This window comes from Schistocerca gregaria, chromosome 1 (assembly GCF_023897955.1).
Source record: "Schistocerca gregaria isolate iqSchGreg1 chromosome 1, iqSchGreg1.2, whole genome shotgun sequence".
Classification (NCBI taxonomy): Eukaryota; Metazoa; Arthropoda; class Insecta; order Orthoptera; family Acrididae; genus Schistocerca; species Schistocerca gregaria.
This window is the reverse complement of record NC_064920.1, coordinates 551,923,275-552,067,453: the sequence shown is the minus strand read 5'-3', so window position 1 is coordinate 552,067,453 and position 144,179 is coordinate 551,923,275.

The window sequence follows — 144,179 nt, the reverse complement described above, 5'->3', positions numbered from 1 at the left end:
ATCTGACGCCAGGAATGTGTCAATAAAGTTTCCCCTTCCTGGGACAATGAATTCACGGTGTTCTTATTTCAATTTCCAAGAGTGTAGATCAGGAACAGTAGAGGTCCCAGGACGCTTCCCTGGGGAATACCTGATATCACTTCAGTTTTACTCGTTGATTTGCCGTCTATTACTACGAACTGCGACCTTCCTGACAGGAAATCACGAATCCAGTCGCACAACTGAGACGATACCCCATAGGCCCACAGCTTGATTAGAAGTCGCTTGTGAGGAACGGTGTCAAAAGCTTTCCGGAAATCTAGAAATACGGAATCAACTTGAGATCCCCTGTCGATAGCGGCCATTACTTCGTGCGAATAAAGAGCTAGCTGCGTTGCACAAGAGCGATGTTTTCTGAAGCCATGCTGATTCGAGGTGATTCATAATGTTTTAATACAGTATATGCTCCAAAACCCTACTGCAAACCGACGTCAATGATATAGGTCTGTAGTTAAATGGATTACTCCTACTACCCTTCTTGAACACTGGTGCGACCTGCGCAATTTTCCAATGTGTAGGTACAGATCCATCGGTGAGCGAGCGGTTGTATATGAGTGCTAAGTAGGGAGCTACAGTATCAGCGTAATCTGAAAGGAACCTAATCGGTATACAATCTGGACCTGAAGACTTGCCCGTATCAAGCGATTTGAGTTGCTTCGCAACCCCTAAGGTATCTACTTCTAAGAAACTCAAGCTAGCAGATGTTCGTGTTTCAAATTCTGGAATATTCCATTCGTCTTCCCTGGTGAAGGAATTTCGGAAAACTGCTTTCAATAACTCCGCTTTAGCGGCACAGTCGTCGATAACAGTACCATCGGCACTGCGCAGCGAAGGTATTGACTGCGTCTTGCCGCTTGTGTACTTTACATACGATCAGAATTTCTTCGGATTTTCTACCAAATTTGGAGACAATGTTTCGTTGTGGAACCTATTAAAGGCATCTCGCATCGAAGTACGTGCCAAATTTCGCGCGTCGTGAAACAATGAGCTGTAATTATTTGTTTTATGGAGAAGCAGAGTCTTGGAATTCTTCGTACGTGTTGTTTATTGCCAATATTATTTTGCTGTCAGGAATCAGTCGTAACGTTAATAATGTTCTTAATGCTGGTTATCAGAGATCATGTAAGGTTTTTTTCTGAACTGACCATCTGTGTTCAAGTGTTTAAGATTCTGAAGCCGTGGTCTGGAATTCAAAATAACGGCTCGAACAGCCTTTGTGGCAGTTCGTTATATTGCAAATCATTAGACGTATTTAAATCAAGGCTCGTAAAATTACTACACCCCCCTCCCTCCCCCCCCCCCCCCAAACGAGACAACAGTCCTCTGGCTGGGCAAGTCTATGGTGATATCTGAGTGCCGGTGCTAAGAAACAAGCAACACTGGGTGAAATAAACGCAGGAATCAATTTGCGACGTACGGCGAACGTATCTGTTAGGGCAGTGTGGTGAAATCTGGCGTTAATGGGCTATGGCATCAGTCGATCGACGTGAGAGCATTTGCGAACAGCACTACATCATCTGCAACGCCTCTCCTCGGCTCCTTGCCATATCGCCTGCACACTAACGACTGGAAATCCGTGGTTTGGTTAGAGGAATCCCGATTTCAGTTGGTAAGAGCTGCCGGCCGAAGTGGCCGTGCGGTTCTAGGCGCTGCAGTCTGGAACTGCGAGACCGCTACGGTCGCAGGTTCGAATCCTGCCTCGGGCATTGACGTGTGTGATGTCATTAGGTTAGTTAGATTTAACTAGTTCTAAGTTATAGGGGACTAATGACCTCAGAAGTTGAGTCCCATAGTGCTCAGAGCTATTTGAACCATTCGGTAAGAGCTGATGTGGGGCACGAGTGTGGAGTATACCCCACGATGCCATGGACCCAATTGTGAACAAGGCACTGTGCAAGATGGTGACGGCACCCTACTTGTGAGGGCTCTGTTTATATTAATCATTGACTGGAAATGGTTACGTTCGGCTACGTGGAGACCATTTTCAGCCATTCATGGATTCAATGTACCCAAATAACGATGGAATTTTTATGGATGACAATGCACCATGTAACCGAACCACAAATATTTGCGACTGATCTGAAGAACATTCTGGACATTTTGAGCGAATCATTTGGCCACCCATCGAATATTTATAGAATATAACCGAGAGATCAGTTCGTGCACAAACCTCTGCACTGACAATACGTTCGCAATTAAGGACGTCTATAGAGGCATCATGGCTCAATATTTCTGTAGGGGACGACGTCATGCCTTAGCTCATGTAATATTCTGAAATCACCCTTTACGGCACGTGTAGTCTACATTCCCTTCTTTTCTTGTGCTTTTGCCCCGCATCGGCACAGGGTTGCTACTGTTATTAGTTTAAGGGGCGGCCAGATGACCTTCCTGTCACTACCCTAGTAACACCCCCCACTCCATCCCCAAATAAAATACTACGATATTTTTTAATATAAACTGAACCCCCCCCCCCCTATATAGAGCTTATTAAAGTGCAACAGTAATGAACAGCACGTTCCGGTGGATTGCAGGATTCGCGTAGTACCGGTACAGGGTGTTAACAGGAAAGAAGCGCTCATATAAAAATGTGAAGAAAAATTTTAAAACCGCACAAATGATTGATATAAATTTATAAATAATACAGAGAGCCTAAAGTGTTTCTGCTGGAATATAGGCAGACTTCCACAATGTCTATTCATGTCACTTAATGCAATTTTTAAAACTGTGACTAAACTGTTTTCTGTCCATAGTGAGATAACTTTTAGTCAAGGTTATCTTATTCATTGCTGCACACGACGGAGGAATTCAAATTGATACTGAATCTGTAGAGTACTAAAGAACTGTTTAAAAAACCGGCAAAGGAACACTATTATACGGACTCCTTGGCGCTCCGAAAATAACTCCTGTGCGAAAGAGGATTTTGTTATACAAGGTGACATTCCCTTTTATGATATTGGACACTGTTTCTGTTTTGTATGAGTGAAGTTAGGAAATTTTGGAATTTTGTAGAGCGTTCCTATGGGTCAAAACTGCTGTGGTCATCGGGTGCTAGGCGTACACACTACTTAATCTAAGTTATGCTAAGGACAACACACACACACACACACTCATGCTCGAGGAAAGACTCGAACCTACGACGGGGGGAGGAGGGCGGAGCCGCGCGAACCGTGCCGTGGCAGGGCCCCTAGACCGCACGGCTACCCGCGTGGCGTGAGTGACTTTAAGGCACAGGAGAAATAGATTATTTCAGAAATAAATGACGAAAAGAACATTGTTCGGTTTATCGAAAAGTCCATAAAGAGATTAGCCTGCAGTGATTTAGTGAAATGGCAAACAAATTCGAAGCAAACGAATGCTCCACTCCCGTTCGTACACAACTCGTCTCTGTGTCCGAATTATTGCGTTTCTCGGTAGGTATTACAACGGTGACAGGAATAAAATCATAAAAGTGCTGATACAGCGAGGACAATGTGAGCATTACAGCGAAGCAGACATTTAACGTTGCCCCGTCACAGACCACAGTGCTTCTGCAACCGAGAAAAACTAAAAGCTGCTACTCCTCGACTAATCATGAAGTTTTCCGAAGCCGAGTCAGTCGACAAAAAGAGTGAATTCGAAAGAAGTTGAAACTCAGACAGTGGTGCAAAAATACCGTGAACAATTACAAACTTCCTGTCATTACCGGGGGTCAAAAGTCATTGGTTAGAGAAGCTATGTAAATCCCAGTAGCAGTTACAATTTTCTCAAGTAAGCTGTCAGAATATTTCAATCCGCTAAGAAATAAAGACATTAACAGGCGCAAAATGATTGCGCGGCATCTGTTTGTGGAAAGCAGTCGATTTGAGTCACTTGTCTGTAAGTCTCGTCGGTTATTTATTTAACCATCTTCTAATTGAGTAAACGACGTTTCAGACTTTCGCGCGTCAGGAAAAACAGAGGCAGCCATCAAGAATGGAACCCAGTATCTCCGCGTCAGTAATAAGTAATGCAACAACCAGACGACAGACGCACTTAAAAAAAGAAATTCAAGCGTTCGTAACGCGAGGAAGTTGAGACTGGATTCTGCTTCTGAATTTGTTGAACGAAAATGTGTCTAACGGGTTTTGCAAGACGCTAATCTACTATTGAAGACCGATTGCTTGAATAATATCAAGATTACTTTAAAACAAGGCTTTGCTCCACGGTTAGACTTTCCACCACGGCAAACATCGGATGTATGGACTTTAGGTTGGTGGCAAAATCAATAATTTGTAGTTAGCGTCTCTCAGAGGAGAAAATGACTTAAGGATCTCTCAGAGGAAAAAATGTGACAGATGCATGCTTGTTTTGCAGCTTTCTTAAGATATGTGACATAGACATAAAAAAGATAAATATCGTCAACTTCCTAGTCAGCTGTAGAATAGAAATTTATTTCAGTGAAGGATAAATTTTTCCTAGGACGTTTCTCTGAGAAATTGTTCTGTTGACTCTGAAGAAAGTTTTCTTTCTGTTTGGCGAAATATGATTGAGATTTAAGATGCTTGCGAAATGCCGCAGTGTTTAAGACACTGGTCTCGTGTTCGGGAGGAGGTGAATTTAAATCGCTATCCAACCGTCAGAATTTAGTTTTCGTAAATTCTTTCAGGCCATTGGTTGCTGTTTTCTCCAACATCTTTTCCCCACTGACTTACTGGATTCCAAAGAAATGTCAGATGCTAATATTCGTTCGGTTTTTTGAAAACTCGAAGTGTCTCACCTGGAAGTAACTGCTGTCGAAATTAATCTTAAATCTGAGCCTCTTAGTGACATGTCTCATACGTTGGGTCAATGAAACAACCACGTAAACTGGACGAAAATAGCAAGCTACCTCTGGGACAACAGCAAGTTATATGCACATCAATGTACAGGGTGCTTCAAAAATGACCGGTATATTTGAAACGGCAATACAAACTAAACGAGCAGCGATAGAAATACACCGTTTGTTGCAATATGCTTGGGACAACAGTACATTTTCAGGCGGACAAACTTTCGAAATTACAGTAGTTACAATTTTCAAAAACAGATGGCGTTGCAAGTGATGTGAAAGATATAGAAGACAACGCAGTCTGTGGGTGCGCCGTTCTGTACGTCGTCTTTCTGCTGTAAGCGTGTGCTGTTCACAACGTGCAAGTGTGCTGTGGACAACAAGGTTTATTCCTTACAACAGAGGATTTTTCTGGTGTTGGAATTCCACCACCTAGAACACAGTGTTGTTGCAACAAGACGAAGTTTTCAACGGAGGTTTAATGTAACCAAAGGACCGAAAAGCGATACAATAAAGGATCTGTTTGAAAAAATTTCAACGGACTGGGAACGTGACGGATGAACGTGCTGGAAATGTAGGGAGACCGCGTACGGCAACCACAGAGAGCAACGCAGAGCTAGTGCAGCAGGTGATCCAACAGCGGCCTCGGGTTTCCGTTCGCCGTGTTGCAGCTGCGGTCCAAATGACGCCAACGTCCACGTATCGTCTCATGCGCCAGAGTTTACACCTCTATCCATACAAAATTCAAACGCGGCAACCCCTCAGCGCCGCTACCATTGCTGCACGAGAGACATTCGCTAACGATATAGTGCACAGGATTGATGACGGTGATATGCATGTGGGCAGCATTTGGTTTACTGACGAAGCTTATTTTTACCTGGACGGATTCGTCAATAAACAGAACTGGCGCATATGGGGAACCCAAAAGCCCCATGTTGCAGTTCCATCGTCCCTGCATCCTCAAAAAGTACTGGTCTGGGCCGCCATTTCTTCCAAAGGAATCATTGGCCCATTTTTCAGATCCGAAACGATTACTGCATCACGCTATCTGGACATTCTTTGTGAATTTGTGGCGGTACAAACTGCCTTAGACGACACTGCAAACACCTCGTGGTTTATGCAAGACGGTGCCCGGCCACATCGCACGGCCGACGTCTTTAATTTCCTGAATGAATATTTCGATGATCGTGTGATTGCTTTGGGCTATCCGAAACATACAGGAGGCGGCGTGGATTGGCCTCCCTATTCGCCAGACATGAACCCCTGTGACTTCTTTCTGTGGGGACACTTGAAAGACCAGGTGTACCGCCAGAATCCAGAAACAATTGAACAGCTGAAGCAGTACATCTCATCTGCATGTGAAGCCATTCCGCCAGGCACGTTGTAAAAGGTTTCGGGTAATTTCATTCAGAGACTACGCCATATTATTGCTACGCATGGTGGATATGTGGAAAATATCGTACTATAGAGTTTCCCAGACCGCAGCGCCATCTGTTGTTGACAATTGTAACTACTGTTATTTCGAAAGTTTGTCTGCCTGAAAATGTACTGTTGTCCCAAGCATATTGCAACAAACGGTGTATTTCTATCGCTGCTCGTTTAGTTTGTATTGCCGTTTCAAATATACCGGTCATTTTTGAAACACCCTGTATGTACACTAAATGTTGATGGTGCTAATTATGAAGTTTTAATTCCGCAGCTGTCATTTTGTACGGAATGTGCTGTAGCAAAATGAATAGAGGAAGTTCTTTGCAATATGTTTCTGAAGCGGAAGCAATTTGACAGTCACTGATAAATCAATACGACGAAAGACATACACAATTACAGGCAATCTGCGATTCAGAAATCAAAATAACGCAATGCTGATGCCCGTGGCTGCTCATGTGACTGCAGCGGCTGATTTTGCACGTCATAACTTGGAACAAAGCGCAGTTGATGCAATTAGGCCCTCATGCGTGACTCGCGAATGCTACATCATCCTAATAGTGACAGGCAGACAAAGGGTGCACACGTAATGCAAATTAAAAGCCGTGCCCATCCTTGTTCAGAGGCTCAGCAGTGACTTACCGGCACCGTGCGCTACTGACGGTGGTGAACAGATTCAGTCTCTGGCTGTTTCTGTGAACTACTCAAAGTTTTTGTTTTCCCGTTTACGATGTCACACTTCCATTCTTATCAACTGCTTTGTCTCAACCGAGTGCACAATGGCTATGAAAATGTCGACTCGATATTACTAGTTAATTTACAAGTGTTCAACGTCTGTTCACGTTCTCTTGCATTTCAGCCTGGTACTCATAGCTACCAGATTAGAAAGTAAGTCCGTATCTACCCACAGGTTTATTTTTTAGCCTATCCCATGGATGCTAAATCACTATTTAGCTATCATCTAGTCCAAATGATAACACTCCGGGTATCAAAGGTTTTCGTAACGCTAGCAGGCTTATATTCTTTTGCGAAGCGATCTTTCAGGTCTTCTCGGCGTGGTTGATTAATGCTGTGACTACAGGTGCTCATACGAGTTGTCGTTTCTACATCTTCCAGTTAGTCCCGATTTTCTCCGCTAATGGCAGCAGCAGTAGAAGGGGTCAACTTATGGTGGCCGAATAGTCTACGTCTATATCCCCAATGCCTTGCATAGTACAACCATTAAACAATGAATGGAACTTTGTTTGATAATATTTTTCCTCACCGTCATTGTGATAACATTTATACACAATGTAATTTGGTTGCATCTATATTTTCTCTGAATAAACCACTGGCTTATTTAATTCTGATGCTACATTTCTTTGTAAAAAGGTATTGTCGTATGGCTTTTTTTGAAACAAAGTCATCTCGTTCAGACACGCTGACACGATTATTCTGGCACCTTTTAAATTCAAATGTCATAGACAGAAATGTGCTCGAAATCTAGTTCTATGCAACAAATCTCTGGGCAATTTTCGCACAGTTAATGTTTCTTGGTATTATTCGTAATACCACAAAATTGATGCCTAATAACCGATTTACCCATATCGTCTGCTTATTTTTTTTGCTAGTTATTTATTTATTCGAGACAGAAGCAAATTCGATACAGTACCAATAAAAAACGAGAGGAAGAATTATTGAGCTATATGACTGTTGCCCATAATGCTGCATGAACTGCGCTCGGAGTTGGAAGCAGGACGCAGTTGGCAGACCGGTAGATGTGTTCCCGTTCGCAGTCACAATTGCTGGTACCCGCAGAGAAATGAGAGTTCTGGGTGTTTCTCAAATGGTTCAAATGGCTCTGAGCACTGTGGGACTCAACATCTGTGGTCACAAGTCCCCTAGAATTAGAACTACTTAAACCTAACTAACCTAAGAACATGACACACATCCATGCCCGAGGCAGGATTCGAACCTGCGACCGCAGCAGTCGCGCTGTACCTGACTGAGCGCCTAGAACCGCTAGACCACCGCGGCCGGCTGGGTGTTTCTCCTGGGCCTTCCAACTCCAGAGCCAAGGTTGATGAGTGACCTCCACACGATCCAGTTTTGTTCATGCCCAGGTGGGAGGGTTCCCGAGAAGGGTCGCTGGGTCGAGTTACTCTCAAGCTGCGAAATCCACAATTGCTTCCTTGCTGTAGATGCTATTGTTTGTGAACACGGAAGTGGTCTTGACGAAAATTCGTCTGGACCTCAACCTTGGGGCTGCTGGAAAATACCCACACAATGGATGGGTTTTCCAATGGTGTCTACTTCACTACGAATTCCTGTTGGCGCTACGCCTCTGAGTTGGTAGAGTTTTACAAGTGGCACAGGTTTCAGACAGTCTGTAAGTAGCCACCCCGTTCCGTTTAGTGCTTTGCCATCTTTGCTTGCGTGGGGTGATTTGTACCAGACAGGGTACGCATACTCTGCAGCATTGTATCATGTTGCTGGAACTGTCGCTCTCACGGTTTGTGGTCGAGAGCTCCACGTACTATCAATAATCTTACGGAGCATATAATCCCTGTCTTCCACCTGCATTCCCGTATTCTCGCAGTGCCGCTTGTACGTCAGAGTACTTTCAGAGTGACTCCCAGATACACTCCTGGAAATTGAAATAAGAACACTGTGAATTCATTGTCCCAGGAAGGGGAAACTTCATTGACACATTCCTGGGGTCAGATACATCACATGATCACACTGACAGAACCACAGGCACATAGACACAGGCAACAGAGCATGCACAATGTCGGCACTAGTACAGTGTATAACCACCTTTCGCAGCAATGCAGGCTGCTGTTCTCCCATGGAGACGATCGTAGAGATGCTGGATGTAGTCCTGTGGAACGGCTTGCCATGCCATTTCCACCTGGCGCCTCAGCTGGACCAGCGTTCGTGCTGGACGTGCAGACCGCGTGACACGACGCTTCATCCAGTCCCAAACATGCTCAATGGGGGACAGATCCGGAGATCTTGCTGACCAGGGTAGTTGACTTACAGCTTCTAGAGCACCTTGGGCGGCACGAGATACATGCGGAGGTGCATTGTCCTGTTGGAACAGCAAGTTCCCTTGCCGGTCTAGGAATGGTAGAACGATGGGTTCGATGACGGTTTGGATGTACCGTGCACTATTCAGTGTCCCCTCGACGATCACCAGAGGTGTACGGCCAGTGTAGGAGATCGCTCCCCACACCACGATGCCGGGTGTTGGCCCTGTGTGCCTCGGTCGTATGCAGTCCTGATTGTGGCGCTCACCTGCACGGAGCCAAACACGCATACGACCATCATTGGCACCAAGGCAGAAGCGACTCTCATCGCTGAGGACGACACGTCTCCATTCGCCCCTCCATTCACGCCTGTCGCAACACCACTGGAGGCGGGCTGTACGATGTTGGGGCGTGAGCGGAAGACCGCCTAACGGTGTGCGGCACCGTAGCCCAGCTTCATGGAGACGGTTGCGAATGGTCCTCGCCGATACCCCAGGAGCAACAGTGTCCCTAATTTGCTGGGAAGTGGCGGTGCGGTCCCCTACAGCACTGCGTAGGATCCTACGGTCTTGGCGTGCATCCGTGCGTCGCTGCGGTCCGGTCCCAGGTCGACGGGCACGTGCACCTTCCACCGACCACTGGCGACAAGATCTATGTACTGTGGAGACCTCACGCCCCACGTGTTGAGCAATTCGGCGGTACGTCCACCCGGCTCCCGCATGCCCACTATACGCCCTCGCTCAAAGTCCGTCAACTGCACATACGGTTCACGTCCACGCTGTCGCGGCATGCTACCAGTGTTAAAGACTGCGATGGAGCTCCGTATGACACGACAAACTGGCTGACACTGACGGCGGCGGTTCACAAATGCTGCGCAGCTAGCGCCATTCGACGGCCAACACCGCGGTTCCTGGTGTGTCCGCTGTGCCGTGCGTGTGATCATTGCTTGTACAGCCCTCTCGCAGTGTCCGGAGCAAGTATGGTGTGTCTGACACACCGGTGTCAATGTGTTCTTTTTTCCATTTCCAGGAGTGTGGGACATATTTACTAACTGTATCCCTTCTCACGTGTTGTTAAGACGTGGCTGGTTGTGCTTAAGATGAAACGAATACTATTGTGTTTTAGCTGAGTTTGGACGAAGTTGACTGTTAGGGTAACAGACATCTATCTCTCTCGATGCATCTGTGAGGTGTAATTCTTCAAAAGATTTCTCTTGACCCGATAATGCCAGATCGGCTGCATCTTTGAAGCTGATACTTGAATCCCAGTCCGCTCAGCAACGTTTCCCTCCTCCTGTAGTTTGCACACCATTAAATTTTTGCATGCATTTTGCCTTTTCCGCTAGTGCTACAACTCGCTTAGACCATAGATGATAGAGACCACTCATGACGTGATTATATTGACATCAAAATCTCTGTGAGTTGAGTAGTGCCCGAATAAAATAGCGTACATTTGTTCAGTTATCTTAACTGTAACACTTTCAGCAAAGGTTTCTTCATTACGGAGGTCTTATCTCGTACAACCTTTGATTTCACAGAAACATACGCGAAGGAAGTAATGTTTCGTTCGAAAGTTAAAGTTATCTTTAAAATACCAAAAACAAAATTGCGAACGCATTTTTCCAGATTAAATAAGAGAATTTGCAGGACGAACCTAAGGGGTGATACGGTTATCAAGCAGTTGCGAATGTTTTCTGTTTGACACCAGTTATTCGTATCTACATAATACATCTACGTTTACATGTTCATCATCTATGAATTACATAACAAGGGTTATTGCATATCAGTCTCCTAGAATTACATCAGCTCCAAGACTCGATGAATGACGAAGATTTTGACTCCACATAATACCTGACTCACTGCAAGAGTTTCCTTATAACCAACGTTTTCCAGTATGTTATGCTTCCTATCTTGATACTTTTTCAGTATCCGTACTGGATTAAGCAGAAGTCATAAAACATAAAGCCAGGCAAAGACCAAAAAACTGTCAATAGAATGGTTCAAACTTTTTGTTACCCTTTCAAATATTGCGGACTGCAGAAAATCAAGAAAGCGTCCGTACTTGTTTCAGATTTGTGTAATGAAGAGTTCCTGTGAAAAGGCACTGAACTCAGACACTAAAACAGAGTAATCAAACCAACAGTCACAGGTGAAAGTCAAACACTCTCACTGAATTGAAAACTAGATTTAGAAATTAGAAATTAAGAAAGCAGAGAGAAAGGTTAGTAGAAGGATTCTGGAACTACGACCACACAAAATGGATACAGACTGCAAATGATCGAGACAGCAGGAAAAGTACCAAACATCGAAACTGACATCAGAAAGATACGAATGAAGTTCTATGGACACGTAGAAATATTACTTGGAAAGAAACTAACTAAACGTGTAATTGATTACGTGACATCAGTGAAAGCATCTATACCCCGGGTAACTGAAGTTAAGAAGAATTTGACAAAAGCAAAAACTGACATAACAAACACATCAGACATGAATACATTCAGAAGCAAAATTGCTAAGTGGAAATTTACGGCAGAGACGGAACCAAAACCAAAAAGTGGACCGTAGAAAGAAAGAAGACCTTCGGGGAGAAAACAAAGAAATGTTGGGAAAATAAGAAGAATCCTAAGAAAGATTGAAAATCACCAGCTTATTGTTTTCCAAGGGGGTCATTCCGGAATTCCGGAGCAATTGGGTTTACTACTATAAGTATAATATTAACGCAACAAACCGTACAGTTATTAAATTGATTTGAGCTACAAATGAGAAAGACTGTAAACGTCGGCTCCACTTTGCGTAATGGATAATGAAAGAAACTCAACTTTTTGCTCTCAGTCTCGTGGCTCACAAAGAAACATCACCAACTTGACTTCATACTTTAAGGAGAAGAAGACCTCAAGAGAAAAGAAAATCAATCAATCAATCTTGAAAATATAGGCCACAATTCTAATAGTACGTAATTGTGACCTTAAGAAGGCACTGTTTTTATACTTTGCGCGCACCGGTTGTTCGTCACTCGCTCCGTTCCAGTGCAGCTGCCTGGTGCCCGGCTGTGAATTACTGAGCAGCCAAGTGCAGGGCGAGGAAAGAGAAGGGGAAGGAGATCACACTTGTCCAATGTGTTTTTATATCCTATTCGAGAACAGTCATGTTATGAGTATTATACGCGAGAAATAATCAGTAACATGAGTATGCAATATGTCAACCTCACGCACATATACGAGTACACTGATGAGCCGAAACATTATAACTACCTGCTTAATTTGCTTGTTTGTCTGTCTTTGGAACGAAATACATCACTGATTCGCGTATCGGGGATTTGACAGTTTGATGGTAGGAGTCTACGGACAGATCACAATGCAGGTAAACAGCGGGCCGCTGATTTACGTACACGCTAATGGCGCCGTTTAGGGACCCAGATGTGTTCCTTAGGTTTTACTTCAGGTGAATTTGGTAGCCAAAACATCAACATGACTTAGCTATAATGCTCCTCAAACCACTGTAACAAGGTTCTGGCTCCGAGACACAAACTATTATACTACTGAAAGATTATATCGCTATCGGTGAGGACATCAAGCATGAATGGATGCAGATGGTTCGCAGCTGTTAGTGAATCTTCGATTACTACCACAGGTCCCGTCCAAGCGCAGGAGAATGTCTCCCATAGCAAAATACTGCTCTCACCAGCCTGCGTCCGGGACGCGCTGCACATTTCGTACCGCCGCTCGTCTCGATGACGGCGTTTGCGGAGACGACCACCATGTGATTCACCAAAAGAGCCGACACGTTCCCATTGATCGGCAGTCGAATCCCGATCCCTCGTGCCCACTGCAGTTGTAATTAACGATGTCGTTGTATAAACATGAGATCACTTCAGGATAGTCTGTTACGGAGCTCCATCTTCAACAACGTACTATGAAAGGTGTGCTCCGAATCACTTTTGCATGCCCCAGAATTGTGGTCTGTTGGCAGAGTTGCCACAGATAATCATCTATACTACTTTACAGAGCAGACAAGCATCAGAACCCCACGTTCTGTGAAGAGTCATGGACGTCCAACCGCTGAGCGCCTAGTGGAGTTTCATTGTCCTATCTCTTTCCATAGACCCTCACGACAGTAGCACGTGAACATTCTAGCAGCTTCGCCGTTTTCAGTTTCTCCGTAATAATAAGCTGCCCTTTGTGAAAGTCGCCTGTCTCATTGGATTTCCCCATTTGCAGACCATATCTTCGCTAGGGTTGTCCCCGTCCCTGTCTGCTCCGCTTGCATACTTGTGTTGCCGCGTCACGTGTCTGCAACGCCACCAGGCGTTATCCAGCGAAAGTCCCGATGGGCAGTGGTCATAATGTTTCGACGTATCAGTGTACGTTCAGTTTTATTTTAACAACATCCTTGTATCGATATTCTGCAGCTATATATACGCCTCAAAATCGAAATGAATGAAACTAAGTAAATGGAAAAGGAAATGAAGTGAATAATTTTCGATTTACAATCTGATCATGCCAATCGCCTGGAAGAACAGCGTATCTCCTGCACATGTACTTCACTGTAACAGTGCAAATTAAAAAAAGAAAAAAAAAACGAAAATAACGCTCACCGCGATTTTAATAAGCTACGTTTTTAACAGGCTTCGCTACTCCTTTAAAGACAGGCCAGTTCATTTTATTCATTTGAATTCCACTTGTGCATCGCAACATAAAAGTATTCGAGTCAAAGAGATGTCTGGGATGAGCTGGACGGTACAAACTGCGAACTTCGCTAAATGAACAAAGTATGCTACCAGAATCAAAACAGTATTTCACAAACCGTTTACTCGCTCCACTGTACAACACTTCGCGCTCAAGCCTTAACCGGCTGCAGTTCTGACAGAGCGAATAATCAACAGACGTTACGCGCGAAAGTTTAAATGCGGTACATTCATAATGTCTTAAGTGCTTACTGTCAGAATTATATCCCAAATGTTCGTGCGAGACTGATTGTTATTCTTTGCCGGCCGGGGTGGCCAATCATTTGCCGGCACGGTAGCTCAGTGTGTTCGGTCAGAGGGTTTGCTGCCCTCTGTAATAAAAAAAACTGTGTCAACGGCTCAACTCTGAAATTGAACGGGTGTCTTGGCATATCCGCACCGAACAAACGCAACGAAAAAAAAAAAAAAAGTTGTTCTAGGCGCTACAGTCTGGAACCGCGCGACCGCTACAGTCGCAGATTCGAATCCTGCCTCGGGCATGGATGTTTGTGATGTTCTCAGGTTAGTTAGCTTTAAGTAGTTCTAAGTTCTAGGGGCCTGATGACCTCAGAAGTTAAGTCCCATAGTGCTCAGAGCCGTTTGAACCATTTTTTTTATTCTTCTTTCCTTCATCATCTTTATAGATGAGGTTGAGTTGGTGACGTTTCCTTGTCAGATGTTGATTTCAAACGTTGACACTGCGGAGACAGGGGAAGGAACGCAGGGAAGAGGGCGGTTGTTGCGGGGTCTATACGTACCTACAGTCTAAGGTTACTCCAAACTCCTTCTCCCAGAAACTAAGTTTAATGACGTAACAGCTAGCTGTTGCGGTTGCCCGTGGCAGCATTTTCCGCGATACCTTTCCGTGACGCAGTATACGGTAACAACGTGCCGTACTTGGAACTGTGGCGTTGTTATCTGTAGTCACGTGACGACGTTACTTCCCATCGCAGTCAGGTCTACGGTAATGTAGATGGTGCCTGTAAAGGAAACAGATTTAACAATCAAACCGTATTCCAAGCGAAGTACGACGTTTAAGACGGAGAAAAGGAAAGCAAGGGTGTCTGTGGTTATCACTGGACGCACGTCAACGCGGGTACGAAATCTGTGGTCACTATGGATGGGCTAAACTGGTACTTTCCGATAACAACGCTTGCCGTTAATGTTACTTTTCGGTGCTAGTTGTGATTTTTAACGCTTTTAAACAACAAATTCACAAGCTGCAAGTCTCCGTACCTTACGTTATTTTTGGGCGTAGCTGTAAGAGAGAGGGGGGGGGGGGGGGGGGGGTAGGACGATAAACTGGCCGACTTGGAGCAGGAGAGTCACCACAGGATATTTTAATTTCTACTGTCTATACTTTTACAAATAAATTCATAAAACTTTGTCAGCATGACCAGCTATGATTGAGGACTGACACTCATAGCAGCGGAAGTTCAAAAACGTAGCAAAATACCTTTTTTTTACATGTGAAATTTCGTCATTGTTTTCACTTACTACTGCCTGCATTTGTTGCTATAGGTACACTTTTCTTCCTAAGTAATAGAGATTCTTCGATGAATTTTGCATAGCATACGAGGAGTACTTACAGTGAATGAAACTCAAGAATTCTCCAAATCTATTATAAAAGTGTGGTAAAAATTGAGATAATTAACTACAAAATTTTAGTTTTTTCTGAACATGAAATTTAAAATGTAACAGTTCATTCAGTGTTTCGTAAATTAAATAAATTCTAGAGTTTCATACACCTATAACTATGGTTTGTATGCTGTAGAAAATCCATCAAAGAATCTCTCTTAAAAATGGTTCAAATGGCTCTGAGCACTGTGGGACTCAACTGCTGTGGTTATCAGTCCCCTAGAACTTAGAACTACTTAAACCTAACTAACCTAAGGACATCACACACATCCATGCCCGAGGCAGGATTCGAACCTGCGACCGTAGCAGTCGCACGGTTCCGGACTGTGCGCCTAGAACCGCGAGACCACCACGGCCGGCCATTTGTCTTACTTAGGAAGAAAAGTGTACCTATAGCAACAAATGCAGCCAGTAGTAAGTGAACAAATGATGAAATTTCACACTTAAAAACGTATTATGTTACGTTTTCGAGCTGTCACTGCTATGAGTATGAATCCTGAATCCTTCCTCGTCATGCTGTCAAAGTTTTATGAATTTATTTATAAAAGTATAGACAGTGGAAATTAAAGTGTTCTGTCGTGCCTCTCCTGCTCCAAGTCGGCGCGTTTGACGTCCTACCCCCCTTAAGCTGTGATTAGTACAAAGTAACAACTAACAGGCATTAGCAAGTGTATCTGCTAAGTACTGTATCTGGCCAGACATAAGGTTATCGTTTTCAGCAACGCAATTGAGAAAAAGTTACCTCAATTCTTACATGATAAATAAACGTTACGCCGGCCTCGGTGGTCTCGCGGTTCTAGGCGCGCAGTCCGGAACCGTGCGACTGCTATGGTCGCAGGTTCGAATCCTGCCTCGGGCATGGATGTGTGTGATGTCCTTAGGTTAGTTAGGTTTAAGTAGTTCTAAGTTCTAGGGGACTAATGACCACAGCAGTTGAGTCCCATAGTGCTCAGAGCCATTTGAACCATTTGAGCCAATAAACGTTACGCGAAAATTGAACGTGCTTGTGCACAGAGAAAATCGCAACAACAGTGTCTGCCTTTAAATTTTGTAGTTACGAAACAAGCATGAAAATATTGATTGTGTGATGTTGAGAATCATAACATAAATTGCTGCACAGTGCAGTACGTGTTCGTGTTTAGAATACAGCATGTACCCTGTTATTTATGTTTACAGATCTTTCTGTCTGGGGGCATTTGTCCTGCTCCAACGCAGGGTCGGCTTTGTTAGTACGGATTTGGCAGTGTTAATTGCAGAGGGTGGCCGGATGCCCTTCTGGACGCCACCCCAAACCCCCAGGACGGAAGTAGTGTAAGTCATGAAATAGTGCGAATGGTTTCAAATGTCTGTGAGGCGTATAACTGAGGCGGAACGTGGAGACCAGCCCAGTATTCACCAAGCGGGATGTGGAAAACCGCCTAGAAACGACATCCAGGCTGCCCGGCATACCGGCCCTCGTCGTTAAGCCGCCGGGCGGATTCGATCTGGGGCCGGCGCACCTACCCGAGTCCAGGAAGCAGCGCGTTAGCGCTCTGGGCTACCCTGACAGGTATTTATGTTCACAGATGTATGAACTAAATTTTCATTCGCCGCTACTCCATTTGACTGGCTTCGTCAAAGGAAGTTTTAGTTTCTGTGTTCGTGAAGGAGCTTAAATGACATTGTTTATTGCAAGTGTTAGAACCTCCTCCACTCAAATGCTTTTAATACTGAAATATTAACAAGTTCTAAGAACGAAGTACGAACGTCGGTCGACAGATGGCATATCGCACTCGCCGTTATAATGATACGTTTAGTTCTTACTGTAATTTATACTGTTCTTCAGAAGAGTCGAAATAACATGTGACTTCCATGGCAGATGGGGCACAGTACAGTTGTGACTGATATCACAGCCAGATAGTGATAGCCCATGTACTACGAAAACTGTGAGCACTGAATAACTGCCGGCCGCTGTGATCGAGCGGTTCTAGGGGCTTCAATCCCGAACGGCGCGCCTGCTACGGTCGCAGGTTCGAATCCTGCCTCGGGCATGGATGTGTGTAATGTCCTTGGGTTAGTTAGGTTTAAATAGTTACAAGTCTAGGGGACTGATGACCACAGATGTTAAGTCCCATAGTGCTCAGAGCCACTTTTTGAACTGAATAACTCGAAAATTTCAACAGTTAAGCTGCTTCTAGCCAACATAAAGTGGCCACAGACAGGTTACTACTCCCCACAGATGCCACTCGCAGCCGATTCACTGCGGGCAAGCAGCAGATGGAGACGCGTCAGCGCGTGTGTTTGTGTGTTGTGTGTACAACGCTGTCGACACACGGGCAGATTGCCCCGAAGATGTCCTCGGCCCGGAAACCGAGCTGACCACTTTAGATAGGCGCAGCGTAAAAAGCGAAAAAGATGACCCCAGGCCGCATCGGCCTTCTTGTCTGCCATCCTTCGCAAAAGCGACAGGAAGCAGGGAGCTCCTGTGATGAAAGCTCTGAGATGCCTGCGCTGCCCTAGCTAGGCGAGCAGCGTTCTACAGCAGTAACACGCGACTTACGTACCTTCTGAACTGAACTAAACTGGACTAAATTCCGCCTCGGGCGTAGAGGAACGTGCGATGCCCACCGGATGCCGTGTGGTCGTTTGCCACGTGGTGTTATTCGGACGCGGTGTGGAAGGGCATGAGATCAACTCAAAAAAATCAAATGTGTGTGAAATTTTATGGGACTTAACTGCTAAGGTCATCAGTCTCTAAGCTGACACACTACTTAACCTAAATTATCCTAAGGACAAACACACATACACCCATGCCCGAGGGAGAACTCGAACCTCCGCCGGAACCAGCCGCACAGTCCATGACTGCAGCGCCCGAGACCGCTCGGATAATCCCGCGCGGCAAGAGATCAAATCTCAGGATCGTTCTTGGCTTTTCAAACCTTGAAGCAAGTATTTCCCGTTCGATCACACTCCATGATTAAACGTATCCAGACGTCTATCAGTCGACATTAGTATGGAATGTGCACACCATTCGTCTTTATGACGGCTTGAATTCTGCTGGGGACGCTTTTGACGAGGTGTTTGAATGACTGTGGAGGAATGGCAGTTCATTCTTCCAGAGGAATTGCAGGCCATTCTTCCACAAGAGCCGAAACTACAGGAGGTACTGATGTTGGACGCAGTGGTCTGGAGCGAAGTCGACATTTTTGTTAATCCTGAAGATGTTCCACTGCGTTCAGATTGGGACTCTGGGCAGGCCAGTTCATTTCAGCAATGTAATTGTCTCACACATGCTGCTCTATGACAGGGTGCATCGTCATGCTGGTACGAGGGTTGTAACTTTAATAGTGGCAACTATTTATTTACAGCCCGTACAAAATAGATACGAGTTTCAAAGTTTTACTGACCTTCAGAGCAGCATTGTGTATAACCCGTTGCCAGCGGTGTGGAAGTCGCAGGATACTCTTAGCAGTGCCAGTTGTGTTGACAGTTCGAGCGGCGCTGTCTATTGCCCGACGAATTTGTAGCATTTCTGAAGAGAATGCCGTGAGGTGCTTCCTTCAGTTTAAAAATCTAGCTGAACTCATGAGGGCTTAAGTCAGAGGAGTGCAGTAGGTGGTATAGCACTTAGCAGCCCCATCAGTCAAAAAAATCAGTAACAGCTTGCACTGTACGTGCTTGAGCATTGTCCCACAAAATGATGGTCAGGTCCTGCAGAAAGTGTCATCACTTCTGTCTCTATGCTGTTCATTTTTGGAACACAACCTACGACCAGCTTATAGACAGAAGTGATGACACTTTCTGCAGGACCTGACCATCATTTTGTGGGACAATGCTCAAGCACGTATGTGGAAGCTTTACTCATTTGTTAGACTAATGGGGCTCCTAAGTGCTATACCACCTACTGCACTTCCCTGACTTCAGCCCTCATGAGTTCAACTAGATTTCCTAACTGAAGGAAACACTTCACGGCACTCGCTTCAGAAATTCTACAAATTCGTCGGGCAATAGACCGCGCCGCTCGAACTGTCACACAACAGGCACTGCTAAGAGTATCCTGTGACTTCCACAACGCTGGCAGCGGTCCACTTTCTTCGGACATGACGTGGCGCCCCTGTTTTCAGGACGCTATGATCGCCTTATCATGGCAGGCGGTTTCAACTGTGTCCTCCATCCGCAGGACTAAATGCCTGGTTATTCACCATGCCCGGCGCTTCTCACTTTAATCGAAGATTTTCATCTAGTGGACATTTGGGAGAAAATTCATGGCAATACCCCCGGTTTTACCCATTACACAGTACATTCTGCGAGCAGACTGGACCGGTTTTATGTCTCTGCCCACCTTGGCAGTGACGTCGCCCAAGCTAAACGGTGGTCCCTTGCATTTTCGGACCACTGCGCCGTCATTTGCTCCCTGGCTCTGCCACCTCAGTGTGGCGCAGCAGAGGGTACTGGAAGCTTAGTATCTCCCTCCTTAATGATCCACACTGCCGACAATGTATTGCCACTACATGGGCGTCTTGCGAAAGACGCCTTCCGCAGTACGCATCCACGTTCCATGGTTGCTCAAATGTGCCAAACCTGCGATCAGAAAGGCCTTCATACAATGTGACAAGGAAGCAGCAGCATGGCATCGAGACACCACAAATTTTCACTACGCCGTCCTCCGTGAGCTCGATGCGCTCCCTCCATCACCTAACACCCATAGGGAACGACAACGTACCAAAGCTCGTCTCCTCTCTCTTCAACGTGCACGACTGCATGGTGTCGTGGTGCGTTCCCGACGACAAGACCTCCTCCACAACGAAACCCCATCCACAATCCATGGCGCATCCGACCATAGTCGTCGACGTCGACTTTTCGTCCCAAACATCACGACCTCCGATGGTGTTCACCACACAACACAGGCGGCGGTGGTGTCTGCCTTTGCTGAACATTATCGCCAATTTTATGATGATGAACCGATGGCGACGCCCATTCCTGATGATCTCCGTATTTCCCCTGATCGGACCCTCGCCGTAGCGGAGTCAACGTCCATGAGGTCTGCAATCACCGCAGAAGAGGTGGGAGATGCGATCAACAAAGGGGCCAAGAACAAATCACCGGGACCAGATGGTCTACTAGTGGAGTTTTACCGGGCGTTCACCATGTTAATGATTCCTCGCTGGACGGAAATGATTTAGGAACTCTTTACTCCGTCCTTCCAATTCCACCTGAATTCGTCACTGGCATTCTTCTACCTGTGCCTAAACTGAAGGGAGGGTCTCATGTCTCTGCATTTCGCCCCCTTACACTACTGAATGCAGACTATAACGCCTCTTAGCAGCACGCATACGCATCGTCTTACCTACGGTCCTTTCACCTGAACAGACTGCATGTGGTTGTGGGGCCACCTTCAAACAGCCCTAGGAGAATGCCGTGACCTCATTGCACTGGCGTCGGTTTGTCTCCTTCGTGCAGCACTGGTATCCGTCGATTTCACGAGTGCCTTTGATCGCGTTCGACACCCATTCCTCCTCATGGTGGCGACACGTATGGGGTTCCCATTACTTTTTGTCGATGCCATTCGCCGGTTACTACTTCCCGCGGTCTCGATGGTACAAGTCAATGGGAGGTTTGTAGGACCGATTCCTATACGCCGCTCTGTACGTCAAGGATGCCCTATGTCTACTTTACTATATGCCATTGCACTTGAGCCCCTCATCACTGGACTTACCTCTAGACTGCAGGGCCTCACTTTGCGTGACTACACTTTTCACTGTAGGGCTTATGCGGACGATCTCCTCTTTCTCACCTGCTCCTCCACGGAACTCAGTGACGCCAACCAATGGGTCCACCAGTATAGACGTCTTTCTGGTAGCATTCTTAATGTCCGTAAATCGACTATGATGCACATTGGGCGCGGCCTCCCGGCTATGGTGCCGAACCCACTCCCAGTCAGTACCACCCTTCGTTACTTGGGTATCGAATTTACGAGCTCCACACACCGCACAGAGGCACTGGAATACCGGCGGCTTTTGCAGTCGATTCGGCACCATGTAAACAGTCAAGTGCACCGTTAACTTAAACCAACTCCAACGTGTGTCCTAAGTCAACATGTCTGTAGCCCCTAAACTGGTACACGTCGCCCAGATCCTCCCAATGCCGTTACTCCTTGGCCGCCGTATCCAATCAGCCTTTGGATATTTCGTGTCAGCAGTGGCACTTTTCAAAGTCCGCTACAACACTCTAACATTGCCTCCTGCAAAGGGTGGCCTCGGACTCGTCAACATGCGGGCACGATCTTCTGCACTCTTTGTCCACACTCTGTTGCGGCACTGGCAGGTGACGGTTCCGTCCTTAACACGCAGTCTCTTAGATATCCTCCGACCAGGTTCTCTCGATCCACCGACCAATGTGGCACCTATTCCTCCATTATTGTACCACGTCGCCAATTGTTTCATAGAACTCAGCTACTTTCGGGCCGATCTTCCAGTCACCCGTTCTCCTCGTACAAAAGATCATTTTCGTTTGTTTATGCTGTCCAACCTTTGCGACCCCATGGTGCTACAGCATCCAGACATTAACTGGCGCACGGTTTGGGGGTGTGTGCATGCACCATTTTTACCGTCGTCTGTGTCTGCACTCTGGTATGTATTAGTCTATGGAAAATTCTCGACAAATAGTCGACTTTATCGCATAGGTCTGGCCACCTCCCCACTCTGCCCTGACTGTCAGCTCGAACACACCGACGAGCACCGTCTTACGTGCCCCCTGAAACAACACGTATGGCTCCTCATCCAACGAATCGTGGGCTTTCACGTCCGTGCCCCGCCAACGACGGTAACCCCGGATTTCCTGTTGTTGCCCCAGACATTTCACTACCCTCTTGCTAAGCACCATACCCTCATCTGGTTTCGAGGACAGGCTTTAGAAAACCTCTTTCAAAGTGGTCTGCATACAGTCCTTGACTTCTGGTACAAAGGTGTGACCGCGCATAGCACCCTCACCCGAAAACCATCTTATCGACAAACTTTTGCCGGTTATCTCCGCAGCGTCTTCCTTGACCCCCCTCAAAGTTGGGGTGTATCATGCCTACCTGTCACATGATGCAACACTCTTAAAAGGAAGAAGACAGAATATGTTATATTTTGTTGTATTTAATGCTTTTCTTTTTAATTAATTAATTTATTTTTTTGCTTAACTAACAGTCATTTGTATATGTTTAAATGGTATGGTACCTTGAAGAATTCTTGCATATTGAATATATATGTACTTCTAGTTTGTTCAATACAAATAATTAAAAAAAAGAAACAAAAACAGGATATGTTATATTTTGTAGTATTTAATATTATTCTATTAATTTGTTTACCTAACACCGTGTGTTCAATAAAAAAGTAAAAAATAAAAAAAATAAGAAAAAGCGCGTTTGGTCAGACGGCTAGCTGCCCTCTGTAATAAAAAAAACTGAGGTAACGGATCAAAAAAAAGTATCGTAATGGTAAGTGTCGTGACCTGTAGATAAGATGTCGCGAGTTCGAGTACCTTTATTGCTACATTTTTAAAAAAGCAATTCTGTCTGCTGAAGTTATCAACGTAATGGAACTTGTAACATAACTCCCTTCACTTCTCAACCCAAAATAATCGCCTGTGGAAAAAGGGCTAACTTCAGCGACATTTTGTTTTTTTTTTCAGATTTAATAGACATCCAGGCAGCAGATGAATATCGAAACTTTTGTATTATGTATGGGGAGAGTGCATCGTGCCAAAATACGTCGGAAAAGTATTTTCTACATTAGCTGTCGTCTGGTAGTGGCTTTTTATTCTTCTTCAACCTTGTTTGACAGCTTTAATGCAGAACAAGTTTTCTACATGCATGTAATTAACAAACAGCTTGTGCATTGTCAGACTGTTATAGGTTACATCAGAGAATTCGCATACATCGTTGATGATTAATTTCTCTCTCATGCTTACTATTGTTTTAACAACAATAAAGGAAACCTTACGAAAATTGTGAGCTATATTATAAGAAATGAAATAAAACTACCCACGATAACCTTACGACGAAAGTCTGTTTTAATCAAACTGAGTATCTGTACACAAGCGTGCCTCTATCGTCACGAATTAGTAAAATACTACTCACTTCGATTTTGATTGGGTCTGTGTTTAATTGGTATGCTGTGTCATACTCAAGAGGTATGCAAATGTGGCATTTCATAAATGAAGTTACGCATTCCTAGAAACCCAAAATTTGCTTGTCAGCAGCGGAAAGAGGCGTTACCTATTGTGCAGCATTGTAAGTTTTTCACCATTGCACTATGAGCCGAAAGTATTTTCTTGCGATTTCCTTATCGATGTTTGACCTGGCTGCTTGTAGCTCTTTCACCGAAGAGATAAAAACGCTACCGTCGGTGGGACTGGAACCGCGAATCCTAATAGACGTTTTTCCACAGGTCAGCACGTTACCACAGAGCTGGCGAAGATGTATGTGTCTTACCTCCCTCTTACGAGACTTGTGGTGGCTAAAACTCGTAAACCGCTATTTAAAGGACGAAATTAGTTGCGATTTCCACGTGCAACGACTTTCCTGGGCTGAAAACCGCAAATTTACAATCTTTTGTTACACCTCAAGCGATAATAACTCCGATTATTCAATGGAAATGACAGGTAAAATCAAGTGAACTTTGAGGCTTAATTCCGTGCACACCAGGAGATAACTCGTCGATCACAGAGTTGCCAAATATACGTTGCCTTGTTGCCAAATCTCAGTTACAGTACCAGCCGGAAGAAGACGAACCGATGTGATCCTACAGCAGGCTGGAAGGTGACCATAGCTGGTGTCTCCAAGACGCGGCTGCTATGGCCTGGAATACGTAATGCGTCTGATTTTCATTTCTGTAACTAGGTTTAGGGACTGGTGCGCAGTTACTAATAATACTCAGAACTGAATGCAAACTAAGCATCATAAATCAATAACTCTCATAGTTGTTTTTATATTTCTTTCGTAAGTGTACTCAGAACTAAGAAACTCATTCACAGACGTTTCCGTGCCTTGAGCACAACAAACAAATGAAAGTAAAAAAAGAATGTGTGTGTGTGTGTGTGTGTGTGTGTGTGTGTGTGTGTGTGAAAGAGAGAGCGAGAGAAAGTGAGAGAAAGATAAAAAGCAGAAAGAGGGAGAGAGAGAGAGAGAGAGAGAGAGAGAGAGAGAGAGAGAGAGAGAGAGAGAGAGAGAGTAAAACATTGTTGTAAGGAAACTGAATCATGGTATGTAAAGAAACCATTCATTAAAATGACACATTCCACTTCATTACGTAATATCGTATTTATGATCTATGATATGATCTAATGTAATCTAATCTACTCTAATCATATCATATTGATGGCTAGCCATGAAGAGTCATGAATTACCGGAAGTTTTGTCAATAGCAGTAACCAAATCTAAACCTGAGAATAAAAGACGACAACTTTTGTAATAAAGTGGGACTTCTATCGAGACCCTTTTGTCCCTGTTAACGAACCACAAATGATGTCTGATATACCTCCATTCTGAAGTAACAAAGTGTGCAGTGCATGATGTGACTTTCTGCGACGGAGGTACGAACGCAACACGTAATCGGATTGTAAAATAAGTAAAATCAGATGTTACGTATCGGTTTTTCTTACCAGCTGCTAGGTGTTTGAATCTAAAATAAGGATACAAACGTTTGTGCCTAAGCGACAATCGAACTGCACAGCAACCGTGCATCCGCGGATATAGCTAAAGTATCAGTTACGTACTCACCAACAGTAAGATGTGCGCGTGTTGGACCAGAAATAACGACACCTGTTGTGGTTGTGGGCAACACATGAACAGACATTAAAAATGCACGTCAATTTTCACTAGCAGGTGACCTAAACGGGCCCTTTATCATTACAGGCCCTGGGCAGTGCAACATCATACTGAAAACAGTAATGTGATAGGGCTTGAAATGACATTACGAATATTTTTGTACTGGATCAGGATTCGGACCCACATACTTACCTTTGGAGGAGACCTAGAGAAGATTGCAGTCTTGGGAAAAGGAACGAAATGATTGAACTATACTGTTCCGAGAGATTCAGATCCTCGAAAGAAGAGATACGAATTTGAATCACAGTCCAGCACCAATTTTTTCAACGTCTCTAGTTCAATCAAGTACAAGTAAAATAAGAGCCCTGTTCCTTTAAATGGCCATCGGTTCATCAAATAAAATAAAATTTTCTAGTGGAAGTAAGTTTACTAGCGGCCGTATTTTTGTTTATCATGACTTCCGCTATGTCATTTCCCAACATAAACCGGCTCTGCCCAGTTGGTAATGAAGGAACGTGATATTTAATGCGGATTCTGTATTATAACGTCTTTCTCTCGAGCTTGATGATGTGCTTAGCTTACAAAATTAGTCACGGTGGAAAAAAAAAACGCGAGTCTATTAAATGGTTAAGTAGAAGCAAGCTTCTGACGCGGAGATTATGCTATTCTCATGTCAGCAGGATGTAAGGACTCTTCTAGCCAGCATAGGCTCGATGAAAAGCCATTTTGAAATTTTCGCAAATTCAGCAAATTTCTTAGTTCGAGAAAATCCACTGGGAAATGTTAAGTTGTCAGTTAATTCGATTATTACCATCATTATTACCATCATTTTCTTCATATAGCTGCTGAACACTGTACTTGAAGATCATTTGATGCCTTTTGGTTACCATAGAAGTAGTTTACCAAGAACAGGTTCTTTCCCTGTCTACGGAATCCTTCTCATGTTAATATCAAACAGCAGCAATTACTCGTAGATTACATTAAAACTAAAGTAATTGATGAAGACATTACTTGATAACAAAAACGCCCTACCTTTCTTCATTTACTTGTGCCTAGAAATGGCTATCGAGTACTGCCAACCAAAAGGCAAGAGATCTTACTGCCTTCCGATATACGTCGCTGTCAGTTCTTCCATGTGATTTGGTTGACATGACCTGTTTCAAGTTGTGTATGACAGACAATGTTTTAGAAAATCATTTGTTTTCCTTTGCAATAGAAAGAAAGATTTTCACTCTAAGCTATTCAAGTACAAAATTTTCGCAATATTAGTTCAAATTTAATATTCGCTTCTATAATCTAGGAATGTATTTCACAGTTGCAATACTCGCATCCGACTCATTGACCTTACACTTAGTCGCTGACCATAAATACTATCTCAGAGTGACACCAGATTAAGTAACCTAATTTAGCGAAGACTGTTTGCCAGTGCTCTTTCTCACCGGAAAATTCGCAATTCACTCATTTGTCTCCATAAGTACACTGTAACAGTAATTTCTGTGTGTATGCAATGCATACGGATTTTAGAATTTAGTGGTGCTCTCTCTTCCAATTCTGTGTGCAATATGCTTGACCTAAACGGGCCCTTTGTCATTGCAGGCCCTGGGCAGTGCAACATCACACTGAAAACAGTAATGTGCTTATACTGACAACCTGACTGTTCGTTTTACCTGATTTTGTAATCATTTAAGTAAAACAACATGACCCTCCAATGGGAGACATTTTGTCCTCCTTTTCCTTCTGTGAAATTTGTCAGTAAGCTTTTTGCCTTCCAACCAGCGAAATGTGGCAGAGTACGGCCGGTAAACGATTCACGAACCACGATTTAATGCCGTTAAGACGATTTATTTAAACATCACAAGACTGCACATAGATGCAATCGATTTCGAGGTGCAAAGTGTTTTTTATGTTGCTTTTGTGACAGGTGGGCATAAGTCATTTCCAAAGACTTTTTATTATTCTGAAATAATCTTTTGTCACAAAGCAACAAGGTAAGTGTTTTATTCGTATATATTTTGTAGGAAACTGTAATAGTGATGGAAGATCATACACCTGAATGTTTGACACAAATGGTACGAAAAAACGCTGCATATTAACTAAACCCTGCGCCTCCTCTCCATATCCTCCTATGATGCCTGCACCGGATTCTCCTCCCATACCCTTTACAGAGCTGTTCCTAGCACAGCTGAGAAATGGCAACATCGTCACAAACATTACGCAACACTGTGGCAGTGCAATCACTTCCGCGTATGGTACTGAATTGACTCACTAAATTCTCTTGATATTCCCTTTCCATTTGAATGACTTGTGCTATATAATCCTCATGTAAACTAAGACACTGCGACAGAAAATTCAATTTTTTGGCTTCTTTACATAAGTGACAACTTTTATTGTCTTTCACGATGCGTTATGAGGCTGATGAGAGTGGCGCACAGGCCGCAGCAGAGTGCAAACCTGTTTTTATGATATATTTTATAAACCTACCTCCATGAACCATGGACCTTGCCGTTGGTGGGGAGGCTTGCGTGTCTCAGCGATACAGATGGCCGTACCGTAGGTGCAACCACAACGGAGGGGTATCTGTTGAGAGGCCAGACAAACGTGTGGTTCCTGAAGAGGGGCAGCAGCCTTTTCAGTAGTTGCAAGGGCAACAGTCTGGATGATTGACTGATCTGGCCTTGTAACAATAACCAAAACGGCCTTGCTGTGCTGGTACTGCGAACGGCTGAAAGCAAGGGGAAACTGCAGCCGTAATTTTTTTACCGAGGGCATGCAGCTTTGCTGTATGGTTAAATGATGATGGCGCCTTCTTGGGTAAAATATACCCGAGGTAAAATAGTCCCCCATTCGGATCTTCGGGCGGGGACTGCTCAAGAGGACATCGTTATCAGGAGAAAGAAAACTGGCGTTCTACTGATCGGAGTGTGGAATGTCAGATTCCTTAATCGGACGGGTAGATCAGGAAATTTAAAAAAAGGGAAATGGATAGATTGAAGTTAGATATAGTGGGAATTAGTGAAGTTCGGTGGCAGGAGAAACAAGACTGTCGGTCAGGTGAATACAGAGTTACAAATACAAAGTCAAATAGGGGTAATGCAGGAGTAAGTTTAATAATTAATAAAAAAATAGGAGTGCAGATAAGCTACTACCAACAGCATAGTGAACGCAATGTTGTGGCCAAGATAGACACGAAGCCCATGCTACTACAGTAGTACAAGTTTATATGCCAACTAGCTCTGCAGATGATGAAGAAATTGATGAAATGTATGATGACATAAAAGAAATTATTCAGGTAGTGAAGGGAGACGAAATTTTGATAGTCATGGGTGACTGGAATTTGAGAGTAGGAAAAGGGAGAGAAGGAAACATAATGGGTGAATATGGGTTGGGGTAGAGAAATGAAAGAGGAAGCCGTCTGGTAGTATTTTGCACAGAGCATAAGTTAATAATGGCTTATAATTGGTTCTAGAATCATAAAAGAAGGTTGTATACATGGAAGAACCCTGGAGATACTAGAAGGTATCAGATAGATTATATAATGGTAAGACAGAGATTTAGGAACCAGGTTTTAAATTTTAAGACATTTCCAGGGGCAGATGTTGACTCTGACCACAATCTATTGGTTATGAACTGTAGATTAAAACTGAACAAACTGCAAAAAGGTGGGAATTTAAGGAGATGGGACGTGGATAAACTGACTAAACTAGAGGTTGTACAGAGTTTCAGGGGTTACATAAGGGAACGATTGACAAGAACAGGGGAAAGAAATACAGTAGAAGAAGAATGGGTAGATCTGAGGGATGAAGAAGTGAAGGCAGCAGAGGATCAAGTAGGTAAAAAGACGTCGGCTAGTAGAAATCCTTGGGTAACAGAAGAAATATTGAATTTAATTGATGAAAGGAGAAAATATAAAATCGCAGTAAATGAAGCAGGCAAAAGGGAATACAAACGTCTCAAAAATGAGATCGGCAGGAAGAGCAAAATGGCTAAGCAGGGATGGCTAGAGGACAAATGTATGGATGTAGAGGCATCTCTCACTAAGGGTAAGTTAGATACTGCCTACAGGAAAATTAAAGAGACCTTTGGAGAAAAGAGTGCCACTTGTATGAATATCAAGAGCTCAGATGGAAACCCAGTTCTAAGCAAAGACGGGAAAGCAGAAAGGTGGAATGAGTATATAGAGGGTCTATACAATAGCGATGTACTTGAGGACAATATTATGGAAATGGAAGAGGATGTAGATGAAGATGAAATGGGATATACGATACTTCGTGAAGTGTTTGACAGAGCACGGCAAGACCTGAGTCGAAACAAGGCCCCGGGAGTAGACAACTTTCCACTGGAACTACTGACGGCCTTGGGAGAGCCAGTCCTGACAAAGCTCTACCATCTGGTGAGCAAGATGTATGAGACGGGCGAAATACCCTCAGACTTCAAGAAGAATACAATAATTCCTATCCCAAAGAAAGCAGGTGTTGACAGATGTGAAAATTACCAAACTACCAGTTTAATAAGTCACAGCTGCGAAATACTAACGCGAATTCTCTACAGATGAATGGAAAAACTGGTAGAAGCCGACCTCATTGAAGATCAGTTTGGATTCCGCAGAAATGTTGGAACACGTGAGGGAATACTGACCCTACGACGTATCTTATAAAATATTTTAAGGAAAGGCAAACCTACATTTCTAGCATTTGTAGACTTAGAGAAAGCTTTTGACAATGTTGATTGGAATACTCTCTTTCAAATTCTGAAGGTGGTAGGGATATAATGCAGGTATCGAAAGGCTATTTACAATTTGTACAGAAACCAGATGGCAGTTATAAGAGTCGATGGGCATTAAAGGGAAGCAGCGGTTGGGAAGGGAGTGAGACAGGGTTGTAGCTTGTCCCCGATGTTATTCAATCTGTATATTTAGCAAGCAGTAAAGGAAACAAAAGAAAAATTATTAAAGTCCATGGAGAAGAAATAAAAACTTTGAGGTTCGCCGATGACATTGTAATTCTGTCAGAGACAGCAAAGGACTTGGAAGAGCAGTTGAACGGAATGGACAGTGTCTTGAAAGGAGGATATAAGATGAACATCAACAAAAGCAAGCCGACTGGTGTGGCCGTACGGTTGTAGGCGCTTCAGTCTGGAAACGCGTGACCGCTACGGTCGCAGGTTCGAATCCTGCCTCGGTCATGGATGTGTATGATGTCCTTAGGTTAGTTAGGTTTAAGTAATTCTAAGTTCTAGGGGACTGATGACCACAGATGTTAAGTCCCATAGTGCTCCGAGACATTTTTTTTAACAAAAGCAAAACGAGGATGATGGAATGTAGTTGAACTAAGTCGGGATATGCTGAGGGAATTAGATTAGGAAATGAGACACTTAAAGTAGTAAAGGAGTTTTGCTATTTAGAGAGCAAAATAACTGATGATCGTCGAAGTAGATAGGATATAAAATGTAGACTGGCAGTGGTAAGGAAAGCGTTTATGAAGAAGAGAAATTTGTTAACATCGAGCATAGATTTAAGTGTCAGGAAGTCGTTTCTGAAAGTATTTGTATGGAGCGTAGCCATGTATGGGAGTGAAACATGGACGATAAATAGTTTGGACAAGAAAAGAATAGAAGCTTTCGAAATGTGGTGCTACAGAAGAATACTTAAGATTAGATGGGTAGATCACGTAACTAATGAGGAGGTATTGAATAGAATTGGGGAGAAGAGGAGTTTGTGGCACAACTTGACAAGAAGAAGGGACCGGTTGGTAGGACATGGTCTGAGTCATAAAGGGATCACACATTTTGCATTGGAGGGCAGCGTGGAGCGTAAAAATCGTAGAGGGAGACCAAGAGATGAATACACTAAGCAGATTCAGAAGCACGTAGGTTGCACAGAATAGAGTAGAATGGAAAGCTGCATCAAACCAGTCTCAGGACTGAAGACAACAACAACAACATATTTTACGGAGCTTCGAATTTCCAGAAAAAATTCTATATCGAAATCGCAAGAAAATCTTTAAACATCAAATCCTCTTGGTAACTCGACTCAGTAAGTTGTGTTAATGGTCATAGATCTGGGCTTTCTGACTGCCAAGCTGCTTCGCAATACCAGCGTCTCTGAAGAAATTCGAATCGACCATCAGCGATACGATTTTCATTATGTTCTCATTAAGACTCACATGCCAGGGTGATAAGTACGAAGGAAATGAACCTCTTGGTTACTATAGTGCCTCTATGCTAAATTTCCACAGTAGGAATTGGGAACTCCCTGCAGACATTTGCTAACAGCGGCTCTGGCAACTTACTTTGTTGCCGTATTCTACAAAGTTGCCAGATCGAGCATATTGCCGGACATAGGATTCTGAGAGGAGCACGACTGTATTGCCCACCACACGTGAACGACTCGGCGGTTAATTTTTTGCAAGACTGTATCTACAACACATATTGCACGCTGAAGAGGCAGAAGAATTAAAAAAAACAAAAGTAGTTTATGAGAGGAACGTTAACTATAGCGTTCGAAGTATTCTTAGAATTGTATACGTGAATACACAGTCTAGCTCCAATGTTATAAATTCGCCTCAGTTTGCGGATGAACTCAGACTTAGGTTGATAATCATTTTGAATATTTACCAGTACTGTACCCACTGGTGTTAAACTCGTTTTCAACCAATGATTCCAACAGCTACAGGAACACTACTTGTGATACCTCTTAGACAAAATACTTATGCAGTGCTATCAGACGAAAAGATCACCCTGACACAAACGATGTGAACTTTGTTTTACAACCTTTGTACCTGGAAAAAGAGCTTCTCCTATTTGAGATATCTGTGAACGTTGCTGCTTGAGACGATTTAAGACGAAACTAAATTCATTCAGCTACGACAATGTTTAAAGAAATCGTCTTAACGGCACTAAATTGTGGTTGGTGAACCGTTTACCGGCCGTACTCTGCCACATTTCGCTGGTTGGAAGGCAAAAAGCTTACTGACATATTTACAGAAGGAAAAGGGGGACGAAATGTCTCCCACTGGAAGGTCATGTTGCTTTATTTAAATGATTACAAAATCAGGTAAAACGAACAGTCAGGTTGTCAGTATAAGCACATTACTGTTTTCAGTATGATGTTGCACTGCCCAGGGCCTGTAATGATAAAGGGCCCGTTTAGGTCACCTGCTAGTGAGAATTGACGTGCAGGTTTAATGTCTGTTCATGTGTTGCCCACAACCACAACAGGTGTCGTTATTTCTGGTCAAACACGCACACATCTTAATGTTGGTGAGTACGCAACTGATACTTAAGCTATATCCGCGGATGCACGGTAGGTGTGCAGTTCGATTGTCGCTTAGGCACAAACGTTTGTATCCTTATTTTAGATTCAAACACCTAGCAGCTGGTAAGAAAAACCGATACGTAACATTTGATTTTACTTATTTAACAATTCGATTACGTGTTGCGTTCGTACCTCCTTCACAGAGAGTCACATCATGCACTGCACACTTTGTTACTTCAGAATGGAGGTATATCAGACATCATTTGTGGTTCAATAACAGGGACAAAAGGGTCTCGATAGAAGTCCCACTTTATTACAAAAGTTGTCGTCTTTTATTCTCAGGTTTAGATTTGGTTACTGCTATTGGCAAAACTTCCGGAATTCATGACTCTTCATGGCTAGCCATCAATATGATGTGATTAGAGTAGATTAGATTACATTAGATCAGATCATAGATCATAAATACGATATTACGTAATGAAGTGGAATGTGTCATTTTAATGAAAAGTTTCTTTACATACCATGATTCAGTTTCCTTACAACAATGTTTTACTCTCTCTCTCTTTCTGCTTTTTATCTTTCTCTCACTCTCTCTCTTTCACACACACACACACACACACACACACACACACACACACACAGACACACACACACACACACACACACATTTTTTTTTTTTTTTTTTACTTTCATTTGTTTGTTGTGCTCAAGGCACGGAAACGTCTGTGAATGAGTTTCTTAGTTTTGAGTACACTTACGAAAGAAATATAAAAACAACTATGAGAGTTATTGATTTATGATGCTTAGTTTGCATTCAGTTCTGAGTATTATTAGTAACTGCGCACCAGTCCCTAAACCTAGTTACAGAAATGCGAATCAGACGCATTACGTATTCCAGGCCATAGCAGCCGCGTCTTGGAGACATCAGCTATGGTCACTTTCCAGCCTGCTGTAGGATCACATCGGTTCGTCTTCTTCTGGCTGGTACTGTAACTGAGATTTGGCAACAAGGCAACGTATATTTGGCAACTCTGTGATCGACGAGTTATCTCCTGGTGTGCACGGAATTAAGCCTCAAAGTTCACTTGATTTTACGTGTCATTTCCATTGAATAATCCGAGTTATTATCGCTTTAGGTGTAACAAAAGATTGTAAATTTGCGGTTTTCAGCCCAGGAAAGTCGTTGCACGTGGAAATCGCAACTAATTTCGTCCTTTAAATAGCGGTTTACGAGTTTTAGCCACCACTGGTCTCGTAAGAGGAAGGTAAGACACATACATCTTCGCCAGCTCTGTGGTAACGTGCTGACCTGTGGAAAAACGTCTATTAGGATTCGCGGTTCCAGTCCCACCGACGGTAGCGTTTTTATCCCTTCGGTGAAAGAGCTACAAGCAGCCAGGTCAAACATCGATAAGGAAATCGCAAGAAAATACTTTCGGCTCATAGTGCAATGGTGAAAAACTTACAATGCTGCACAATAGGTAACGCCTCTTTCCGCTGCTGACAAGCAAATTTTGGGTTTCTAGGAATGCGTAACTTCATTTATGAAATGCCACATTTGCATACCTCTTGAGTATGACACAGCATACCAATTAAACACAGACCCAATCAAAATCGAAGTGAGTAGTATTTTACTAATTCGTGACGATAGAGGCACGCTTGTGTACAGATACTCAGTTTGATTAAAACAGACTTTCGTCGTAAGGTTATCGTGGATAGTTTTATTTCATTTCTTATAATATAGCTCACAGTTTTCGTAAGGTTTCCTTTAGTGTTGTTAAAACAATAGTAAGCATGAGAGAGAAATTAATCATCAACGATGTATGCGAATTCTCTGATGTAACCTATAACAGTCTGACAATGCACAAGCAGTTTGTTGATTACATGCATGTAGTAAACTTGTTGTGCGTTAAAGCTGTCAAACAAGGTTGAAGAAGAATAAAAAGCCACTACCAGACGACAGCTAATGTAGAAAATACTTTTCCGACGTATTTTGGCACGATGCACTCTCCCCATACATAATACAAAAGTTTCGATATTCATCTGCTGCCTGGTTGTCTATTAAATCTGAAAAAGAACAAAAAGTCGCAGAAGTTAGGCCTTTTTCCACAGGCGATTATTTTGGGTTGAGAAGTGAAGGGAGTAATGTTACAAGTTCCATTACGTTGATAACTTAAGCAGACAGAATTGCTTTTAAAAAAAATGTAGCAATAAAGGTACTCGAGCTCGCGACATCTTATCTACAGGTCACGACACTTACCATTACGCTACTGGTTGGCTCATAGTTACTACAGCTCCAGAACTCAAAAACAGTTCCTCCAGAACTTCTGCATTCCACATCGCTGTGAGATATTTCATATGGCCGGGTCTATACTTACGAGAGACTAACAGTTATACCTTTTCTTTTGCACTGCAGGACGTTTTGAACAAAGAGATAGCGCAGCAGAGTAGCTCAAGTGGAAGGGAACACTTCCTATTTAAATTTCTGTATACTACGCTTTTGGCAGTTCTGTGTAGTGGCAGTTACGTGATTTTATTTCGGTGATTACAAAACAGAGTCGAATGTATGCACTGGGTAGCCGAGGCAGCTAGTTTATGGTGATTGGGTCAACCAAGTAAATGAATTTACTGAACATGTTGCAAATTACTACAGGGAGTCCGTGTGTCAGAATTCTCAACCAGTGTTACGCAACGGCGTTATGATAGAAAAATTAGCGGTAGAGAAGAGGGTTTTGTGGTCTGTTGGACTGATGATAGGTTCGAATAATCATGGTCTTGGTTCGATTCCACCTTCTGTCAATGATTTTACATTGGGAGAAACAGATCTCTTTCTCTTCTGGCTACAACAAGTGAAGAAGATATAATGGCATTGTGGTCTGAAATTCACATTAAAATGATATTCCTTCTCCACCACGTAGACTTTAGGTTGAACCACAATAAAGTCTGGAGTGGCGACACGTAGAAACTCTATCACCAGTAACCTTTCTTATACTGGTTATTTATTCCTAGTGGCGAAACAAACGCTATGTAGGCTCACAGGACACTGATTCCATCTTTTATCTGAGCTTCTGTACGTCGATAAAATTGGTTCTGAACTGGGAATGCAACTCAGACCGCCCTTAACGCGGAAATTGATCCCTTCGTGACAATAAGTCTCGGCTACAATTTGTTTGTTCAAAACTGCAGAATCCTCAACGTCTCCCCATATTGCGCGTGAATGGGTTCGGATCCTGGCCCGGTACTAAAGATTTCATTATGTATTATCAAGCTACAGCATGAGAACACCTATCTGCTGGTGGATAATAATGTTGATTTTTAATGTATTTTCATTCGTTGTCTACACTTTCGATATGTGACGGTTTTGTCTCCCAGTGAGACACAGAACTGTTTGCTAGATCACTGGAAGTCCAAGATGTTATTCCGAGCTGCTGGTGGAGAAAAATTCGGCAGCTGGCGTCTCTTTGTGTGGGGCTCTATTCCCAGTTAGCACTGAACTCTTCGTCATATTATTTCTAGTTCAAACATGCTCACATGTCGCTACTGGTGCAACAAACCCATATTTAACGTTCGTTTTCTCTAGAATATAACAGCGATAGGTGCCGAGTTTGAGTCCTGTGAAGGAAAAACTTAATCTTTCTTCTCGTCACTTCATTTAAAACATCTAGCTACTGCCGAGAAAATCCGATATGTCACAGTTGATTGTGCTTCTATATCAATCCGATTACATTCCAGGTTCGAATCGCTGTCCAACACAAAGCTTTACCTCACGGCATTTCAAGTAAGTTAGTTGTGAAGAAGCAATATTTAATATCTCTCGTAGTTCGTTAACAGGGACAATAGATGCTGGGTAGGAAATCGCGTCCGTTAAAAATGTTTGCGTTATGTAATTTAAAGTTGATATTTGCTACCTTACCCCATCTAAAATCGAGGTGTATCACTCTCTATATGCCTAATCAGGAATGACTGTTAGTTTCTATCAGTCACGAAATCCTTGTTTTGTCTGCATGACCTGGGTTTGAATCTATATGCAGAACGAGACGGTTCGTCGGTGTCATTTGAATTTCATACATATTCTCAACTAGCTGCTCGTGAATAATTTAAATTTTTAATGTCATTTTGTGTTAAATAATAAGTTCGGTATGTTCCTTTGAAGAGGAAATCATGAATATGACGAATTTACTACGTGCATTACCTATCTGACGTAATAATGAGCGTGGTAACATTTCAGGTATTCATTTATTGTAATAAATGTGAGCTTACAAGCCTTAAGGACAGTCTTATCTGTGATAATGTGTTCCCTGATATTGGTAGTATCGTGGTATTACTTTACGTCTTGAGTTATTGCGATAGAGAGCAGTGTTTTCTAGTAGTGACTTGTCGGAACAATTTTCAATAGTCATACGATTGTACCAAGGAGCGATTAGAGGACCTGCTAGATAGCTGCGTTATGTTGGTTGCATGCGAATCAGGCGAAATGCAATTCAGGTCGTTCGGATACTTTTGAGCACGACTGTACCTAAAGGATAGCATTTGGACACGCTTTAAGAGCTAGAAATTTTTACTCAAATAATACGCACAACAGTTTTTAAATGAACAGCCATTACTTCAACAAAGCCTTTTTCGAAGTGTTTTTATGATCTGTTTCGTCTCTTCCCTTCGTATTTTCTTTTGCGGGTTGTAGCTATCGTATAGGTGTCATGTGATATTTGTACTGTAAATGGGGGCGGAAGTTGTTACGTATGCCTCATGACGACAGTGTGCTGCAGGCAGAGCGGTCAGGACTTGAGAGTGGGCATCCAGGGCTGCCGTTAAATGACCAAACAGGAAATTAGGTACAATAAAGACTATACAATTCAATGTACGGTGTACAAGAGGCGCGCCTAGGGTCGGAAGATACCATGTTTACGCCAGTCTAGGAGGTCTAACAGTTAATTGAAATGGGCAACTGAAGGGGAAGTGGTTAGTGTTAACTTACGTTGGTGGCCGGTCGTGAAAAGCAGAGCCAATGGTTCTGCCTTCCAAAACAACGTCTGTTCTGCTCGAGGTCTGGATTACAAGAGAGCGAACCTACTGTGTTCCGCACCAGCGTCCACACACGTGACCTGTATCCCACGCACGCTATTGGCTAAACCAATGGCGTGAATTCGATAGCAGTTTCAGCAGAAGTCTCAGGGTGCCTCTTGTCAGCAGCTTTAACTAGACAGAACTGGCGCGACCGCTACGGTCGGAGGTTCGAATCCTCCCTGGGGCATGGATGTGTGTGTTGTTCTTATGTTAGTTTGCTTTAAGTAGTTCTAGGTTCTAGGGGACTGATAACCTCAGATGTTAGGTCTCATAGCCCGTAGGCACAGCGTAAGTTGTTTTAGGAGTAAACTTGAAAAGATTTCAGTCGGACTTTGAATTAAATTTTTTAATCCAGTTCCCTAAAATATTCCTTGACTGGGTGCTACCATGTACATATTTGTGACTGAAGAGTTACGATCTGTATCGTATTAAATAGCTAACTGTAATGTTCAGTCCCAATAATCAGTAGGATGATAGATATGTTTACGACATAAGCGGCTTTCCATGTCTCTTCAGTTGACGAGTGACTGTCACGTATCCAAGTACGTATAACTGTGTATAAAGTGCGAATCATGATTCAGTTTCCTGGGCTACTACCATCCGTATTTTCCTTTCTGTTTAATAAGTTCACATGAGCAATAACTCGAAACTGGTAATGATGCCATTTCTGTGATCTGAGGATGAAATATACAAAAACAAGTTTAGGCATTGGGTGGTTGGAGTTGTTTTCATCACTTTATGACGTGTCACTTGCAGCATAATTGTCTGCAGCAATACTCGAATAACCAAAATGACTTTCCCCAAAAAAAAAAAAAAAACAAAAAAAAACTTCGAATTCTTGCAGCTTTTATTCCGTACGGGTGACACTTACTGAGCTCAGGAAACGTAGAATAAATGCGTGTAAGCTATAATTTATGCCCCAATTTCACAAAAGTACAACTTACGGTATCAATGCAGAAGTACTACACAAAGCAGCAATCTACAAAAAAGAGACGTATAGTGCTGTGACGGGTGTATCAGTTATTGTACACAAATAGAGTAAATAACATTTTCTCTTAAAGCTTTTGGTGATTTACATTTGTTTTAACACCGTTGGCGCACTTGCCCCGTTTTTGAGATAACTTTGCCATCAATGTTTGTAATTTATTAAGGAATAAATGTTTCTTTTAATTCCAACACTTAGACGAAGCATGCTGTTTATGACTTATATCCATCCATATTCCGCTACCCTTAATACGTCTAAGAGTTATTTTTCGTGGTACGGCTTCTCACAGTTCTTCCAACAAATGACTATTATCAAGGATCTTCCTAGTGCGTTCCTACAGAAGTGGGAGAGTCTGTGACAAACTCGCTGCCAGGAGGGCAGATTTCCGATAAGGTGTGAATAGGTGTTTGAAATTCTAAGAAAATAAGCGTAAGCTGTAGGAAAAAGAATTCTTATCTAGTATTTACACTGCCATCACATTGTCATCCGCATGTAGGAAACAGGGTTTCTCAGACCTGACAGAGATGAACTTCAGAAATATGCGAGGTTGATAGATGCAAAAAGCAGCTAAGCTATCTACCTCGTAAATTTCTGAATTTCATCTCTGTCAGGTCTGAGAAACCAATTCTTCTACACGGAGATGACAGTGTGAAGGCAGCAAAAATACCAGGTAACAGGGAATAGCATCTAAAGACCCGAGATCAAACCATATAAGTTGTGAATGGCTTACATTAAAAATTGCTCTTCTGATGGAGCAGCTATCAGGAATATCGCAGTAGCTATTGCTTCCCACACTTATTTTTCCTATAACTTACGCTTATTTTCCTAGAATATCAAACATCTAGGCACCACCCCATCGGAAATCTACCTTCCTAGCACTGACTGTGTTGTGGACTCTTCTCACTAACCGCCATCAACAGTTCAGTGACACTGAACTCTAGGTCCACTTATCACACTCATCGTAACTGGACAGGCAGACTTACGACACCTTCGTGAAGAAAAACTACCAGTGTGCACCAGCAAGCTAAGCCTTAACAATAGGAATCTGAACAACCTCTCAGTGCACTCAGGGCTCACAATGCCAGCATCCGACTTCTGCTGACTGTGTCCCACAAATCAAAGAGGTAGAAAAAGGTTAATGACCTGTGCCACCTCAGGGTAAGTTATGCTTGTCAGAGAGGCTCATTCGGACGCTAGGCAATGAAATGAAGACAACACCCACAAGGAGAGGCCACACCCTGCGAGCTTGCGATCTCTTCAAGCTTTAGCATATTAGTCAGAGGGCACTTGAAAGTGATTCCTGTGCAATGGTTTACGTCACTACAATTCCGTTTTCGAAAAACATTGAGGTCGAAAGTCGAAGGAAATTTTGAAAGTCATTTGAATTATTTATCAATTAAAGAGAACCACCAAGTGTGTATACTCGGCATTTTCTAAGCAGACGAGACTATTTGAGTACGGCAATCACTCAGAAAGCTACTGCTTCTTTCTTCAACATCTTCTCTTGACAGACTTCCCAGGCAGGAGAATTTATTGGCAGATTTCACTTTGGAGATGAGAAGCTGGGTTGAACTTAGACACAGATACTAACTGTTGGTACAGAGTCAACGACTGATTTTGGACTCACTTCACCCGCCATTTGCAGATCTAAGTGTGGTGACATCCAGTCACAACAGCGAAGCAAACTATCGGGAAAGTTGAGTGGCTTTTAAGGATGTTCAGTAATTTACATAATTCTTGTTAAGGAACATTTTTAATCCTCTTTTATGAGTTACGAGCAGCTGACATTCCTTATGCAAAATGACCTCTTATTATAGGAATATTGAAGCAGATTTAGAGTCAGATCTGACCATCATTACGTGCTTGATACATTCACACTAATGAGCGCTCAACTCTGTCGAGAATAGCAGTCTTCTGCTTCACGTTAAACGCTTCACTGATGTGGATAACTTCTCCTGTTGTGACATTGGCAGCGATGTACGTACATAACACTCTTAACGCGCTCAAAAGACCAGACGTAGTTAAAATAGGCAGTTAACTGCGTTTTTAATTTACATTCATTGCACTGTTGCTTCATCATGCTGCAACCAGAGGATGCTACGATCAGCGAACGGCAGTGTTCCAACAGCTTCGTAAGAGTACTACGCAGAAACTAAGCGTAAACTTCTCCAGTTAAGTGTGCTGGTAGCACAGGTTCTGAAAGTTGATTACCAAACATTGCTGTCCAAACACCCAAAGAGAATCTTTATCAGTGAGCTCTAACAGCAATAGCGTGTGAGTTCTCATATTTCCAGACACAACAGTTCTGAGTTTCAAAATAAGCAGCACTCGTGAAGTGAGCTACAGCACTCGTATTGGTTGAAGCTACGGTATTTAAAAAATGTTGCGTTCCCACATCACACATTCCGTCACCAGCATCTTTACGGCGACGGCTGAATTCTTTAGTAAGGAAGTTCTAACTCAAGTATGTCTACAACGGACAGAAATCTTTAATTATTCTATTTCTCCGAATCTTATTAAGTTTCGAGCTGATATGTGTGAATAACATTTCTTTTTTGCGGAATTCTTGTGATTCCATCTGGCCTGGCGTAGACAGTTCTCAATGACATTTGTTAGTTAGGTCTATTAGATTTCAAATCATTTTATGATTTCGCAGTCGTTCGTAAAATTACAAAATAATTAAAGTCATATTTTCTTAAGCAACCTACTCTACCTGTGGGATTCAATTCATTTGACCTCACATGACGTGCAAGTCATCGACTTTACTCTGTACACACACTTACAAATGCGCTCTCACGTATACTACACTTCTGATTTTTTTCCTGCGACGCATTGGCCCTGAATTACACGAAAAATAGTGCCTATCCCGAGTTTTTTTGGAGCGTTTCCCTTGATTATGTTAGCGACCATTTTCCCACTCTGTCCCGTAATTTATGTAAAACAAGAACGAAAAATCAAAACAAGTCGGAATAAATTAAACTGCACCGAATATGAAATATTAATCAATACCAGCGGCTGAAATTACTCAGCTACTCTGAGTACAATTTCCAATGTACACCTAAATGAGAAGCCAATATGAAAGCAGGCTGCACTTGGCTGTTAACGAGGGGACGCGCTGCAGGGCTCATAAAACTGCAGGGAGCCAGTCCCTAGCAGATTTCGCAGACGTTCTACTCGCACACACGCGAAGGGCCATTCCTGGCAGACGGATCAGACAGTGCTTGAAAGAAAGCCACCTTGTGCTGGACATTCAGTCACACAATGCATATTATATCACCAGAATGTGCACGGACAACAGAGACTGTTTTTAGCGAACTGTGTTGCCAGGGGATGAACAATCCCAGATGAACTGCCGTTATGGAAAGAAATGCAGGCAAGCAAAATTCACGGGCTGTTAAAACATCTTAGAATGCGGAATAACAGAACAAAGTTTACAAATCCTTTGAAGAATGTGTAATTCGTCTTCTCCGTTGTTTTTTAATCTTTCTGATTCTTTCGCTAGCCAGTGAAGTAATTTGGAAAGTCACATAATAATTATGCCCCCCCCCCCCCATGAACCCTGGACCTTGCCGTTGGGGAGGGGTATCTATTGAAAGGACGGACAAACCTGAGCTTCCTGAAGAGGGGCAGCAGACTTTTCAGTAGTTGCAAGGGCCACCAGTCTGGAAGATTGAATGATCTGGCCTGGCAACATTAACCAAAACGGCCTTGCTGTGCTGCGAACGACTGAAAGCAAGGGGAAACTACAGCTGTAATTTTTTTCCGAGGGCATACAGCTCTGCTATATGGTTAAATGATCATGGTGACCACCTGGGTAAAATATTTCGGAGGTAAAACAGTCTCCCATTCGGATCTCCGGGCGGGGACTATTCAGGAGGACGTCGTCATCAGGAGAAAGAAAACTGGCGTTCTACGGGTCAGAGCGTGGAATGTCAGATCCCTTAATCAGGCAGGTAGGTTAGAAAATTTAAAAAGGGAAATGGATAGGTTAAAGTTAGGTATAGTGTGAATTAGTGAAGTTCCGTGGCAGGAGGAACAAGACTTCTGTTCCGGCGAATATTGGGATATAAATACAAAATCAAATAGGGATAATGCAGGAGTAGGTTTAATAATGAATAAAAAATAGGAGTGTTGGTAGGCTACTACAAACAGCATAGTGAACACATTATTGTGGCCAAGATAGATATTAAGTCCACGGCTACCACAGCAGTACATACGCCAACTAGCTCCGCAGATAACTAAGAGGTTGAAGAAATGTATGATAGGATAAAATAAATTATGCAGATAGTGAATGGAGGCGAAAATTTAATAGTCATGGGGAACTGGGATTCGATAGCAGGGAAAAGAAGAGAAGGAAAATTAGTAGGTGAAAGGGGAATAGGGGGTAAGGAATGGAAGAGGACGCCGCCTGGTAGAATTTTGCACAGAGCATAACTTAATCATAGCAGACACTTCCCTTAAGAATCATTAAAGAAATTTGTTTACGTGGAGGGGGCCTGGAGACACAGGAAGGTTTCAGACAGATTATGTAATGGTAAGATTTAGGAACTAGGTTTTAAGTTGTAAGACCTTTCCAGCGACAGAAGTGGACTCTGACCACAATCTATTGGTTATGAACTTTAGATTGAAACTGAAGAAAGTGTAAAAAGGTGGAATTTTAAGGATATGGTAACTGGATAAAATGAAAGAACCATAGATTGTAGAGAGTTTCAGAGAGAGCATAAGGGAACGATTGACAAGAACAGGGGAAAGACATACAGTAAAAGAAGAATGGGTAACTTTGTGAGATGAAATAGTATAGAGAGCAGAGGATCAAATAGGTAAAAAGACGAAGGCTAGTAGAAATCCTTGAGTAACAGAAGAGATATTGAATTTAACTGATGAAAGGAGAAAATATAAATATGTGGTAAATAAAGCAGGCAAAAATGAATACAAACGTCTCAAAAATGAGATCCACAGGAAGTGCAAAATGGGTAAACAGAGATGGTTAGAGGACAAATGTAAGGATGTAGAGGTGTATATCACTAGGGGTAAGATAGATGCTGCCTACAGGAAAACTAAAGAGATCTTTGGAGAAAGGAGAACCACTTGCATGAATATCAACAGCTCAGATGGAAACCCAGTTCTAAGCAAAGAAGAGAAAGCAGAAAGGTGGAGGGAGTATATAGAGGGCCTATACAAGGGCAAAGTACTTGAGGACAATATTATGGAAATGGAAGAGGATGAAGATGACGATGAAATGGGAGATACGATACTGCGTGAAGAGTTTGACAGAGCACTGAAAGACCTGAGTCGAAACAAGGCCCCGGGAGTAGACAACATTCCATTAGAACTACTGACGGCCTTGGGAGAGCCAGTCCTGACAAAACTCTACCATCTGGGCAAGATGTATGAGACAGGCGAAATATCCTCAGACTTCAAGAAGAATATAATAATTCCAATCCCAAAGAAAGTAGGTGTTGACAGGTGTGAATATTACCGAACTCTTAGTTTAATAAGTCACGGCTGCAAAATACTAAGAAGAATTCTTTACAGACGAATATAACAACTGGTAGAAGCCAATCTCAGGAAAGATCAGTTTGCATTCCGTAGAACTGTTGGAACACGTGAGACAATACTGGTCCTACAACTTACCTTAGAAGATAGTTGAAGGAAAGGCAAACCTACGTTCCTAGCATTTGTAGACTTAGAGAAAACTTTTGACAATGTTGACTGGACTACTCGCTTTTAAACTATGAAGGTGGCACGGGTCAAATACAGGGAGCAAAAGGCTATTTGCAATTTGTACAGAAACCAGTTGGCAGTTATAAGGGTCGATGGGCATGAATGGGAAGCGGTGTTTTGGAATAGAGTGAGACAGGGTTGTAGCCTATCTCCGATGTTATTCAATCTGCATATTGAGCAAGCAGTAAATGAAACAAAAGAAAACTTCTGAGTAGGAATTAAAATCCATGGAAAAGAAATATGAACTTTGCGGTTTGCCGATGACATCGTAATCCTGTAAGAGACAGCAAATGGCCTGGAAGAGCAGTTGAACGGAAGGTATAAGATGAACATAAACAAAAGCAAAACGGCGATAATGGAATGTAGTCTAATTGAATTAGGTGAAGCTGAATGAATTAGATTAGGAAATGAGACACTTAAAGTAGTAGATGAGTTTTGTTTTATTTGTGAAGCAAAATAACGATGATGGCCGAAATAGAGAGGGTATAAAATGTAGACTGGCAATGGTAAGAAAAGCGTTTCTGAAGAAGAGAAATTTGTTAAGTCTCAGCAAGTCGATTCTGAAAGTGTTTGTATGGAGTGTAGCCATGTGTGGTTATGAAACATGGACGACAAATAGTTTAGACCAGAGGAGAATAGAAGCTTTCGAAATGTGGTACTACAGAAGGATGCTAAAGATTAGATGGGTAGATCACGTAAGTAATGAGGATTTACTCAACAGAATTGGGGAGAAGATGAATTTGTGGGACAGCTTGACTAGAAGAAAGGATCGGTTGGTCGGACATGTTCTGAGGCATTAATGGATCACAAAGTTAATATTGGGGTTCAGCGTGGAGAGTAAAAATAATGTAGGAGGAGGCCAAGAGATAAATATACTAAGCAGATTCAGAAGGATGTAGGGTGCAGTAGTTACTTGGGAATGAAGAAGCTGACACAGGATAGAGTAGCATGGAGAGCTGCATCAAACCAGACTACGGATTGAAGACCACAACAACAACAATAATTGTTGCCGTGAAGCAGCGTTGCGACAATAGCAAAATACACTAGTGGAAACTATGCCTCAGAATATTAATAAAATATGAGTAACATGTAACATCAGACGGGGTGCAACAACAAGGAAAGACGCGTACATTCACGAGTGAGTGGGGTGTTTAATAACTACTGCGTTTGATGCTGATGGTAATAAATTGCAATTATTGTAAAAGTCACTCGCATATAGTGAATATACGGGAGAGGTGGACGCACGTATCTTCTTAAATTTACCTTTCCTTGAAAAGATCGCCGCTTTTATCTGTATCCATGTTGTATAAATAATAGCAATACCTATCCACAAGAGAATGTGTTATCAGGCTTCTATGTGATGATAAACGCGGAGATTTCATTGTGACTGAAACTTCCGTAAGTATAGGCTTAATACCAGTTTTCACATATACGCTACGTCTACACTTTATGACGAACGAGAACAGAACAGAAGACTAACACTAAAGCTAATAATTGAAGAGCGTAATTAAGAGTATGTCGTTGTCTCTCAGAGTCTGTTTGTGCTCTTCCTTACCTTTGATTGGCTGATCGGTGTCTGGCAAATATTTTATATTTTGGTTTATCAAGAAATATTGAAAAAGTATCCCCACAAATATGAGACATCGACACCGCACTCAGGTCCCAGCAAAATGGAATGTTCAAGAAAATGTAAAAACGGCTACCATTGCTTCAGGTAAATAAATTAGAAGTAGGAGTAATTAGTACAATTGTGCTTACAGATATCTAACCTTTCTGGCCAGTACACGAACATAGACAGAGAGAGGGAGAGAGTAGGACACAATTTTACAGCATCATATTTAACGAATTTTGTAGCTGGTCAACCACCTGAAATGAAAGTAAAGGAAGGAGACCAACATCTTGCGAGGCGACTTCTTACTCTAAGTATTTATCATTCAGCCAATAAAAATTATGGGACGCCAGAAACACGCAGAGAACAGTCTTCCTTATAGGAAGCAAACTGCAGAAAGTTACTGCTTCTTACATCAATGTCTTCTCTGACAGACTTCTCAGACAGGAGAACTGGTGGGCAGACTTCGCTTCGGAAAGGAGAGGCTCTCATCTGCCTGAGATGAACTAAGACGCAGACGCCAGTTGTTGGTACACAGCCAACGACTGGTTTTGCATCCACTTCACCGCTATTTGCAGATATAAGTGCGGTGAGTTCTAGGCACAACAGCGAGGCAAACTGCTGGGAAAGCCGAATGTTTTTAGAGGATGTTCAGTAATTTCGCTCTTCATTCTGAAGACTCGTTTGCAGCTAGAGGCTCAACATGGTTTCAACTCCGGCAATAGGTGCACATGTATATCCTTGTACAGTATTCTGTATCTCTATGCGCTAACCTTCAGCGGTACAACTACGCTGGATGTAAACCTCTTGTCCTTTTTTCCTTAGGTTCCACTGCCAGCTCGTCTTGTATTTGGCTCGAAAGTCTCTGACTCGACAGTGGATCATTACTCAAATGGCCTGGTCTACCTAGAAAATGCCAAGTATACACAAGTGGTTGATGTCTTTAATTGAAAAAAAATTCAAATAAATGCAAAAATTTCCTTCAACTTTCGACGATGTTTTTCGAAAACGTAATTGTAGTGACCTAAACCACTGCACAGGAATCACTTTCAAGTGCTCTCCGACTAATCTGCTAAAGCTTGAAGAGATGGCAAGCTCGCAGGGTGTGGCCTCTCCATGTAGGTGTTGTTTTCATTTGATTTCCCAGCGTCCGCATGAGCCTCGCTCTCACGTATAACTTACACTGACATGACAAAAGTCAGGAGGCATCGATATGCACATATGTAGATGGAAGTATTATCGAATATTCAAGGTGTAAAAGGGCAGTGCATTGGTGGAGCTGTCTTTCGAACTCAAATGATTCATGTGGGAAGGTTACAGGCGTGATTTTCGCAGCACGATTGGAACTGACAGATTTTGAACGCAGAATTGTAGTTGGAGCTAGACGCAAGGGGCATTCCATTTCGGTAATCGTTAGGAAATTCAGTATTTAGAGATCCACAGCGTCAAGAGTGTGCTGAGGATACGAAATTTCAGGCATTACCTCACGTCATGGACAACACATTGGTCGATGGTCTTCAATTAACGACCAAGAGCCACGGTGGCGAAATTTGGCGGTAATGGGCTGTGGTAGGAGACGACCGAGGCGACTCTCTCCCTTGACAGCTCGACATCCCCTGCAGCTCCTGTCTCGGGCTCTTGACAGTATCGGGTGGACCCTAGACGGCTGAAAACCGTGGACTGGTGAGATGACTCCCGATCTCAGTTAGTAAGAACTTATGGTTGAATTCGAGTGTCTAACAGACCCCACGGAGCTACGGACCCAGGTTGTCGGCAAGTCCCGGCTCAAACTTGTGGTGGCTTCGTGATGGTGTTGGCTGTGTTTATATGGAATAGACAGGGTTCGCTGGTCCAACTGAACCAACCAATGACTGCGAATGGTTAATGTACGGGTACTTAGACACCATTATGTTGTCATAAATGATGATGAATACCACGAACTGCAGACGTTTTCAAAAAAAGAGGGAGTGTTTTTTGGATGTCAATGCGCCGTGTTACCGGGCTACAGCTGTTCGCGATTGATTTGAAGCACATTCTGGACTGTTCGAGCTAATAATTTGGCCATCTAGATCGCCAGACATGAATCCCATCGAACACTTATGGGGCATAATCGAGAGCTCACTTTGGGCACACGATCCTGCACTGGCAAAACGTTCGCAATTATGGACGGATATAGAGGCAGGATGGTGCAATATTTCTGCATGGGACTTGTGGAGTCAATGCCACGACGAGTTTCTGCACTGCGCCGGGCAAAAGGAGGTCTGACACGATATTAGAAGGTATCCCGTGACTTTTGTCATGTCAGTGTATAAGCGACGAGTGATAGGTGGTATGGTTCTCAACCAAGCGTATGACCTACCACCCTTGACATTTTTTCGATGAGGTCCGGAAACATCCTGTTTTTATTTAGAAATTAAGCCCTTGTTTTATAGCATCCAGTATTGCATTAATGGGTCAAGAACGGAGTCAGACTGGACACGGGCTAGTGAATGAAACGAAGAAACGCATATGCGGTTTTGGCAGTGGAAAAAATGGCAGCAGTTGATCAATGGCTATTCTTGGGCAAGCGGTCGCCGAACCATCGCTTTCGACACGAGTGCCGCCGAAAGCCCCTTATCTCTGGCGGAGAGAGAGAGAGAGAAAAAAAAGAATGACACAAGGAGCGGTGGAGTGTGCTGCGCGAGCAATTTCTCATTCAGACGCTGGGCTGTTGGCTCCCCCACGGCCGCAGTTCTGCGCTAAGTGTGTTTACGCGACGCCGGAGAGATCCTCTCTGAGCAGAGGGCCGGAGCAGCTCAGTATATCAGGCTGAACGGCGGAGATTAATGGAGCCCGCAGGTCTGGCCTCACTGACTCACTCCAGTCTTTCAGAACTCATCCCCAGCTGTCAGCACTGGAGGCCGGGACGCAGCGGGACGAAACAAGCTGCACCATGTGGAACTACTGGACAGCGTACGATTGTAAGAACGCTCTTTACTTGCTGAAATGAGGTTTTGACACGTAATTGATAGAGGTGGTATGGCTATTAGCCGCGTCAACGAACGATTTTTTTTTTATTTTACAGTGGTCGGCAGCAGGGCCTGTAACAAAATATTACAAACTACATGGTTTCCAGTTTGCCGGCACAACATACTTCCGCCAGCCGTTGTGGCCGAGCGGTTCTAGGCGATTCAGTCCGGAACCGCGCTGCTGCTACGGTCGCACGTTCGAATTCTGCCTCGGGCATGGATGTGTGTGATGTCTTAGGTTGGTTAGGCTCAAGTAGTTCTAAGTCTAGGAGACTGATGATCTCAGATGCTACATCCCATAGTGCTCAGAGCCATTTGAACCATATGAAGAACATACTTCCTCAGCCTAGAGTACACAAACTTCCCGGTCACTGTGGAAAAGCTTGATTTCGACAGACTATTCGTACAGTTCATGAGCGATGTGTGCAACATCAACATCACACACATTTGCTCTAGCCTAAAAATTGTGCCGTCGCTGTAAATTGTCTCAATGAAGGGCTTCCTGTAATGGGGATTGCGTATTTAAAGAATCCATCTAAATACGATGACTCGATATCATTATTAATACAGATAAAGGTCTTATTTTAAGGAAGATGTAGAATCCTATTTTACCGGATATAAGACAACGTTCGGTTTTCGACCGGCTGCATCTTAAATCTGCGATTCATCGCTTTTGATAGTTTACACCGCTGGCAGCGCTGCAGATTTTCTCTTTGCAGACGGCAGCCTTTATGCCTCTTCCCGAGCTGTAAAAGAGCCGCTACTATATGATGTTACCTCAATGCCTGCGTGACTGTACACTTGCTGATGTACATGAAGATGGCGGCCAGTAGGATCATCGGAATATCGTGTCATCACGACGGTGAAATCCGTCTGCATACCTGTGAAGAGCATCAGCATCTATGCCATCATATACTTCCCCAGCATTTCCTGTCCAGTCCTCTTATCTGAGTAGACAAAATAACTCAATTGAGGTTGTTTTTATATAGTGGATTAATTTACTTTTTATTAAGTGAGTACTTACCCATCAGCTGTCTACCACACTGAAGAGACTGCCAAATTCTTAAGTACTGGTAATATTTATTCGACAGCGTCGAATTCATTGTCTCCACTGTGCATGGCTGGAATACTTTTTACAGCTTGAGCGGTATCAAATGCATCACTCCAGCCACAACTCTCCCAACATCTGAAGAGACCCAGTGGCTTAACTTGGTTCTCATTGCAACAGAAGTAGGCCAGCTAGGTGTTGTGAAATTCCAGATATTTCTATGTATGTCCAGTAATTTACAACAGATTATTCTCCTAGATTTAAACGTGATGAGTCCTATTGCATCAGATATATTGACACCTACCTCGCATGATGTACTGTGGATGTGTGGTAAATGGCTCAACTAAGCACATCCAACCGTACAAGTACCAGCAGTTCTTGAATGAAGGAGATTGAGCTAGGAACACAATTAATAGTGAGAGAAGTGCAGCAACCTTCTGGTCACTCATTAATTCGCCACCAAGTGACTGCAACACAGTTACACAGCTTCAGCGATAGACATCACAAGGTGCCACATTTACCAATCCAGTCCCTTTGCCATCAACACTACGAATTTCACTGACAATATCACACTTAAAAATTGAACACTTCTAGGCCATTGTTAATAGGAAATCATTTTACGTTGCTACTCACTTATTACTGCAAATAAGAACCCACCTAATAAAGTGAAAATAAATCCCGTATGTAAACACAAGCTCAGTGTAGTTTCCTTTTTCTCATCTACTCATATAAGAGAAATGTACAGGAAATGTTGGGTAAGTAAAGTCTGTCGCTAAACTGAAACGTGACCAGCACACGTAGTGGGAAGAAATAGCCTTTTCCAGAGGAACGCTACAGCTCCCATTAAGGATGACTAGGGATAAAATTCCCCTCTATCAGTGTACAATAGTGTACAGAGATGTACATAGAATGTGTCCATTTGCGTTTCTGACATTAGTATTATTAGTAACTCATATCTGTGTGGCATGTATTGTTAATGCACTCTGTAGGAAATTAACAACTCCTAGGTGCTGTAAGGTGACAGGCAAATCCAACACTTTCCATGAAAACCCTGACATGACAGCAAATCCGGCAGTATGTCACATAGCTCCGAATAAATCCTGACATTAAATTAACCTAAGTAATATGATCAACGAGTGAGCAAATGAAATACCACAGACTAACACAAGAATGCCTAAATACATGTCATGCCTTCCCAACGTGGAACAGATGCAGTTCCGAGGGGAGAAACGAGAACAGAAGCCGAGAGCAGAGTCGTGTAGGCTAGGAGGACCTACGATAAGGGACGGACACCCACATCGCCGGCCGATCGCCAAGAGCAGCCTCCAGCCCATGTTAAAAGATAGAGTCCTCCAGCAGAACAGTATAGATTTTACGATAACACTAAAAGGGTCACACCAGCTGCAAGTTTGAACGTGAGACTATACGCGTCTCTGTTACGTAGCAAACATTAAAGACATTGCCCCACCACGGAAAGTATAACCTTCTCATTGGATAGACGGAATTTTTGTAGGCGGAGCTTAAGGTTAACATTGAGACCCGTATTGGTCAGTTGAAAACACAGCCAGATACCTTTTTCTTAAACCCACTTCGGTAAATTGTAGTAAAGAGAAATTAGGGAGTTGCTACCAAGACTGCGAGGTGTGTAGAGCTGCGTCGCCCGCCGCCCGCCGACCCTGGCGCTGCCTAACCACCGACAAGGTAATGAACGCACGTGATGCCGCATAAGAGAACATAAGGCTTCACTCAGAACTGCAGAAGTCTCATCTGTTACATCCGCTTTTTGCATAATACTAGTGTCGATCGTCAATTAAAGCTCATGGTATTCACATTTGCAACTTGAAGTTAAAATCTGAAATGCGATGATTTTTCTGTTATATAATTATTGAGAAGCCACATCAACCACTGTAATTTATGACAAGGTAATAAGTAATTAAAGATAATTGAGGGTCACTGTAGACCATTTTGATAGTTTTCTGTTTTATGAAACTTAACTTAAACCTAGATTATAGATGTGATATGGCATTGGTCATCCTTCCATCCATTGCAGAACTTGGAAACCGATTCAGGGAATATTCGTTCACATTTTTGTTGAACGTAGTTGGTTTTTATCATCCTCTATTACAATATTTCCTTTCATCAATAGCGCAATTTATAAACAATGTTTTGTGAGTAGAATAAAAATTCCAATGGTAAACTTGACTGCTTTTTCGACGTTATTTTACCAGATAACTAAAAATAGGAAAGCCTTGAATCCCTTTCACTAAATTTAGTTAGTATTAAGATTGTTTTACAGGGAGTGCAGTGGAACTGACGCTGAAATCATTAAGTATTTGATTATATCATCGTTACTCTCGCTGAACGCTTCTGAACTCTACATGTCATGTGTGGTCTGGCGTCTCCTTACCAGCAACAGGTCCCAGGTTCAGGCTAGTCAATTCCCTAAAAAAACACGCTCAGAGCGTCGTTGCGTGAAAGTGGTAGGGAGACACGACTTAGAACAAACAGACACCACGCAGAATGTTAGAGCGTGTCTGCACATTACGTCGACAGTGATTTGAAGCGAGCTGTGGGAGGGTCGGTATAACTTTGTGAAACCGCCTGCACTAACTTCATGTGGTAGAGATGCGGACCCATCCACTCGCTCTTCAGTCTGCAGACCTATGGAGGAGGGAAGCGCATGACCGTAATCTGGCTCCTACCATTTCTCCTGCGTATACCTTCCACCCCCTCCCCACAACCCTCCAGCCTGTCACATCGCCAAAACACAGTTCATCCATTGAAAATGAAATGAAATAATCGTATGGCTGTTATCGGCCGGGATATCCCCTTCGGTATTCAGCCGCCGTATTGCAAGTCTCTTTAGTTGACGCCACTTTGGCAACTTGCGTGTCAATGATATGAAAATGATGATGGAGGACACACAACAGCCAGTAGCCTACCGGGAATCGAACCCGGGCCCCATTACGTGGTAGGCGGTAACGCTACCGCTACGCTATGGAGGCGGACAGTTCATTTATTAATTTGTTTCTACTGCACCTACATGTGACACACACTTTCAGTATATGTTTAAATCCACTTCATTGCATAATAAACAATAATTTTTGTACCGTTAAAACAGTGTTTCCAGTAACTTGCTTGTTTCCGCCGCCTGCAGCTCAGAAACTACTAGTGTCAAAGAGAAATGAATGTGACCATTTTTCTAGTAAATTTAGTAAAGTTTAAATTCGTACTGGGGAACATGTTCCCTAGAACGTAAAGTGATCGTTCAATGCCCCCCATCCCCACAGTCACGCTCCACTATTCAAGATATTTAGTATGTTATTCGTGGCACTCCTGCTTACTAATGCATTGCGACTACAGGAATTTTTCCTCCAGCCGATGTTTTTTAATCTTCATCGACTGGGCTGTGCACTGAGATCAAATGTCATGGGATACCTCCCAAAATCGTGTCGGACTCCCTTTTGCCCGGTGTAAACCAGAAACTCGACGTAGCATGCAAGTCCACTGCGGAGATATTGAATCCTGTTGCCTCTATAGCCGTCCATAAATGAAAAAGTGTTGCCAGTGCAGGATTTTGTGCACCAAGTGACCTCATGGTTATGTCCCATAAATGTCCGATGGGATTCATGTCGGACGATCTGCGTGGCCAGATCATTAGCTCGAATTGTCCAGAATGGTCTTCAAACCAACTGCCAACAATTGCGGCCTGGTGACATGGCACATTGTCATCCACAAAAATTACATTGTTGTTTAGAAACATGAATTCCACGAATGGTTGCAAAGGGTCTCCAAGCAACTAAACATAACCATTTCCAGTTGATGAATGGTTCAATTGTATCAGAGGACCCAGGCCATTCGATGTAAAGACAGCACACACCACTATGGAGCAACGACGTGCTTGAACAGTGCGTTGCTGACAATTTGTATCCATGGCTTCGTGGGGTCTGTGCCAAGCGCGAACCGTACTGTCCAGGTGAAATCAGGACTCATCTGGCCAGGCTATGGTTTTCCAGTCGTCTAGGATACACCCGATACGGTCACGAGCCCAGGAGAGGCGCTGCAGGCGACAGCTTGCTGTTAGCAAAGGCACTCGTGTCAGTCTATTAACACCAAATTTGGCCGCACTGTCCTAACGCTTATATTAGCCGTACGTCCCACTTTGAATTCTGCGGTTATTTCAGGCACTGTTGCTTGTATGTTACCACTGACAACTCTCGAAAAACGCTGCTGGCCTCTTCGTTATGTGAAGGCTGTCGGCAACTGCGTTGCTTGTGGTGAAAGGTAATGCCTGAAATTCGGTATTCTCGCCACACTATTGACTCTGTGGATGTAGGAATACTGAATTCCTTAACATTTTGGAATTAGAATGTCCCATGTGTCTAACTCCGACTACCATTCTCTGATCAACCTCGTGCAGCCACAATATCGTAGTACACCTTTTCACGTGAATTACCTGAGTACAAATGACAGCTCCGCCAATGGATTGCACTTTTATACCTCGTCTATGCGATACTATCATCATCCGTATATTTGCATATCACTATCCCATGACTTAAGTCACTTCTGTAGGTACAGTATTGCGAAACATGGCTGAAATTTCTCCAAATCCACCAACACGTCCTTTTAGAAGACACAACAGACATCTGAGAACATGGTAAGGTATTTACAGTTAGTACCCAACGAGTAGATAATTATTCTCCTTACTCCATGCAATGATAGATAGATAAATTTCATTACTGCTATAAATAACAGTGTTTTATACGATAAAAGTTTCTCAACATAATCTCAACCGATCACAAGTGTTATATCTACCTATATAATCTTGTAGAGGGTAGTGGTACTCTTTGGCCTTATACACAAAATATGGTGATGTCTCCCTGAAGTTTGCGTGACTACCCAGAGCAATAAGGGTGAAAAAATTTCAGTCCCTTCATATTAACTTACGCATCGTGATTTAATGTGGATGTTTTACTGTTTGTAGCAAACCGCCTGCAATGACATTCATGACAGCTTTCAGCTGCTATTGTTTCCTGTTGTATTTATGACACATGATATGTTTTGATTAGACATGCATCTATTAGGGATTGTTATTATCCCTTTACAAGGTAACAGCTGTCACATAGGTGAATAGCGTAATGCGATAAATCACGAATATCTTCCTAACTAGCTCAACTGTTCTTAATATGGGCTTTCTGGTCTTACATTTGTCTGCCACCTCCTATGTACCCACAATATACTATGTGATTAATCGCGTTTGAACTGTGGGGCCGAAGGTAGGTATGCAGTTTACTCTATGTTACCTTGGTTTGGTAACTTTTATGGTATTTGTATGGAGTGTATCCATGTATGGAAGTGAAACGAGGACGATAAATAGTTTAGACAAAAAAAGAATAGAAGCTTTTGAAATGTAGTGCTGCAGAAGAATGCTGAAGATTAGATGGGTAGATCACATAACTAATGAGGAGGTATTGAATAGAATTGGGGAGAAGAGGAGTTTGTGTCACAATTTGACTAGAAGAAGGGATCGGTTGGTAGGACATGTTCTGAGACATCGTGGGATCACCAATTTAGTATTGGAGGGCAGTGTGGGGGGTAAAAATCGTAGAGGGAGACCAAGAGATGAATACACTAAGCAGATTCAGAAGGATGTAGGCTGCAGTAGGTACTGCGAGATGAAGAAGCTTGCACACGATAGAGTAGCATGGAAAGCTGCATCAAACCAGTCTCAGGACTGAAGACCACAACAACAACATGGTATACCACACGTTTTGGTGTCTTATTTCACATTGCATATCAGCCTGGTTGGACGAAGATCACTGTTAGCCATTTGTAGCTTATTGCATCACAAATAATGGTTTTTACCCTATATGGAAAGGTTTATTACCATACAGTTATATATTTTAACTGTCTTGACCGTATGTATTGTGGTACATTTACGTTCCACTCCATGCAAGTGATGCATTATGCACCACAGCAATTGAACTGTTTTATGTGACCGGCAGCAGAGGATTACAGTTCTCTTCCTAAGGTTAATACAGCCTAACAAGTATTAGTCTCTATTGAATACAGTATGTACAATCTTCCATGTATGTATGCACAAGGTTCTTCTGAAAAGTTTGGCAAATGGTCTAAGAAAATGAAGGAAACAAGGCAAACAAAGTACTTTTATTGGCTTTAAAATTAGTCGCTGTTATATGAAATCACTGTGGCCACGCGCACTGCCTGTGAAGCCTAAGCCTTTCAAGGCTAATTTACGTTGGGGAATCAAATATAATTCTTCCGGTGCCAAATCTGGAGAAAAAGGAGGGTGCTGAAGAACAGTCACGTTGTTTTGAGCGAGAAACTTGAGCATGTAGACATTATGGATATTAAATAACACATGACCACAGTACTTAGAGCGATTCCGCAAGAAGTGTTTGCTGACAGTTTTACAACCGATGTCAGACGTGTATTGTAGCTGATTTTGATTACCTTGAAGGTCAGTAAAAGTATTTTGTTTGTAACTCTTGTTTAGTATATTTTCTGAGACCATTCGCCGAACTTTTCACAAACACCTTGTATGAACCGCTCCAGCCTAGTAATACACCTGTTTCCTTTTATTGCGTCTTGAATACTATACTGGTCAAAGGCATATACGTAATTTCAAGGTCCCGGCGGAGGTTCGAGTCCTCCCTCGGGCATGAGTGTGTATGTTTGTCCTTAGGATAATTTAGGTTAAGTAGTGCATAAGCATAGGGACTGATGACCTTGGCAGTTAAGTTCCATAAGATTTCACACATTTGAACATTTTTTGTAATTTCAGTTTGTTGTGTCTGATGCCAGTAATGTATGATTTTTTTAGAGAAACAAACTACAGATATTATGAAGTTGTATTTCATATCGTATGATAAATGATATGTTTGATGTATGACGAGGCCTGAAAATGGTGCACAACAACATCAAAACTGATTGCAGTTGAATAAACCAGTAAACATAGCTGGCGGTATTGATGTTACCACATTCAAGATCGAAGCACGTGGTGCAGCGAGTTCTCAGTTTTCCTATTTTCTAAAATAAAACAGCTGTTTCCATGTTGAAACTTCTTGAGAGATTAAAACTGAGTGGTGGACCAACATTCAAACAGGAACGTAGCGTTTCGTGGCAGTGCTCTTACTGTCGTTGGACACTATAGACCGGCAGTACACCCGTGGATATTTTGATTATCAAATACGCCGGGAGAAACTCAAGAATCACATCATACACCTTTACGGGGAGGAGATGTATCGCAGCATGAAGAAATTTGAAAAATTGCGCCACCGTAGATGTCGTTCGCTAAGTACTCTTGCCTTTCTAAAGAGATGTCGTTCGCTAAGTACTCTTGCCTTTCTAAAGAGATGTCGTTCCGAGAATGTTGTTCCAAATTTTGCTAAGGTTATGCCTCACATCGATTCTGCAGCAGCTAAGAGAATCAAGAAACGAGCCAGCCTCGCATTGGTACGTGAGAGAGTGCAATTCACCCGCCGGAGCCTTGAGTTTATCTCACAGGAATTACTCAAATTACATTTGCAACTGGCTACTAAGTTCACTTCTTTTTCCTGGGATTGGATTGATGGTGTCACCTGGGGGTCAGCTGATTCCACCCATAAGAAGGCTACGGGACGTCAAACAGCTAAGTTCTCACGTCTCCTTGACAAACCATCTCTGCAGGTTCCGTGCAAGACTGTCATCAATTTGAGTGGCATGGTGTTGAGTGATGATGCGGTCTCGGTTTTGCAGAAAGGTCTCAACTTTGCTCCCACCCCCAAGTTCACTCCGGGCGCAGAAATTGTTAGTGCTGTTGAACAGGTTGCAGCTCGACTTCCGCCAGAATCAGCCGAGGAAATACGTCGTGAAACTTGTCGTGCGTTGACGAAATCCAAGCCGATGAAGTCAAATATCAGCAGTAAAGAGAGGGCTGCCATTCGTGATCTGAGGGAACGCTCTGAAATTGTTGTCTTACCGGCTGACACAGGCAATGCTACAGTTGTTGTCTCCCATAAGGACTACACTGATAAGATGCAGAGCCTGCTAAATGACGATTCCTACCGGAAGATCAGCGTTGACCCTACAAAGAAGGTGGAGAACAAGACGAGGGTTCTTCTCAAGGACGCATATTTGCCGGAGGGTTACCCCAAGGTCCGGTACCGCCTAGACTATATGGACTCCGGAAGGTTCACAAAGAGGGGGTACCATTACGCCCCATTGTCAGCAACATCAGGGCACCTACATATTTGTTGGCCAAATACCTGACGGGAATATTAAGTCCTTATGTGGGTAAATGCCCTCATCACATCCGTAATTCCGTGGATTTTGTTAAACGCCTTGATAGCTTCAGGTTGGATGAGTCAGATATCATGGTGAGTTTTGACGTCGTTTCCTTGTTTACGAGGGTACCCCTGCGAGAGTCGCTAGAGTTGATTGGTCAGAGGTTTGACGAGAATACCACTGAACTTTTTAGGCATGTCTTGACTTCCACGTATTTTCTTTTTAATGGAGAATACTATGAACAAACGGAAGGAGTCACCATGGGTAGCCCACTCTCACCGGTGGTAGCGAATTTGTACATGGAGAACTTCGAGGAGGAAGCCCTGTCGTCATCCGAATGGAAACCTACTTGCTTTTTCCGTTACGTGGACGACACGTTCGTCATCTGGCCACATGGTATGGATAAACTCCTTGACTTCCTTACACATCTAAACTCCATACACCCCAACATCAAATTCACTATGGAGACTGAAACGGATGGTAAATTTCCTTTCCTTGACGTCTTGGTCAGGAGAAGGGCTGACGGCACCCTAGGTCATGGGGTGTATCGAAAGACAACACACACTGATCTATATTTGCACGCAGACAGCTGGCATCACCCTTCACAGAGGAATGGGGTACTTAAAACTCTAGTACATAGGGCGCGCACTATCTCTGACACAGAGAGTCTACCCCAGGAATTGGAACATCTGAGAACTGTATTTCGAAAAAATGGGTACTCAGAGTGGCAGATCCAACGTGCTCTCCTCCCAACCACTGCATCACAACCTGTTGAGATGGATGAAGTCACGAGGGAGGAAGTAGGCATTGCATTTATTCCATACACAGGCGCAATCTCGGGGAAAATCGCCCGCATTCTGAAGAAACACCGGGTCGGAACTGTGTTTTGTCCTCCGAATAAAACTCGTGCACTGGTGGGGAGCGCCAAAGATGACCTCGGTTTGAGGAAGGCCGGCGTGTACCAGATTCCGTGTCAATGTGGCAAGTCGTATATTGGTCAGACGATGCGTACCGTCGAGGATCGATGCCGTGAACACCAGAGGCACACCCGACTGATGTATCCGAGCAAGTCGGCGGTCGCTGAACATTGTTTGTCGGGAAATCACGCCATGGAGTATGACCGCACGAGGATTCTGGTACAGACGTCGAGATACTGGGACAGCGTTGTTAGAGAGGCCATCGAAATTCGCACCAATGACGACCTCATAAACCGTGACTGTGGCTATAATCTTAGCAAGGCTTGGGAACCAGCGACTGGGTTAATCAAGAGTAAATCGAGCAAACGCATAGTTGTGACGACCACGGCGGACAGAGCCATCACACCGACGTCATCTCAGACGCCGTCGCAATCTGATCCACCGCGCTACCGTGGCGCGGGGCGCGGACGGAGGAGGGAGCGCGCCGTGGGCGGAGGGTATTTAAATCGGCCGCCGCCGCGACCGAACCCAGTTCCCCCTGAGCAGCCATAGCGTACGGATCTCCGCGCCGGCGCGTTCACAGGAGCTCAGTCCGTCAGTTCACCTGATGATGGCGACATGTTTGATCGCCGAAATATTGTGCCCGTTGGACACTATAGACCGGCAGTACACCCGTGGATATTTTGATTATCAAATACGCCGGGAGAAACTCAAGAATCACAACAAAGGCTCTGATTTTCTCATGATAGCTATCTCTGTAGAAGGCGCGCTTCCCGATGTATTTCTAAGCCTTTCAACTGGTCATGCGGTGGGAGAGATTTTCTGCGTTTGTCACCATGCGTGACCATCACTGCTTAAACGCGACGAAATTCGTGGGAGTAGGAGTTTGTTAAGCTTATTTATAAAATCATTATTCGTTGGAACTTACAAGATCTGAGATATTTGGATGCCAAGATTCCTATGTTGGGAGAACCAGTCAAATCTCGAAGAATTAATTCTGAGGACACTTGCTGCTGGGAGATTGATGAGTACACACTTCCTGTTGGGAGACCAATGAGTACACGCATGCTGCCAAGAGATTACGTGCTTTGCAATATACCCTTACTTCCTGTATGAATTGTATTCAAACTGACTTACAAGTGCAAAAGTAGCCCGGCAGCGATATCTTCACGTAAGCTGCTGCCCTTCAAAGAGACTGTATTTAATGACAATATGTAGATCTGTGATGCTAATTGCGCTGACTCGGTGGTTCTTTTGCATTATAAAATAACGCAATACTGGGTTTGAAGCCCACTTCTCTGCACTTCCCATTCGCTTCTCCTTTACTTTTTGTCATAATCAGTTTTTCGATCATTTCTTTATGAATATCATTATATTGTTCAGGTTCGATATTTATATACATAATAAAATTTATTGTCTTAAGCGTGTGTTCTTCATGTGTACTGCAATAATAAACAATCTGAACCTTGACTTTAACGACTGACTTGTCGTATCATCTTCTGTGATAGATGTGATCAAATTAGTAGCCTACAGCTATTCAAATATTATTGAAATAATGACCCTTCAGGTCTATTTGAATTTTCATTTATAATGTAATTTGCTTCACACTTTTATCTGGCGTGGGTAATCAATATTGAAATTCAATCAGCTGATTATTTTTCATTGCACAATTTAGAACCTGCACCTTTTGTTACGAAGTTCGACAGTAGAAGTTTAATTAATAGTGTTATACAATATAAATTTATTGCCAACAGATACGATGGAGAGGCTGAGCGATACTGCAGCTTGCTGCTGAGGCGGTGCACAGAAGGATGTCTCCATACATGAACTGAGAACAGAGGGCGAGGTGAGCTGGATTCAGAAACGTTCTCACTCCACTAGGTGCTTCCATCATGCACTTTTCAGATTCTGTTGATGTTTGTACTAATTTTTCTAGAATTCCTTTTTTAAACCACTAACCATTTGCGAAGTCATTGGACATATCTGGGATATAGTATCATCATTATGCTTTCATGTGTCTAGTCAGCTGCGTCGAGGATACATTTTATAATACAATGCTTCAAGCCACTTACGCCATGCTTGCGTACTTATTTCACTGGGTAATTATTTTGTGCTCAGAGCTATTTGAACCATTTTTGAAACTCACCCAACTCCTGCAAAGAAATATAAAACCAAACTCGCCTCTTCAGCATTATATGAAGTGTGTCACTTTCAGGCGAACATAGTTTACACAGGTCAACACAAGAAAACCGTCACTGTTGCCATTAGATAAAGAAAAAACTCTGCATCACCATGAGAACCACGATCAATATGATGAGAATCAACCAAGCTTTGCGGACAAATTGGAGGTATTTTCCGGAAGTTACACACAATGCTTTCGCTTGGCTTGTCGGTAATTTAACACTCTTTGCTTCCAAACTCGAGGGTAGTGACAAACAGGAGCTTATTGACATTTTGTCATTGTGACACTGGAATCTCAAATACTATCTAAGAGCTGGTGATGGACTGTCGGTGCACAATTATCTGCTTGTAACGCTCCAGACGGGTCAAGAAATGAACAGATGATATAGCTTTCCATTCAGACCACTAAACAAGTCAACTGACGGAACAAGACTTTTTGAAAACTGTACTAACATTACGAAGAAAGTTTGTTTCAAATGTACAGTTTTGAGGCTAGGTAATTATGAAAATGCAACAGAGACAAAACAGTATAATCTTTTTAGTAAGAGACAAAAAATAATGGTGCTGCATTTCACATCTTAAATTTATTATGTGAATAGCATAATTACAAAAAAAATTGAGTTACCACTGTTACCTATTGTACAACAAATACGAACAAAACGTTACATCATTAACAATAATATAACATTTTCATTTTCTTGTAACATTGGTGAAATTTTTGGTTTACGATTACGTATATTCTGTGGCAATTATCCTGATAATTCCTATAATTAACATTTAAAACCACTTCAAACAACACATCCGTATAGCTAGGAGAAATGTTTTGCAAGGTGAAGTTAAATTCAGTTTATGTAGCTGTTTTTTTAAGCGTCCTTAGGGCTTCCAAATACTCATTGTTACTGTTATTTTCTTTAGTAATTCATTGTTTAGAATAAATAATTTATAGAATGTATTGATAATGGTTCAGTTTTTCATCAACATTTGCGCAACGTTTTAGTTCATTATTTTCAGCATGGTAAAAGACCTTTAGTTAGAAGAAGATAGTTCAGTATGAAAGTTTCAAATTAGCATATTACCAGATACGTTCAGTAATGTTCATTTCTTGGGAGTTCGGTGGCCAGAGGAAGTGTTTAAACTCAGAAGAGTGTTCCTGGAGCCACTCTATAGCAATTCTGTACGTGTGGGGTGTCGCGTTGTCCCGCTGGAATTGTCCAAGTCAGTCGGAATGCACAATGGACATGAATGGAGTCAGGTGATCAAACAGGATGCTTAAGTACGTGTCACCTGTCAGAATCGTATCTAGACGTATCAGAGCTCGCATATCACTCCAACTGAACGCGCCCCACACCATTATAGGGCCTCCATCAGCTTGAACAGTCTGCTGCTGACGTTCAGGGTCCATGGATTCATGAGGTTCTCTCCATAACCGTACGTGTCCACAGCTCAATATTATTTGAAACGACACTCTTCCGACCAGGCAACATGTTTCCAGTCATCAACAGTCCAATGTCGGTGTTGACGGGACCAAGCGAGATAAAAAGCTTAGTGTCGTGCAGTCATCAAGGGTACATGGGTGGGCGTTCGGCTCCGAAAGCCCATATCGATGATGTTTCGTTGAATGGTTCACACGCTGACACTCCTTGATGTCCCACCACTGAAACCTGCAGCGAAAAAGTTGCACTTCTGTCACATTGAACTATTCTCTTCAGTCGTCTTGTTCCTATTCTTGCAGGATCCTTTTCATGGCGGAGCGATGTCAGAGATTTGATCTTTTACCAGATTCCTTATATTCACCGTATACTGGTGGTCCGGGAAAATCCCCTCTTCATCGCTACCTCGGAGATGCTGTGTCCAATAGCTCATGCGCCGACTATAACAGCTTGTACAAACTCACTTAAATCTTAATAACCTACCATTATAGCAGCAGTAACCGATTTAACAACTAAGCCAGATACTTGTTGTGTTACACAGACGTTTGAGACAGCAGCGCCTATTCTGCCTGTTTACATACACTATGTGATCAAAAGTATCCGGACACGTGGCTGAAAATGACTTACAAGTTCGTGACGCCCTCCATCGGTAATTCTGGAATTCAATACGGAGTTGGCCCGCTCTTAGCCTTGATGACAGCTTCCACTCTCGCAGGCGTACAGTCAATCACGTGCTGGAAGGTTTCTTGGTGTGCTGAACTGAGGAGAGGTATCGATGTCGGTCGGTGAGGCCTGGTACGAAGTTGGCGTTCCAAAACATCCCAAAGATGCTCCATAGGATTCAGGTCAGGACACTGTGCAGGCCAGTCCATTACAGGGATGTTATTGTCATGTAACCACTGCGCCACAGGCCGTGCATTATGAACAAGTGCTGGATCGTGTTGAAAGATGCAATCGCCATCCCCGAATTGCTCGTCACCTATGGGAAGCAAGAAGGTGCTTAAAACATCAATGTAGCCCTGTGCTGTGATGTGCCAAGCAAAGCAACAAGGGGTGCAAGCCCCCTCCAAGAAAAACACGACCATACCATAACACCACGGCCTCTGAATTTTTCTGTTGGCACCACACGCGCTGGCAGATGACGTTCACCGGGCATTCGCCATACCTACACTCTCCCATCGGATAGCCACATTGTGTACCGTGATTCGTCACTCCACGCAATTTTTTTCCTCTGTTCAATCGTCCAATGCTTACGCTTCTTACACTAAGCGTTGTATCCTTTGGCATTTACCAGCGTGATGTGTGGCTTATTAGCAGCCGGTCGACAATGAAATCCAAGTTCTCATGCCTCCCGCTTAACTGTTACAGTACTTGTAGTGGATCCTGATGCAGTTGGGAATTCCTGTGTGATGATCTGGATAGATGTCTGCCTATTACACATTACAACCCTCTTCGACTGTCGGCGGTCTGTGTCAGTCAACAGATGAGGTCGGCATGTGCGCTTTTCTGCTGTACGTGTCCCTTCACGTTTCCACTTCACTATCACTTAGGAAACATTGGACCTAGGGATGTTTAGAATTGTGGAAATCTCGCGTACAGACGTATGACACAAGTGACACCCAATCACCTGACCACGTGCGTTGTCCGTGAGTTCCGCGAAGCGCCCCATTCTGCTCTCTCTTGGTGTCTAATGACTACTCAGGCCGTTGATATGGAGTACCTGGCAGTCCGTGGCAGTGCAATGTAGCCAACATGAAGAACGTATGTTTTTGGTGGTGTCTGGATACTTTTGATCGCATAGTGTATCTCTGTATGTGAATACGCACACCTATACCAGTTTATTTGGCGTATATATGAGCTGTTTGTTCTTTCAGACGTGACCGAAAGAAGAGACACCACGTACATAAGATTCAGTACAAATCATTCGATACCGCAAGATAATTTGAGTCTGGCTGACGGAAAGAGGAAATATAAAATGGCGTGTATTAAGTAAACAAAATTGAATATAGATACGTAAAACAAGATATACACAGAAAGTGCAAAATGGCAAAGCAAGAATATCTGTAGTAGAAATACATGACTATAGAAGCGTGCATGACTGTGGGAAATATTAGAAGCCCCTGCATGAACAATAAGATCTCATATGGTGTGCCTCGATGAACACAGCAGCATTATGCAGCTGCTAGCTGCGCAAGTTCGAATTACGGAGCTGTTGTGCAGAGAGCCGCTTGGCCTCAATAGGGCGACATGACGTCCACACGGTGGAGCAGCGAGGACCTGAAGTTAGAACGAGCCGATGGGGTCAACACAGTACTGGCAGCCGGGCCGGTGGTTACGGCTGACACAGAGCAACGACTTTACCTCGGATGATCTTCAAAGTCTTGCGCTTGCGCTAGAACCGGGGGGCTCAAGGATGAGGGTATTGCAAAGTTGATACATCGGTGCGACAGACGTTGAAGTCGGAACAGCAATTGTGTAGAGAAGTAGTTGGAAGGTGTAGGTAACTGTTGCAAATAAAACAGTCTTGATTTTCACTGTGGTTTACATTTGCGAGCGATCTGTCCTTACATTCCGAAAAGCCCTCGTAACTGCCAGCTACTCTAGGGGATACTCGATGAGTTTCAGTAGAATAAGGTGCTAAACGCAGTTTCTGCATCTGCTTATCTGTAAATCATCGATCAAATTTTCATGTTAAATTGTTTCTCTCTTCTGTATTGGTGGCAATGTCAGCTTGACGGTAAATTTTAAATTTCGGATCATTGCTCCTAATTTGCAAAGGTTTTTTTAAAAATGTTTGTAATTGGAGCCAACCCCTGTGTTTCCTGTGTCTTTAAAGGGGTAACAGGGCCAAAGTACCGTAGATGTGTTTTTTGAATGTGTGCACTGAAGGCGATTTAGTTTTGTCCTAATTTAGTAGCTTCAATAAAAGGTATTTAGAATAACCCACTTGATGAACCCCCCTGGCACTCTCCTGTCACACTGTTACAGATGGCAAGCCAATGATAAAACCAAGAACGGAGGGCTGAAAGTTATAAAACGCAGAGAAGGGCTATTACCAGGGAAACCAACTTGAGACAATTTTACAGAACAGGAAGAAAAAGTGGATGAATGTGAAATGGGAGACATACACCCACATAAGAATGTGACAGAGCACTGAAAGGCTAAAGTAGAAGAAAGATTCCTACATAAGACGATGTTGTATCAAAATTATTGAGGTTCTTGGGAGAGCAAGCTACGAAGACACCCTTCCACCCAGTATGCAAGGTACCTGAGACAGGCGAAATGTCCAGAGACCTCAACAAGAATATAGTAATTATAATTCAGAGGAAAGCATGTGCTGACACGTGAGAATGTCATGGAACCATCAGTCTGATAAATCACTATTGCAAAATACTGACATAAATTATTTACAGATGGAGAGCAAAACTGGTAGGATCCGACTTCGGGGACGGTTAGTTTGGCTTCCGGAAATATGTAGGAACAAGCAACGCGATACTGACCATACGATTTACTTTATAAGATAAAGTGAAAATAGCCTAAAATCCACTCATAGGATCCGTAGATCTTGAGGAACATAGCGTACCCTCCACCCATAGGATCCGTAGATTTTGAGGAAGATTTTGACGGTACTGGTGGAATACAGTCTTTGAAATCCTGAAGGTAGAATGCATAAAATACATGTAGGAAAATTTTCTACAAGATTTATAGAAACCAGACTGCAGTTGTAAAAGTTAAAGGACACGAGAGAGAGGCAATACTTGAGAAGAGAGTGAGACAATGTTGTGCATCTTTCTCAAGTTATTTAGTCAACATATTCAGCAAGCAGTAAAGAAAACCGAGCAGAAATTTGGAAACGGGGCTGTTGTTCACGAATAGGAAATAAAAACTTCGAAATTTGCGGATGACATTGCAATTCTGCCAGAGCCGCCAAGGGACTTGAAAGAGCATTTAACAGAAGGGATAGTGTCTCGAGAAGAGGTTGTAAGAGGAAACAAAAGCCAACCAAGGGAAATGCAATCATCATCTTCATCGTCTCCTTCCAAGGATTAGGTGTCGTAATCCCTGTTCCAGCTTCTATCATCCATCCATCCATCCATCCATCCATCTCTAACGAGGTCTATCTAACTCTCTGTTGTAATGTAAATAAATTAAACCAGATGATGTTGAGGTAATTAATTTAGGAAAATAGACACTAAAAGTAGTATATGTGTTTCGCGTTTTGGCAGAAAAATAACTGATGTCGACCGAAGGGAGGAGAAACAAACTACAGACTGGTAATAGCAAGAAATGAGGAATTTATAAATATGTAATACGAGGGTTGGAACCTAAATAGTGGCAACTATTTATTCGCAACCGATACAAAAGAGTTACATGTTTTCACCTGTTACTGTCCTTCAAAGTAGTCACCAGCGTTGTGTAGAACCCGTTGCCAGCGATGTGGAAGGCTTAGCATACCGTTAGCAGAGCCTGTTCTGTTGATGGTGAGAATGGAGCGGTCTAAAGCTACGGTGATTCTCCTGTACGACTGTGATGGTGTTATGCTAACGCATCCCTCCACGGCAGACCGTAAATGCACCGTCATTTTTGGAGCATCACCTGCGACCAGCTTTGCGAAAGAACCGGCATCACTTTCTGCGCAGCCCACCCATTATTTTGCACGACAATGCGTGGGCGCATAAGCGCAAGCTGTGGCTGCTCTGTTGGGTCGATGGGACTGGGAAGTACTGTACCATCCACCATACTGCCCGGACTTAAGTCCTTATGACTTTGATTTGATTCCGAAGATGAGTGAACTACTTTGTGGCATTCGCTTCAGAACTGTTCCAGAGATTCGACAGGCAATAGACCGCTCCATTCGCACTATCAACAGAACATGCTCTGCTAACGGTATACTACCCATTTCACATCGCTGGCAACGGGTTCTGCACAACGCTGGTGGCTACTTTGAAGGACAGTAACAGGTGCAAATACACTCCTGGAAATTGAAATAAGAACACCGTGAATTCATTGTCCCAGGAAGGGGAAACTTTATTGACACATTCCTGGGGTCAGATACATCACATGATCACACTGACAGAACCACAGGCACATAGACACAGGCAACAGAGCATGCACAATGTACACACTAGTACAGTGTATATCCACCTTTCGCAGCAATGCAGGCTGCTATTCTCCCATGGAGACGATCGTAGAGATGCTGGATGTAGTCCTGTGGAACGGCTTGCCATGCCATTTCCACATGACGCCTCAGTTGGACCAGCGTTCTTGCTGGACGTGCAGACCGCGTGAGACGACGCTTCACCCAGTCCCAAACATGCTCAATGGGGGACAGATCCGGAGATCTTGCTGGCCAGGGTAGTCGACTTACACCTTCTAGAGCACGTTGGGTGGCACGGGATACATACGGAGGTGCATTGCCCTGTTGGAACAGCAAGTTCCCTTGCCGGTCTAGGAATGGTAGAACGATGGGTTCGATGACGGTTTGGATGTACCGTGCACTATTCAGTGTCCCCTCGACGATCACCAGATGCCGGGTGTTGGCCCTGTGTGCCTCGGTCGTATGCAGTCCTGATTGTGGCGCTCACCTGCACGGCGCCAAACACGCATACGACCATCATTGGCACCAAGGCAGAAACGACTCTCATCGCTGAAGACGTCACGTCTCCATTCGTCCCTCCATTCACGCCTGTCGCGACACCACTGGAGGCGGGCTGCACGATGATGGGGCGTGAGCGGAAGACGGCCTAACGGTGTGCGGGACCGTAGCCCAACTTCATGGAGACGGTTGCGAATGGTCCACGCCGATACCCCAGGAGCAACAGTGACCCTAATTTGCTGGGAAGTGGCGGTGCGGTCCCCTACAGCACTGCGTAGGATCCTACGGTCTTGGCGTGCATCCGTGCGTCGCTGCGGTCCGGTCCCAGGTCGACGGGCACGTGCACCTTCCGCCGACCACTGGCGACAACATCGATGTACTGTGGAGACCTCACGCCCCACGTGTTGAGCAATTCGGCGGTACGTCCACCCGGCCTCCCGCATGCCCACTATACGCCCTCGCTCAAAGTCCGTCAACTGCACATACGGTTCACGTCCACGCTGTCGCGGCATGCTACCAGTGTTAAAGACTGCGATGGAGCTCCGTATGCCACGGCAAACTGGCTGACACTGACGGCGGCGGTGCACAAATGCTGCGCAGCTAGCGCCATTCGACGGCCAACACCGCGGTTCCTGGTGTGTCCGCTGTGCCGTGCGTGTGATCATTGCTTGTACAGCCCTCTCGCAGTGTCCGGAGCAAGTATGGTGGGTCTGACACACCGGTGTCAATGTGTTCTTTTTTCCATTTCCAGGAGTGTATGTAACGCTTGTGTATCGGTTGTGAATAAATAGTTGCCACTATTTAAGTTCCAACCCTCGTATAAAGTTACAGTGTGACAATTATTGAACAATTTGAAATAAAATCGTAATAATTTCTGAACGATTTGTATTAGGACGTTCCAACTGCACCGTTGGCCTCGGGGAATGATGGGGACTAGAATGGACATGCTCTTACTGCTTGTTGTTATCGGCCTTTTGCACATGAAAATGTCACGGTGCAGAGTACCTGAGTGTATAGCGATTGTGAAGGCCTACTATGTGACAATAACAGCGGGTGAAAGGAGGTTTGCGACCGAGTTCAAACTAGACAAAACTGGTCCAATGATGCAAAAAATCAAGAATTTGACTCGCAAGTTTGAGGGAACCAGTAGTGTTCGTGATGACAGTGTTGGAAATATCGATCGTACAAAAAGGGTTAAAACGCCTGAAAAAATCGAGAAGAGACTCGCCAGCCCCAGGAAATTGGACGTATTGGGAGGACTCAGAATCCGTACTTCACGATCTATAAGTCTCTACACCCTCAACGGGTGACTGAGCGATGTGCAATGTCCAGTCACGGAACAATCGGTGCCATATTCCTTGATGGCACGGTGACAACCGAACGGTACGTGAAGGTTTTGGAAGATGATTTCATCCCCATTATCCAAAGTGACCCTTATTTCAACAGCATGGTATTCAGGCAAGACGGAGCTGGACCCCATCTCAGCTGGCGAGTGATGTCCCGGAGGAGCACTTTGAGGACCGCGCTGTGGCTCTGGGCTACTCAGAGATTACTAGCGTGGACCACGATTGGCCCGCATATTCTGCTGATCTGAACACATGCGACTCCTTTCTGTAGCACTACATTAAAGACACGGTGTGCCGCAATAACCACAAAACCATTCCTGAGCTAAAAGCAGCCGTTCAGAGGGTCATCGACAGCGTCGATGTTCCGACACTTCAGCGGGTCATACAGGATTTCTCTATCGCCCGCGCCACATCATCGTCAACGATGGCAGGAGTACTGAACATGTCATAACCTAAACCCATATATCTGTAGTGGTGTTTCCATGTTTAATAACGTGTGTAGTTTGTAAATAATTTAGGTTTTTTTCATATCGTTCAACAATTGTCACCCTGTGTTAGGAAGTCTTTTCTGAAGGCAGTCGTGAGTACCCCCTTATTGAGGTGCAACGTGGATGATAAACCATTCAGACGAGATGAGAATAGAAGCTTTTGGGATGTAGTGATACAGAAGAATGCTGAGGATTAGATAAGATCGAATACCTAACGAAGAAGTACTGAATCAAACTGGGGAAATAAAGGAGGAAAGAAATTTGTAGCACAATTTGACTAAAAGTAGAAGATGGTTTTATAGGATACAGTTCGAAGTATCAAGAATTCACCAGTTTGATAATGGAGTGAAGTGTGGGTGGTAAAAATCGCAGAGACAGATCAAGAGTCGAGTGCATCAAGCAGGTTCAAAGGGATGTAGGTTGTAGCAGTAATTATGCAGAGGTGAAGATGCCTGCAAAGATTAGGCTAACGTGGAAGGTTGCATGAAAGTAGTGTTAGAACTGCAGACCACAACAACAACAACGACAAAGACTTTTGACGTCCAATAACTAATGATGGAGCCATCTTCAAAACCATTTCAGAAGCTTATGGAGTGTGTATATATGTGTAGGTTTCTAATGAACGTGTCGTAACAATGCCACACAGCGGTGACTTGTTATTGTCGACCATCGCAGATAGCAGCGAGTGTCGGGACTTAGGACGGTACACTTTATGGCAAAACGAGACAGAGACAGCGGAGTCGCCTCGGTTCGCTTCATCCGCCGTTCTTGCTCAAACTGAAGTGAACTTCGCTGCTGGATGCTGCACGCTGGCCGCCTGCATCAGTGCGTGGCATTCTGCTGCATCTTCTCCGATGCTGATGGGCCGTTGCAGATAGGGAAAGCAATCCTCGTCGTGGAGGCGTCTGGCAGTCGTGTGTCCGGGCAACGTATGGCTCGCTCCACAGCCCACTGCCTCTCACACATAATAACTTGAGCCAAGTGTTTCCTGCTGCCGCTCTTTTGGTATCACAGAGTTTTTGTTTTGTGCTACTGAAACTTAACATGTGTATAATTTCTTCGAGTTTAAAACCTACTCTTCAAATGTGGTCGATCGGTCGGTGACTTCTACGATAAATGTAGAACGTCACAAAAGCGACATATCGGCAACCTGGACTCTGGGGCACAGCGCCACAACGGCACCAGGTGGCCAGACCTGCGGGCGCAATAACATGCCCCTGTAACATACATATGCAGTATCTTTTTTCATGTGTTTCGGATCGACACCGGAGAGAACCATCAACGGAGAAAAGAAAACTTGAAACAGACGTCAACCGAAGGAAGGAATAACTCGTAGGGCTTACCGTTCACCGAAGTTCGGGAGGAGTCCCGTAATTTGCTTACGGTATACGACGGCTAGTTCCCTCGGCAATTACAGTGGCACGGCTCGATGACTCTTGCCACGAGATGAGCGTTAGCCGAGAAGCGATGCAACAAAATTAAGCCTACCTTTATTTGCAACAGGTACTCAAATTGACGCCTCTCTGCGGTTACAAGGGCAACCAGGCACCATCTGAACACATTGTGAAACACTCATTGAACTTTGATTGCCCACTTTTCCCCACGTTGATTCTTGGAAGGTGGTGGCAGCACAAGGAGGAGGGAGTGCTAAAATGGCGGGCTCCAGAAAGTAAAATGGTTGCAGAACAAATTTTGCGTTGCAGGCAGACTTGCAGGTGGGGCACGCACAGCTATGAGTATCCATGTCGAGTGTTAATAACCACCTCAGTTGAGTTACTGTTGTACAGATGTTCACCTGAAGGTGTGGCTTTTAGTGCTACGAAACTGGTAATCCTGTAATAAAGGACTAAATACAGCTGAATTGGTTATTAATACCCAGGATGAAATTTTATGTTATTCTCCAGAGGTGTCCACCAAGGAAATTTATCACAGTTCAAAAGCGAAACAATTTTCAATTGAAATTTAGACTTGCTGTACCATTAGCACAGTTAATTGAAAGAATAAAATTTCAGTGATTAAAATTAATAACAGGTTTGTAATTTGCTCTTATGTTGTAAGTTGACTTATTCCAGATGGATCAATGTCTGCTTCTTACAGGTGAGCGTGTTATTTACAATTTATAAAGCCCGCTCGTGGCAATCTGAGACTTTACTACAACATAAAGAAATCATGGTTATCCAAATACTGTACAAATAATAAAGGAACATAATCAGTAGGCACGAGATGCGTGCCGAAAATAATTACAGGTCAAGCAACACTCAGCATCCCACTCAAATGAATATCATAATATACGAGGCGTATTCGTAAATTAAGGTCCGATTAGGAGCGAAATGGAAACCACCGTGAAAATTCGATGAAACTTCGCACACATGTGTTGGACAGTCTCTTTAGTGTGCTTGTCGATCGCTTCACGGCACTCTTCTCTGTTCAAAGCGCAAAGTGATCAGGTAGAAATGCCTAAAACAGCAGTGTCTCCCGCCAAGTATGTGCATCTGCCGAGGAATTTCGCCTGAAGCTATGCAGTCCATATAACATAGATGTAATGCGTTTCTTTCTTCAAGGCAATATTTCAGCCGCATTCTGCAGAGGTAATGAAGACGCTCCTGCATTGTTTTTGATGGGAAGTGCTTGGTCACCCACAATACAGCCCTTAACTGGCTCCATCCGTTGTTCTTCTCTGCTCACATGAACCGCTTGCTACGAAGACAACATTTTGGCACAAACAACGAAAGGCAGACCAGCATAGAGATTTGGCGGAAAGCAAAGGCTGCTGCTTTCTGTCACGAGGATATAGCAAAGTTTGTACAATGGCACTACAAAGTCTAAGTCGGAGCAGCGACTATTTAGAGAGGTAGCTGGAAGGTGTGGCTAACTGTTGCGAATAAAAAAATGTTTGATTTTCACTGTGGTTTCAATTCCGCGAACCGATCGAAACCTTCCGAACATCCCTCGTATATGTATTACTAATAGGTATAAAAGTTCAGGTAACACAACAGACAAGACTTAGCACGTAGCCTTAAGAAATGTGGTTCTAGAAAAGTAACCAAATACAAGCTGGCCTCACCACATGCAAAACGCGTGATGAAACCTTTGGTAGACTTTAAAAACTGTTACTCTTATTTCATTTCGCTGGGAGCGACATTACAATAGGTCTGTAACGACAAAACCATTAATGCTGGTTTAATAAATGACGGCTCAACAGGCTCAGCCTAGTCCAGTTATCTGGATGAAAGTCCAGTAAATTATCAATGAAATACACCCAGTAGCCTTTGGCCTAGAGTTTAGGGCCAGTCCTGCGGTAACCTTCCGTCCACTGCGATGCCCCACACATAAGCACGGTTACTGATTAACTGCTGCGCTTCCTCACGGTCCGCCACAAGCTGGCCGAAGTGACCGAACGGTTCTGGGCGCTACAGTCTGGAACCGCACGACCGCTATGCAGGGGCATCCGGCGCTAAATTTTCTTACAGGAGGAGGGCGCCACGTTTTGATCACGAATTTACTTCAAACTTTAAACACTTTTAATAGTCCATTAGGACAACATAATGTCCTAGTAGTAAGAAGTACTACTGAGACAATATTGAGAAAATCGCAAGAGAGGTTCTATGCGTCGGTGACGTACCCGTGCTTTTCAACTCTGGGAGCAAGATGGCGGCAGTCATATGGTGCATCTGAAACAGCCTGTCTTTAATATAGCGAGTCCAGAGACACGTACTGAGCTCATTCTTTTATGGCGGCCCTACTCGAACCCGAGATACGGCACACTGTTACTTTTCTGTTTCTTCTGCTTTCTCAGATTGTCTTTCGTCACAGTCTCTAGAAAACTGCATGCATAATAAATGAATTTGATGAATCCAAGTTTCCACTACTGCTCGGTCGGTTTTTGCAGGTAATGTAGTCATGTGCAGATAACAAGAAGCCTTTCACAGAAGAAGAACAAAGAGTTTCATTAGCTCTTGGTAAAGAACATTTGACATTTCTGATAGAATCTAGCACTCTCGTCCTGCAGCAGGCTGACTGCCTTATGATGAAACTAACGGTATTAGAGCGATGTGTTTCGGTTAACTGAAGAGAAAGCCAAAACCTTTGCACAAGTTCGGATGAGTTCTGAAAAAGGAATGGTTGAACAAGGCCGAAAAAATCTGTGTTTTCAGTACAGCTAGATGGTGTGCATAGGAAAATGAATCTACAGATGGCATCAGATGCTCACCTGAAGCAGAACATTCCAAAGGCAACATTTTAGTATGGTTTATTGTCAGATTGCAATGTTGAAAAAATTAAGGAAAATATCATATTGGGATTCACTCATGATGAACTGTTTGAATTTCACAAGAACCTGGATCTAGTCAAAGTGAGTTGGAATCTCTTAGATGATACAGAGATGAATGATCAAGAGCTTTTGAAGACGAATATATCTGTGTTCTCTTTTTGCTATATAATATTTGTTTTGTTTAATAAAAATACCGATATTATATTCAAATCAAGTATTTATCTCATGATATCAGTGATTCATTCTATCCCTGTAAATAAAATGGCTACCTACATGGTAGAATGAAATTTTCAACCTGCAGCGGAGTGTGCACTGATTTGAAACTTCCTGGCAGATTAAAACTGCGTGCCAGACCTGAACTCGAACTCGGGTCCTTTGCCTTTCGCTGGCAAGTGCTCTACCAGTTTTTTTTTCACTTTTTCGTTGTTGATGGTTGTTTTTGGTCGTTGCTGACGTCATATGACATCCGTTAAAGTTCGGTTGTTGATCCGTCCACTCAGTTTCTTTTTTTTATTACAGAGCACAACCGGCTCTCTGACCGAACAAGCTGAGCTACCGTGCCCGCCTTTTATAAATAAGGTTGTAGTAAATTAGAAAGAATGTAAAGAAAACTTTGTGTTCTGCCTTACGGCAGGTCTTGTCATGGGGGAAGCCTCGTCAAAGAGGTCCACCGCATAAGCGTCTAGGGAAGTGATCCCAGTGGTGTTTTCCTGTTGCCTTCCACTGGTGATGACGAAATGATAATGAGGACAGCACAACACCCAGTCCCTGAGCGTAGAAATTCTCCGACCCAGCCGGGAATCGAACCCGAGCCCGACTGAGCTACCCAAGCGCGACTCATGACTCGTCCTCACAATTTTACTTCCACCAGTACCTCGTCTCCTGCCTTCCAAACTTCACAGAATTCCTCCTGCGAAACTTGCAAGACTAGCACTAACGGAAGAAAAGGATATTGTGGAGACATGGCTTAGCCACAGCCTGGGGTATGTTGGCAGAATGAAATTGTCACTCTGCAGCAGAGTGTACGGTGATCTGAAACTTTCTGGCAGATTAAAACTGTGTGTCTCGGTCTGGCACACAGTTTTAATCTGCCAGGAAGTTTCTACCTATATGGTAAATTAAAAATATAACGCAATTAATTTTTCAGAACAGCCAAGCTATGTCCTGATAATGTGAATATATTGCATGGCCTTTCATTGCTTTTGATAGTACACTGTATAATAAAAATGTTGACAGAATAAATTCAATAAATTAAAGAAAGACTTGGTTAGAGTTCAGGCTCAGTAAGTAGCGTATCGCTGCATCGAGTTCCGCTCAAAGTATTTGTTTATTTCAACTTTTTGTCAATTGTAGTCATATTATTTCGTACATATTAAATTTGAAACGTAGGGTGAAAAGACATGTATTTTCAAGAACTTTTGTTGAATTTTACATGTTATTTGGCTGTTTACTAAAATTTATTATTATAACATATACTGTGCGACTTTTATTTCTATAGGCAAGTTAAAAACTTTATCAAGAGCCTTCAGACTTGTTCATATTTGCTTAACAATGAACGATAAATTGCTTCTCGTGAATATGCTATTAAAACACATACTGTCGTTCATCGCCAATTTTCGGCACCTATATTTACGAATTTTGTTTGTATCCGGAAGATTGTCGTAAGAAAGAGAAATTTTTTCGAAATATCAACGAGCTTTGTTTCGCCTTAGAAACTCTGAAGATTCCTTGTGCATGCGGGAAAACTGCATTCATTCGACGTAGTAGGTGCCGTTTTAATTTATGTTTTCCGTGTCTGTATGAAAAAATATCACCCCGCAACTTTTACTGCCGAAAGTACATCCGACGATTAATCGTTCATGACCCTTACATTCTGACATATTGTAAGTGACCGCTTCATTGAATAATGTTATTTACACCTTTATTTACCGATGTTTGACTTCGGCTTTCCAAGCCTGCCCTCGTTCTTGAGCTGCGCCTGCAGATCAAAGTGTCCTGCCACGAAAACAGTTCCCGATACATCACCCGACTAAGGATTTTAGAGACTTTGGAAATTACGACAGTGTTACATTTTTAAGAAAAATTTATGCGTTTTGTCGTTCACTTTTCGATAATTATACATGTTGCGATAATAAAAATTAGCAAACAACCAAATAACATTGGAAATTAACTAAACGTTTATGCAGATACACGTGTCTTTTATTTATTTTACCATGCAAATGTAATATGTGTGAACTAGTATGACAAGTGTTGAAAAAATATGAATCAAAAAAGAAAAAAAAAAACAGGAACGGGAGCCAATCCATCGAAATGCCGATTGCAGAGGTTGAACGCTAACCACATGATCGTCGCCATCTCTTGCTTAGGGTTGTAACACTCCAGTACATCACTGGCGCGTAAAACTTCTGTTGCGATTTTCTCGAAATCACCTAAGTAGTACGCCTGACTAATTGTACATGATGTTTTTCTGTTGGACAACTAAAAGTGTATAAAGTTTGATGTAAATTCGTGACATGAACGTCATGTCCTACCCTTGTTAGCACCTTCTTCCCGTGCCCATAGCTGGGCGCCAAGAAATCTGTCACTTACTGGGAAGTAAAAAGGTTTCTGACCGCACTCGTAACTCACCATTATGAACCAGTGCCCGGCTCAATTGCTCCTCACAGTTCTCTTAAGCCTCACCGTACTTAATTGTGATGTGAATCTATTTCTTCTCCAGGGTACACCTTATAGTTCAATGAATTCAGGATCTCTGTATGACTATATTGCGACCCAGCTATAATCTTCCCTTGTTGCAGGCCTTGTACAAGTACAACTGGACAATGTGTTCGATTTCAAAAACTGAAATTTGTTGCAGAATTTAATCAGTATTTCCGCGCTCTCATTCCTGATACGGTTCCTGTATCCTCTGTCTTCTACCCCTTCCCCTACTACAGCCATCCAATCGCTCATAATTATTAAATTTTCGTCTCCATTTACAGTTGGCATACCTTTCAATGCTCTGATGTACTTTCTGTACCTCTCTATCTTCTGCTTGTAAAGTCGATATGTGTACTCGAACAATTGTTGTAACCGTTGGTCTACTATCAGTTCTGATGAAAATAATTCTGTCGCTGAATTGATCATAGTAATTCACTCTCTGTCCTACTTTCCTACTCGTAATGGATACTTCTCCCCTTAACGTCGTTTCCTGCTGCTGTTGATATCATCTGGACAGTAATCCTTAATACTTTTCACTTCTCTGGACCCCCACTATATCTAGATTGAGCATATGCATTTCACTTTTCAGGTGTTATAGCTTGACTACTACATTCAGTCTTCTAACACTTTACGCCGTGTCTTGCAATCTTTAATGCAGTGGTCTCAGTTGTCTTCTGAATCCTCATGCCACTGCTCATTCCTGATTCTTCCAACTTCTAAGGGCAATTTGCCATCTTAAGGGCTAGAGGCTGCCTGAACCTTTGTCCACTCCTCCGACCCCTTTGACAAGGCCATTGGCAGCACAAGGGTTACTTTTGATACTGGAAGTGTTCGGCCACCATTGCTGAAGGCTGAATATTTTTTGTTCAGATTTTAAGCGACGGATGGGCTACAATCATAACCTACATTTTAATTACTGCATCTTTATTACTTTGCCTGCAGAATCGATAAAAATTATATTTTTATAGTAACACAAGACAACTACAATTGTTAAGCCAGACTGCTTAAATAAAATCAAGGAAACACTAAAGAATGTGGTAACAACAATAGTAAATAAACGTTTAATTCTTTGGTATTCATTAACGTATGAACAATTATTAAAATTTTCCAGTTCAGAAATTTGCAAGGTCGGCAGCAATTTGCAAGGTCTCTTTGGCGAAGTGAAGACATACTAGTGAACTTGTCAGAAATAAAAAGGTAGGAGAACAAGTGCTGGATAGTTGTGCTCTCTGCACACTCACATATCAGTCTGGTTCCTGAGTAGGTTCCATCTCGCCATAGAAGCTTCTGTTCTTGTTGCTCTGTTCCGTAATCTAAGTGATTTTTCTATTTTCAGGTGCAGGTGCTACGAGTCTGTTCTGTAGGTTGTTGATTCTGACTGACCACAGGTGGATGCTAGATGCACTACATATGCTAGATAAATGGTTCAGACTGCTCAGGAAGTTTTCTATGCCCTCCAGTCTCTCTGTAGGTGATTGATTTCCGTACAAAGGGTGGTCTTTGTTGTGTTCCATCTTACACCTTTCTGCTTCACGTCTTATGCTAGTGGTAGGATTTGAGGTAGCATACAAACTTAATCGATCGTTGTCCACTTAAGTAATTTCATGTTCTCTGGTTTTGTTGGTACCAACATTTGAAATGAAAACAAATATAAAATAAACTTTTGAAATGCGCACAGCCTTTGTAGTTTACTAGCCTTGTGTTAATATTCAGCCTGCCCGATCACTTCGCGTTTACTGCGTTGCTCGTTTCCCGGTGATGGGGCCCTCAAAGTGCCCACCGTACTTCGCCGGTAAAGCAGCGTCCAGATCGGGGTCACGAGGCTTCTGAGATTTATCTCAATACTAGTAGTTCTTTATCCTACTCCTGTTTTGTTAAACGTAATAATGGACATACTTCCAAATTATTTCTAATAATCTTTAAAATATTATAGTATTCAATGCCATTGTTCTATGTATAACTTGAAATCAATAAAACTGTCCTTTTCATAATGTTTAAAAATAAAAAAAAGTTATAGATTGTCCCATATCCGTATTATTGAGTTCTTTTTGTTCTGTGTGGTAAAAAAGTCCTGAGGTGAAAGTACTCTTTTCATCCATTTCCAATTTTGTATATGAGCGCCACACCTGTATGTGTGAACTGTAGTATCATTTAACAAGCATTTATGACATTCGTCTCTTCAGTAAGACCAGTACGATGAAGTTTTCCATTTGTATTTATTACTTTATTTACGGCCTCATACCAAAATAATATAACGTTGCTCGATTGTATCTGGAGATTTATATTTTTCCAGACTTTTGCCATACCGTACTGGATTTGGGAACTTGTTTATAATATCATTCTTTCGTTTTCCTGGGAATCCTTAATCATCTGTTGCGTAGAAGTATTTAGTTTTCTTCTAGCGTAGCATCTTAAATAACTTAGGTCTATGGAGGAAGTCTTTACATGTTTCATTCCATAATGAATTTTTCCTATGTCTTCTGGAGGTAGCAGACTTTTTGGAGTTGTTATTTGAAAGCGCTGTAGCGGGCTTGGTGACCGATCGGTTCTAGGCGCTACAGTCTGGAACTGCGCGACCGCTACGGTCGCAGGTTCTAATCCTGCCTCGGGCATAGTTGTGTGTGATGTCCTTAGGTTGGTTAGGTTTAAGTAGTTCTAAGTTCTCGGGGACTGATGACCTGAGATGTTAAATCCCCATAGTGGGATTTTTTTTTTTTAAAAGCGCTGTACATAACACACTTTGCAGCGTTTATTAGAGCCTGTCTGTATTGCGGGCTGTGTATTTATGACACACATTGACGATCTCAAGTGCTCGTGAATCTAACTGTAGCGTGCACGTTCTTACCTTACTTTATACAATTCACCTTCCCAAAAAAAATCTGCTGACCATCTTACGTACATTTTAACTGTTTGTTTAGGCACTGGAAATATTTGGCCTATATAATATGCTTTGGAAATGATAAACAATTTGATCAATTTTGTCCTCTCAATTTCATCTATTTCAAGCCATTTGCTTTCAATTAGGGCTCATCGAAATTTGTTATCTGTCTGAGGTTTAATATTTTGCATTTGCCAGAACTGATATCTGCTCCTGAAGCTGAAGTCTTCCTCAAGAAAATCACGTCAAGACCACGTTACCAAAGAATTTTGTGTGTTTATATTGTAAACAATAATAACAAGTATTTCCAACTGGCAGAAACAAGTAGACTAGTGTAATCAGTGACACAGTAGCGAGGACAATTAAACATGTATTCGGCCCTTCCCGCCGGAGGTTCGAGTCCTCCCTCGGACATGGGTGTTTGTGTTGTTACTGGCATAAGTTAGTTTAAGTTAGTTTAAAGTAGTGTGTAAGTCTAGGGACCGATGACCTCAGCAGTTTGGTCCCATAGTAATTCACACACACATAAACATGTATTATCAGTTTAACAATCGCTGGAAACCCTTATCAGAACAGTTTAATGGACATAGCGGAAGATGATCTCAATACAGTGAAATAACTAAAATGCTTTCTTTGCCGACTGCTTGGTAATTATGTCACACAACAGAACTGCATACTTCATGCATCCATGGACCAAGTGTTAACTTAGCCTTATACCTCTTCTATTTCTTCTTCACCAAAAGGCTGCATTAAATCTAGTTTCGAGTCTAACAGAACAACTTAATTCATTTTTGCTGGCTTCGCCCAAAATATTCCTCGCTTTTGAGTTGGTAAAAATAAGCTTGCAGCAAGAACCGGTCGTGCTGCATCCTTCCTTAGTACCTGTGAGGGTCGTTAAAAGGGTATCATACCTATGTATACCGTTTGTATGCCCATTTGTCACTGAGTAAGTATAGAGATTTCTTTTGAGTGAGCCTATCTCTCCAGGTAGTATATTTACACGTGTGGCAGGGTAAAAATTACGAGATCTTAAAAACAGGGGCTTGTTTAAGTTCGCTATCTAATACGACAGATAGTTTTGGCAGTCCTTTTCCAGGCTAAGAATGATCTTTGTGAGTGCACAGACTGGCCCAAAAATATGATATGAAAGGAAAATATGGAATGAAAGTGAATTATAATACTCCTACGAAGTACAGTCACCAGAGAGTATGCAGTGCCTTGTGGAGTTTGTATGTACGTAGAGAAAGTAAAAGAAATTTCACGATTAAGTATCAGTAAGAGTGGAGATTATTCGTAATGTAAAGGTAACAGAATTCAGTTTGTGCACAAGATCCTGAACGTGAGACGCCCTTGAAAGCAAATCAATATCTATTGATCAATATTGTTGTGTTCTTCTGGTCTTCATTCCAGAGACTGGTATGATGCAGCTCTCCATGCTACTCTATCCTGTGCAAGATTCTTCATCTCCCAGTACCTACTGCAACCTACATCCTTCTGAATCTGTTTAGTGTATTCAACTCCCTTCAAGCCTCAGAATATGCCCTACCAACCGATCCCTTCTTCTAGTCAAGTTATGCCACAAACTCCTCTTCTCCCCAATTCTATTCAAAACCTCCTCATTAGTTATGTGATCTACCCATAGGAATCTTCAGCATTCTTCTGTAGCACCACATTTCGGAAGCTTCTGTTCTCTTCTTGTCCAAACTATTTATGGTCCATGTTTCACATCCACACACGTCTACACTCCATTCAAATACTTTCGACTTCCTGACACTTAAATCTATACTCGATGTTAATAAATTTCTCTTCTTCAGAAATGCTTTCCTTGCCATTGCCAGTATACATTTTATATCCTCCCCACTTCGACGATCATCAGTTATTTTGCTCCCCAAATAGAAATACTCAGTCTCGTTTCCTAATCTAATTCCCGCAGCATCACCCGATTAATTCGACTATATTCCATTATTCTCGTTTTGCTTTTGTTGATGTTCGTCTTATATCCTCCTTTCAACACCATGTCCATTCCGTTCAGCTGCTCTTCCAGGTCCTTTGCTGTCTCTGACAAGATCACAATGCCATCGGCAAACCTCAAAGTTTTTATTTCTTATCCATGTATTTTAATTCCTACTCCAAATTTTTCTTTTGTGTCCATTACTGCTTGCTCAGTATACACATTGAATAACATCGGAGAGAGGTTACAACCCTGTCTCACTCCCTTTCCAACTACTGCTTCCCTTTCATGTCCCTCGACTCTAATAGCTGCCATCTGGTTTCTGTACAAATTGTAAATATTGTTTCACATGAATCGACCGCTTTTGGATACAGAAGTGGCACAATAAACTAAATGAAATAGTGGCAAGTATCCATTATTTGATTATATGGGGCAAAAACCGATAAGATGATTTATCGGACTTATCAGATACGAAACAATGAATGGGGCCACTGCGTGAGCACCTGCAGTATCAAAGAATGGCGTATTGACTACTGTTTCTACAGTCGTTTAAGTTTACCACAAAATGGTAATTTGCTGAGTATATCACCGGAATGCCTTCTGTGCATTAAAATGATCCTGTTAGAAACATTGACATGCCAGCAATGTCAAGAACATCACACATGTGAAATAAAATGGAAATTTAGAAGTCGAGAAAGTGAAATATTGGCACTAGGTAACAGAAAGTATATGACGATTTGATTGCGTGTCAGAAGCGAAGTCTTCCCACGGATTTTAAATACCACACCGGCAGAACAAATTATGTAAAATACTACATGTAAATGCTGCTGCAAAAGCTAGTGAGCAAAAGAGGGATCGACGAAGAATATCCAGTAACACTGGAGCGGAGATTGTCTTAGCTCTACAAAAATGAAGAAGAAGGAGAGCACAATAAATGTTTTTTTATGGTTCAGAGAAATCCAATTTCTTTTCTTTGCCATCAACACATTACAGCATTTGTCAGTTTCCTTAGCTTCTATGGATAGATCTAATCTTTGGTAACTCGCAGAAGCACTGGTATTATTATGCGGTATAATGAATACAAAACCTCAAGTTAAACAGATGTCTTGCTCATTCTTTTTACAGCGACAACAAAACATCTATCCATCTCACTACGGCAACTTTTAACTTCTGGAACTGTTTCCACAGTTGCGTTTCTTTCTTTACACCAAAATGTTGGACAAATAATTTGTGTTTAAGAATGACACTAGTAAAACATCGTTATTGATTATCTATAGATATGATATCAGTTGTATATTTATTAATCTGAAATTGTGGGTTTGTAAAGCATCACCAGTTAATGAAGGAAGAACAAAAGTCCTCCTCGACTTTCGGTAATCTTTCGGAAGTGGTACTTAAATTTATCCATGTTATGTGGAAATGTTTGTGTTTTCGACCGTCCTGTAAATTCATGAAATAATTTCTACTGGTTCAGTCACTTTTTACGTTTAATTAGCAAGTCACGTTTCGGCAGCATGCTGCCATCATCCGATACATTACAGTTACATATGCAGCACATCAACCTGAATTATTATGAGGCTAATTTCCTGGATGTACCTGTGAGGTTATATATCAAAATACAACCCTGTACAGAAATATATTTTTTTAGTGTTTACTATAAATGGTTTGTATGTTTTAAATTATGTTATTAGTGTATTTACTTACATCTGTGTTGGAAATTTAGCTGTGTGGCACACAGAGCACAATAAAAAATACATTACAACTTAAGAGTTTCAAATTTTTACGTCATTCATAGACTCTTAACCGCTAAGATAAACTAGTTCCAGTGGCTAAAATGTACCTACAGTGAGGATGAAAAGTTTTATGCATATATGTATTTGTGTAATGGCACATATTTAAGGATGTGCTTATCTGGATAAGATTATTTTCTTTTTTAAATATATTTTTAATAAAATAAGCTTTATATTGGAAACTTTTTTGAAGAAATTTATGTTGTTACGTTCTAGCTTATTTAGAAGCCTGTCACCATGTGCAGTTCTATGAATGACAATTTATAATTCTTCATACAAATCCATTTGGTGACCCTTGTCCATTTTGTGTAATATGTACGATGATCAACCATGATATCATGGAATGAATTGACAGTGTTCTTCGTGTAGGTGACTGTTGCTGGCTTGGTGTAACTGTTTGTGTGGTAGGCATTTATGTATTCATCATTTCTTATTTCGACGTCTCTTTCAGTCTAATCTGCACAGAGGACTTTTCATACACTACATACCATTTTGCAAATGCCTAACTGTGTGTGTTTATCTGTATGTGTCGTTATGTTGTGTCTCAGAGTGTTTTGCCATATGTTGAGTGTTTTGAAAGCAGTGATAATGTTATGCAGTCTGAAAATGTTTGCTATTCTGTAACAGAGTTTGTCGTGCGTGATGTGCAAGCAGTAAGTATCCTTTTTATTTCCCATGTAACAATTGTTTCAGCAATATTTTTTTTTTCTTTTCTGCGTGAGATTGTCGGTAAGTATGTCGCCATAGCCATCTGCTACAACTGTTTGTTTGACCGCGCTGAGTTCACCTTCCTTCTGTTGTTTATCCATTAGTATATTACTGGCTCTATTACCTTGTGATCTTTAGGATCTGTAAGCCACACAACTAAATTTGTTGCAAAAATATAAGCATATACACTAATGAAATGATTCAAAACATGCAACCGATTTATAGTACACACTAAAATAAATATATATTTCTGTTCAAAATTGTATTTTAGTGCATAACCTCACTGGCGTACCCAGCAAAAGAGTCTCATCATTATTCATATTTGTATAACGTACATGTAACTGAAGCGCACCTGATGATCGCGGTATGCTGCCGAAACTCGTCGTGCTAATTAAGTATTAGTAAAAGGTGACTTAAGCAGGAGCAGTTACTTCGTAAGTGATACTTATATTATGTTCAGGTGAGATGGCGATGGATGTGGTTCATAGCAGAGAAACATTTTGAAAACCTAACATCTACCACACAATGCCATGGTAAGGAAATAAGCGCCGACGCCCATTTATGCTAAAGAAGAACTCAGACTAGCGAAAAAAAAGATACAGGAGTGTTGTTTGTCGTGTACGACAGCACTTTGCAAAACTTTGAAGCAAAATATTTCTTGGCGGAAAGTGACGTACATGATCATCTCTGTACCTCAAAGTTTATCGTATCGGTAAAGTCCGTCAGTCTTTCATCTCATGTGCGGGGCTTTCAAGAGAGGCAGACGGAAAATCCTGCTAAGTTGCACTTCGCGACCCTGGCATTTGAGCACGCGCAGACGAAGTAAATCACTAGAAAGAACAAGGGATCCTCTTGCAGCGGCTGCAAAGGAGTCTTGCAGTTTTCTATTGTCCAAAGTAACAGTTTTTTATTTGTTCCGTAATATTTTTATGTCTTTTTCGGGCGTTCAACAAAGAAACCAGTAAGATTTTTTTTCTTTTTTTTTAACAGAGAGTGTTGGCGCATTGGTAAAACACTGGACTCGCGAGTGGAAGAAGGACGGAGATTCAAAACCTCGTCCTCTCAGCTAGATTTAGAAATATTTTGTGAAGGTTAAGAACCGTGTTGTGCAATACACAGCTGTATTATCTTATTTTTCCTGAAGCCAATCGATTTCGCTCCATAATCAGTCAGTCTTTGGGCCTCATAAAGCGTTTCAGCTATGTCCTGTCCAGTCGCAAGGCCACATGAAAATTACAGAATGTTCCATTATTATTATTAACTGTCTATGGGTAACGTCTATGGCCTGATATCAGAGACAGCACTGGGAAATGGCGACCAGTATCACCAACATATAGATAATCTCAATGTGGTTCTCTAGTTGCCCAAACCGCTATTGAAACTACTGGTTGAACAGCAAAGTTCTTAGATGGGTAAATTGGTCCATATATAACTTACAGCAATGGGGAACACAACACAAAAGTAGTATAAATAATCTTTTTTAAACGAGAAAAAAACCCTATGGTCTGGATAAAACTCGTAAAGCAGTCATTCAAGTTCTCACTCGATTCAAAAGAAGCTTTCGCTTGATTTTGTAGGATTGTAAAACGATGTACTCAAATAAGTGTGTTATTTGGTTGGCCAATGGATCAAGTGAGCAAGAATTGTTAGTTGACTCACATTAAAATAATTTCAGGTGGATTCATTGTGAATCATTGTTTCCGCTGTCCTGAAGACACTCCTTACATAATGTCCCACGAAATACTTATTACTGCCCCGTGACATTGATTTACACGTGGAATTTACTATCGAAACTCTTACAACAAATAGCGTACTACAGCAGTCTCCTTATTATAAAATCAAAGAGTCTGGAACGTGTTTTGATTTTTAAGTGGCCCCACACACAAGCGACGGATCGAAGCGATGTGCCACCAGGTCGTGCGATCTGTGGACAGATCTCACGCGTGTGGACAAATCGCAGATCACATCGATTGACTGCTGTTCGGTTGTAATTTCCATCCAATCTGGCAATATACCTGCTTGACTCCGACTCGTTTGTCTAGTTATGAAGTGTGGTTATGTAGTTTCGTTTGGTTTAGCGTTTCCCCATACTGAGCGAGAACTTTAAATGTTACAATTTATAGTTATTCACGGGGCCCGAACCACTCTGAGAAGTGAAACTGAAGGAGTTGCAATTTTTATTAAGAAAGAATAAGGATGTAAAACACTGACAGTCTCAGAGATTGCAGTGAGCAGAATTTTAATTTCTTTGGAAGTCCATAGTAATAGTCAACATATACTGGGCTCCAACTATTTTTGGTTTCCTATAAAACACAGTCCTTGACTGCAGATCGAAAACTTTCCACCTCGCCGTTATAGTACAATGAGATAGAAAGAAAACTGACGAGACACTTAGGAATTGTCCGAATGGAACGGAAATCACAGATTTGATGTACATCTAAAGACTAACGAATTATTACAATTTCATTAAAAAAATGGTTGATTTATTCAGGAGACAGAGCTTGGCAAATTGAGGAAGTCACGAACGCATTGGTCCATCTCAGCCCTTATGCAAGCATTAATGCGGCTTGGTCTTGATCGATAGAGCTGTTGGATGTACTCCTGAGAGCTATCATTCCAAAACCCGTCAAAATCCTGAGATGGTTGCAGGGACCTGGCCATGACGCTTCAAATGTTGTCAATCGCTGAGAAGTACGACGGCTTTGCTGGCCGCGGTAGTGTTTGCTAAGGACGAAGACAAGCAGTGGAAACTCTCGCCAGGTCGGGGCATAATCTTGCTGATATGTAAGCCCAGGATGGCTTGCCTCTTTTTCTTCCGTTTGCGACATAATGTCACAGGAAAACTGCAATCGCAGAGGAATTTATTAGGAAATAGCTGTCGGACTCGATCACACAAAAATGTTCACTAACTATTTGTATATACGTCATAAGACTATGCTCTAAAACGATGATACTGCAGTCTCGATGCAAGTCTTCAACAACTTATGTGATAAAAAACAGACCATTATCACAAGCTGCTATTTTACGAAGCACTACACCGTTTTCTAAACGGAGTAACTGAAATTGGCTGTTGTCTGCAACAAACCATTGGGTATCATCAGTCATCTCTGCCGCTCTGACCCTAGTCTACTCTCATCAGCAAAGTTACAGATAAAAGCGGTACCTATTCATCAACATAAATCTAGAGACATATTACTGCCAGAATACTCCTTTGTAAATTTCTTTGAATGTTCAAGACCACTTCGCTGAACTAATGGTATAACGTATTCACCTGTCTCCCCTCCTCACCATCACCACTTCATGTCTCGACCAATGGCAAGCATTCAGGGGAAGCACGTAAAGCACTGCTTCGGTAACATTAACTGTAACGATAAGTTACGTAACCACATATATATTCAACAGTATCTAGATGAAATCCTTACCCCCTTACATTTCTTCGAAACACACAGAATCAATGCGATTATTACGTTACATAACTCATACATCATTGTGGGCCGAGCTGAAGCAATGTCCGCAGTGAGAGAGTTGCGCTCGGTCTGTTGGCCATGCGTCGTGTGCGTGTGTATGTTTGTGTGTGAGTGTGTGTTTTTATCCCATAACCGATCAGCAACCGACTTTTACGTGCCCCTCTGTTGACCCACGGGTCATGTGCATGGTTTTCGGCAGCCAGCGAGCCCAGCTTGGGACGGGCAAAAAATACAGAGTAATGAAAATGGTTCAAATGGCTCGGAGCACTATGGGACTTAACTTCTAAGATCATCAGTCCCCTAAAACCTAGAACTAATTAAACCTAACTAACCTAAGGACATCATACACACCCATGCCCGAGGCAGGATTCGAACCTGCGACCCTAGCGGTCGCGCGGTACCAGACTGCAGCGCCTAGAACCACTTGGCCACCTTGGCCGGCACAGAGTAAAGGAATGTATCAATAATAGTACAGTACTGTAAAGCTTAGTTCGCGTATTTGTTGAATCAGCAGGAAAGTGTATTGAGGTGCCAGGCTGCCAGCCAGTATCTAGTATCATAATGTAAACTACATCTACATGTACTACAAAAGAGCTTTTCCCGAAACCGTTTTGTGCGCATTTTTTCTGACGAAAGAAGGAGCATCTTCTCTCCAGGGAAAAATGAGTGCCTATATACCTCTGTACGAGCCCTAATCTCTCTTATCTTATCTTTGTGGTCTTTCCGCGAAATGTAAGTTGGCGGCAGTAAAATTGTACTGCAGTCAGCCTCAAACTCTGGTTCTCTAAATTTACTCAGTAGCGATTCACGAAAAGAACGTCTCCTTTCCTCTAGTGACTCCCACGGGAGTTCCTGAAACATTTCCATAACACTCGCGTTATGATCAAACCTACCAGTAACAAATCTAGCAGCCCGCCTCCCTCAATCCGACATGATAGGGATCCCAAACGCTCGATCAGTACTCAAGAATAGGTCGTATTAGTGCTTTATAAGCGGTCTCCTTTACAGATGAACCACATCTTCCCAAAATTCTAACAATGAACCGAAGACGACCATCCGCCTTCCCCTAATCGAACTTGGTTTAAAAGACCAGTAAATTCTCTAGACATTTTCAGTGTAATATTTATAGCAAATATGACTGGTCATCCGGTAGCGGAGACTTGCATGCAGTGCTTTGCTGGTATTGTCTGTTGTTTGAAAAGGACACAAATCCCAGTTTTACCAAAAGTGGGTATACGCATTCGGAAACTTTAGTGAAATCGATAAGCGAATATGCACTGTCTGTTAACAATCTACGATCGTCTGTAGCTATAGCTGCTTTTAGGGAAATAGAATAGAAACTGCATTTGATTACCAGCTAAAAAACGAAACATCTATGCAGAATCAAAAGGTAAGGCGAAACAGGGACATCCTTAAATGGCTTGTTAATGCAGTGTGTTTTCTGGGAAAAGAGATGGCTATTCGATTGGCCTTTCGATTACACGATGAAACAACAAATTCTGTTAATCAGGAAAATTATATGGAATTATTGAAATAAACTGCAAAGCATGATCCTCGTGTGGCGGAGCAATTAGAAACTTCTACTGTGTTTAAAGAAATTCATAATCGAATTCAAAATGATCTAGTACAACAGTAGGTGCATCTATTTTTGGAGCTATATATGGGGACACTGTGGATGTTCCTTCTGTAGCCATCATGACTGACGAATCCTCAGATGTGGCAAATAAGGCACGTTTTTCTTTTATCTTAGTTATGTACATGAAGGAGAGACAAAGGAGAATTTCTTGGGATTCTACGATATATGCAATGACACACACACCATGGCTATTGCAGAACTTATCTGGCATTTCTTGTCAGAATTTGAATGTAATGAAAAAATGATTGCACAAACGACTGACGATTCGATGACTATGGCAGGAAATCTAAATTGGGTCTCAAGCATTAATCTAAGTCACTGTCATGCACATGTACTGAACGCTTTTTGTCTCGTAACACCAGCCAAATATCGAAGTCTCAGCTATTTTTAATTCGCTTGATGAAGTTGAAAGTTTCTTCTCAAGACCATCTAAAAGTATTAAGTCTTTTGATACATTTTTGCAACGTTCTCTTCCACAAGTCTGTCCAATGCGACGGAATTACTCATCAAGATTGGAGAACACTGTGTGCAGGAACAGAGCTAAACTTCGTAATGTGTTTAGTGCTATATCGAGCTTCCTAAAGAAAGTGATTCAGATGTTTCAGCACCAATTACGAGTTTTTGGGCACTTTTAAAAGATTTGAAGTCCTTTTTTCTCTTGAACAGATTCGACAAAATACTTACCTCCAATAATGTACTGGACAACGTCCCGCAGAACCAAGAAAGCTGTATTTTGCACTGTGAACCAAAAATTCAAGAACCTCGCCGCTCCATAGCCGCGCTACATGATGGCTGAAAAATTGTTCCAAGAAACTGTGTCTCAAGTAGGAGAACACTTGAAGGGGAAGAACATCAACTATAAGTGTGTCTGTTAAGCTGGCCGTGGTGGCCGAGCGGTTCTAGGCGCTTCAGTTCGGAACAGCGCGACTGCTACGGTCGCAGGTTTGAATCCTGCCTCGGGAATGGATGTGTGTGATGTCCTTAGGTTGGTTAGGTTTAAGTAGTTCTATGTTCTAGGGGACTGATGACCTCAGATGTTAAGTCCCATAGTGCCCAGAGCCATTTGAACCACCTGTTAAGAGGTGTTTGATAACGTTAATAACCACTTGGAAATAAGATTTCAAGAATATTGTAAACTGAAATTTTTAAATTTACTGTCACATGAAAATTATGAACAATATTCTATCCAGTTCCCCGAAAGAAGTTTTCAAAGTCACTTAAATGCATTTGGAAAGTTCTTCGACACCATTCTATTGAAAACATAAGTTGGTTTCAGAAATAAACTAGTGAACTTGCAAAACTACTGAGAACAAGTAAACGCCAAATTAAGTCATCAGCAGTCTTATATGTTAGTGTCATAAACTCATTTGCGTACATCTTCAGTAAAATGGTCGTTTCCGTCCGTGAAGAGAATCAAAAAGCTACTCTCTAAATTACACTCCTGGAAATAGAAAAAAGAACACATTGACACCGATGTGTCAGACCCACCATACTTGCTCCGGACACTGCGAGAGGGCTGTACAAGCAATGATCACACGCACGGCACAGCGGACACACCAGGAACCGCGGTGTTGGCCGTCGAATGGCGCTAGCTGAGCAGCATTTGTGCACCGCCGCCGTCAGTGTCAGCCAGTTTGCCGTGGCATACGGAGCTCCATCGCAGTCTTTAACACTGGTAGCATGCCGCGACAGCATGGACGTGAACCGTATGTGCAATTGACGGACTTTGAGCGAGGACGTATAGTGGGCATGCGGGAGGCCAGGTGGACGTACCGCCGAATTGCTCAACACGTGGGGCGTGAGGTCTCCACAGTACATCGATGTTGTCGCCAGTGGTCGGCGGAAGGTACACGTGTCCGTCGACCTGGGACCGGACCGCAGCGACGCACGGATGCACGCCAGGACCGTAGGATCCTACGCAGTGCCGTAGGGGACCGCACCGCCACTTCCCAGCAAATTAGGGACACTGTTGCTCCTGGGGTATCGGCCAGGACCATTCGCAACCGTCTCCATGAAGCTGGGCTACGGTCCCGCACACCGTTAGGCCGTCTTCCGCTCACGCCCCAACATCGTGCAGCCCGCCTCCAGTGGTGTCGCGACAGGCGTGAATGGAGGGACGAATGGAGACGTGTCGTCTTCAGCGATGAGAGTCGCTTCTGCCTTGGTGCCAATGATGGTCGTATGCGTGTTTGGCGCCGTGCAGGTGAGCGCCACAATCAGGACTGTATACGACCGAGGCACACAGGGCCAACACCCGGCATCATGGTGTGGGGAGCGATCTCCTACACTGGCCGTACACCTCTGGTGATCGTCGAGGGGACACTGAATAGTGCACGGTACATCCAAACCGTCATCGAACCCATCGTTCTACCATTCCTAGACCGGCAAGGGAACTTGCTGTTCCAACAGGACAATGCACGTCCGCATGTATCCCGTGCCACCCAACGTGCTCTAGAAGGTGTAAGTCAACTACCCTGGCCAGCAAGATCTCCGGATCTGTCCCCCATTGAGCATGTTTGGGACTGGATGAAGCGTCGTCTCACGCGGTCTGCACGTCCAGCACGAACGGTGGTCCAACTGAGGCGCCAGGTGGAAATGGCATGGAAAGCCGTTCCACAGGACTACATCCAGTATCTCTACGATCGTCTCCATGAGAGAATAGCAGCCTGCGTTGCTGCGAAAGGTGGATATACACTGTACTAGTGCCGACATTGTGCATGCTCTGTTGCCTGTGTCTATGTGCCTGTGGTTCTGTCAGTGTGATCATGTGATGTATCTGACCCCAGGAATGTGTCAATAAAGTTTCCCCTTCCTGGGACAATGAATTCACGGTGTTCTTATTTCAATTTCCAGGAGTGTATATTTTAGAGGAGGGAATGTCTTATCTTTCAATTGAAGCTCCGATAATAAGAGAACTCGGGAAGAAGGAACATTCCTTTGAGGAAGTGGTTACCAAATTTGCTTCCCAGGAGAGAAGAACGGAATTTCATTTACGACGATCTTGCAGATGTGGTTTACTAAAGAGTCAAGGCAGAGAAACTAGTTATTTTCTATGAAAGTTTGTTTATAGTAACAGGTGACTGTTCAAGCTGATGGAGGCTCTGTAATGCTGTGGGGCTTGTGCAGTTGGAGTGGTATAGGGGACCCCTGAAACGTCTAGATACGACTCTGATAGGTGATACCTAAGCAAGTATCCTGTCTGATCAACTGCATCCATGTCCATTGAGCATTCCGAAGGACTTGGGCAATTCCAGCAGGACAAGGTGGCACCCCACACGTCCAGAATTGCTACAGAGTGGCTCCAGGAACGCTCTTCTGAGTTTAAACACTTCCGCTGGCCACGAAACTCCACAGACATGATCATTATTGAGCATATTTGGGATGCCTTGTAACGTGCTGTTCAGAAGAGATCTCCACCCCGTCGTACTCTTATGGACTTATAGATAGCCCTGCTGGATTCATGGAGTAAATTTTCTCCAGCGATACATCAGACAAAAGTCGAGTCGATGCCACGTCGGGTTCTGCGTGCTCGCGGGGGCCCTACACGATATTAGGCAGCAGGTGTACCAGTTTTCTTGGCTCTTCAGTATATTTCCCCTTAGTTTTGAAGATGAACGAATCTGTCGGGTGAGACATGTCAATAAGGAAAGTTATGTGCGACCTGTGGCTGCCCCACAGTTTTAATTCCTGAGCAACTGCTCTGAGCCATCGATACCCTCAGCTCATCAGGAATCTGTAACTACTGCTCAACTCTGGGATTTACGAACGACTGTGTTGCAGAAGTCGTCGAGTTTCTTCGGGTAGTTAAAGTCAGACGGAGGTCTTGCTGTGGCGTGTTTACTCTTGACTGACCTACAACGTACACTTTAAGTCGCCTTTAGCCGTCGGCGAAACCTTGAAATGACACTTTGTCACACATTTAACGTTGTTCGGTCTGGGTTTTGTGTCTGACCTCCATTAAGCCGTCTCTATGTCATGGGGCATAGCACAACGAACCTCAGCTTTTAAATTTATGGCCCGAAAGGCACCGTACGGTGTGTGCAGTTGGGTCCATAGTGTACCAGTCTCATTCTCGTCCCTTCCTATTCCATTCGCGGATCGTAAGCGAGAAGAAAGACTTTCGGTAGCCTTCCACTCGAACTCTAGTTTTGGAGACGTGACCATCATGCCAGAGGTGTGCTGCAGAAAGTAGATCGTTGCTAGAATCATTCGGCACCGGTGCCCTTTGATTGTGATGCACAACAAATTTCTTGTAGCGTCACCATCGCAGTCTGTTCAGCTTCTCTGTGACAGTATCACAGCGTCACTAAACAAACCCGTGACAAAGCTTGCAGATCATATTTGAATGTTTCCTATCTCTTCCATTAATTAAAATTTTGTAAGGCTCCCAATCTGATAAACAGTAGCCAAAAACTGGTCGAACAAGGTTCTAGTAAGCGACGTCTTCCGTAGTTGAATTACACTTCTTCGGGATTCTGGCTCCCCAAGATTTGATTTACATGTCCTTCCACATTACATGGCGTGGAGAGAACCTCCCAGGTACTTGAAAGTTATAACTCATTCCAGTGACTGAATGCTTCTCGTGTTTTCGCACAGTGTGGGATCTTCTAGTCTATTTTCATGCGCTATATTATATTAATTAGTACTGAACAATAACTGCAAGAGTTGGCAGCAGAAGCTGATCATCTACGAGTATCTCTGCAATAAGATTTAAATCTCTAGCGATATCATCTCCTTGTACACAACTGCATCGTCTGCGAACAGCCTCATTCGGCAACAGTATTTATCCATCAGATAATTTATATGCGTATGCATCGTGAGCAGCAGCTGCCCTGTCTCGCTGCCTCCTACCTCACGGTTAGAATGTCCCGTGCAAAAATGACTGAGGTACACAGAAGAAGTGGTCGGATGTCAATGTAACTTGTCACACGTACACACCATCGTCAAGTATGTAGACGCTTAGATCTGTAATGCTCCGCAGCAGGTATAACGCCACCAGAGTGCATTAGTGTTGTTACCAGGCCTGGCAGGGTATATAAGCTGTTTAGTGATGCCGCGTACTCCTAGGGGAGAGCGTTATCAGCACCTGTCATAGTTTGAAAGAGCCGTTGTTGTGGGTCTTGACTTGGCCGCCCGGTCGAATCGTGCAGTACCCAGATTTATTTGTGGTATATTCGGAAGCGACAGTGGTTCAAAATGGCTCTGAGCACTATGCGCCTTAACTTCCGAGGTCAGCAGTCGCCTAGAACATACAACTAATTAAACCTAACTAACCTAAGGACATCACACACATCCATGCCCGAGGCAGGATTCGAACCTGCGACCGTAGCGGTCGCTCGGTTCCAGACTGCAGCGCCTAGAACCGCACGGACACTCCGGCCGGCTGACAGTGGTCCGATGTTGAACTGCACGGGAACGTGAGGGCAGGCTTTCTCATCATATTTTTGTTCTATCACCTCTAACCACAGTTGAAGATGCGTTAAATGAATCCGTAATTGCAAATGAGGACAATACATAATATACGAAACGGATGTACGAGTACAGGTCGTAGATGCATAGTTGACGACATTTGGATGTTTGGGTCTGGCCGTGAGTCATGCACGGATCGTAATCAGAATAACATAAGCACTGCAGTATCTTACAGATAACGATCGCCTTTCTATACACCAACCACATCATAACCACTAAAATTCTACGCCTGCCATCTGCCAACAAGTAATGGACTCCCTGCTACATACTGTATCATCCAGCATCGATGGTCACAGAATAGCAGCAGCTGGAACAGAAAATTTTCGTAGGCTACCGTTACCATCGCAACAGAAATGCCCGAGTTTTAGAATATTGCCGTGACCCGAAAGCATGGACTGCTCAAGAATGGCGTTTCATTGTGTTTAGCGATGAACATCAGTTCTGCACTACCCCGGTTGACCAACATCAACGACCATAGTGAGATTTTCACTCTGCAGCGGAGTGTGCGCTGATATGGAACTTCCTGGCAGATTAAAACTGTGTGCCCAACCGAGACTCGAACTCGGGACCAATGCCTTTCGCGGGCAAGTGCTCTACCATCTGAGCTACCAAAGCACGACTCACGCCCGGTCCACACAGCTTTACTTCTGCCAGTATCTTGTCTACTACCTTCCAAACTTTACAGAAGCTCTCCTGCGAACCATGCAGAACTAGCACTCCTGAAATAAAGGATACTGCGGAGACATGGCTTAGCCACAGCCTGGAGGATGTTTCCAGAATGAGATTTTCACTCTGCAGCGGAATGTTTCATATCAGCGCACACTCCGCTGCAGAGTGAAAATCTCATTCGGGAAAACATCCGCCAGGCTGTGGCTAAGCCATGTCTTCGCAGTATCCTTTCTTTCAGGAGTGTTAGTTCTGGAAGGTTCGCAGATGCCGGCACGGTAGCTCAGCGTATTTGGTCAGAGGGCTAGCTGCCCTCTGTAATAAAAAAAATAAAAAAAAACTGACTGACTGGATCAATAACGAAATTCAACGGGCGTCAGTGGACGTCCGCGACGGACAATTGAAACGAACTATAACGAACAAAAAAAATAATAAAAAAAAATAAAAAAGATCGTAGAGGACTTTCCCGCGAAAGGCAAAGGTCCCGAGTTCGAGTCTCAATTGGGCATATAGTTTTAATCTGCAAGGACGTTTAATCAACGACCATGGTGACGACCTGGGGAGAAGTCCGATTCTTGCAATGTTTTGGACAGGGACAGCGGTTTACTCTGACTTTATAGTGTGGGGAACCGTAGGACGTGACTTCAGGTCATGGATGGTAGTGATTGAGGGAACTCTGACAGCACAGCCGTACGTCACGGACATTTTGCGTCGTAGTGAGTTACCTCTCAAGCGACTGTACAGTGGTGCCATTTTTCAACAGGGCAATGCGAGTGCAGCGACATACTGGTAAGTGCGGTGACAGCACGCACTAAGCTCTTTGGGAATCTGACTCGACTTTTAAAAGTCGCATTTTCTCTGAACCCGAGAGTTATTTTATTTCCTCGTCCCATTCTGGGTGCTTCACTTTCTTTTGTCAGGCTGTGTACTCGTATTACGCGTCTAAGGCATAGGGCTTTAGTTACCTTTCAATAACACGCATTTACGGAGCAAGGAGGACTGATTTTCTATACAAGTTTGGGTTGTAGGGAAATCTAGATGGACAGACCCTACGACTGCTAATCTCTTCTCCTTCCTTTTCCCTCTATTCCCGATTGTGTTTAACTTTTCTACTTTAGTGTGGGAAGCTAGTTCGATTCGCAACTAGTACTAGTGCCAAGTGCCCGTTTGATAGAGTAAAAACTTTTAACCCGCGTCCGTAGCCGACGTCTATGGAGAAATTTCAGTTTAAAGAGAGAATAATTTAAATTTTAAAGGGTGAAAAAATTTAGTTTTAAAGAAAGGCAATTAAGGACTGTAAAATTTTAATAATGTTCAGTTCTCATGAGGTAAGAAATATAATTTGTAACAGAATAAAATTAATTAAAGAGTTTGAAAATTTGGAAATTTGTGGTAAATTCCTATGGAACCAAACTGCTAAGGTCATCGGTCCCTAGGCTTGCACACTACTTAATCTAACTTAAACTAACTTAGGCTAAGGACAACACACACACCTATGCCCGAGGGAGGACTCGAACCTCCGACGTGGGTAGCCGCGCGAACCGTGCCAAGGCGCCTTAGTTTGAGAAGGTAGAAAGTTTTTCTTTCAGCTTTGTTTTCAAGAGTGACGTTTTGCTGTAAGTGGTGGCCCAAGGGAGTGCGTCGTTGAAGCGAAATTGACGAGCCCAAGTTTGGGCTAAGAGGATGGATGAAAGAATAGTTAAAAACGTTGCTAAAGCACACTTGTCACAGAATAGAGGGTATACGGAATGGAGATTCAGCTGCACCACTTCCTCTAAAATTTTTAGTGCGCCTGCTCTGAAGTCAGCCATATTGAAACCGAGTGAGCAACTGTCACTAGAGGCAAAGGCGAGAAGACACGTTTTGCTTACTTTATTAATTGCGCATTTTAACTGATGGGTTTATGTACAGGTCAACTGTCGTTTGATGTAATGTTTAAGTTAGAAATATATAATTAGTGATAGTGATAAAAAAGGTCAACAGAAAAGAAACTAGTGGTTCCTACATAACTGCTGATTGCAATAGTAGATGAGAATAATTAGTTTTCTTGCTGTAATCAGTAAAAGCTCATTAAATGTAAAAAAAATACTGTATGTAAATGAACAAAAGCTTCATCAATTCTTGGAGTTAGTTTTACGATACAGGTTCTCCTTTACCTTAAAAATTTAAAAACGACCTTTTTCGCATTTGCGTGCTTTCTTCACTGATGTGTTTAATACATCTCATCTCATTCGATTCCGTGGAAATAACTGGCGCACAATTTAGTTATTTATTTATTTTTGCTTTATTGTTTCATATCACGATTCGATCATGAAGTGTGTATTTTTTCGGTATTGGTGATAGTGTGATACTTAATTTCCAAGTAGACCTCAGCGTAAAATCTCAAGTGTTTGCAGTGTAAAACGTCAATTTCGATCCACACTAACAAGCAGATATCGTGTCGCGCTTGCTCGTTTGCAATATGACGTCGAGCGCAACGCTTGACTTATTACAAATCAAAAGAGCCACCCTCTGCTTTCCTTTCCGTATACTCTCTGTTCCGTGCTTGTGCGATGGCGCCCGACTCCGAAGAAGCATTCTGGAATCCTGGTGGTGGGACAAATTTTCAGCATCGTGTCTCGAGTGATTGGCCGTCAAGGAGAGGAGACACACTAGCGTAAGGTTCTCGATCTAGAGTCCTGTATTAAATTTGAAATCCCTCCGCAGTGTCTTATGAAGAAAAGGATGTAACAACGTTGATGCGGATCTGTCCGTCGGACTGGGACGTTACGGTCGCTTGTCCGCTTGGTTCTGTAGGAGAGTAGGAGACTGTGTGCCGGCACAGCTCTGCACCCTTTCCCTTCTCTCATCATTGTACAGCGTCAGCTGGGCGCCACACTACACGGACACATTACAGTCACCTGCACTCAGCAGATAGAAATAAGAAACAAATTTCATATACCACGTGGGAAACGAGTCATTTTGCGTGAAGGGAAAAAACGTTCGACATCCCATAGCGGTCTTCCTGGCAGCTATACTACATAAAAATTGTTTTTTAGTTCTCTCTCTCTCTCTCTCTCTCTCTCTCTCTCTCTCTCTCTCTCTCACTCACTCTCTCTCTCTCTCTCTCTCTTTCCGTCCGAACAGGCCTCAGTGCCCCAGTGGTCACCGACCGACCGCCGTGTCATCTTCAGCTGATAGGCGTCACTGGATATGGAGGCGGAGAGCATGTGGTCAGCATACCGCTCTTTCGGCCATTGTCACTTTACGTGACCGGAGCCGCAAATTCTAGGTCAAGTAGCTCCTCAAGTGGCCTTACGAGGGCTGAGTGCACCCCACATGGCAACAGCACTCAGCAAGCACGGACGGTCACCCATCCAAGTGCCAGACAATCCCGACAGTCCTTAACTTCTATGATCTGACGTTAACCGATGTTACCACTGTGTCAAGGCCTTTGGTCCTTTTTTTCTTTACTAATATGTTTTCACTTAACTGTAAATTTAATCTTTTCTATTGACCAATATTGGCCTTATGAGAGGAAAGTATTATTGTTTTCTAATGATTCTCTCTTACTCGTGTGGGAGGAGTGGTCATTACGAATTATCACCTTGAAAAAATGCAATTAAGCAATTAATTTTTTCAATTGTTTTTGGTTACTTCTCTGGAGTGTCGGCACACTTTGAGGCAACGATATGTGCAGTGGCTAGTGCTAGAAGGAGCTGTAATCACCCCCACTCAAGAGCCTCATCCGGGCACAGAAGCTATGTGGCCAATTCAAGACCTCCTTTAGGAAAACTGGTAGAGGGTCATTAAAGATAAAGCAGCAAGAAAAAAAACTTGAAATTCCAGTGCCACAGTACCGTAGCACACCGCTAGAGGAGCTAGAACAAAAAGTGGCACAACCCTTCTCCATTTTGTCTCTGTCGGTCCATTATGGCCCGGGGGACATCGGCTGGTACGTGTTTCTTGATTCAAAAAACTTTACCAACAGACATATGTTTTGGTTTATTTTATTTTGTTTCTCCAATGCTACCAGTTTCGGCAACTCAATTTTGCCATCTTTAGGCCGCATACGCTATTATCGTATTCAATAGATTGTTAATACGATAAAAGCGTATGGGGGTTGATGATGGCAATATTGAGTAGCCGAAACTGGTATGATTTGAGATATAAAACACGAGGTCTATTCGGAAAGCATGGAACGCGAAATGAAAACCACAGTAAAAATCAAAACTGTTTTATTTGCAACAGTTAGCTACAACTTCCAGCTACTTATCTCCATAGTCGCCGATCCGACTTAAACTTTTGTCGTATCGTTGTACCAACTTTCCAATACACTCGTTATAGAAGCCAACCGCCATTGCTTTCCTCGAATTCGCTACGCTGGCCTACCACTAGTTGTGTGTACCAAAAATGTTGCTTTCATAGCCACCGGTTCATGTGAGCGGAGATGAAATTCAGGGGGAGACAATTACGGGCTGTATTGTGGGTAATCAAACATTTCCAGTTGAAAACGATGGAGGAGCATCTTCATTGCCCCTGCAGAATGTGGCTGAGAATTGTCTTGTAGAAGAAAACTCACAACAGTTATGTAATTTTGGCTCTATAGCTTCAGGCGAAATTTCTCTCCAGGCCCTCGTACTTGGCGGAAGATACAGTTGTTAACGGTATCTTTATGTGCTCCCTGTGTGCTAAAAAACGACGTAACGCGATCGACGGGCATACTAGAGACACTGCCCAGCACACCTGTGCAAAACCTTATCGGATTTTCACTCTGGTTTCCATTTCGCGACTGATCGTTCCTTATTTTCCGAATAACTCTCATAAAATAAACCAAAACATACGGCTGTTGGTAAAGTTTCTTGAATCAAGAAAACCTTTTCGATTTTGTTATGATTCTCTATCTGCTTGCTACCATATTATCGCACGTGGCTTTCAGTGTGTACCAGCAGTCCAGACATGTACATGAAAACAATTACAAAGTAATTTTATTTTGTTAAGGAGGTAATTAAAGCTATGTCTGCCTACATCATTGAGTGGTCAGCAGGTCTGACTACCATGCAAGGGATCCGGGTTCGATTCCCGATAGTGGCAGGGATTTTTCCTTGACGGGATACCTGGTGGAGTCAATTGAGGAGCTATTAGGCCGATTAGTGGCTATTCCAACAGCCAATAGCGGTGTGCTGATCACGTTGCCCTTTATATCGCGTTCTATGGCGCTATTGGCAAAGATTAGACGGAGGTCATTCGGGCTCGAATGGCACGTCCAGAGCTATAACACGAACGCGGGATTAAAAGTGCAATGCAGTTCGTCATAGTTTTCCCAATCTGTTGCCGGTGGCCGCAAGTGCTGCCAGAGAGTAGGGACCTCCGCGGCGGAGTAAACGCGGCTCGTCCACCTTGCGTGCTGGAGCAGCTGGGGTCCGCGGGTTCCTCCAGACGCCAAAGGCTGAGAGGTACGTAACGGCGACGAGGATGTGCAGCCGGATGCTGGCGGAGCACTCTCCCACGGCTGAGCTGGGGGCCGCCTGCGCATGCGCCTCCGTCACCGGCTTCACCTCACAGATTAATTGCGGAAATGTTATTCCGCGTGCTCACCTCTCCTCTGTCCTGTTATTAAAGCTACACACTTAACTCTTTCAGTTCTTGGGGCGCATGCTACTACTTATTTGATTACCATTAGCACTTACACCTCATTATTTACTTCTCATTCCAGGCGTGACTTCTAATTGTCAGAAAAAGCGTTATTTATCTATCGTCTGCAGATTTGTAATGAAGAAGGAACAGGGTGTAAAGCCCCATCAAGGATGAAGTTATTAAAGTCTCAGCACGAACTCGGATTCGTAAAGGTGAACAAGAGAAAAATGGCACCTCTTTATTTTACGAAGTCTCTTCCAATCAAGGAAGAACGTGCGGAGGTATTCGCACTCAAATGTGTGACAATTTCTTTCGAATTAATTTTAACTTTCAATAACACAGCTAAAAATAAACATAACATAGCCATCGTACTCTCATTCCCCGTAGAATGAAAATATGTTCTAGCACCGCCTGCGTTAGTCATAGCCTCCAGATGACGCGAATTCGGCTCGCACAAGTTGTTCCTACAAGTTTAGAGTTTATGGACCGACTCGCGTCGACAAATGAAAGAATCTACATCTAGATCCACATGGATACTCTCCAAATCACTTTTAAACGTCTGACAGAGGATTCATCGAACCACATTCACAATTCTCTATTATTCTTATCTCATATAGCGCGCGGAGAGAACGAACACATATATTTTTCCGTACGAGCTCTGATTTCCCTTATTTTATCACGATGATCGTTTCTCCCTATGTAGGTCGGTGTCAACAAAATATTTTCGCATTCGGAGGAAAAAGTTGATGATTGGAATTTCATCACAAGATTCCGTCGCAACGAAAAACGCCTGTGTTTTAATGATGTTCAACCCAAATCCTGCATCATTTCAGTGACACTCTCTCCCATATTTCGCGATAATTCAAAACGTGCTGCCCTTCTTTGAACTTCTTCGGTGTACTCCGTCAATCCTATCTGGTAAGGATCCCACACCGCGCAGCATTATTTTAAAAGACGACGGACAAGCGTAGTGTAGGCAGTCTCCTTAGTAGATCTGTTACATTTTCTAGGTGTACTGCCAATAAAACGCAGTCTTTGGTTAGCCTTCCCCGCAACGTTTTCTGTGTGTTCCTTCCAATTTAAGTTGTTCGTAATAGTAATTCCCCCGGGTTCCCGGGTTCGATTCCCGGCGAGGTCAGGGATTTTATCTGCCTCGTGATGACTGGGTGTTGTGTGATGACTTAGGCTAGTTAGGTTTAAGTAGTTCTAAGTTCTATGGCACTGATGACCATAGATGTTAAGTCCCATAGTGCTCAGAGCCATTTGAACCATTTGAATTGTAATTCATAGGTATTTACTTGGATTTACTACCTCTAGTTTTGACTGATTTATCGTGTAACCGAAGTTTAACGGATTCATTTTAGCCCTCATTTGCATGACCTCACACTTTTCGTTATTTAGGGTCAATTGCCAATTTTCGTCCGTTAACATATCTATTCTAAATAGTTTTGCAATTTGTTTTGATCTTCTGATGACTTTATTAATCGATAAACGACAGCGTCATCTCCAAACAACCTTAGACGGCTGCTCAGATTGTCTCCCAAATCGTTAATATAGATAAGGAACAGCAAAGGGCTTGTATAACACTACCTTGGAAAACCCCAGAAATTACTTCTGTTTTACTCGATGAGTTTCCTTCAATTACTAAGAACTGTGACCTCTCTGACACGAAATCACAAATCCAGTCATATAACTGAGACGATATTCCATAAGCACGCAATTTCAGTACAAGCTGCTTGTGTGGTACAGTGTCAAAAGCCTTCTGGAAATCCAGAAATTCGGAATCGACCTGAAATCCCTTTTCAATAGAACTCAACACTTCATGTGAATAAAGAACCAGTGTTTTACAAGAACGATGTTTCCTAATCCCATGTAGACTGTGTGTGAATAGATCGTTTTCTTCGAGGTAATTCATAATGTTCGAACAGAATATATGTCCCAAAGTCCTGCTGCACATCGACGTTAATGGCATGGGCCTGTAATTTGGTGGATTACTCGTACTACCTTTCTTGAATGTTGGTGTGACCTGTGCAAACTTCCAGTCTTTGGGTACGGATCTTTCGTCGAGCGAACAGTTGTAAATGATTGTTAAGTATGGAGCTATTGCACCAGCATATTCTGAAAGTAACCTAACTGGTATATAGTCTGGACCAGAAGACTTGCTTTTATTAAGCGATTTAATTTGCTTCTCTACTCAGAGGATATTTACTTTACGTTGCTCATATTGGCAGCTGTTCTTGATTCGAATTCTGGAATACTTATTTCGTCTTCTTTTGTGAAAGCATTTCGGAAGACTGTGTTTAGTAACACTGCTTCGGCTGCATTGTCTTCGATAGTCTCTCCATTGCTATCGTACAGAGAAAGCATTGATTGTGTCTTGCCGCAAATATACTTCACATACGGCCAGAATCTCTTTGGATTTTCTAACAGGTTCCGACACAAAGTTTCGTTGTGGAAACTATTATAGGCATCTCGCATTGAGATCCGGGCTATATTTCGAGATTCTGTAGAAGATCGCCAATCTTGGGGATTTTGCGTGTGTTTAAATTTGGCATGTTTGTTTCGTTGTCTCTGCAATAGTGTTCGGACCTCTTTAGTGTACCAAGGAGGATCAGCTCCGTCGTATGTTAATTTATTTGGTATAAATCTCTCAGTTGCTCCCGATGCTAGTTCTTTGAATTTAAGACACATCTGGTCTACACTTATATTGTTAATTTGGAAGGAGTGGAGTATGTCTATTAGGAAGGCACCAAGTGAATTTTTATCTGATTTTCTGAATAGGTATTTTTGTCGTTTATTTTTAGAGGATTAGTTGGTTACAATATTCAATCTCGCTACTACAACCCTGTGTTCACTAATCCCTGTATCAGTTTTGATGCTCGTTATTAACTCAGGACTATTTGTTGCTAAGAGGTCATGTGTGTTTTCATAACCGTTTACTGTTCGCGTGGGCTCGTGAAATAATTGCTCGAAATAATTTTCAGAGAATTCATTTAGCATAATTTCGGATGATGTTTTATGCGTACCTCCGGAATTAATCATGTATTTTCGCCAACAGATCGAGGATAAATTAAAGTCACCAGGAACTATAATCGTATGAGTCGGGTACGTGTTTGAAACTAGACTTAACTTTTCTTTGAACCTTTCAGCAATTGTATCATCTGAATTTGGAGGTCGGTAAAAGTATCCAATTATTATTTTATTCCGGTTCTCGACAATGACCTCTGCCCATACTGATTCACAGGAACTATCTACTTCAATTGCGGTACAAGATAAACTACTTCTAACAGCAACGAACACGCCACCGCCAACCGCGTTTACTCTATCCTTTCGGAACACCGGTAGAGACTTCGCAAAAATTTCGGCTGAGCTTATCTCCGACTTTAGCCAACTTCCAGTGCCTATATCGATTTGAGCATCAGTGCTTTCTATGAGCGCTTGGAGCTCTGGTACTTTCCGAGCACAGCTGCGACAATTTACAACTGTTATACCGATCATGTATCAGACCAATGATCGCATAGACAGAATCAACCGTTCTTTTGAAGAGAGTTGTATGTATGGTATGTGCCTCACAGACACGAGGTTCTGAATTATAACCGTTTTGTAACTTCACAGATTTTATCGCATAACCGCAGGATACGAAGAACAGAACATTCGTTTCATGGGCTTGAGGAGTAGGACAGTGTCCTGTGGGTTAGGTATCGAGAAAGCAGTATTACTTCTCATGTGCCAACTACAGCCCTTCAAAACGAGATTCCAACTGAAAATCTATCCAAATGTGCAATGCGTTCTGTAATACGCTACTCAGTGAGAGAAGTTTCCGGAAATTCTGACAATCATCGCGAGCTGACGAGCGAAAGTGGTGCGCTTCATCAGTGTAGTTCTTTTAAGAGTAGAAGAACAAATGTTTATCACTATGACGGAAGTAGTCCTATGCCTGCAGTCAGCAACTAAATGGTAGAGGTTAATGACGGGAAATGTCCTGAAAACCGTCATCACACGATATCTGAACTGTCGTGTAACATTACACAGAATTTTCGGAGTGTTTTGTGTGAGATCGTGACTACATAGCTATAGTAAATTAGTTCTGTTCATGGTGGATAGCACAATTCTCAAAGGACAACTGCTTCTCTGGCATTCTTATTCATTACGATGTAGAAATAAAGGCCTGAAGGCCTGCAAATCAGAAATTTAACAGGCGCAGGTATGGATTTCCTGTGTAACGCTGAGACACAAAGAGCGCAATGAAGTGTGTCCATACCAGCTGCTCTTTTAACCACAATGTCAGTTCTGAAGAGTACTGTCAGACATTAAGAAAAGTGAGGAGAATAATGTGTAAAGATGAAACAGAGTCAGGGTTTAAAACAGGACCTAGCGTTCCTTTAAATGCAGTGCTATCCCAGGTAATTATAAGTGAAACAGAAGGTAATTTACAAAGAGCAGTGTCTAGCTTAAGCCAAACCGCGATGTGTTACGGCTTAACTATGTCTGGAGGTAAGAGACAGATAAAGGCTTTCAAAAGAAAGAATCCAGTCAGATATAAAATAATAAAAAATGAACAGTTTCTGATGTTGCTGAGCAGGAGTCACACAACAACTTTTAAACGAACACACCGCCATTTGACTGTATTATTCTGTATTTAATTACGATCCAGTTTGTGTCATTAACAAATACTGCAGGGCATGAAACTCAAAATTGCCCATAAATTAAGAAAAATGCTCGATTTACTCAAAATGCCGGATGTAAAACGATCATCTTGTAAAAAGATCAGTAAATAATAGTGGAAGCACGTCATATGTAATAAAAACAGGTTTACTTTGGTATATAAATGATAAGCACATGCCCTTGAGTCGTACCTAGACAAATTTGTAACAAGTATCCCACTTCAACTATGCAGGATGTGATGTTAGTTTCAACTATGACAAGGACATTGAGAAGAAGGTTAATAAATATCAAGCTGGCTGCGAAACTTCTGGAAGAACTTTGAGAAAAAAACAAACAAGAAAAGAGACACAAATGAAATTCTATAAAACTTTTGTTATACCCACTCATGTATATGATTCCGAGTAACGGACAAAAAAGAAATTAAATCATGTATAGAGGTAGCAGAGATGAAGATCATGAGATATGGAAGAGGCTGTAATGAAACAGATAAAATAAGGAATGAACCAATAACGTCAGATTTTAAGATACTTCCTGTTATTGAGAAGAAAGCAGAGAACAGGTTGTCACTGTGATGCTAAATGCTGCGGCAGATGCAGTACGATTCGCCAGAATCATGCGCCAAACACGATGGTCTTCCCTCGCAGTAGTGCCACGTGGCCATCGGTAGCCCGACCTTCTTGCGACCGTCTATTCTCGTGGCTACCGCTACCAGCAAACATGTACAGTGGCTACATTCCTGCCAAGTCTTTCGGCAGTATCGCGGAAGGAACCCCAGCTTCTCGTAGACCCATTACACGACCAACGCAGCAAGGGGTTGACAGTGGCGTCTTTACTCTTGATAGAACCCTCTATTGCCGCCGCGGTGTTCTCGCGGTTCTAGGCGCTCAGTCCGGAACCGCGCGACTGCTATGGTCGCAGGTTCGAATCCTGCCTCGGGCATGGATGTGTGTGATGTCCTTAGGTTAGTTAGGTTTAATTAGTTCTAAGTTCTAGGCGACTGATGACCACAGATGTTAAGTCGCATAGTGCTCAGAGCCATTTGAACCATTTTTTAACCCTCTATTACAGGAAGCTCATAGAAAACACCGCAGAAAAGCTGAGATCACGCAACAACATCATAGAGAAGTTCAGTGGTACCTCATGGGGCGCAAGAGTTACGACACTGGTGTCTAAGGGGTGGTCTGTTCTGTTGCTGAATACTGTTCAAATGGTTCAAATGGCTCTGAGCACTATGGGACTTAACATCTGAGGTCATCAGTCCCCTAGAACTTAGAACTACTTAAACCTAACTAACCTAAGGACATCACACACATCCATGCCCGAGGCAGAAGTCAACCTGCGGCCGTAGCGGTCTCGCGGTTCCAGACTGCAGCGCCTAGAACCGCACGGCCACACGGCCGGCGCTGAAAACTGTGCCCCAGTGTGGCTCAACAGCACACATGTGAGAAAAATTGACGTGGAGCTAAATGCAGCAATGAGGACAATAAGAGGCTGCATCAAGTCTACTCCTGTATACTGGTTACCACCTCTAAGCAACACTGCGCCACCAGACCTCCGAAGACAGAACGCCCTCCTCAAGGAATACCAAAAATTACTTAAAATCCCCGAGCTTCCAATGCACTCTGACGCTCCTGCACTCCGAATGAACCGATTAAAATCTAGGCAGCCATCTGTCCTACTAGCAGAATCGCTACAGGCAGCTACTTTCAGTATCAACAAAAAGTGGACAGAAATGTGGAACACTATTGCCCATGAGGAACATCAGACCCTCCAAAGACCTGACACAAGACTAGCCGGTATGGAACGAACGCAACGTGAGCGGAAAACAATTAATCGGATCCGCACAGGCCACGGCATCTGTGCTGAAAATCTCTACCGATGGGGAAGGGCTTCAACTTCTCAGTATGACGGTGGAAATGAACACCAGAAGATCCATCACAGTGTAACAAGCTGTAGCAGAAGAGCCTAACATGGGAATTTGGAAGATTTCTTTGAAGTGACAGAGGCAGCCCTTGAATGGATCGACAAATTAGATATTAATTTATAGACTTATTTTTTAAATTATAAATTATGAAATTAATATATTTTTGTAAAATCTTGTAAAACAAAGTGCTCCACAATTTCTAGTCGCTGTTCATATGTAATGCGGTACACTAAATAAATAATAATGACGCCTTTGTCGCCTTAAAGGTATTCTTGACTTTAAATCAACTCACCGCGTTCAGTCTCAGGCTAAATAAAGCTCACGACCATTACATCGCGTATTTACGACTTATTTTTTAAATTATAAATTATGAAAGTAATATATTTTTGTAAAATCTTGTAAAACAAAGTGATCCACAATTTCTAGTCGCTGTTCATATGTAATGCGATACACTAAATAAATAATAATGGCGTCTTTGTCGCCTTAAAGGTATTCTTGACTTTACATCAACTCACCACGTTCAGTCTCAGGCTAAATAAAGCTCACGACCATTACATCGCGTATTTACAGCAAATTTGAAATCCATGCTTGTAGTGGCGCGAAATTTTAACAGATATCATCTTTCAGATACAGAAACACGTCTACCAACTTTCATTTATGTCGCACAACTTCTTGTTTGTGGGAACACGTCAATCGACCTTCGTTTCTATGGCGCAAATTCTTCTGGATGTGGCGTTTTCTTCCGCGTCAGTGTTGTTTCCGTCAAGTGATCACCTCCATATCACGGATTAACCCTGTATCAAGTTTTAGGAATTTTCCTTGCTGTTAAATACAAAATCGTTCTTTGAATTGCAGCGTCTCATACATATATCTCCGTTGTCTCATTTTTCAGTTATCAACAAGCGCATAAATCGACAGTCAGTTTACGGTGTGACTAGCCAGACAGTGTGCTTAATAAAGTAATAGACTGTTCTTTTTGCATTTGGAGACTGCTGGAAAATGTATGAGATAACAGAGGCACATATATGTGTCAGACGTAACAACTAAAAAAAGAATTATGAATCTGATGGCAAGGCATTTTCCTTAAACTAGATACGGTGTTAACCCGCGACTTGAAGACGGTCGCTTGACCGAAACTACACTGACGGGAGAAAAAACGCAACACTAAAAAACAACGTAGAGTAATGGAATTTAAGGAATACGTTTCTCTAGTGATTAAAGTTGCAAGATCACAGATTAACGTAAGCGCGAGACGTGTCACTGGAAATGTGAAAAGCTGGTACATTAATGACCTGTATAACCACGAGAATGTTGAATTCAAGCAGGCATACGTGTATGTATTATGTTGTACCGGTTGCGGATGTCACTTTGTGGGTAGAGTTCCATGCCTGTTGCTCTTGGTCGGTCAATACAGGCACAGTTAATGCTGTTTGTGGTTGACGCTGGAGTTGTCGTCCGATGATGTCCCAATATGGTCGATTGGTGACGTATCTGGTGATCGAGCAGGCCAAGGTAAGATGTCGACACCCTGTAGAGCATGCTTGGTTACAACAGTGGTATATGGATGAGCGTCATCCAGATGGAAAACACCCGTTGGAATGCTGTTAACGAATGGCAGCAGAACAGATCGAACCACCGTACAGACGTACAAATTTCCAGTTAGTGATTGAGACAACCACGGGAGATCTCCTGCTATCATATGAAATCACTCCCCAGACCATAACACCAGGTGTAAGTCCAGTTTGTCTAGGCCACAGACAGGTTGGCTGCAAGCCCTCAACTGGTATCCGTCTAACTAATACACGGCCATCAATGGCACCGAGGTGGAACCAGCTTTCATCAAGAAACACAACAGACCTCGACTCTACCCTCCAATGAGCTCTGGTACTGCGTTTTTTTCCGTCAGTGTAGTTTTCCGAAATACATGTCCATTGTATTAGCTTTTGTGATTTCACGACGACGTGCTTCAACGGCGTTTGGTTACTGAATGGTGATGTTATAACGAAAACTACTTCAACAAATACAAAATTCGTATACGACTGGAGAGCGACGAAGAGAATGTGACCGAAAATGGCGTTCCTAGACCCGCAAGCAACGCAGTAATGCCTAAACACAGGGAACGTGGCCACGCACGTGTTACTCAGATGACAACTCTCGAGGTTGTGTCAAGTATGTTCGTGGTCACATGTCCTGCACACGACTGACGTTGTCGATGAGGTATCTAAGGCAGAGTCCGACAGTGTACATAAATCATCAGCCGTCTGGCATCCACTGATGGATAATAGGTTCCCCTGTATTTTTATATACATTACGCTCTTCCGCTATTCGCAGCCACGTCGTTTGAGCTTCATCTCTAGTGTCAACCAGGCACCGTCCTTTACATTGCACACTGGGTATTTACTGATCTCTTCGAATCCAGCGAAGAAGATCCTTGATGCACCTAGTATCCATATGCCAGGCTGCGCACTCCACTTATCGCCATTACATTTTCATTAAAGTCGTAATTACATCATCTACTCAACTCTGTAAACGGATGCACTCGTTTATTGTTTCGTGCCTTTCCAAGTAAATCCGAATATTCATGACTCTAGTGCTGCTTTGTGGCATTTTTTGAATATTTTTTGCGTTAAGGTTCTCTTTTATTGCCACAGGCTAGAAACAGCGCGTGGGAGGAGATATCCAGCTCCGGCATTTACCTGATAATCAAAATAAACCTCCCAAAAACTTTGTTTGGAACCCGGGAATCGGAATATTTTTGTTTCAGCAGCAATACTGTCCAAGTGGGCCCTAACATTTTCAGTGTAAATGAATGTTTATTTGCATTTAGATTTGATTATTTTCTGTATTCGTACGTTATCACTTTCAAAACACCCTCGTCGATTAAACGTATTGGCGTAACGTTGCAAAGCGATATAAAATGGAACGGACATGTAAGAATTGCAGTAGGGAAGGCGAATGGGCGAATTCGGTTTACTGGGAGAATTTTAGGAAAGTGTCGTTCATCTTAAAGGAGACCACTTATAGAACAGTAGTTCTACCCATACTTGATTACTACTCGAGTGTTTGAGTCCACACCAGCTCGTATTAAAGGAAGATATCAAACCAGTTCAGAGGAGGGCTTCTAGATTCGTTACTGGTATTACAGAGATGCTTTGGGAACTCGAATGGGAATCCCTGCAGAGAATCGGTATTTGAAGCTGACTACTGAACGATTGTACAACCGCCAACGTTCATACCCATAAAGATAAGGTAAGAGAAATTAGGGCTCATATGGAGGCATATAGGCAGTCTATTTTCCCTCTCTTTATTAGCGAGTGGAACTCGAAAGGAAATGACTAGGTACCCCCCCCCCCCCCCCCCCAACTAAGAGCTATACAGTGGCTTGTGGAGTATGTATGTACATAAAAATTACAGATGAAAAAGACACAAAAACCTGCAAAGTTTAACATTTTTAGTTAATAGTTCGCTCGAAGCCGAATAATCACGAAGTGGACTTCATTAGTCGGCTATCTCCTTTCCACCCTCTTCCCCCCCCCCCCCCCCCCCCCCCCGCCCCCGGCCACTCTCCTCTTCCCGCCTTCCTTACACTAATATTGCAGGTATTGTTAGCTGTATGTTACATTAAAACAACCGTTTCTTACAGACTGCGTTTGATTATCGCGATCGCTAAGCATTGTCGAGGCACAGTACTTAAGAGGTAATGGCTGGAAATATATTTACAATTTCTCGGCTATATTAACATAGAAAACGAGAGGGTAGTGCCTGATACCTATAATCCGAAAGTGCTGAAGGCTTAATGGCCAATTAATTACGTTAGTAATACTATAATACCAAGGCTGAACAAACTGTCACCGTGAAGTACTTGTAGTCGCTCCCACGATTTGTTTCATCTCTTTTTCATTTGCTATTACGCCACGTCGGTGCCCAAGCTGTTTTCAACGTAGTTGCATCTTCAAGGATTTCCTATTGTTGCGTCGAGCAATATGGTGTTAACTCTTCGTCGTTAAATCAACATCTCGTTACAACGTCAGAATGTATTTACGTCACTCTTAAGAAAAAAATGTAAGATATCAGATACGTAATCAATTCCCAACACAGTTACGAAAAGTGCGAATAACTGCTGAAACTCCCAGCTAGAAATTTACCTCACCTTTTACAGCCCCATGTTGATTATCAACTACTGTAAAGCACATTGATGCTTGTGCTTCAACCCCACGTCACCGTACTGGTACAGGTGCCTAACGGCAAGTCATGGCATTAACACTACCAACAACACAAATCTTGCAGCGCACTATAAATTTGGGTACCCATATAGTAAGTAGCTTTCCGTGTATACTGACCCACGTTGCAAACGTTTATGATTTCTGTACTTCATGAATTTAATGACTATTCATTCCCAAGTGCTATGCAAATGAAACGAATGGCAATAAGCAGAATAATAACTGTAAAGCCGGAGCAAGAACACAGGCAGAGCAGTATCTATTAAATTTCGGCTGACGATGCCTTCTAGATGATAAAGGTAAAACACGTATGGCACGAAAAATTCGTTTAATTTAGCTGTAATCAGACGAACCCAGTCAGGATTACTAACAACAAACGTGAGAAGTAATTTTGTTTTAAAGTGTTAGTTTCAATGCTAACAGACATGTGCAAAAAGAACTACGTTATGATTTATCTCAGAATTAAACTCAGTACAAACAGATAAATGGAGGAGCATCTTCTTTCAGTACATATTAAAGCCACTGCTCGCACAATTGTAGATGTTTTTCCTCACGTATGTAGAAAAGAAGATAGAAAAAAAATGGAAGGAACGTCTCTGAATTTTTCATCTGTAGCAAGTTTTGACACAATAGGTACGGGGGAAAAAAATCCTACTTGTTTTAATTTAAATCCTCATATACTTGAAAAACAGAATGAAGAAACATGTACAGCTGTAACTACGAACAAATTACAAGCTTGTGGTGCAACCGTGCTTTTCCGTCGTTGCCCTGCTGCCTGGGCGAAGCTATGAACCAATCCCAGGCTTTATGTTTACCGCACGCGACTGAATGGAGAACAGTAGAATTCCGAGAAACAGTGCGACGTGAGATAACACGGCTTCCGGATTTCCTAAACAGGGCGTCCCTGTTGTGAAACACGTGGAGTTCATTATCGGCCAATTCATCTACATTCACGTGCTCCGTACATGGTACATGTCACTGAATGAAGAGCGGTAGAATTCCGAGAAACAGTGGGATGTGAGGCAACACGGCTTTCGGATTTCCTAAGCGTGGTGTTGTAGTAGCTCAAACAGCTCTTTACAAATGCATTCATAATTCCTTCCTTTCTGATAAAAGAAGTGTCCAGAGTTTCGATGCTTTCTCTATAAGCTATAATGGCAGGTTGAATCTACGGACAGCGGACTTCGGCGTTACCTCGTGATGTAATCACATTGTGCCGTGTGAATGTACGTGCGCAAAGATAGAACCCAACGGTGTCAACACTTATTTTGATTCTACACTATTTTTGATGATGTAAATAGTGACGATGGATTTGTTTGTAACCGTTGCTCGAGACCAAGGTGAAGCTGAAGCGTGTGATTACAACTCCACAAAGCTAATGTCATGAGGAAAGCTATAATTCTTGTGATGTGGCAAAGGGTGACACCGGCAGATCAATATTTCCCTCGACACACTAATTTCAGAAGAAAATAATATCATGGATGTAACAGGATATGACTGTTTTCCACGAAGACCACTAACAAGTGTGCCATACACCAATAAACTCTAATGAGGGGACTGAATTCACCCATTTGATTTGTACACTATCTGAATCTGTAACCCACAATCTTCTACACCCTCATCGACGTCACTTCGCTCATTAAAATTACCACTGCCAGAATTCGAACTGTCTATCTTGTAGTCAAGTGCTACCGCACTAGCATATCATACATCACTGAACTTAATACCAAGCTATTAGCTATCCTGTGCTCCGTAAGCCTGAGGGTATCAAATATCTCCTGTTTCTTGTAGGTACGCAGATGCATGTAACATTGAATACTTCGTGTCTGTCTGTGCTGTAATACGTTCTGCAGAAATCTTAATATTATAATAGATTATTTGTCTAGCAACATAATGTGATAACGGTCCCGGTGGTTACAAAATTAGTCTGTCCCACTTGTGTTTCTGTTATACATTTGTGAGCCTGCTATACTATTAAAAATTGCGTTCACGGAGGTAACTATTATTCTGTCCGGAATGACAGTTTATTTATTTACTAAATGCAGTTTTGTCGGGCAAACGGTCCTAGAGCCGAGCGAGGGAATTTGGGCTATTATTTTTAATTTATTTATCGTGTAAATTGATCATTGACTAGAACACAATTTAACGATATTTGCATGTATGTTTACACTTGCCATTTCCAATATTTTTCCAATATATCTGTTAGTCATTTTTCTTAATAATTTCGTTTAAATTATAAATTAATTTTTCTGAAATATATTCAGAAGTGGTTTGAATGACAAGTCAACGAATAACTGAGTAGGTAGTATAAGGGTCGATCAAAAAGGGACACTGTATGTTGCATTAACATTCATAGCCAATAAACTGTGATCAGAATCGATATCTGTCCTGTAAATGCTTACAATTTAAAATCTGCTTCAGAAATCTCTGTCATACCATTATATCATCACTCTCAGATCTTCCGGTGTCTCCACGTCTCTTCCACTTACACAACCTCTTTTCATGATTCTTAAATCAAATGTTAGCGATGATTACTTTATGCTCTGTTCAAAATTCTACCAGGCAGCTTCCCCTTTCATTCCTTTTTACCAGTCCGTATTCGCCTACTATTTTGCCTTCGCTTCCTTTTGCTGTTACCGAATTCTAGTCACAACAAAACAATGTTGTGCAAAACGTAAGGACGAAAGTAACATCCGCAAGACGTGTAACTGCCAAGTAACATGGCTCGATGAAACTTGGAATATACACAGAAAGGAATGCTACAGTACAGAAAATAGACGATAGAAATACGCAAGGACACGAACAGAAATGACGCTCTTATTCAAAGACAATAGCTCCATTGAATTCATTTGGTTTTGTGTTGGTCTCCTAGACATTACAAAAGGTGGGACATTGTTCTTAACAGAGCGTCTGATCACCACGGACGACAGCGCAAGCTCTGTAACGTGCTCCCATCACGGCCGTGAGGTTGGTGAGGAGTTCGTGTGGTAGGGCGTTCCATTCCTCCACCACCGCCATTGACACCTGCTGGACGGATGGTGACTGGTGCAGGGGGACGTGTTGCAACACGTGTGTTCGATGGGCGAACAGGCGGGCCAGCCCATTCGTCGAATAGCTTCTCGTTCAAGGAGTTCCTATACCTGTGGTGTTCGATGTCTCCCATAGAAATGAGATCAGTCCAAATACACCACTGAAAAGACGCAAACGGGAAAGTTGTACAGTGATACAAAAACGCTGACATGTGAACGTACCGTGTTCAATTTGTGGCACAACCTGACTAGAAGAAGGGATCCGTTGGTAGGACATGTTCTGTGGCATCAAGGGATCACCAATTTAGCATTGGAAGGCAGCGTGGAGGGTAAAAATCGTAGACGAAGAGCGAGAGATGAATACACTAAGCAGATTCAGAAGGGTGTAGCTTGCAGTAGGCACTGGTAGATGAAGAAGCTTGCACAGGATAGAGTAGCACGGAGAGCTGCATGAAACCAGTATCTGGACTGAATACCACAACAACAACAACTACAACTAAATTTCAGGCATTACCTCTCACTGAGGAAAAAGCAGTGGTCGACAGCGTTCACTTAACGACCAATAACATAGGAATTAGCGTAGAGCTGTCAGTGCTAACAGACAAGCAACACTTCGTGAAATAACTGTAGAAATCAATGTGGGACATACGACAAACGTATCCGTTAAGACAACGCAGCGAAATTTGGCGTTAACGGCCTATGGCAGCAGGCGATGGACGCGAGTGCATTTGCTAAAAATAAGACATCGTCTGCAGCGCTTCTCCTGAGCTCGTGACCGTATCGGTTAGACCCTAGGCAACTGGAAAACCGTGGCCTGGTCACATGAGCCCAGCTTTCAGTTCGTCAGAGCTGATGGTAGTGTTCCAGTGTGGGGCAGACTCTATGAAGTCATGGACCCAGGTTGTCAACAAGGCACTATGTAAGCTGGTGGTTGTTCCATAAAGGTGTCGGCTGTGTTTACATGAAACTCAACCGCTCATTGACTGGAAATGGTTATCTTCTGTTACTTGGAGACCATGTGCAGACATTCATGATCATCGTGTTCCCGAATAACGGTGGAATTATTTTTGGAAGACAATGCGCCATATCACCAGGCCACAATTGTTTGCGATAGATTTGAAGAACATTCTGGACAGCCGTGCAGCTGCCCCTGTTGGAGGCTCGAGTTCTCCCTCGGCCGCGGGTGTGTGTATTGTCCTTAGCATAAGTTTAAGTTAGATTAAACAGTGCGTAAACTTAGACACCGATAAACTCAGCAGTTAGGTCCCATAAGACCTTACCACAAATTTCCAATTTCCCATTCTCGACAATTCGAGTTAATGATTTCACCATCCAGATCTTCTGGCGTAAATCTCATCGCGCATTTATGGCACATAATCGAGAGGTCAGTTCGTGCACAAAATCGTGCACCGGTAACACCTTCGCAATTATTGACTGCTATAGAGGCAGCATGGCTCCATACTTCTGCAGGTATCTCCAGTGACTTGTTGAGTCCATGCCACGTGTAGTTGCTGGACTACGCCGGGCAAAGAGGTACCCCGCCTCTTTTGTATGTTGCCGGTAGCAACACATATTTCTCATTGTAAGTGTATCCACAAACAGCTCACAATTAAGCGAAATATAAATGGAGCTTACAGCTTCGTGGGCAACAATATGAGAGCAATTCGTCGGAAGATAGGAAATGGCGTTACATGAAGTCGAAACTCCCCACCGCACAAAATGTATGCCTAGGACGTCCTCCAATCGCCGCTGTACGACTGGGCGGTCCAAATGGGCAACTCATGCTTTAGCTTGCAGATAAATATTTGCACAAAGAAGTCTGAAGGAGCGGCCCCAGGACTTGTTATTGTCCTATTGATGGTGGCAGTGCAATACGAATTGTCGACGTGAACTGACGGTGTATGGAGAATGCAGATGTTGAGGAAACTACATACAACTGGACACAGGAATGATTATATCGAGAATTGCTGTCATGGCGAGACGGTTGGCGTGATTTAGTGTGGTTCAAATGCTTCAAATGGCTCTGAGCACTATGGGACATAACATCTGAGGTCATCAGTCCCCTATAACTTAGAACTACTTAAACCTAACTAACCTAAGGACAACACACAACACCCAGCCATAACGAGGCAGAGAAAACTCCGCCTGGAATCGAACCCGGGATCCCGGGCGCTGGAAGCGAGAACGCTACCGCACGACCACGAGATGCGGGCAAGCACAAACAGATGATACCAAGCATTAGAAGGGTAATACTTCTCTTTTAAAAAATCGTGGGAAGTGTTTACCTATAATTTCAAAGGAAACGAAAATTTTCAATATAGTCATGTAATAATATTCAATATATAACAGTATTCAATATAGTTATATAACAGCATAGATACAGTACTTCCAACTACTAAGCCCAACTTAGTAAGTAAGTAATTGCCCCAAGTACAATTATGACACCAATTTATATAAGAATAAATTTAAGAACTACTTAAACCTAACTAACCTAAGGACATCACGCACATCCGTGCCCGAGACGGGATTCGAACCTGCGACCGTAGCGGTCTTGCGGTTCCAGACTTAAGCACCTAGAACCGCTCGGCCACCCCGGCCGGCCATTTAGTGTGGGTGAGTTGTATAGAACCTTAGTGTGCAACAGTTCACTGTATGGCATTTGAAAATCTGTTCAGAGGTCACATATGATGGTGCTTGTGGTGACAATTGATGACACCCCTGGGTCAAAACCCCAGACACGTTGCGGCTTTTATACGCCGGTTTCTGCCAAGCGTCCAAAACACACATGGTCTCCCGGGGTTCTTTATGAGCGGTTCACAACTCCTACTGCTTTTCAAATGAAATGGACTGCAGCACGCTTATAAGAAGTCAGCTTGTCAGTGTTCCATTTGCCTCTGAATAAATAAAAACTATGAAAGCTACAGAATTATAGTACAAAGTGCACAAATATTTTCATCGTAGTGTGTATTGTAAAGATATGGTTTAGTAACTGTGGTTTGAAAGGAGTAAACGAAATCAAGTAGCTGTGCTGCAAAACAGACTACTTTTATGGACGATCGCAATGTATCCTCTTAATGTTCTTGCAGCTCTTTTACCTCCTCTCTGAATTTATTATAAATTTGAAATGGCACGCTCATGTGCAATCAGAGTTGACTTAAATCAGTCAATACATAGAATGATGCCCAACACGAATCGTTAACTAAAACCATTACTACAATTGCCAACGTAGAAAACTCAAGTTCCACTTTGGATTTCCACTTTGAACTCTGTTTGGCATGATATATTTGTGTTGATCGCACCAGTTGCCCTCAGACCTTTCCGAAAAATTTGTTGCGACTATCAGTGGCTGAAGATGAATTGGGTAAGTTTCTACCTCTGCTTGTTTCATAACGGAAAACAGATGAATTTTCATGCTTGTGTGGGCTGAAAATGCGTTCGTTTCTACAACACGACAATTAAAATGAGGAGTGTTTCCCCATTGACCGCTGCACATCGGCAGCACCGTTTGCGATGGTGCAAGAAGATAGAGACTGCACCAAAGAGTGGTCTTCTGGGAAGCGGCTTTTCGCGGATGATGCTGTAGTATACAGAGAAGTTGCAGCATTAGAAAACTGCAGCGAAATTCAGGAAGATCTGCAGCGGATAGGTACTTGGTGCAGGGAGTGGCAACTGACCCTTAACATAGACAAATGTAATGTATTGCGAATACATAGAAAGAAGAATCCTTTATTGTATGATTATATGATAGCGGAACAAACACTGGTAGCAGTTATTTCTGTAAAATATCTGGGAGTTTGCATACCGAACGATTTGAAGTGGAATGATCATATAAAATTAACTGTTGGTAAGGCTGGTGCCAGGTTGAGATTCATTGGGAGTGTCCTTAGAAAATGTAGTCCATCAACAAAGGAGGTGGCTTACAGACCACTCGTTCGACCTATACTTGAGTATTGCTCATCAGTGTGGAATCCGTACCAGGTCGGGTTGACGGAGGAGATAGAGAAGATCCAAAGAAGAGCGGCGCGTTTCGTCACAGGGTTATTTGGTAAGCGTGATAGCGTTACCGAGATGTTTAGCAAACTCAAGTGGCAGACTGCAAGAGAGGCGCTGTGCATTGCGGTGTAGCTTGCTGTCCAGGTTTCGAGAGAGTGCGTTTCCGGATGAGGTATCGAATATGTTGCTTCCCCCTACTTATACCTCCCGTGGAGATCACGAATGTAAAATTAGAGAGATTCGAGCGCGCACGGAGGCTTTCCGGCAGTCGTTCTTCCCGCGAACCATACGCGACTGGAACAGGAAAAGGAGGTAATGACAATGGCACGTAAAGTGCCCTCCGCCACACACCGTTGGGTGGCTTGCGGAGTATAAATGTAGATGTAGATGAACGTAGCAGATTGAACCTGAGTGGTGATTATGGATGTGCCCTCATATGGCGAGTCGGAAGACGTACAAGATAGTGCACCCACGAGCAACTGCCGAACATCATCGTTTTGGTGGTGCAGATGTTTGTTGCGGGAATGCATAACGTTGCATGAGCGTACGTTATTGTGACACTGTATTCCTTCCCCAAGTTCGCCTTTAAAGGGGGAATCCGACCCATATTTCATTTATATGGATGACAATGTGCGACCGAATGCAGCAGCGTACAAGAAGGAAGTCTTGGAACGAGACGATATTCGACGAATGGACTGACCTCTCATTTCCACCGACTTAATTCGAGCACGTATGGGATACATTGGGGAGACATACTGCAGCACGTCCACATGCACCAACGGCCACCCAACAGTTGTCGACCGAGTTGGTGGAGGAATAGAGCTCCCTACTACGAGAACTCCTTGCCAACCTCGTGATCAGTAAGGGAGCACGTCGCAGAGCTTGCACTGCCGCCTGTGGTGATCACACACCATACTAAGAACCTTGTTCGGCCTTTCGAAATGTCGAGAGGTCCATCATGAACTGCGATAACTTCAGTGTAATTACTGTTTTTGAATAAAAGTGTTACTTCTGTTCGTCTTGTTGCGTATTTCTTTAGATTGCCTTATGTAGTGCACTATAATAGTTCTTTTTATGTGTGGACTACGTTTCACCGAGCTATGTTAGTTCACAATAAGACATCGTACGAAAAATATTTTCGTCCTTAAGTATTATATACCAGTGTTTAAAATTTGAAAAACATTCGCCCAAACTTTGAGTAATAGATGCATGTTGCAATTATTTACGAACTGTAATAGCAACAAACTCTGACAATTTTGTCAATGTCATAATTTACGAGGGCGTGCTGGAAAGATTACCTCAGAATTTATTATTCTGAGGTATTAAATGTCATGCATAATACTCGGTCGACTTTCCCGCTTCGCTAACGCAAGTTGCTGTAAGAGGGCTCCGAACTACAGCGCGTAATATGGCGGTGTGTAACGTAACCACGTCGGTACCTGACTGAGCTTTCCAGCTTTAGCTGTTTTTAGCTTTACATGTGGCAAGCGCCTTATCGACCACACACCTGCTCTATGAGCCTCTTCCACTTCTGTCTATCCAATGCGCTCTTTGTCCAGTTGCTGTTGCTGTTCATCCTCGCTGTCTCCTCCCGAATGTTATCCCATCTGATTCTGGGTCTTCCTCTTCCTCTCGTTACAACTATTGTTCTGCTGAATGCCATTCTAGGTGGTCTATTCTCTGTCACTCTTGCTATATGGCCTGTCCAATTCAACCTTTTCCTCTTGAGCACTTTGACGATGTTACGGTGTTTGTACAGCCCTCTTAATTCTTCATTTATTCTTATTCTCCATTCCATGTTATTTTCGTAGTGTACAGGTCCAAAAATTTTCCTTAGTACTTTTCTTTCGAATATTAACAGTTTTTCTTCGCCTTACTTTCCAAATATTAATGTTACACATCCACATAACATCACAGGTATAATGGTCGATTGATATAAGCGGATTTTGAAGTTACTGCTAACTGATATTTTTCTTACAATTTTGATGAAACTAAATAGTGTCTTGTTTGCTGTTGCTAAACGGGCATGTGTTTCTATATCTGTTCTGTTGTTATTACTGAAAAGACTTCCTAGGTACTTGAAGTGGTCAACATTCTTGAAATTGAATCCATCTACAGTCAAATCCTGAAAGAGACGTGCTGTAAATGAGAAACTATACCGACATTAGTAATGTGCTCGTAATGAAGGAAATAGTGGTGCTAACATCAACTTAGTCCCATCCCACTTTCATTTGTTTCTGAAACTTGAAGAAGGGTGAAAGCAGAGCTGAGGCTGAGGCTCCGTCATGGAAGATTAACATCCTACATTGACGGTATCAATGTGTGTTCGTTGCCAGGTTGACTACGTTGGAAAATAAATACGCTCTAAGGCAAAAAAGAGACGTATCACGAAGGAATTATGCAAATGGAATGGAAATCAGTAAATGTGACTTACATATACAGACAGACAAACAATTACAATTTCAAAAAAAAAAAAAAAATATGGATGATTTCTTCAAGAGAAAGAGCTTCACAAACTGAGCAAGTCAATCCACACCTGGTTCTTATGCTAGCAATTATTCAGTTTGGCATTGTCTGATAGAATTATTAGATGTCCTCCTGAAGGATATAGTGCCAAATACTGTCCAGTTGCGACGTCAGATAGTCAAAATCCCGAGCTGGTTGGAGGGCTCTGTCCACAATGCTCCAAATTGGTGAGCTAGCCGGCAATCTTGCCTCCCAAGGTAGAGCTTGGCAAGCATGGATATAAGAAGTAGTATTTATTGCCGTGTATGGGAGGGAATTATCTCGCTGCAGTGTAAACCCAGGACGGTCTGCCATTATAGTCAACAAAGCGAGGCGTAGAATATCGTCGACATACCGCTGTGCCGTAAGAGTGCAGCAGATGATAACCAAAGAGTCCCGTTACGAAAAGAAATCGTACCTCAACCATCACTCCTGGCTGTCGACCTGTATGGTGGGGCGACAGTCAGGTTGGTATCCTACTGTTCTCTGGGACGTCTGCAGACGTCTTCGACCTGTCATTGGGGTTCAGTTCGATGCGGGACTCACCACTGAAAATAATTCTACTGTAGTCAATGAGACTCCAGGCCGAAGATGTACCTGGAGACGTCCCAGACAGCAGTGGGATACCAAACTAACTGTCGCCCGACAGCTAAGAGAGATGGTCTACAGTGCCATTTCTATTCATGGCAGGACCCCGTTGGTTATCTTCCGTGGCACACTTATCGCACAGCGGTGCGTCAACAATGTTCTATGTCTCGTTGTTTTGACCTTGATGGCAATCCATCCTGTGCTTACATTTCAGCACGACAATGCTCTTCCGCCTACACCGAGAGTTCCTACTGCTTGTCTTCGTGCTTGCCAAATCCTACCTCAACCAACAGTCGGAGGATCTCTCCCGCGTTGAGAACGTTGAAGCACAATGAGCAGGGCGTTTCAAACCGCTCCGGATTCTGACGGTATATGGCGCCACTTGGGCATAATTTTGGAACGTAGCCCTCAGTAGAACATCCAATAATACTATCAATCATGGCATTAACGGCAGAGTTGGACCAAAACGTTACTGACTTGCTTTATTTGTGAAGTTCCTTTAGTTGAATAAATCATACAATTTTTCTGAAACAGTCTTCATTTGTTTGTCTGTACATGTACATCATATCTACATGGAGATGAAGAATAAAGGTGTAGAAGATTAATAAATTTAGTTTTCACAGGGAAACTGTTGAGGCGTTACCTTTCAGCACACCCTCGTATACAATAGAAAACTGAAGTGTGCACAGCCTATCATCGGTATTTTATTTAACACAGTGAGTCTGCAGTCTGGCTGTGCGATCGTGTAAATGAAATAAGTCACTCTGCATTTTTGTTTGTTTTTTCCCTTGGTGGAAGATCTTTCCCTGTCTGCCTTAGCTTTCTCATCTTCCTGTGGTTTTTCCATGCTAGCTGTGGACTGGCGAGCCGTTACGTATTTGTTGTTGATGGCAGGTGGGGTCAGAACAAGAAGGGAGACTTTTCCTAGCTGGAATACTCTCTGCAGGCTGTCAGACCTCAAGCCCATTCACGTGTGCTGTACCTCAAACAATCAACAGAAAAGTACCCCCTGTCAAAAACATAGCGATTAATTTCAAGAAATGCTGGCAGTTTGAACCTAATTTATTTTACGAAAGTTGGCTGGGAAGATTGGAAACTGGAATGTATAAAAATACCAATGCTTTTACTACTTTTGTGTGCGGTGCATGCGCCATGGCATTGATTTACAACCCTCGGCTTCCCGTCCGCTGTTAGATCCATGCCTGGACCAGATGTATCATAACCCGCGGTGCACACCCTCGTACACGATATAAAACTGAAGTGTGGACAGACCATTATCGGTCTTTCAATTAACAAAGTGGGTCTGCAGGCTTTGGCCTGGTGAAGAACTTGGTGAAGCACTCGCCACAGGACCAAGTAGTTGTAGTATTAGTAGTTCAGCCACTCATAGGCAATGTACATTGCATGGATTTCGATTTCCTCCGTAAATACGCTGATATGACGAAGTCATGGAGCTGTGATATGCGTTTACACATCGCGCACACAAGTTATAAAGACTCAGTACATTGGCGGAGCTGTCATTTGTGCTCAGATGATCGATGTGAAAAGGTTTCCAACGCGATTATGGCCGCATGACAGGAATTAACATACTTTGAACGCTGAACGCTACTTTAAGCTACAGGGTGTTTCAAAAATGACGGTATATTTGAAACGGCAATAAAAACTAAACGAGCAGCGATAGAAATACACCGTTTGTTGCAATATGCTTGGGACAACAGTACATTTTCAGGCGGACAAACTTTCGAAATTACAGTAGTTACAATTTTCAACAACAGATGGCGCTGCAAGTGATGTGAAAGATATAGAAGACAACGCAGTATGTGGGTGCGCCATTCTGTACGTCGTCTTTCTGCTGTAAGCGTGTGCTGTTCACAACGTGCAAGTGTGCTGTGGACAACATGGTTTATTCCTTAGAACAGAGGATTTTTCTGGTGTTGAAATTCCACTGCCTAGAACACGGTGTTGTTGCAACAAGACGAAGTTTTCAACGGAGGTTTATTGTAATCAAAGGACCAAAAAGCGATACAATAAAGGATCTGCTTGAAAAATTTCAACGGACTGGGAACTTGACGGATAAACGTGCTGGAAAGGTAGGGCGATCGCGTACGGCAACCACAGAGGGCAATGCGCAGCTAGTGCAGCAGGTGATCCAACAGCGGCCTCGGGTTTCCGTTCGCCGTGTTGCAGCTGCGGTCCAAATGACGCCAACGTCCACGTATCGTCTCATGCGCCAGAGTTTACACCTCTATCCACACAAAATTCAAACGCGGCAACCCCTCAGAGCCGCTACCATTGCTGCACGAGAGACATTCGCTAACGATATAGTGCACAGGATTGATGATGGCAATATGCATATGGGCAGCATTTGGTTTACTGACTAAGCTTATTTTTACCTGGACGGCTTCGTCAATAAACAGAACTGGCGCATATGGGGAACCCAAAAGCCCCATGTTGCAGTCCCATCGTCCCTGCATCCTCAAAAAGTACCGGTCTGGGCCGCTGTTTCTTCCAAAGGAATGATTGGCCCATTTTTCAGATCCGAAACGATTACTGCATCACGCTATCTGGACATTCTTCGTGAATTTGTGGCGGTACAAATTGTCTTAGACGACACTACGAACACCTCGTGGTTTATGCAAGATGGTGCCCGGCCACATTGCACGGCCGACGTCTTTAATTTCCTGATTGAATATTTCGATGATCGTGTGATTGCTTTGGGCTATCCGAAACATACAAGAGGCGGCGTGGATTGGCCTCCCTATTTGCCAGACATGAACCCCTGTGACTTTTTTCTGTGGGGACACTTGAAAGACCAGGTGTACCACCAGAATCCAGAAACAATTGAACAGCTGAAGCAGTACATCTCATCTGCATGTGAAGCCATTCCGCCAGACACGTTGTCAAAGGTTTCGGGTAATTTCATTCAGAGACTACGCCATATTATTGCTACGCATGGTGGATATGTGGAAAATATCGTACTATAGAGTTTCCCAGACCGCAGCGCCATCTGTTGTTGACAATTGTAACTACTGTAATTTCGAAAGTTTGTCTGCCTGAAAATGTACTGTTGTCCCAAGCATATTGCAACAAACGGTGTATTTCTATCGCTGCTCGTTTAGTTTGTATTGCCGTTTCAAATATACCGGTCATTTTTGAAACACCTTGTAGATGCATGGGATATTTCATTTTCATAATCGTTAGAGAATTCAATATTCTGAGATCCACAGTATCAAGAGTGTGCAGAGAATACAAAATTTCAGGCATTACCTCCCACCACGGACAACGCAGTGGCCGACGGCTTTCACGCAAAGACCGCGACTAGCAGCGTTTGTGTAGAGTTGTCAGTGCTAACAGACAAGCAGCAGTGCGTGAAATAACCGCATTAATCAATTTGAGTTATACGACAAACGTATCCGTTGGCCCATTGAGACGAAATTTGGCGTTAATGGGACACAGCAGCTGACGACCGACGAGAATGCCTTTGCTAACAGCGCGATATCGTCTGCAGCGCTCTGCCTGGGCTTGTGACTCTATTGGTTGGATCCTAGGTGACTGGAAAACTGTGGCCTGGTCAAGTGAGTCCCAATTTCAGTTGGTACGAGGTGATGGTAGGGTTCGAGTGTGGCACAGACCCTACGAATCCATAGACTCGAGTTGCGAACAAGGCAAAGTGCAAGCTGTATCTCCATAATGCTGCACACTGTGCTGAGATGAACTCGATCCTCCGGTCCAGCTGAACCCATCATTGACTGGAGATGGTAATGTTCGGCTACCTGGAGACCATTTTCAGCCATTTTTGGACTTCATATTCCCAAACAACGATGGAATTGCTGCTGATGACAATGCGGTGTGTCACGAGGCCACAAATGTTTGCGATTGGTTTGAGGAACGTTGTGGATAGTTCGAGGGAATGATTTGGCCACCCATATCTCTCGACGTGAATCCCATTGAATATTTACGGGACATAATCGAGACACAATTTCTCAATTATGGACGGCTGTAGAGGCAGCATAGCTCAATATTTCTGAACGAGTCTTCCAACGACTTGTTGAGTCCATCCACGTCGAGTTGCTACACTACCCTGGGCATAAGGAGGTCTGACACGATATTAGGAGGCATCTCATGACTTCTGCAACTCAGTGTGCGTAATTTAGGAAATACAGGGATATAAATATCCTACACAATACAAGGGTGTATTGTCCCTACACAATAACACATTAAAAGTTACATATACAGCTCTAAAGAATGACAGATATGTATAAAAAAAAATTCATATGAAACACTTATCTGATATTTACGTACAAATAAATCTGAGTTTTAAATTTTTTCTTCAAAATATTCATTCACGTTATTGTAAACACTTGATTAGAAGTACAATTGACATGTAGGTAATGATTATAGTGAGTAAATGAGTAAAGTTACATCTACAGCTCCGAAGAATGACAGAAACGTATGAGAAAGCTGTTTCATACGGAACACTTAGCTGATATTTATGTAGAAAGAAATCTGAGTTTTAAAATTTTTGTTCAAAATGTTCATTCACGTTATTGCCAACACTCGATGAGAAGTACCATTGAAATATAGTAAATGAGTATAGTTATTTGCTACACGTTTGTTGAAAGCATTCATTTACACGCTTAATAGCAGTTAGTCACTAAAAACTTTAATACTGTTTCTTTAAAAGAAGACTCTTTTAACGTGAATGTTATTGCACGCTCTTCTGTTGTAAGAATGAAGATCTGAGTCGGTTTTGAAATTATTAATGTACCTTTTAAAACTAATTACCCTTTTTTGTATACAGGGGCATGGCGAAGGCAAATATTTAGCTGTTGAATTACCTCTCTGGAGGGCGTTAGGCTTGAACTGTTGGTAATTATTCTAACAGCTCGTTTTCGTATAGTGAAGGTGTTTCCCAGCTTTATCTTATAGTGGCCTCAGAAGTTAAGGTTGATTCTAAAACTATCACAGGCTACTACAGACTATCTCAAGTTGGTCTGGACTACGGTAGTTTTCCTAGGAGCTTTGGTCAGTTAAGATTGTAACCACATTACCTGTACATTATGTGTTATCCATACTATCCGGCGTCTCCTCCTTTCGCTCACTTTGGTTGAGTATGTGATCAATTTCTAAGTAAATTTACCTAGAAACTGGCAGCTGTGAACTGTCTAGGAACTAAGTCAGGATATACAAAGGGCTGTGTAACCTATGGAACATTTTTGTTCTACATAGTAACTGTCCTGTCTCTTACTTAAAATAAACAATATTTATTGAAAAATTGAGACTGTCAATGTTTAACTGATGTTTTATCTGATAGTTGTTGATTTATAACGTGAAAGAGAGGGACGTTGTAAAAATAAAAAAATATATATATAGATTTATCATATAACATTATAAAACACGATTTCTGGAAAATAAATAAATAAACGCAAAACAAAATCATGTAAACATCGTTTTAGTACTTCGTCGAGCTTACATAAAACGTGTTTTTGTCATTTTCAAACAAATATCACCCTTATGAATAATAACAGGAAACTCTTGCCTTTGATAATATTGATGCATGTAAACTGTACTTGCATCTGAAGTACTTAATTACATAAAAACGCGGAAGTTACGTGAGTGGCTCAATTTTATTACATATAAAAAGCAATGGACTAGCACTGAATGATATGAGGTTCTATTTATTTATTTGTTTGTTTATTTCTATGTCAAGTTCCGTAGAACCAGATCGCAGACTGGGGAGCAAATCGCCAAGGTCATGGAACATGTCAGTACATGAAATTACAACATGAAAGTAATAACAGATAAAAATAAAGTGTCTATGAACCCGAAAAAGTCAATCCATAAGTTTAAGTAAACTCAGTCAACAATACAACAAGAATCAGCTTAATTTTTCGAGAAACTCCTCAACAGAATAGAGGGAATAACCCATGAGGAAACTCTTCAGTTTGCATTTGGAAGCGGGTGGATTACTACTAAGATTTTTCAATTCGGGCTGTAGCTTATGAAAATGGATGCAGCAGTATACTGCACATCTTTCTGCACAAGCGTTAAGGAAGTCCAATCCAAAAGAATTTTTGATTTTAAGAAAGTCCGATCCAAAGGCAGGTTTGATTTCTTCCGAGGATTAACTAAGTGAAAGCTGCTTATTCTTGGGAATAAGCTAATATTGTTACCAAGAAATAACAGTAAGGAATGTATATACTGAGAGGCCAATGTCAAAATACCCAGACTCGTGAACAAGGTTCAACATGAGGTTCGGGAGCTTACACCACTTTTTGCCCGGACCGCCCGTTTCTGGGTAGAGTTACCCCAAAATATAATACCAAACGACATAAGCGAATGAAAGTAAGTGAAGTTGACTAATTTTCGTGTCGAACTATCATTCACTTACGATACCGTTCAAATAGTAAAAATAGCAGCATTAAGTCTTTGAACAAGATCCTGAACGAGGTCTTACGATGACAGTTTACTATCTTTGTGAACACCTAGAAATTTGAAATGTTCAATTTCACTAATCAAACGCCCATTCTGTGCAATAAAGGAAAAAGTCGTCGGCTCGTATTTCCTCTCTCACATATTCATTTATGTTTCTTTTCCTACCAATGATGCTGATACTACCATTTGTTACGAGGGTTGTCCAGAAAGTTAGTTACGATCGGTCGCGAAATGTAAACCACTGGGAAAATCCGGTAAAGCTTTGCGCAGATGTGTTGGGCAGTGTCTCTAGTGTGCCCGTCGATCGTGTCGCGTCGCTCTTTTCTGTTTTGAGTGAACAGTGAGAACGTGAAGATGCGTAGGGAATAGCGCCTCCCGCCAAGTATGAGGGCCTGGTTAGAAATTTCGCCTCTGTCATGCATCCCACATAACACAACTGTCGAGCAGTTTCTTCTTCATGCCAATTCTCGACCGCACACTGCAGGGGCAATGAAGACGCTCCTGCAGCGTTTCCGATGAGAAGTGTTTGATCACCCATAATACAGTCTGTAATTGGCTCCCCCTGAGTCTCATCTCTGCTTACTAGAACCGCTGGCTATCAAGACAAAATTTTCCACAGACAACGAGCTGCAGACCAGTGCAAATAAATGGCCGAGTGCACAGGCGGCTGCTTTCTATGACGAGGATATTGGAAAAAATGATACAACACTACGATAAAACTTGAACCTGGAGCGGCGACTATGTAGAGAAGCAGGTGGAAGGTGTACCTAACTGTTGCAAACAGAACGTTTCTGGTTTTCACTGTGGTTTCCATTTCGCGACCGATCGCAACTTACTTTCTGGAGAACCCTCGTACATCACATATATACATTACCAGAACAACTGAACCATAGTTTTGGTACAGTGCAACTCTAGTTGAGGCCATTGGTAACAGCAGAATGGATGTAAACAAATCAGACAGTTCTGTTAGTCTCCAAGCCACACAATACTAAATACACGTAATGCAAAGCAAGCCGAGTTTGGCTTATTAGTAAGTCAGATGATGGGGGCTTTCCAGTCTAAATTTTCGTCAACATTCCGATTACTCTGTTACGTCAATATTCCAAATACGTCCAAGAAGCCAAAAACGGGAGGGGGGCTTGAGGATTAGTGATTTAGTGTGGCCGTGTGCCAGAGTTCCGCACACTGCAACCGTGTACTACACATAGTAGCGGCAGCGGCGGCTGCTTGCCTCACCGACGCGCTAAGCAGCCATTAATTCTGTTTACGGAGGCCACGGACTTCCCGCAGCCGTCACCGGGTGTCGTCACCTGCTAGCGAGCACTTGGCCCCCCTACGCTCTGCGCCTGCCTCGCCGCTACCCGCACACAACAAGTGCGGTGGATCACCCGCCGGCTGCGCGTGTCAAATCCCGGACCGACCCGCCTACTTTTTGCTTATGAATGACGCCCGTCTTTCGCTGTTGAGGTTGACGAACGTCACAATCCGCTGGGAAATCCTTCACAGTGCGCAGATACGAGGTACTACATCCCTCAGAAGACGATACACTCAGCGAATCGGTGCTGCATGAAAACGCTGACACGTCACTGGAAAATGAATAGCTGACAATGTCAACAACGCCAATATAATTTCAGTGAAGACTGTTCAGTTAGAACAAATTTTTTTATTGTATGTTGCTTATGCCGATCGGCTTCGGCATTTGCGCCATTGTCAACTTTAGATGGAACATAGCAACGATCTCCACTAGAACATAGTTAAAACATCATTAAATGTACATAACTGCCTGTGTAGCACTACAGCATAGTATGTCACCCAAGGATACATCGATGCTTCTGTATTGTTAATTCCTATTCTTTTCCCGAATGCACATGTTTTCGTTGTTTCTTTCATATATATGATCAATTTAAACATCGTGAAATTAATTTCCTTTAAATCGCTGCAAAACATTTTTTTTATTGTTTGTGAAGTAAAAACACTGTCAAGCTTAGGGATGTTGTTTTATATAGACCCATAGAAGACAAATAGCTATGGAGTTATCATCAGGAAGCGCAACATCTGGTGCAGCTCTGGTCACGTTATTTTGAAACAGTACATTTTAGCTCGTACAGCGCTTAGTGTATTTTGAATATTACCACTTCGTTGCCACAGATACATCACCTTTTGAAGTACCGTGAAACTATTTATAGTTGTTTTACAGACATTTTAGCAGTTTGATACCTGGAACTGAAGTTAGCTTAAAGGTGTTAAGAGTAATAGTACTGTGCTCTTTCGCCAAAGTTTCATAGCTTATATTCTACATTTTACGTTTTTTGGGTAGGGGAATAAGAAATGACAGCGGACAATACTTCTGTTGCCCTTATTAATATTCTCGAATCACTGTTCTAATTAATTACGATACAACGACATTGTAGACGGCGCCCAAGTGTCACGAAAAAACAAATCATTTCTACTATAAAACTGTTACAGTAAATACAGTAAGCGATTTATACCATCTGCCTGTCCGTTATTATTTTCAATTTCTCTTTAACTACTCTCCTGCTTTTTATAGATAAGTAAAATATCTATAACACTTTTTCGCCATCTCATCAGGATAGTAAAACCAAAGAGTATGACAAAAAAAATAAGAGCACTGCTCTAATTTTGGAGTGAGGGGAGAAGTTACGGCCAATTTCATTTTATTTTATTTTTGTCTTGCATTGCACTGATTCATATTGTTAAATTTGTTCTAATTAATTACGTCACAGTGACACTATAGGAAACCGTCTCATGTAGAAATACTTAGATACACAGAAGGGTTTGAGAACGTGAAAGCTCGAGGATATTTATAAACTGTCATGCATAAATTTTATCTACATATGAACAGAGCATCAGTATGCGTACAGTGACTGGCAGTTTATACAAACAAACTTGCAAATTTATCTAGCGCTTGTCTCGTAGACACATGGCCATAAAATCTCAGTAATTGTCTCTACAATACTTTATAATACCATGTCCCGATACTATTCAACATACAAAATGCCTCATATCAATATGACATTTACAGTTACACATTTGTTGTACATACGTACCTATGAAAAGTAACTGGTCCTTGTATCACATCCTTCTGTTTCGATCCGTAGCAAGGACAATAAAAATTATTAGTTTAAAATGAAAGAGGTTTTATAAAAATGGGGACAGTTGTTGAGTTATAGAAAAATGGAATAACCAGGAAAATTCTTTCATTACTCCGTGTATTTAAATATGTTTTATATTACTCGCTACAAAAACACTACAGCGCTTGACAAAGCATTGCATACCGTGGGACTGAGTACCCGGCCAACTGATGCTTCAGAAATGGGTAAGGTATACGATAAGGCCACACCTACAGCCAGACCTGTTTTAAAGATATGATAACTAAGATTCTACAGTATTAAAGTCAGTCATTACTTTGTATTCGAACTGGGCTGAAGGGTTTTTGATGAATCGGGCTATAACAATTTGATTTACTGTCTTAAGTTTGGGAATTGGATAATACAGTTTGTATACGAATGAAATAAAACAGAAATAAAACTTATAAAGACTTTGTGTTCTGTGCATTGATAAGACAAAAAATGCATGCGGAGTGTTCATTGACGGTTGAGTGAGGTAAAATGTTAAAACCAAGAGCTATAATCGGCGTTCACTAGGAAGAACAGTTGTTTATTCCTTGAAATATCAACTTCTCATTCAGTTGTTTGAGAGACTCCGCACAAGGAAGTGTGATAGGGCCGTTACTGCTTGAAGTGTATATAAACGTCGTAGTAGAAAGCGTCTGAATCTCTCCAAGACCGTTCATAGATGATGTGATTGTCTATAAGAAAATAGCAACGCCAGAAGAAAGTACAGATTTGCAAAATGACCTACAAACGATTGATGAACGGTGCAGACTCTGGAAGATGATCCTGAGAGTAAAAGAAATGCAACATACTGAGCATACAAACGGAAAGAAATCCACTGCTTTACAACTACACTACTGACGACAAATTGCCGCAATCATTGTCTACCGTACAGTATCTAGGAGTAACTATCCAAAGCGACCTTAAGTGAGCACATAAAATAAATACACTCCTGGAAATTGAAATAAGAACACCGTGAATTCATTGTCCCAGGAAGGGGAAACTTTATTGACACATTCCTGGGGTCAGATACATCACATGATCACACTGACAGAACCACAGGCACATAGACACAGGCAACAGAGCATGCACAATGTCGGTACTAGTACAGTATATATCCACCTTTCGCAGCAATGCAGGCTGCTATTCTCCCATGGAGACGATCGTAGAGATGCTGGATGTAGTCCTGCGGCACGGCTTGCCATGCCATTTCCACCTGGCGCCTCAGTTGGACCAGCGTTCGTGCTGGACGTGCAGACCGCGTGAGACGACGCTTCATCCAGTCACAAACATGCTCAATGGGGGACAGATCCGGAGATCTTGCTGGCCAGGGTAGTTGACTTACACCTTCTAGAGCACGTTGGGTGGCACGGGATACATGCGGACGTGCATTGTCCTGTTGGAACAGCAAGTTCCCTTGCCGGTCTAGTAATGGTAGAACGATGGGTTCGATGACAGTTTGGATGTACCGTGCACTATTCAGTGTCCCCTCGACGATCACCAGAGGTGTACGGCCAGTGTAGGAGATCGCTCCCCACACCATGATGCCGGGTGTTGGCCCTGTGTGCCCCGGTCGTATGCAGTCCTGATTGTGGCGCTCACCTGCACGGCGCCAAACACGCATACAACCATCATTGGCACCAAGGCAGAAGCGACTCTCATCGCTGAAGACGACACGTCTCCATTCGTCCCTCCATTCACACCTGTCGCGACACCACTGGAGGCGGGCTGCACGATGTTGGGGCGTGAGCGGAAGACGGCCTAACGGTGTGCGGGACCGTAGCCCAGCTTCATGGAGACGGTTTCGAATGGTCGTCGCCGATACCCCAGGAGCAACAGTGTCCCTAATTTGCTGGGAAGTGGCGGAGCGGTCCCCTACGGCACTGCGTAGGATCCTACGGTCTTGGCGTGCATCCGTGCGTCGCTGCGGTCCGGTCCCAGGTCGACGGGCACGTGCACCTTCCGCCGACCACTGGCGACAACATCGATGTACTGTGGAGACCTCACGCCCCACGTGTTGAGCAATTCGGCGGTACGTCCACCCGGCCTCCCGCATGCCCACTATACGCCCTCGCTCAAAGTCCGTCAACTGCACATACGGTTCACGTCCACGCTGTCGCGGCATGCTACCAGTGTTAAAGACTGCGATGGAGCTCCGTATGCCACGGCAAACTGGCTGACACTGACGGCGGCGGTGCACAAATGCTGCGCAGCTAGCGCCATTCGACGGCCAACACCGCGGTTCCTGGTATGTCCGCTGTGCCGTGCGTGTGATCATTGCTTGTACAGCCCTCTCGCAGTGTCCGGAGCAAGTATGGTGGGTCTGACACACCGGTGTCAATGTGTTCTTTTTTCCATTTCCAGGAGTGTAGTTTGAAAAGCAGATACCAGACTAAGGTTCATAGAAAGAACCTTCAGGGAATTTAACTCATCCACGAAAGAAATAGTTTATCAGGCGCTTGTACGACCAATTCTTGAGCATTGTTTATCAATCTTGGAACCTTACCAGGTTGGAGTGATAAAAGAGATTGGTGCCACAGCATCTAACGGTTACTGCTGGTGTAGTTCCTCTTCCAAACAGCAGTTCCTACGAGCAAACTAGTTGCGTCTTTACCTAAGGTTACTCGTACTTTAGGTACTTGTTTATTGCACGGCTCTGTTTAAAAGAATAGCTCGATGCAGTCATAGGGGCGAGCCGCGCACGTCTGCTTTCATGCTCTGCAGCTAATTCGCTGCAGATAAGAACCTGTACTTGTGATCCTGCAGTCAAATAGTCTATGCATTGGCTAGGATTATGAATTAATAAAATACACAAAGACACTAAATAAAAGTTAAATGAATAATGTAATAACACACTTTCTATTCTAAGTCGGTAATTAATGTAGACAACTGAGAATTATACTGAATAGCTGGCCGCTGTGGCCGAGCCGTTCTAGGCGCTTCAGTCTGGGACCGCACTGCTGCTACGGTCGCAGGTTCGAATTCTGCCTCGGACATGGATGTGTGTGATGTCCAGCGACTGTGTAACAACGCCACGAGTGTATTTAACAGCATTGACAACGACATACAAATGAGTCAGCTTACGTTATGGTGACATGGCTTAAAGCCATAAATTCACTTGATAATGGCCTAAGACCGAAATTGAAGTAGTTCAATAAAAACTTATAACAGTCACTGGCGTAAAGATGATGTCCTTCAAAAGATATACATTACTTCGCGCTACACAGTGATGCAGGAACGAAAATAGTGCACACGTTCACTAATCATATGAGGGTTCACGTCAGGCCAGAAGTAGTTTTGTCTGTTGCTTCAGCTGGTCATGGTACACTGACCATAAGATCGGTATCTTTCTCTTCACAGTGATAAAACTAATTTCAGTCAATGTCAAGGTCGTTAGAAACGAGAAAAAGTAAGCAAGGAAGGAATAAAGATAAGGTCGTAACCTCTCGCCGATAACGAGATGATTAGAAGCGGGACACAAATTGGGACTGTACAAAAAGGAGCAGGAAATTGTCAGCAGCCATACTGGAGAAATAATGTCAACATTCGCCTGAAGTGATCTGGGGAATCCCTAAAAGTCTACATCTCGGATGGCGAATAACGGATTTTAAGTACACTTCTCCCCACAGATGAGGCTCTGAGCACTATGGGACGTAACTTCTGAGGTCAGCAGTCCCCTAGAAATTAGAACTATTTAAACCTAACTAACCTAAGGACATCACACACATCCATTCCCGAGGCAGAATTCGAACGTGTGACCGTAGCGATCGCGCGGTTCCAGACTGTAGCGCCTAGAACCGCTCGGCCACTCCGGTCGGCCCCACAGACGAGTCCCATATGTCAATCACATACCACCTCGCTTGTTTCCTAACATTTCAGTCACGTTCACGACATTCCTATCAGAGTTCGCTTCGTTGCCAGGATAATGAGGGAATGCAATCAGTCTACAAAGAAGATGACTACAAATCAATCGCGCAAGCCATCCTAGAACATTCCTCAAGTATGTTGGGATTCTTACCACATAGGACTATCGGGGGATATTCAAACTTATACAAAGTAGTGCAACACGTATAGTGCATGGTTCGTCTCATTCATGAGAGGACGCCACTGAGATGTTGTAGAAACTTGACTGGCTGACTCTTGAAAGTCGACGCCAGCAACCCCGTAAAAGCATACTAAAAGAATTTAAAGGAAGGCTATTAAGTACAAATGGTTCTGAGCAGTATGGGACTTAACATCTATGGTCATCAGTCCCCCAGAACTTAGAACTACTTAAACCTAACTAACCTAAGAACATCACACAACACCCAGCTATCACGAGGCAGAGAAAATCCCTGACCACGCCGGGAATCGAACCCGGGAATCCGGACGTGGGAAGCGAGAACGCTACCGCATGACCACGAGATGCGGGCTTGCTATTAAGTGACAAATGTAGGAACGCTCTACTTTTCCACTAAGTATCGGCCTCGTATGGACCGTACAACAAAATTATAGTAGTTACCGTGTCCACAGAGGCATTTTAGTAGTCATTCTTACTGCGCACCGTACGCTGATGAACCGAATAGAAACCTAGTACGTGCTACAAGGGTAAGCGGTGTCTTCAGTGCATTTCATAGCGGTTTGAAGAGTATAGATGCACGTGCAGATGAAGATGTAATTTTCGAAAAAAATTCTACTTACTCTTCGTGAAGTAATCTAACGTAGAGTTTTATTCAGTAGAAACACTGACAGAGTCTGGTTGATAGTTGACGGGGCGTCTCCGTAATAAGCCAATAAAATATATGACACATTAACAACACAATCATCAGACAAGACGTCCAATTACGATTTGTTTACAAGAAAGTACAGTAAACTATCTAGAACTCTGTCCTTCACCTTCATTACACACGAAATAAAAATTCTCTTTATCATCATTATGTTAAAACCTCTCACCTCAATTACAAAAAAAATAAAAATTCTCTTTATAGTCATTATGTTAAAAGCTTTTCTGCCTTTGTGTCTTTCCGAGTTGACTGAAACAAGAGTCTGTACAATTTCTTTCCTAATTACGTTTGTCAGGAAGACTGAGGCGCTTAGAAAAGGAACATTGGAACATATGTACCAAGGAATTGAAACATGCATGCACAAAGCAGCATTTGAAGCACTGAGGCAGTATGAAGAAGAAAGAAAGCAGCCTCTACAGTGGTCGACTCAAAGAATTCAAGAAAAAGTAAAACTAAAAAAGCTGTTCTAAAATAATTGGTTGAGAAAACGGGACAAACTTGATAGAGCCTTGTGTGTTACAACGAATAAAGAAATAAAAAAGGGCGTCAGCAAAAACAAAAAGGAAATCTTGGAGGATAACCGCGAGGAAGTTTATCGCTGCGTGGGGGAATAAAAGTGCCAGCACCATGGTAAATGTGATTCTCCTGTTTCTCTCGGCGTACTTCGTGACGAAATAGTTCACGGATGTACAGCCGGGTGTTACTGCCATCAACCTGATGATGGCACCGTAGTCGCTTGCCGAAATATTGTGCCAGCTAGGGACTAACTTCCAGCTCTCCACTCTTGAACTCTTTCGCCAGTATGATAAATGGATGCAGGGCTGAGGAAAAAAATAAAAGAAAGAGCGAATCTGCCAATAATCATTCTGGTAGAGTGGGAGAAACATTTTAAGGTCTGCTAACAAAAGAAAGGACAGAGTTCAACGAAATAAAGTGAGTGATAAGGGAGAACGGAGAGGATGAAGAGGCAGAGAAAATAACTACGAAAGAAGTACAGAAGGTGGCTACGTAAACGAAAATTGGGAAATCACTATGGCGTGAAAATGTACCAGAAGAATTAGTGAGGTATGACCCAAACATTCTGTTTGAACATCTAAGCAGGTTATTTAATATACACTCCTGGAAAAGGAAAAAAGAACACATTGACACCGGTGTGTCAGACCCACCATACTTGCTCCGGACACTGCGAGAGGGCTGTACAAGCAATGATCACACGCACGGCACAGCGGACACACCAGGAACCGCGGTGTTGGCCGTCGAATGGCGCTAGCTGCGCAGCATTTGTGCACCGCCGCCGTCAGTGTCAGCCAGTTTGCCGTGGCATACGGAGCTCCATCGCAGTCTTTAACACTGGTAGCATGCCGCGACAGCGTGGACGTGAACCGTATGTGCAGTTGACGGACTTTGAGCGAGGGCGTATAGTGGGCATGCGGGAGGCCGGGTGGACGTACCGCCAAATTGCTCAACACGTGGGGCGTGAGGTCTCCACAGTACATCGATGTTGTCGCCAGTGGTCGGAGGAAGGTGCACGTGCCCGTCGACCTGGGACCGGACCGCAGCGACGCACGGATGCACGCCAAGACCGTAGGATCCTACGCAGTGCCGTAGGGGACCGCACCGCCACTTCCCAGCAAATTAGGGACACTGTTGCTCCTGGGGTATCGGCGAGGACCATTCGTAACCGTCTCCATGAAGCTGGGCTACGGTCCCGCACACCATTAGGCCGTCTTCCGCTCACGCCCCAACATCGTGCAGCCCGCCTCCAGTGGTGTCGCGACAGGTGTGAATGGAGGGACGAATGGAGACGTGTCGTCTTCAGCGATGAGAGTCGCTTCTGCCTTGGTGCCAATGATGGTTGTATGCGTGTTTGGCGCCGTGCAGGTGAGCGCCACAATCAGGACTGCATACGACCGAGGCACACAGCGCCAACACCCGGCATCATGGTGTGGGGAGCGATCTCCTATACTGGCCGTACACCTCTGGTGATCGTCGAGGGGACACTGAATAGTGCACGGTACATCCAAACCGTCATCGAACCCATCGTTCTACCATTCCTAGACCGGCAAGGGAACTTGCTGTTCCAACAGGACAATGCACGTCCGCATGTATCCCGTGCCACCCAACGTGCTGTAGAAGGTGTATGACAACTACCCTGGCCAGCAAGATCTCCGGATCTGTTCCCCATTTAGCATGTTTGGGACTGGATGAAGCGTCGTCTCACGCGGTCTGCACGTCCAGCACGAACGCTGGTCCAACTGAGGCGCCAGGTGGAAATGGCATGGCAAGCCGTTCCACAGGACTACATCCAGCATCTCTACGATCGTCTTCATGGGAGAATAGCAGCCTGCATTGCTGCGAAAGGTGGATATACACTGTACTAGTGGCGACATTGTGCATGCTCTGTTGCCTGTGTCTATGTGCCTGTGGTTCTGTCAGTGTGATCATGTGATGTATCTGACCCCAGGAAAGTGTCAATAAAGTTTCCCCTTCCTGGGACAATGGATTCACGGTGTTCTTATTTCAATTTCCAGGAGTGTATGTACGTGGTATGGAGAGGAAATTCCAGCAGAGGGGAACTTAGAGTATCGAAGCCCCACACACAAAAAAGGAAGCAAGAAAGTGTGAAGCAGTTATCGTGGTATAAGTGTCACACGTTCAGTTAGCAGGATTTAAAATCAAGAATGGAGAATGTTGTAAATGAAGTGGGAGAACAAAGTGGCTTTAGAAGAGGCACGCTATGTGTCGGAAACATCTTTACCCTAAAGCAGATCATGGGGAAGAAATTGGAAAGGAATCTACTCAGTAATTTGGTCTTCATAGAGCTTGATAAGCGTAGGACACAGTGCCATTAAAGCTATTCTCAGCTTTGGTCTGGGGAATTGCCATAAATCTATTTAAAGAAGTATCATAAACCTCTAAAAGTCGGAAGATTGCGCCATTAAAGTGGGAGAAAGAAATTTTTAAAGAGGTCTTTAGAATAACTAAAGCAATCTTTAAGATGTATGTACAGAAGGTACTAGTTCTATTGCTTAGAAAGTGCATGGAGTGGGGGATTGAAGTAGGGAACTAGTATTGATGATCAGGTCCTTAGAGCGAACGATGAAGGGGATTTATCTTACACGCCTGCGAAGTTGTTGGGAGAGCCTAAAAAGTGGGATTTGAAAATTAATTTTGGAAAGATGGAGTATCTACGTTACGGAGTAGAGGCAAGTAACTTGGACACTGACGAACATCTCATTGAAGTTTATGAAGAGCTTAAGTATCAGGATAGTGTCCTGTGGCTTGATGGAAGATGTGACAGAGATGTACAAGAACGGATCTGGTAGGTAAGGGCGGCAACCAAAAATTTAAACCCTGTACAAAAATGTATTTAAAAGTTAAAATGCATTAATACAAATCTATCTGGGACCAATAACAAGCTATGTGAGTGAGAAAGAAATAAAAAGGGATTTAGAGCTTTAGTAATGCTTCACTTGAGAGGAGTATGTAGAATTTCTCGACTTGACTATGTAAGAAATGAGAAAATAAGAGAAATGATACGCGACGTTATAGTATTGCGGATAGAACGGAAGAAAGACAGTTAGGATAGTTTGGGTACGTCAAAAAGAATCGATAAGGACAGATGGCCCAGAAAAATACTTTCATGCCAACCTCCTGGAAGGAGAAGAAGAGAGTAAGTGGTATCCAAGAAGCAATGGAGAGAACAGGAGTAGAAGAGGATGCCGAAGAATGGTGAGATCGTGGCGTTTGACGACAGAGATGCGAGATGCAGAAACAGATATGAGACCCTCGCTACAAGAAGAAGATTTTTTCCGTAAATTTACTTCGTGGATAGATTCGTTTGTCTCATTGTCAGTGAGCTTATGTATTAACTGCTGCTTATGTTCCGTAGATGATATTATTTCCAATTTAGCGGTTTCATCGGTGAATCGTTCCACTCCTTTTATTCACCTAGGATCTGACAGTCATTTCACTATTTTTTTCTCTGTTTTATTTTCATACCAGTCAAAATGGAAACAGGTAATATATATGCTCTGAAACATACAAGCCGTGCACTCACTTAGAATCACTGTACCGTGTCGTCGTGGGATTATTGGTGGCCGAGATTTAAAAACATGACTCGTTAATTGGATATATCGAAATGGTCCTGTATATCTGACGTAATCAAATTGTTGTCCACCAAAAAAATGATAAAGGAGTTCTGCAATCAACGAAATTAAGCAAGGGTATCAATTAACTCAGTTAATTACACAAAATTTCAAAGGAACTAGTACAACGATCATTGACAATTGTAAGCTAAAATCTTAGCAAACCTGAACATAGGCTCAGGGGTGTGTTTAAGTGAACGAACATCTGCATACAACAATTATAATAGCATAATTGTAATAGTGTAATTATAATAGCGTAAGTCGTACCATAGTTTCCAAAGGCTAATGTTTACAGATAGAGAGCGCTACAGAAGGGTATGCATTTGCGTCTTTGGCCAGAGTTGAAAGCATGTTAACATTTAACAGCAAACAAGTCCTCGAAATGAAAATTTAAATTACTGGATATCGTTAAAAACGACCTGATTTTCCCTGCAGTTCACCTCACGGTTGTGGCTGCAATTCACCATAGTTGATATGCTTCGTGCTCCAAAACTGTGTCCTACTCTCACCAATGGTAGCTTTTCCTTCATTCTTTAAATCTTCCGGTTTTGAGGGGGCCTGAACTTCGTGGTGATGTCTCACAATCTTCAAAGGTGCCCTGAACTTTACTGTTCCCATAGCACTATCTCACTCAGGCTCTATTTTGGCGGCCTGTGTATTTCGAAGGGCTGCTTGTAGTTCTGTCCACAATAGCCAGTCTTGTGGGACACTGCCAAAACAGCACTCTTCTCCAGACCACACAGATCGCTAAAAACGGTCACAGCATAAAGATACAATCTGCACTGTGACCTTTATTACGCCTGGCGCCAAGTCGACTTACTTCAAAGTACTGTCCAGTCTGGGAGCACCCTCCCATGAGTGCTTGGGGTCTTCTGCGAATTCAGCCAGGGCTGTTTCCCTTGCCGGCTTATGACTCACATTGCATCCCCTCGCCTACATCCAAGTGCAAGATGGTTTCATAGGGGCTTCTTGTTTAGGTGTACAAGCAACTCAAATTTGTAAAATGTAATCTACACAGTTAAGTAACTGCAATGACTCGTACTGATTCATATTTGTTTTATTGGGGGGATTAATTAGTTTTGATTTGGTTTGTCTTTTTATTTCCAGTTTTACATCAGTTATGGGATAATTTGGGAAAACGGTCGCGCAGAATGATAAAATGCAATAATTTAGACGAAAGTGAAAAAGGGCATCGAGAGAAAAGCTATTTTGCCGTATTACCGCAAAACGTAACGCACGTCATTCAGTCAGGAAGAGTAATGTAGTGAGGCCATTTATAAGGCACGTTGACCTATAGTAGAAGAAAAAGCAGTCGTCTAATCCATAATAATAATATATGTGGTATTCAGTCAAGGACGCCGTGCAAGTACCTCCTCAAGGAACTAGACACATTATCTGTCGTCACAATACATATTTTAGGTAGTCAAATTGTCATAAATAATCCATCACAATTTGAGAAGAACAGTGATGTACTACACTAGACGGAAAAATGACCGTTATTACTCATTGTTAAAGACCTAACCTAAGCTGACCTAAACTACCCTAGTGGCTGAGAAAGGAGTTCAATATGCAGCAATGAAATTTTTTGATCATTTGTCCAGCAATATCCCTCTATTCCATTGACGAATTTCTTGTTAAAAACCGGTAACTAGAAAAAACCTTGTTATTAAGTGTGGTTGTATGAATACGAATAAAATAATAATGTATTCATTAATGTTAACAGTAATCATATACACATATCCTGTAAACTGACTCGTTCCACACAATTTCGATAACAGAATCGTTCAGAAGATCTTTGGAACATGTAACTAACTTATCTCTATAAGTAATGATAGTAGTTTTCATGAACTTAAACAAAATATTATATTTGATTCCTAGGAAAAAATTGAAATTCGTCGGAAATGTTGTGCCTTCCTTTATTTTACCACAGGACGGAAGATTACTGACTGCCCGAGTTCATTCAGGAAGGAGAATCGTTTAAAGTTGCTGAAGGAGCATGAAACTCTGCTGATTTGAAGAGTCCAATGTGAAGTGTGAAATTCTCAAGTAGATAGTGGGAGAGGAAGCTTAAATTGTCCTACTCAAACACTCAGACGCAACAACAATTCCATTTGCAAGAAATCATTCTTTTTGTAGTGATCTTCAGTCCGAAGACTGATTTGGTGCAGATCTTGAAGATACTTTCTTCTGTGCAAGCCTCTTCATCTCTGCATAACTACTGCAGTTACTTTATAACCTTCTCACTGTAGTCAAACATGGCTATACCTCTATAGTTTTTACTCGCCAGATTTCCCTGCATCATCAGACTGACGGTTTACTGATGCTACAGGTTGAGAGTAATCTGTCAAGTTCTGCCATAAATTTCTTTTTTCCTATTTCTGTTCAGTACATCCTCATTAGTTGTTTTGTCTACGAGTGTAATCTTCACCATTCTTCTGTACCAACACATTTCGAAAACTTCGATTCACTTCTTGTCTGAACTGTTTATCGTGCAATTGGCACTAGCGTGCGAGGCTACACTCCAAACAAAGACTCCTTAACAAAGTTATATTCAATGTTGACAATGTACTCTTTTTCAGGAATGCTTTTCTTGCTGTTGCTAGTCTGCATTTTATATCCTCTCTACGTCAACTATCATCATTTATTTTTCCACCCAAATACCAAACCTCATCTATTATGTTCAGCATCTCATTTCCAAATCTAAATCGCTCAGCCTCGCTTACTTCAAGTCGACTATATTTCATTAGCCTTGTTCCAATTTTGTTGATGTTCTTCTAATAACCTCTTTCCAAGACATCATCCCTATAGATTAGAAAGTCTACAGGTCTGATATATGCATAGGATGGGTGTCGAACGGTTGCCTGCCTGCAGGCGCTTAGGACTACTCTGTAGGTTTTCTCTATAAAGGCAAATTTTTAAAATTCTCATTAAATATGCACGAGTGCCAACAAGGGTATTGCCAAAGTGGAGACTCTTACGGGTACACTTTGCCATTGTATTCACTCGTGCATCAGTGTCACACCCCTCCACGATCATACCACAGGATGCCGTGAAACTGAAGGACTCAAAAAGCAAAATCATTATTTGTTGCTTCCGACCACGTTGAAATTAAGTCGAGTGGTTTTGGACGATCCCTAGCGGTTTCAAGCTGTACATGAGAGCAAACACTGCGCTCGTCCTGCGCTGCAAATGGTTGTGACCACTTCCAACTGGGGTGCAGACGCACTATGTTCGTAGAGAGGGGTTGAAGGGGGTGTCAGCAGCATCCAGTGTTGGTCATCGCAC